General features: G+C 40.1%; 27 protein-coding genes across 27 annotated transcripts; 16 read left to right on the top strand and 11 right to left on the bottom strand.

Moving 5' to 3' along the window:
- Positions 1–1142: 1142 nt before the first annotated feature.
- Positions 1143–3077, top strand: MELLADRAFT_90467 (uncharacterized protein; the record flags this gene model as incomplete). Its single annotated transcript, XM_007413518.1, has 10 exons — positions 1143–1493; positions 1564–1602; positions 1679–1762; positions 1833–1922; positions 2009–2138; positions 2211–2385; positions 2463–2489; positions 2561–2639; positions 2742–2907; positions 2989–3077. 10 exons carry the CDS (start codon positions 1143–1145, stop codon positions 3075–3077), a joined length of 1230 nt encoding a protein of 409 aa, XP_007413580.1.
- Positions 3078–4320: 1243 nt separating this feature from the next.
- On the bottom strand, positions 4321–5577 carry MELLADRAFT_56993 (uncharacterized protein; the record flags this gene model as incomplete). Its single annotated transcript, XM_007413516.1, has 5 exons — positions 4321–4641; positions 4725–4799; positions 4868–5116; positions 5195–5297; positions 5386–5577. 5 exons carry the CDS (start codon positions 5495–5497, stop codon positions 4593–4595), a joined length of 588 nt encoding a protein of 195 aa, XP_007413578.1.
- A 7668-nt stretch (positions 5578–13245) lies between these two features.
- On the top strand, positions 13246–14657 carry MELLADRAFT_90465 (uncharacterized protein; the record flags this gene model as incomplete). Its single annotated transcript, XM_007413519.1, has 3 exons — positions 13246–13807; positions 13885–14094; positions 14161–14657. 3 exons carry the CDS (start codon positions 13246–13248, stop codon positions 14655–14657), a joined length of 1269 nt encoding a protein of 422 aa, XP_007413581.1.
- Positions 14658–23094: 8437 nt separating this feature from the next.
- MELLADRAFT_72646 (uncharacterized protein) lies at positions 23095–23778 on the bottom strand (the record flags this gene model as incomplete). The annotated part of the gene is made up of 1 exon (XM_007413515.1): positions 23095–23778. One exon carries the CDS (start codon positions 23464–23466, stop codon positions 23257–23259), a length of 210 nt encoding a protein of 69 aa, XP_007413577.1.
- A 3012-nt stretch (positions 23779–26790) lies between these two features.
- On the top strand, positions 26791–27546 carry MELLADRAFT_38181 (uncharacterized protein; the record flags this gene model as incomplete). The annotated part of the gene is made up of 3 exons (XM_007413520.1): positions 26791–27056; positions 27124–27303; positions 27369–27546. The coding sequence occupies 3 exons, from the start codon at positions 26791–26793 to the stop codon at positions 27544–27546; spliced, it is 624 nt and encodes a 207-aa protein (XP_007413582.1).
- Positions 27547–33571: 6025 nt separating this feature from the next.
- MELLADRAFT_109612 (uncharacterized protein) lies at positions 33572–34258 on the bottom strand (the record flags this gene model as incomplete). The annotated part of the gene is made up of 2 exons (XM_007413514.1): positions 33572–33606; positions 33835–34258. 2 exons carry the CDS (start codon positions 34256–34258, stop codon positions 33572–33574), a joined length of 459 nt encoding a protein of 152 aa, XP_007413576.1.
- Positions 34259–37817: 3559 nt separating this feature from the next.
- On the top strand, positions 37818–39833 carry MELLADRAFT_78668 (uncharacterized protein; the record flags this gene model as incomplete). The annotated part of the gene is made up of 4 exons (XM_007413521.1): positions 37818–37990; positions 38101–38186; positions 38359–38980; positions 39062–39833. 2 exons carry the CDS (start codon positions 38417–38419, stop codon positions 39662–39664), a joined length of 1167 nt encoding a protein of 388 aa, XP_007413583.1.
- Positions 39834–40353: 520 nt separating this feature from the next.
- On the bottom strand, positions 40354–41308 carry MELLADRAFT_109610 (uncharacterized protein; the record flags this gene model as incomplete). The annotated part of the gene is made up of 6 exons (XM_007413513.1): positions 40354–40422; positions 40546–40565; positions 40662–40737; positions 40851–40912; positions 41019–41095; positions 41178–41308. 6 exons carry the CDS (start codon positions 41306–41308, stop codon positions 40354–40356), a joined length of 435 nt encoding a protein of 144 aa, XP_007413575.1.
- A 303-nt stretch (positions 41309–41611) lies between these two features.
- On the top strand, positions 41612–43619 carry MELLADRAFT_90461 (uncharacterized protein; the record flags this gene model as incomplete). The annotated part of the gene is made up of 4 exons (XM_007413522.1): positions 41612–42007; positions 42121–42254; positions 42325–42475; positions 42561–43619. The coding sequence occupies 4 exons, from the start codon at positions 41612–41614 to the stop codon at positions 43617–43619; spliced, it is 1740 nt and encodes a 579-aa protein (XP_007413584.1).
- Positions 43620–44536: 917 nt separating this feature from the next.
- On the top strand, positions 44537–46525 carry MELLADRAFT_117430 (uncharacterized protein; the record flags this gene model as incomplete). Its single annotated transcript, XM_007413523.1, has 3 exons — positions 44537–45283; positions 45430–45744; positions 45827–46525. 3 exons carry the CDS (start codon positions 44537–44539, stop codon positions 46022–46024), a joined length of 1260 nt encoding a protein of 419 aa, XP_007413585.1.
- Positions 46526–47101: 576 nt separating this feature from the next.
- MELLADRAFT_117429 (uncharacterized protein) lies at positions 47102–50266 on the bottom strand (the record flags this gene model as incomplete). Its single annotated transcript, XM_007413512.1, has 5 exons — positions 47102–47285; positions 47368–47948; positions 48015–48582; positions 48616–50104; positions 50203–50266. 4 exons carry the CDS (start codon positions 50264–50266, stop codon positions 47403–47405), a joined length of 2667 nt encoding a protein of 888 aa, XP_007413574.1.
- A 2568-nt stretch (positions 50267–52834) lies between these two features.
- MELLADRAFT_65872 (uncharacterized protein) lies at positions 52835–55690 on the bottom strand (the record flags this gene model as incomplete). The annotated part of the gene is made up of 5 exons (XM_007413511.1): positions 52835–53380; positions 53447–53978; positions 54043–54661; positions 54703–55530; positions 55612–55690. The coding sequence occupies 5 exons, from the start codon at positions 55688–55690 to the stop codon at positions 52835–52837; spliced, it is 2604 nt and encodes an 867-aa protein (XP_007413573.1).
- A 1389-nt stretch (positions 55691–57079) lies between these two features.
- Positions 57080–57596, bottom strand: MELLADRAFT_90457 (uncharacterized protein; the record flags this gene model as incomplete). The annotated part of the gene is made up of 2 exons (XM_007413510.1): positions 57080–57485; positions 57574–57596. 2 exons carry the CDS (start codon positions 57594–57596, stop codon positions 57080–57082), a joined length of 429 nt encoding a protein of 142 aa, XP_007413572.1.
- A 2643-nt stretch (positions 57597–60239) lies between these two features.
- MELLADRAFT_90456 (uncharacterized protein) lies at positions 60240–60887 on the top strand (the record flags this gene model as incomplete). The annotated part of the gene is made up of 3 exons (XM_007413524.1): positions 60240–60503; positions 60584–60758; positions 60811–60887. 3 exons carry the CDS (start codon positions 60240–60242, stop codon positions 60885–60887), a joined length of 516 nt encoding a protein of 171 aa, XP_007413586.1.
- Positions 60888–70883: 9996 nt separating this feature from the next.
- Positions 70884–73204, top strand: MELLADRAFT_75374 (uncharacterized protein; the record flags this gene model as incomplete). The annotated part of the gene is made up of 8 exons (XM_007413525.1): positions 70884–70972; positions 71053–71072; positions 71167–71418; positions 71490–71890; positions 71981–72456; positions 72536–72773; positions 72850–72965; positions 73026–73204. 8 exons carry the CDS (start codon positions 70884–70886, stop codon positions 73036–73038), a joined length of 1605 nt encoding a protein of 534 aa, XP_007413587.1.
- Positions 73205–75385: 2181 nt separating this feature from the next.
- Positions 75386–77371, top strand: MELLADRAFT_78664 (uncharacterized protein; the record flags this gene model as incomplete). Its single annotated transcript, XM_007413526.1, has 8 exons — positions 75386–75626; positions 75691–75819; positions 75897–76036; positions 76116–76187; positions 76264–76316; positions 76406–76578; positions 76644–76715; positions 76818–77371. The coding sequence occupies 8 exons, from the start codon at positions 75438–75440 to the stop codon at positions 77127–77129; spliced, it is 1140 nt and encodes a 379-aa protein (XP_007413588.1).
- Positions 77372–78478: 1107 nt separating this feature from the next.
- On the top strand, positions 78479–79111 carry MELLADRAFT_109601 (uncharacterized protein; the record flags this gene model as incomplete). Its single annotated transcript, XM_007413527.1, has 1 exon — positions 78479–79111. The coding sequence occupies one exon, from the start codon at positions 78479–78481 to the stop codon at positions 79109–79111; it is 633 nt and encodes a 210-aa protein (XP_007413589.1).
- Positions 79112–91225: 12114 nt separating this feature from the next.
- Positions 91226–92445, bottom strand: MELLADRAFT_109600 (uncharacterized protein; the record flags this gene model as incomplete). Its single annotated transcript, XM_007413509.1, has 4 exons — positions 91226–91488; positions 91914–92023; positions 92259–92341; positions 92401–92445. 4 exons carry the CDS (start codon positions 92443–92445, stop codon positions 91226–91228), a joined length of 501 nt encoding a protein of 166 aa, XP_007413571.1.
- A 4480-nt stretch (positions 92446–96925) lies between these two features.
- On the bottom strand, positions 96926–98410 carry MELLADRAFT_109598 (uncharacterized protein; the record flags this gene model as incomplete). Its single annotated transcript, XM_007413508.1, has 3 exons — positions 96926–97194; positions 97754–97913; positions 98366–98410. The coding sequence occupies 3 exons, from the start codon at positions 98408–98410 to the stop codon at positions 96926–96928; spliced, it is 474 nt and encodes a 157-aa protein (XP_007413570.1).
- Positions 98411–100144: 1734 nt separating this feature from the next.
- On the top strand, positions 100145–100784 carry MELLADRAFT_109597 (uncharacterized protein; the record flags this gene model as incomplete). The annotated part of the gene is made up of 3 exons (XM_007413528.1): positions 100145–100204; positions 100260–100367; positions 100632–100784. The coding sequence occupies 3 exons, from the start codon at positions 100145–100147 to the stop codon at positions 100782–100784; spliced, it is 321 nt and encodes a 106-aa protein (XP_007413590.1).
- A 3730-nt stretch (positions 100785–104514) lies between these two features.
- On the top strand, positions 104515–105314 carry MELLADRAFT_109596 (uncharacterized protein; the record flags this gene model as incomplete). Its single annotated transcript, XM_007413529.1, has 2 exons — positions 104515–104671; positions 105073–105314. 2 exons carry the CDS (start codon positions 104515–104517, stop codon positions 105312–105314), a joined length of 399 nt encoding a protein of 132 aa, XP_007413591.1.
- Positions 105315–107038: 1724 nt separating this feature from the next.
- On the top strand, positions 107039–108347 carry MELLADRAFT_109595 (uncharacterized protein; the record flags this gene model as incomplete). The annotated part of the gene is made up of 3 exons (XM_007413530.1): positions 107039–107258; positions 107797–107963; positions 108126–108347. The coding sequence occupies 3 exons, from the start codon at positions 107039–107041 to the stop codon at positions 108345–108347; spliced, it is 609 nt and encodes a 202-aa protein (XP_007413592.1).
- Positions 108348–109219: 872 nt separating this feature from the next.
- MELLADRAFT_72641 (uncharacterized protein) lies at positions 109220–110720 on the bottom strand (the record flags this gene model as incomplete). Its single annotated transcript, XM_007413507.1, has 5 exons — positions 109220–109636; positions 109723–110022; positions 110100–110342; positions 110421–110586; positions 110652–110720. The coding sequence occupies 4 exons, from the start codon at positions 110532–110534 to the stop codon at positions 109469–109471; spliced, it is 825 nt and encodes a 274-aa protein (XP_007413569.1).
- A 6462-nt stretch (positions 110721–117182) lies between these two features.
- On the top strand, positions 117183–119925 carry MELLADRAFT_117425 (uncharacterized protein; the record flags this gene model as incomplete). Its single annotated transcript, XM_007413531.1, has 5 exons — positions 117183–117481; positions 117563–117998; positions 118079–118697; positions 118786–119037; positions 119123–119925. 5 exons carry the CDS (start codon positions 117220–117222, stop codon positions 119501–119503), a joined length of 1950 nt encoding a protein of 649 aa, XP_007413593.1.
- Positions 119926–120516: 591 nt separating this feature from the next.
- On the bottom strand, positions 120517–121315 carry MELLADRAFT_90449 (uncharacterized protein; the record flags this gene model as incomplete). Its single annotated transcript, XM_007413506.1, has 3 exons — positions 120517–120582; positions 120639–120923; positions 121058–121315. 3 exons carry the CDS (start codon positions 121313–121315, stop codon positions 120517–120519), a joined length of 609 nt encoding a protein of 202 aa, XP_007413568.1.
- Positions 121316–122368: 1053 nt separating this feature from the next.
- MELLADRAFT_117424 (uncharacterized protein) lies at positions 122369–124888 on the top strand (the record flags this gene model as incomplete). The annotated part of the gene is made up of 6 exons (XM_007413532.1): positions 122369–122407; positions 122823–122934; positions 123023–123208; positions 123323–124254; positions 124356–124587; positions 124672–124888. 6 exons carry the CDS (start codon positions 122369–122371, stop codon positions 124704–124706), a joined length of 1536 nt encoding a protein of 511 aa, XP_007413594.1.
- A 2390-nt stretch (positions 124889–127278) lies between these two features.
- Positions 127279–127991, top strand: MELLADRAFT_56986 (uncharacterized protein; the record flags this gene model as incomplete). Its single annotated transcript, XM_007413533.1, has 2 exons — positions 127279–127770; positions 127848–127991. The coding sequence occupies 2 exons, from the start codon at positions 127350–127352 to the stop codon at positions 127940–127942; spliced, it is 516 nt and encodes a 171-aa protein (XP_007413595.1).
- Between the last annotated feature and the right edge of the window lie 13608 nt (positions 127992–141599).

The following is a 141599-nucleotide window of genomic DNA, read 5'->3' as shown; positions in this document are numbered from 1 at the left end:
TCTTTGATCGTGGTTTGTTAAGGAGGACAAGCTCCATATGCAAGTACCAAGAAATTGAAGTTTTAAATGACTTGAATTGTTGAGTGAATTGCTCAAAACCCATCATCTTACTCTGATGCATTACTCCATCAAATCCATATGAGATGTTAAAATCTGTGGTATTTCTGATCGAAATTATTTTATCGACATCTCTCTTTCTATGTACATATTTCTATCTGGGTTGTCTTTCTAGATCAAACTTGGTTCACAACATAACCTGAGTTATTCAACTTTGATTACAAACCCATCATAGTTTGTAGGTTAAGTAGATTTTTAAACTTGTTGGGAACCACCATTGAACAATTCTAGAGCTTCAAGATCGCTCCAGATTATTGTCTTTGTGATAGATCGACTGGATTTTTCAGAAAAGAGAGAATAGAATTCTACAAAGCAGATGACTGATCGAGGATGATCTGTCTCCACAACCCGAGAATCAGAATTTTAGTTGTCATAGATCAGAAACTTGTAAATTTGTATTTAATACGTATAGCCAAGCAAATGAGTTCATAGCCTTGAAATGTATGCAGTTAAAGATCCACATCATTCACTTGGGTGGAATATTTCTACCATGAAAATTAAATGTATCTCTCACCAGGAAGACGCCAAGAATGCACCGCTATTGGATTGTAAGGAAAAGCTGAACGAGTTTGCAGCTCGTACGATGACGAGAAAAGGATGATATTTTGATTCGTGTAGGAAGGAGTCCGGAGTGAAGGAAGCTGATGAGAAAGAGAGAATGGTTTCAGGATTGAATGAAAAGGGAAAAGAGAAAAAGGGAAAAGGTTAGAACGAAAGTCGAATCATCGAATCATCGAATCTGAATCTGTAACACTCTAGAACTAGAACTAGATTGCTAATCTTCAAAGTTCTTCTATTCTGTTTGATGGTAATCAGGGGTAAAACCAAAACCATTTCTCATCAAATCCATCATCACCATCACCATCAACTTCATCTCTCATCTAAACCTTGTCATCATATATCATTCATCAATCCAATCCAACCCAACCATCACATCAAAAGACTTACTCAACATTCCAAAGCAAACAAACTTTAAATCAAAGAAAGGATATGCATCAAACCAAACATCAAAAAGATAACAAATCATGAACTCAACCGATTCAAGATCAATCCATCCTATCAACTTATCAATCTCAAAACCATCTCAAGAACCAAAACCAATCAAGCTCAATCATCATCATCACAATCAATCTATCAAACCTAAATTAGAAGAAGATGATCAGAATTGTAATTTAGATTCCATTGATTCTACAAATTCAAAATCAACAAATCGATTTTACAAACGATTCAAATTAAGTACAGTTCAATATGCTTTCTTAGCTGTTCTTATTCTTCAATCAATTTCAATCATTGCTATCCTCTCTTCAACAGTTTCAAAAATCAAAAAAGAAATTCAATTAGGTACTCCTCAATTGACTAGCGTATCGACTTATCTAGTAAGTTTTTTATTTTCTTTCTAACTTGATGATTAGAATGGTCTTTTAATCTAACTTGGAAATCAATTAGGTCATCTTTATCATCGCCAATGTCTTCTCAATCGTCATGGTAAGTCTTTCAATCTAAAGAGTCGATTCACTCTCAATAAACTAATTCTATAACTGTTTCTTTTATCATCATCAAGACGTTTGATTCACTTTTCAACAAGAACGTCGTACAATTGATCAGCCTTTGTCTTTTTAACTTTCTGATGGCTGCTTATGGTGCTGTGAGTATTCTTATCAATCAAATCATCTCCTCATTTCTTAATCTGATTTTGATTTAAATGCTTTTTTTAGGTCCTACCACGTCAAATCAAACGTGCACTCCAGAATCCTGGTGGACCTGTTTCTTGGAATGGTGCACATGAAGGAACATCATGTAACATGGTCTGTCTCTAACTTTAACATATCTCTTTTGCAAAGCACTTTGTTCATCAATCTTACTTCTCTCGGTTCTTCTTTCATCAATTTAGTATGTGAGCTGTTATGGAGTTCAGTACTTGTATGGTGATATTCAAGGATGGATCATCACTATTCCAGTCATCACTGGATTTTGTTCTTGTTTATTAGCTTATCTAACATGGTTAATTTACAAAGAATTCGGTAAATCACTCTTTCCATCTCTTCTTTACTTTGAAAATCATTCAAAACTGACTTAAGCTTCTTTTTTTACAGGTTGGGATATCTTTAAACAAATCGGAGCTGATTTAAGATTAAAACGAATCATTCAACAAAAATATGTATTCTATATGTTACAGAAATTTAATTTGTTTTTCTTTATTGGATTTAGTGTTCAATTCTTAGTGTTATCTGGTTCGATGTCTAAACTTGAAAAAGCTTTTACGATTTGGTATGGATTGAAAAGCTTAAGATTCGTCTGTATGGATCGGAACCGGGACTGATTTGATTTTTTTTGATTGGGTATAGTGCATTGCCTTTTGGTTTAGCGGTGATGTAAGTTCTTCATTTTATCTATATCGTCTAAGAACCTTTGCTAAAGTGTTTTTCATTTTCGTATCACACAGTATATTGGCTGGTATAGCAGTCAGTCATGAGATCAAATGGATGATTGCAGTATATGCAGTAGTATGGGTAGCAGCAATGGTAAGGCTAATCTCTTTTTTTGGTTAACACTGTATTTAATCAACTCATCACTTACAGAAACATTTTGATTTCTCGATTCACCTTTTTTGGTTTTTTCCTTAGTCATCCTTTGTTTTTAAACTTGTTAGAATCTTTCAAGAACCAGTCTATGCAAGTGCAGTTAGAAGTTTGACACTCTTTTCGGTACTTAGTATTCTTTCACTTTTTGCTACTGGGATCATGGTAGGACTTTGTTATCAAAACTTTGGAAGAGGAATCAAACGTACAAGTGAGTGATGAACTTTGTACTTTTTGATTTGATTTGATTTGATTTGAGAGATTGATGAATTGTGTTGCGAAAATTTCTTAGCAATGGGATCTCCTTGGTTAGTTTTGATGAAAAAATCATCTTCTTCACCTACCTCTCCAACTGGTCCGACTCGAATGTCACTTGATTGAGATTGGATATCGGATTTTATCAACTATTCATTCAAATCCAACTAGATATACTTTTTTTTCATTTCTTTTAAATTTAGGTTTTGATCATATAATCATTTGCTCATAACCCTCCTTTTACCTATTCATATCCGATTTCGTATCGCTTCTTTCTACAAACGGGTTGGTAGATCACTAAAAAGACAATCAATGAAAAGAATGAAAGCAGGATAAGAAAGATTGATACCTTGTTTTTTTTTGGATATCTCTCTCTCGATTACTACTACTACTACTACTATTGCTATGATTAAGAGGAAGAAAAGATTATTGAAGAATTTCAGTTCTTGTTTATAGATATATATGAATGAACTTTTTTCTCTTTAGGGTTGGAATTGGGTTGTGTTTATATATAGATCTAGATAACTTTAGGTAGAATTCAGGGGTTGTAAGAGATGAATAAACGAAATAGAAAAGAAGTCAAGGAGATCAAAGAAGATCAAAGAAGAGAGGTAGAGAGAGAAAAGGTAATTTGAAAAATCTTCCAGTTTGAATTTTTTAAATCGAGAAAAATCAAGAAAGGGTACATTGTTTTTACAAAAACAATTGGTTGTTTAGATTGTGATTTTTGTTCTTCTTTTGTTTTGTTCTTCTCTCTTTTTCATGAAGAGGTATGTATCACATTCTGATTTTGATTTTGATGTTGATGTTGATTTTGATTTGATGAATGATGATATAAAGTTTGAAATTGTATAAAGGATATAACTAGTTGAAGAGAAGAGAAATGAAGAAAGTTCAGAATAATAATGGTCTTGTTTACCACTTGGACTGTGTTCATGTTGTTAATTACCATTTCGAAAAAACCATGATCCACTTGATCAGTTCATCATTCAGTGATTCATAATTTCAATTTCTCAAAAACTATCAGATGACCATCTTCAAATTCAGATTTATCATCCTCTTCTAATGATCATGAGTGGCTATATTGAATTTGGGTAGAGATTATCTTATTGAGTAAGAGAAGTTTTACCCTCTGTTAGGTGTTCTCTAGATGTGGTGATATGTACTCGTATCTCACAAGAAGTGAATATACATCCCCAATGCATCCGGATGCTCTCAATACTTGAATGCGCTGATCTCGTTCATTTACCAACACCCTGATCAGATCAACATCCTGTTTGACCAGGAATGAGCTTGTACATCAATCAGTACCGGTTTGATGGGCGATCTCCAAAAAGCTGCCCTTCAGACCAAGTATTAATTATATCTTGTGAGGATACCAAAGCTTAGCTCGGTGAATATATATATATATATATCTTCATTTATTTATTACACTTGACACTCTCAGATAGGCTGAAATCCGGTTCAAGAACTTGGTCAGTACATCGAAATTTTCAATTTTCTACACCTTCGCTTCGCCCTTCAAATATCATCATCTTTCCTGTAAATCATCTATGAAGAAGTTTTCGAAATCCGAGTTTGATACGCTGAAGATCTACTTTCAGTATGACTTTGAAATCCACTTTCAGCTTCTATAAACCTTCACTTTTTCTTCGAGGATCTTGCAGCATAGATTGCTGAGGTGAAAGGGCTGTAGAATCAAAGATCTCATAGAGCTTCAGTCAAATGAATCGCACTGAGATCTCAAGAGATAAAGATTGATGGACACGTAACTCTTCAAATCTGAGTGCGATTTGGTAAACCACATAGACCAAGCCCGTCAAGAGTACACCAGCTGGTGACTTAGACCTGGCGAAACTCATAACACGTTCAACGCTCATCATGCAAAGGCCAAGAAAGCTTCAAAAGGTACTCACTGTAATGCACCGGCCAGAAAGCAAAGTGTACTACCGTCATACATAGGACTTTGACTGACATTGAAGGGGAAACCCACGACCATTTGATCCATCAAGATACCAAAATAATCACCAAGATAAGTACCTGTGACACCTAATTTCCACATCGAACTACCAACAAGAGTTGAACCGAGTGCAAAGAGAGCACGAGCCAAGATTGGTCGATTGAGGAAATCATGGGTAGGTTGAGTTTGAAGTGCTCGTTGATAACTGTTTATTTCGATTTAAGAAAACCAATGTTTAGTTAGATTGTGGATAACGAATACAAATCAAATGAAATTACTTAACAGATGATCACGTATAATTCCAATTAAAAAAATCACTACTCCAAGAAAATAACAACCTCGATAAGGAGAACCAAAGATCTTAGTAAGAAACCTAGTAGAATGTTCTAAGAAAGAAAACAAAACAAAAAATCCCCATCATGAGTATATATTCAATTTGAGAATAAAGTCAAAGAAATGAGAAATGAACTTTACCTTTTCTTGCAATTATATTCCAAAAGAGTGGATTAAAAATAATACTAATTACTGAGATCCAAAGATCAATTTGATGAAAATCAATTAACTCGGTATCCAAAAAGTTCATCATCGTGTTCATAACTTTATGTATGAAGAATACTTGAGGAGAATTGATGATTTAAGATTTGTTGTACCAAGCTTGATTCATGACATGATCAAAATTGGAGGTGTTTTGATTCGAATCCGATCGAGATCATATTCAATTGGACCATTAGATTTGAAACCTTATTTTCGATATAATCATATTCCATCCTTTACAAGCATCCGTAGTCGGGTTCGAGATCCATTTCATGTGTTTATAATTATGGCGTTCAAACATGCGCAAGAAATTTGCAAGTTGTGAGAAAGTTCTGTGCAAGTTCTTTCAAACATCTTGCATAGAACTTGCACAAAACTTGCAGACTTAAGAAAGTTATGTGTGAACCTAGGCTTCCCCGCTTCGAGGACTCAGTTTGCCCTTGATGAGAAAGGGTAAATACATACAGCAGGGGGTTGTGAAAAAATTAATTAAGCAAGATCCGTGCAAGATTTCTTGCACGGATCTTGCACGGATCTTGCACGGATCTTGCACGGATCTTGCACATCGGTTTTGCAAATTTCTTACACATGTTTGAACGCCATAAATGTACAGCCGTTCCAAGAAAGGTTGACAACTTTTCTTTGGAGAAAGTTGTCTCCGCAGCGGCTAAAACCAAAGACAAAACTTGGTTACAGGTTTATTATTTCCTGTATTCTTCCAATTAGCGGAGAGACAAAATCAAGTGAGAGACAAAACCCGGGTTTTGCACATTGGTGAGATTTCCAAAAAATTAATCTTTGTTGGAACAGCTGTACCCCTGAAGGCTGATTCATGTACCCATGAAGTCAAACTCACAACTAATATCATATCAGAGCGGGGAGTCAGTGACAAAGGTGGTTGACCATAGTGGTATCTGCATTGTAAGTAGCTTGAGTCATATGAGTATCCAAGAAAACAGACAGAGCTTGTGTTGGGTATGGGGTTTGACTGCTAATTATTGCCTCTAGAATCTCTGGATACATCTTTCTGGATACATTTGAATGGAAATCATGGCACTACATTCATGGCACTACATTGATAAAGCTTAGAATCAAAAAAAAAAGAGAGAGAAGAAATGAAGGTCTTTTACATTATAGTTTTCAAGTCAGTTAAAGTGTACTGAAACATGATCCAGGATTTGATTTGACCACTAATCTCACACAACTTGATATAAAGTCTTTTCAATGATCATGAAGATGAACTCTTTTACAAAACTTTGAGGATAAGATAACAAATTAAATCTTCTCTTCTTCTCTAAGGGCGTGTTCACTTAGCCGTGATTTTGTGAAATCACATTCAGGGACAGGGCTTTTCTACATGTAGAAAAGCGATTTTTGTACAAAAAACGAAATTTCACGTTTCATGACAAAAGTGGTCATGAAGCGTTTGTTTAAAGTCAAGTTAAGGACGGAATTCGTCCGTTGATCAGATCGATCGCTTTCTCATTTGATAATGGAAGCTGTAGAAGGTCAAAGGTGATCACACCTTCATGAAAGCTTCCTCTGTATCTCATTGGGCCAATCCATATATATTATTCAAAGCACTCTCTACATATATCTCGGAATGATGGTTCAAACGATTCTCATTGGTAAGATCTATAAATACACAATGTGATAGACTCGGAAAGATTTCCCTCCCTTCAGTATGGATTGAAGTTGAGTATCTAAATCAAAATAAATTATTAAAAAAGTCATCTACATAAAAAGAAACGATACCAAACAAGATGAGCTAAATAAAAGAGAAGACAAAGATCAGATGTCTCTACAAAAAGGCTACGAAATGATTAAATTGACCCATTACCACACCGAACGGTCGAGATCCTCCATTGTTGTTGTTTGTATTGATATTGATTTCATTGTCATATTAAAAGCATGAACTTGGTGTGCGTTTAGTCACTTCATAGTACATTTTGTATCATCATAAGCAGTATAGATATGTTTTTTGATTGACTTCAATGTGTATCGGTCAACTTGTTCATTGGCTTTGATCTTGTTTTCTTTCACTTTGACTGGTTTGTTGACTTTGATTGATTTGTTGACTGAGGTTGAGGTTGATTTTGATTTTGATTTAGGTGTGTGAATTTGACTTGAGGCAAGAATCAAATGAGCAAGATATTGATAAATATAATTGAGGATGAGATCGATTGAGGACGGTGATCAAAGATGGCTTTTGATGAGTGTGGTGGATGTTGGATTTTCATAGGTTGGTGCAATGGATGGGACTTGAGCAAGATTGGAGGGGTTCCGTACGGTGGAAGGTGCCTTGAGAAATTTCACCAGCTTGAGAAAGGATTCACAGAATGCGATTTCTAAAGGGAAGAATTCAATAATAGCGAATTCTTGAAAAGTCCCAAAAAATCGCTTTTTGTAAGCATTTTCTGATTTTTAAAATGCTTGTATTTAAGAAATCAAACGCTTTTCACAGAATGCGGTTTCTTGACATTCAAGAAAGCGATTTCTCAGGAAAAAGCGCTTAATTGAATGTGCTCTAAGACGTGTACTTTCCAAAAAAATTTGAGCACAGGAATTCATGCTGTGAATGTCCACACAAGGCTGTCCAAACAAAATGGATCTACAGGCCACACAGCATGTAGAAAGCCTTGCATGAAAAGGCATCCCCATCTAAAGATGGATTGATTGGGTCCTGTTGATATGTTTCCTGTGACTTTGAGCGTCTGCCTTGAGATATATGTACATACAGACCTTTACAACTTGTCTATATACGGCTACTTTGATTGTTAGAGGTTGGTTTTATAGGCTAACCTTAAAGCTTCTTTTTTTAAAAGTAATTCTACAATATTTGTTAGACTCACACTATGTCTGATTCAGGGAATCAAGAAATAAGTTTTAAAGATCATGAGATTCTACACTATTAAAATCTTATGCAATAGGCGAGGACCCAGGAAAGCTCCTGTGGAGGTTGGAGTCGAGAAATGTCGGAATTTCACCTGCAATTTGACCCAGGTTGGTGTTGAAAAAGGTCAGAATTAGCCATTTTTGCCAAAACGTAGGTGTTGAAAACTGTCGGAATCGGGCGGATTTGAGACGAAAGGTTGACCTTTTTTACGTAGATTTTAGGGTTAGGTCTGGCTATGAGAGGCATCAAAGTGTGAAAGCAAGCTAGAAACCTATTCTGAGATGTCACGAGAAATGCAATGAGCAGTATTCTGCAGTGTATCTCAGTTCCCGATTTTACCACAACCAGCCACTGGCACTACGCACCCCACACTACCCCACACAATCACATTCAAAGTTCCAACTGAAACAGAGTTAAACTCATCAACTCACCACTCAATACCAATCTACATAACCATGCCACTGCTTAAAGACGTGATGAAAGAGGTGTTACGCCTGGTTGAAGAATGCCCGATGATAGCCGAAGCTACAAGCGCCAATCAGATTTACAAGACGTTCTCGCATCCACCTCACTTACCAGAGGAGGATGCGGAAGAAGGAATATGGTTATCAGTCAATACAAAACTCAACACGTTATTTGGTCAAGACAATGGTCATGAGCACATCTTAAAAGGCTCCAAAGGCATTTCTTTGGTTGTGAGATGGGTGGATACGGCTCGTGAGCACCCAACATGAGATTCACCGCAAGAAAAGGAACAACACCTACATAAAAACGGAAAGTTTGATTCTGCATCAGACAACTTGATCAAGCTCAAATTCGAGAGAATTTGTGATCAAGTCAGGGGTAAGCTTAGCTCATCTCGTTTGCCCTCCATCATACAAATAGACAGAATTTCTGATTATGAACTTGTGTCTATCAGCACTCGGAGGATCTCTTCCTCAACCATCTCAATCTGCAAAAAAACCCTCGAAGGGTGTTAAACGTCGAATTGTTTCAAACCCCACATCGAATCCCAACATCACAGTTGCCCAAGAACCGAAGCGTCCTTCAAAACGTCAACATACTGTAGCCAGCACATCTACCTTAAATCCAAATACAAATCCAATTACGATCTCATCTGATTACGAGTCACCTGATCATGATGATGAAGTCATCTTTGTCAAAAGAATCTCTAGTAAACCCTCACAAAAAAAGAACGAAAGAAAAGAAGTGATCCAACGTCTTTATGCCCTCTATCTAAACCGAACCAGCCTTGCACGCGTTGTAAAGTCGAGCAGGACCCAAAGGGAAAGGTTTTAAGGTGCCACTGCGGTTCAGCACTGATCATTCTTCATCAAGGAAGAATTGAAGGTGCACAAGTGCACTGGCAAAGTGGTAAGCAGTCTTTTTGCCCTCATTTTCAATAGTTGTTAAGCCTGTGTTGATGTGCTTGATGTTTTTGTAACATCAGGTATGTGTAAGAAAGCAACTGCTACATTAAGAACAAACACAGTCTTGAGCTTGTATTTTACCAAAGATCCGGCTCTCCAACCTGTCAAAAAGAATATAATTGACACTGTTTTCCCCGGTCTGACCGATGAAACCTGGATCAGACATCGGGCGAAACATACAATCTCTCAGTTCATGGAAAGCACATGCAGCGTCTATTGCGGCATCATCCAATACCAAATTCGCCAAGAACTCTTTAGGCCCGATCTCACAGAGAACGGTCTTACTAGTTCCCACAAGTCTCAACTAGTATCAACAATGGACGCACGAGCAATCAGGGAAGTCAAGCGAAATGGTGAACGCAACACCATTCACTCAAAATCTTGTGAGAAAACTTTTGAACGCCACAAAAAGGACCCTATACAACCTTGCGATGCCTGCCTAGATTTAAAAGGTCTTACCAGCTTGACACGAGCTCTTAACCGACAATATGCTGAAGGTGACAAGATCAAATTTATACCAAACTATCTGATGTGCATGGATAAGTTCAACGCCCTCCTGAGAAAGCACTCAGAGCTAAGAGTTCTTCAAAAGTCTCTTGAGTCATCACCAAATGGCGACTTTAGTGAATTTCTCTATCACCTTTCGATTTTGGCTAAGGAAGGATTTTTCCAGAACCGAGAAGCCATGAAAGGGATGATCATGGGATGTGCTGTACGCGCCAAGCGTGAGGAAGCAGGAAAGTCTCTCCGGGGCATTGTAGAACTTATAACCCAACAAGGGTTATACAGAGCTGGAAGAGGATAATCCACTAATAAAATGACTAGTAGAAGTTGTCTAAGGACTGCTCTTCTAAAACAACACAATCAGAAAGAGCTCTGTTGTATTGAGTACTGATAAGGCACCAGAGAAATATATCTTCACACGTAATTTAACTTCAAAAGCACACTTTGTATTACTATCAACACTGCTATAGTGTTATTCCCAATTGATAACTAAAAGAAATAAGCAATATCTGATTGATATTATTCCCAATAAGTCTTTATGACTATAAAACTAAAGTAAATTTCTCTTTATAATTGTAATAAAGGGCGTATTTAAGTGACCAGGTACTATTAAAATAAGTTTATAATGATAAACAAAATAATAATGGCGTAAATGATAAAGAAAAAAAAAGGGAACAACAGTCCCAAAACCCTCTCAAAGTATATATAACAATGTACTAGAACTTTTACAATGGTCAACAGCCTCAAAACCAATCAAATCCGCCCAAAATTCCCTAAAAACCCTATGATGACGCAATGTAATGATTTTGTTACTAATAAATGATGTAATTTTCACAGCTAAAAGTGATCAATGACGCAATAATATGATGTACAGCACTTCTTATGATGAATACAGCTGATTTTTTCCTTGTAAACTAGCTGAAAACCAATTTTTGAGATTACGAATTTTTTCAGATGTGCTTCAATTTTTGATTACTAAAGTTCATCTTGTAGCCCACGTGTTACTGATCATTTCTGACACCTACATGACCTACTTCTGATGAGTGATGAGTAAGATATTGAGTTGTGAAGTTAAGGTTTTTAGTGTTACATGTGACTTGTGACTGTAAATTCGAGATTCACACCAATTCTTTATTTGCCTTATAACTTTTTACACACACCTCCGTTACTAATGATTTAAAGTTTGTACACTATGTAATCCACTCTTCTGCGTTGAATGAGCCATCTACCAACCTATTCGGACATCATTTGACATATGTAATTAGCTAAAAACCTCCATTTTCCACGAATTTCACCCATTTTCTTCACTTTTCACAGCTACTACTCTCTTTTTCTTGCTCATGTAATATGACATCATCATCTATAACCTTAAAAATCCCGGAAAATCCTCTTGGCAACCTTAAATTCCATTACTACCACTATTACACAACCAAACTACACGTGTACCTCTTGTTTACCAACTTTGAGAAAGTGCCTTTTCCCTAATAACTTCTGTTTCTACTTATCAACCTTGAAGATTAAAATTGTCATAGTATAATATCATGTTGTTCTTTCATATTCTAACCTCATAATACCCATAACTTTATTTTTACTAACCTAAAAACCATTTTCCAACCTTTGTACCTATAATTTCGAATTTTTCTTATGTTTTTCTTTCTTTCTTTTTGTAATAAGTTTGTAAGTAAACTATAATGATCTTATGTATAATGTGAAATAAAAATGATGTAATATTGACCTAATGACCAATACATAAGCCTACAAGAGCTTCAATTGATCAAAAACCTCCATTTCGAATTTTCTTTCCTGCTGAATCCTGCTAATAAACTGGTAATTATGAATTTTTTAATTGATCCCATAAATTGATCACCACAGCATGCGAATCGACGCTCATCTCAACGACTGCCTCACGACTTTGGGTGCAATGAGCAAGAGTGCTCTTAAACTCATCACCAAGAACTTTGTTGGTAAAACACTTCAATGTCAACGAATGGATCGTGCAAAGAGCAAGACCGAGATAGAGGATGGAATGGCTCAGGGAAATTTTGATCGTGCGGCTGAGATCCTTGCTGAGCTCGGATATTCAGGGCCTGTTGCGGTTGCCTCAGATCAAACGGTTTGTGTCCAGACGCTTCGACACCATCATGGTTTCATTGTTGGAGCCCAAGGAGGCGACATACCCTTTAATAGCCCGGATCAACTGCAAGAATTACTTGAGAATATCAAGAGCAAAAATAATTTATGCTCCAAAGTAAGTATTTATCCAGATACTTATTCAATTCCATAGACTAACTCATCATATCTATTAACCACTAGATCCAAGCTTATACTATGCAGGTTCCTCTTCCCAACATTCCGACGCTAGTTGTTGCATTGTTAGCTAGTAAATCTGACAAAGGAAGTGATGATATTGCAGTACTTCACGATACTGTCATACAAATGAGTCGGGCTTCCGGTATTAATGTCCTGTCAATTGGTGCGGATGGAGCTGCCAATGAGTTGGCTGCGCAGGCAAAGCTCAATCAAATGACAACTCGATTCTTAACATATTTGAACAAAAATCTTGAAGTCAACATTAAAGTCCCTCTTTTTGGAAATCCACCTCGCCCAATTGTTACTTTACAGGACCCTAAGCACGCTAGGAAGACTGGTGCTAATCAACTATTATCCGGGTCCCGCTTGATAACTATTGGAAAATTCACTGTCTCTCTTCAAGACCTCTCTCAGGTTCTACAAACTCCAAATAGCCCACTCCTTGCAAAAGATGTGTTTGACTGCAATAAACAAGACAACGGGCGTGCATTGAGGATATTCTGCTCTCAAAAAGTTGCCACAACTCTGGCTCGACCCGACTGTTCTGGCTTAACCATATATCTTTTCATCATCGGCGAGCTATGTGATGCATGGTTAAACAAAACAATGAATCATCGAGAGCGAATTAGGTCTGCGTGGACAGCTGGTTTCTTCCTCCGAATGTGGAAAAAACACCTTCTGCAGCGTCAGTCAGATACAAATGGTTTAATGAGCTTTCACCTCAACGGAATCTCACACGCAAGCTTCAAAATATTTTCAACTCTTGCTGAATCATTAATAGCACTAATTATCTCACATTGCGAGTATTATCCAGATTTCCTGTTCTGCCCATGGAAACATGGAACCGAAGCGTGCGAACATATATTTGGATGGATGAGAGTCATCTCTCCAAACTTTAGTGTTCTTGATGCCCGCCTCATGATGCCCAAAATAATTTCAGTGGTCAAGAGCATCATGAGTGGAAGGATTCAGATTCCACCATCAGAACATGTCCACGCAGTGTACCAGATTGATCTTCATGAAGATAATGCTGATAACCTCAATCATCTGCGTGATTTTCCTTCAAATAAGGAGATATCAGAAGACCTTTCCATTGCTAATAAACGTGCTATGAGTTTAGCTGAATTCTGTGGAATGGTTGCAATTGAGCTCAACAAATCAGACAAAGATGTAGAAGAAATCCTCGGTTCTACTGTACATAACACTCAAGAACACTCTCCAGGTATGTTTCCCTGAAAAATTTTAACAGCAAGATTATAACTTTTGATTGTGGAGCTGATGAAAGTCTGAATCTTTCAGATGTTTCAACAAGTGCTGCCAAAGATTACGAGATCAACTATAGTTTTGAACTTGGGGAATTCCCTGAAAATGTGGCTTTTGAAACGGCAGCAACATTGACAAAAGAGCAGAATGCTCTCAACGTCATGATGGAACAAGTACCCAAGACTTTTGAGGGTAAAGTGGTCCAGAACTCTGCAATGTTGATTTCCAACCTTCTCAACTCTAGTGGTGCGTATTTTTTACTTTAGCATCAAATTTGTTCCATAAACTTACCGATAATCTCTTGCAAAATAGATGAGCCTCAGAACCCGAATGGTCTGGTTTCAGGATTGGGAAAAGAAGCTACGTTGTGCTTGATTGATAATGACAGACTTCATGTCAAGAACATAATCGAATTACGAAAACAACACGATATTCAAGTAGCAAAGAACAAAGGCAATGATAGAATACTGACAAACTGTGATAATCTAAGACTTGAGCTCAATTTGACTACAAATGATGGCATCTTGAAACCTAGCATATGCTCAAAAGCTATCGCGGTCTTCATGAAGAATTTCTCTGGAACCCCAGCTGGTGCTGCGCGTCAACACCGGTGGAACATGCACATCAAGATGAATCTGGGGGGTCTCATCACAAACACCACTAAAGATCGAGCTGTGGATATGCAGCAGTTATTTGACAGGGGCTCTATTGGGATTGAAAACCCAATTGAGCCGGGTACAATCATTATCTTTATCAAGAACGACATATGTTTTTCAACTTTGTTCAAAAGCATAGTAGCCTGTTGCTGATGTTTTATGTGACTCAGATCTTATATCTTGCGCGGACAATAGTTGTCTATGAATACGTGGCAGGAAAACACGGCTTTATTACGAGTGCTACATCAAGAAAGAAGTTATTGCACATTGGCGTACAAGTCTTATACTATCAACCAGGGTCTCCAGTGGCAATGGCTACTAAAGACGACGATCCTAATACCTGGGTCTATGCCCTCCTCGACGCCCCTGACATCATCTATGTCTTCAAGCCTTCGGATGGCTCAAACTTTGCATTACTTGATGAAGGATCTTATTCCATTCCCAGGATCATCTGTGAGATGTTGCGAAGTATCAACATTGACAAGCTCATTCAACGTCACAATCAAGAAAGAAGCAAGTCGAAATCAACAGTCCATCATGAAGATGAATAGTGAATCTTTTATTTCCACTTTTGCTTTTATATCACGTCTCTATTACAATACATGTTTCTATTTTCATCTCTGCCTAGGTAATTGAGCTTTAAAAGTTGTTTTTCATCTTGGTATAAAGGAATCTTCGTGCTTTGTGCTTCTGAGAGCTGACAAACGGGGCTGTTTGTACGTCAGCCCCAGTACTATGCGGAGCCGGTGCCGGGCTGGGCTTATGAGTAATCCTGCTGAGGGATGTAGGTGTCGAAAAACGTTGGAATCTGAGGATTTTTTGGGAATCAACCGGAGTTGGTCGGAATTTTCGACACCAACCTCTGCAGGGGCTTTCCTGGGTCCTAATAGGCGCTGTCAAGTTTGACTTTTTTTTACGGTTTTTACAATAAAAAGCTTCTCCTGCTGTAGCATAAGTTTATGTAAATTTTACGCAAATGGGAGAAGTTTTATGTATCCCTTTTGCGTAAAACATAAACAATTTATGTTTACAACATGTGATCAAAGAGCTCACCTTGACTGATTTGCTCTTGTAAACAGTGGGCTTGATAGTGGATGCAAGGACAACCTTGCATCCTTTTACCAGCAGTTTTCACCTCACCAGGTGGATGATCAAGGCAAAAATGTAAAAAAACCTTAATTGTGGACCAGCAGTTATTGTACAACCACGGCTAAGTTTTTTTTTTGAGTTATAACATAAAAACTTAGGGCCCGTTTGGCTGGATTTTGAAATAATTGTTACCCAAAAATGATTTTTCGATCTGCCCCTTGAAAAAGGGGCAGATCAAAAAACCAAATTTCGGCTTTTTTGTTTACCAAACAGTTGACCAAATTGGTCAACAAAAGATCGAAATAATCGTCGTTGACCATTTGATCAGCGTTCAACTGTTTGGTAAACAAGAAATGAAACAATTTTTCAAACAAAACTTGATTGAAACTTGAAAATCAATTGTTTCGTTTTTGTTTTCTTTATCTTTTTCGTTTCCACTCATCCACTCATCCATCCATCTCGGTCATCAACAACCAAACTCACCATTTTTTTGTATCATCGTGACACTTCACATCACGTCATTTAAGACATCATGGAGCATTGACCTTGTGCTTCAATTCAATCTCTCACACCTGAGAAATGTGCCGAACATCAAAAGCTGCTCAAACTACAGTTTCTCAAACATCTCCTTGCTGTTCAACAGCAACAATTCCAAATTTTTTGTTACTCCAGCACTGGTGTACAGGCATGTGCAGCTCAAATCCTGCCTCATCTCACCAAAACTCCGTGTCTTACGTCCATCCTCAGCAGTCAGGCTTGGATTGATGAGCTCATAGCTAGTCAAAATAACTCAGTTTTCTACGAGAATCTTGGCATGCGTAAACATGTTTTTTTTGAATTATGTTCTGTACTTGAAGAATCCGGAATTTTATATGACTCCCGTTGGATCACCGGAACTGAGAAGTTGGCTATCCTTCTCTATACTGTCATCACCGGCCTTTCTAATCGTAAACTTCAAAATTGTTTTCAAAGATCAGCTGGTACCATATCTAAGTGAATTTTTTTATTTTTTTTTATTTTTTATCATTTAGTTCAACACTGTTTCTGACTTTCCTTTTGACTATGTAGGACAATCAATCACTTTATTAAAGGAATTTCCAACCACGGAGATTTACTCAGCAAATATATTCCTCTTCCCAATGCCAACACTCCTCTTGCGGATACCTTCTCCAAGAATCCAAAGTTTATGCCTTATTTCAAAGACTGCATTGGTGCTATTGACGGTACACACATTCCGGTCACTCCGCCAGCTTCCAAATTCATTCCTTTCTCTAATCGCAAAGGATACACCTCTCAAAACGTCCTTGCTGCCTGTAATTTCAACATGGAGTTTATTTATTTATTGGTTGGAGCTGAAGGAAGTATGGCCGACGGTGCTATTTGGACTTTGGCTCGAAGTTGTGATCTTAATATTCCAGCTGGAAAGTATTATCTTGGTGACGCTGGCTTTGCTCTCACCAAGAATTGTATTGTTCCTTTCCGAAAAGTTTGTTATCATCTACGCGAGTGGGAAAAGAAAGGTTTCAAGTGAGATTCCTTTTTTGTTCTTATCTTTTGTCATCAATCTCATAATTTCTCTCTTTCTTCTTCTCAATCCTTTCATCTTAGACCAATGAATAAAGAAGAGTTATTCAATCTTCGACATGCTAGTGCACGCAACGTCATTGAGCGTATCTTTGGAGTGCGCAAGAAGCGCTTTCAAATCATGGCGCACGGGTGTGAATACACCATCGAGATTCAAATTTCAATGGTCACGGTGATGTGCTTTATTCACAACTTTATTTGTGTCAAGGATCCAAAAGGTTCAGCTGAAGAATTCCCTCAATTTGGAGAAGGATTTATTCCCGAACCTCAAGATACTACGGAAGCGCCTACTCAAGAACAATCTGGTTATCTTCAAGAATTTGGTAGCACTGCAGAAGGAAATAACTATGCTAAAAATCTCAGAGATAGAATTGCAGAAGATATGTGGAGGGATTACTTAGTGGAGACCGAAAGAAGAAGAAAAGTAAACCGAAGTAAACAAAGACATGGAGTACCTCCCATGTATCCGGGTGTTTAAATCATATGTAGCTATTGTATTTTATATTACATCTCTTGATCAAAGCATTTTTATCTCATGTGTATTACAAGAATCATATGTAGCTATTTTATTTTATATTACAACTCTCAATCAAAGCATCTTTATCTTACATGTATCACAAGTCTCACTTAGAAATATTGTTATCTTACATTGATTAATCAAACCTTTTGTTTTTGTTTGTTCAATGAAGGTTCCTCTCAATTCATGATCAGTTCATATGAATTAAGGACACATACATAGGTTAACATTGCAATCAGTAACAAATCAGACAGTCACAGCCACTGCACTACACTTGTATCAGCATGTATATATATATACAAGTGTAGTTGATAATATATTTTATTAAAGGTTTAATGGTTTTTTATATTTAATATCAAACAGCACAACATTTTTATTTGGAGGTTTAATAGTTTTTTATTTAGAATAAAACAGCACAACATTCTTATTTAAAGGTTTAATAGTTTTTTATATTTAAGATCAAACAGCACAACATTCTTATTTAAAGGCCTATGTATCAGCATGTATGGATACACAATGAACTTGATAATATCTTGAAGTCAATCTTGAAGATAAATGATAGAGAATCAAAAGAAAGAAAGATAGATAGAATCATTGAGTCAGTAGGTGATGGATGATGATAAAAGAGATTATTTGAAAGAGATTATTTGAGAAACTACTTACTTTATTTCTTGAGGATGTATTGAAGCCAATCATCACGCTCACGAGCTGGTGTATTGACATAAGTTTCAGCCATCACGGGCTTTTCAGCAAACAAATCTAAAGCAGCGTAGCGTTGAGCGCGTTCAAGAGTTGATTTATAGATGAGGGAAACAGCTTGTCCATGAGTGGAAGGCTTGTCCGTTTGAATCGCATGGGCCGCAGTGTCGATAGAAGCTGAAGTCAAGGCAATGGAAGATTCAATGTTGGAACCAAAAGATTTCATGTTGTCCGAGATACTGTCGATAATATCAATCCCAGAGTGTTTCTTCGTTTTAATGGGAGCACAACCTTTCAACACGACCTTGGACTTGCGGTGACGCTTTGCTGCTGGAGACTCGTCTGAACTCGAGTTGTCCTTCGGCTTGGAATTGATTCCAGGTAAGTCGAAACCGTCAGAAGAAGGGGATTTAGCAAGAGGTTGAGGGGAAGCAGGTGGAGAAGAGAAACCATGAGGATAAGGAGGAAAAGGCTCGGGTTGTTGGGATATGAAAGGTGAAGGGATGTCCAAGATGTGTTGATCAATGGCTTTGTCAACAATTGGGGTAGATGGAGGAATCGATTGGTCTTCGGTTTGATTGTCAACAATCCCACTCTTGATGTACTTCCCCGTAGCCTTGTGACCCTCCACTAACACACCAATGGCATCGAAGAGAGGAAATGGACAACCTTTGCACCAAGCGTATTCCTTTGCCTTGTTACTAGACTTAAAAAGAGCAAGGAATGTCAGTCAGATGTAGAAATCAAAAGGGAAATCGAAAAAAATTGACTTACTTTATCAGCGAGAATGGGTGCCCAGACCGAACTGGGTAGCACCATGCAATCATCTTCCCACCCGCACCACTCAATCCATTGAGGTATTTATAATCAGTGTATGTATTAGTCAACTGTAGATAGATGGAAGTAAAAGAATGTCAATAAAGAGAAACAAACATTCAGAGAAAGAAAAAACTCACAAAATACCAATGAGCCTTACAAGCCTTTGTGGTTTTGGCTGCACTGACATGAACTGAATCAGTACCGGGAATTTTCTTCTCTTCACTTCCCGAGAGTGCTTCTTCAACCTTTGTCCAAACAGTGGTCTTGAAGCCATGAGCAGTGGTGGTGTTTTCAGGTCCAATCGGTGCGTTGGCAGGCTGTCGATCAGCCGTGAGAACTTCAATCAACAACAAGTCATCTTCGTCGTCCCATTCAGCCTTGACTCTGGAGGTCTTTGGTGTTTTGGTGATTGGCGGAGGGTTCAGCTTGGAGGTCTTTGGTGTAGTGGTGATTGGCGGAGGGTTCGAAACGGTAGATGGCAACAAGGTCGGTTCAATACAAGATGGAAGAACTTTGCGTTGAGCTCGGATTGCTCTAGGAGCACGTGGTCAAGCGGTGGTACCCATAGGACAGTGAAAAGCTTGAAAGTAACAATAATAGGATAGTAAACAAAGATACGGAGGATAGTGAAAGGCTTGAAAAGTAACAATACGGAGGATAGTGAATAGGTTGAAAAGTAACAATACGGAGGATAGGACATATGAAGAACTCAATCATGGGATAGATGGTAGAAGAAGACGTTGAAGAGGGTCTTCATTGGAACTTGGCAATAGACAAGATCAATAGGAAGAGATGTGACGAAGGAAACAACATAGAAAAGAAAAGTGAGGGAAAGAAAGGGTGGGTGAAGTAGATATAAAAGGGTGGGTGTTGGAAGTTCATTGAGGGGCAAATATGATATTTGGATCTGAAAAACACCCTTGAGGCTGTTTTTCAGATTGGATCGGTATTTGACCAAATACCGTATTTGGGGTTTGATCAAATACGGTTTCCGAACGCCGGTGTTTTTGGCCAAAGCCAAATACGTATTTGACCCAAATATTGTATTTGGCTTTGGTGGAGTATTTGGCCAAATACAATATTTGGAACCCAGCTGAACGGGCCCTTAGCTGTTTCATAGTTTTTTTTGTTATAAAAAATCAAACTTGACACCCCCTAATATATTTCACCTGAGAACTTGTATAGTAAGGGGGCTCAGGTCAAGATTTTTGTGGCCTTGTCCTAAAAATTGGGGAAAGTCTTTTACAGTACCAGGCTGTAAAAAGTTTTCCTAGTTTTTTAAAAAAAATGTGTTGCTGAGCAGCAAATTTACACAAATTTGAAACTTTTCCCAATTTCATAAACTTTTGCATAAATTATATGAAATTGGGAAAAGCTTTTATGGTCAAAGCAATAAAATGACATGACCTGAGCCCCCCTATCATTTGATTCTCTATTCTCTGTGCAATACCTCACTGATGTTTCTTTTGTGAGAGGTGAAGAGTAGAAAATAGAAAGGAAATCAGGTATGTTGATGAGATCCATTTGGTGGTAAGGTATATCATTACTGTGTATCAGGTGATCAAGTTGTGGTCATCTTGATCATCAGATCTTGCTTTTAGACAGTTTCAAATATTATATCAGTTCATTTGTGTAGCTGTGAAGTCTTTGATCTGTTTCCAGTAGAGTCACTGATCAATATCCATATATAATAACTCATGAAACTGATAATTGTGAGGGTCAATTCAACATGAAAACTAGATTGCCAAGAGAAAATGGGAGCAAAATTAAGTGTGTGAGGTCAGAGATTGGGTGTTATGTGAGTCATGAAAATCAACTATGCATCTTTGATTTCAAAAACAAAGGAGCTCATCAGCAAAATGTGACACTTTGTGCCACTAGGGGGTTTCAAGTCAATAAATTTACGGTATTTTACAGTCCAACAAATTGTCTGATGTTGCAAAATATACCGTAAATTTAAAAAAATTGGGACACCTAAAAAGGTGTCCCGAATGGTGTTGAACGTATATTTGCAGAAAAAAAACCCACTGTAAAATTTGAAAAACTTGTCTGTTTTTTGTTATGATCTCAGGCTGCATGTAACGGGATGTGAAAGATCTGTAGGAGATGTCACAAGATTAGACACCAACCTCTGTTGTACACGTCACGCTTGTATATCTTTTCCTTTCCTTCTCATCCGACAATCTACATACAAGACTGCAGAAGCCACTCCTCCATCCCAGTCGAGAGAACCGTGCCGTGGCCATAACATTTTTCAAAAAGTTTCACAAAAAATTTCTGACTTGAAACCCCCTACTGTTAAAAATAAAACTTCTACTAAAATTTTGGAATGCAGATTTGTCTAAAAAAGTAGGGGAAAGGTTTGCCAGATGTACAATGAGCCCCAAGCTCATCAAATCCACAGTTACTACAGAGCACAAGTCACTGAGAGGAGGATTCTGTCACTTGAGCTGGAGTGTGGCATGTGTTAGTGAGAGTCACAGAGTGTGCACACGGCCACAATCATGCTGCAGTCACTGCGGCAGCTTATGCACTCCCTCCGTGATTCTCAGTAACTCGATGCAGACTCCGGCTCGAGTGACAAAATTCTCCTCCCAGTGAGTGAGGCCGCATATGTGACTGTTTCATTTCTTTTTTATTTCCAATTATTCCTTTCATGATCAAAAGATTGGTGAAAAAATGACAACAAGGTGAAAAATTGAAAAAGTTATAAAAATTGATGTTGTAAATCAATCATAGCTGATAGAATTAGCTAAAGATGTTGTGTTTCCTTTTACTGATGGTTCTAGATTCACATAGTGTGTAATGTCATAACAATCACACCTTGAAAAAATGTGACTCTTATGTACTCATTTCTTTGTACATATGCATTCAGAGGGGACATTCCCCCGCAACCCCCCAGCTGAAGTATGTATCAGAGCCTTGCATAATTCATTGAGTATATGCTCCTGTAATTGTCCAATGGATTCTTGAATCTTGATAATGTGGGGCCTTATCTGATGAAAGGAGGCAGCTCAATCTGTGCTCTGGTAGTTTGAATAATAAATGGCTTGCGGTCTGACTCTCTGGAGTCTGCGGTGCTGTTGACTGTAGCCTGTGAGATTACACAAGGTCCATGTATGTGAATGTCACGTTGGGTAGAATGGTCTTGTGTTGTTGTGAGTGTAACTGACAAGCGAGATCTGACCTGATGTGTCGACGCATGTATTCAAATTTTGTGGTGCAAGCGCTGTCTAGCAGTGTCTAGCAATGTCCTGCAGTGTCTAGCGGAACGCCGGAATGAGCATATGTCTGACGGTGTCATACAAGTTCGACCATCTGCATATTTCTGTTTAGAGAAAGAGTAGGCTGAAAAGCACCGTAAAGTGTGCAAGCCTGTGCAAGCTCCCTCATTTTTCCTCCGAGAAGGAAATTGGTTGAGTATAGCACATTGAAGGCAAGAGTCTAAAGACATCGCCACATCGACATCCAACATCGCCCATCACATCGCCATACCCTCTGCGGCGGTGAATTTTGACAAACTTACAAACACGGAAGGATCCTTCTCCGTAAGTTTCCTCAACTTTGTCTTTGATCAAATGTTAATTTTAACATCACAATTTATGACGAGGACTTGATTTGATTTGATGTGAACTCATTTTCTTATTGAATTGTTCTAATTTGGACATCAACCCATTTTTTTGTGATCGATTTGAAGCTAATTTGAATGAATTTTAGATCGATCTTGTTACATAAATTTATTTGAATGTTTTCCCTTGTCCTTCTAAGTTCTCCTTGTCTGTCAACTTGGTTAAAAATCTGGCAGTCTACATAAGTATCTGTCATGTCCTGAATCTGATTTCCGATCGCAATCATCGTTTCAGGCTTCAGCACCGCTCGTCAATACACTTTTCCACACAATACAAGTTCCTTGATAGTATACTGAGTCTCAAACTAATCATCAGCCTGTGAATAACTCGCTTCACTGTCATTCATAGCCCGGGAAGCAGCTTGAAGTTCAGCTGTGACAACTCAAACTTCATCCTCGAATACCTCCGACAGGTCTCATGAAGACTCAATGGAAACGTCCTTGAAGACGAAAATTCGATACAACACATACTCAATTTGATTGTAGAACCGGTTGTCTCCACCTATACTTCGGTTCATTATAGTCTCCAGCGCTCCTTTGATCCGTTTATAACAGTTCTCATATCGCGACACTTCACTTCCCTCGCCACTTCCAGATAAACTGTCTTCCTCACCGCTTCTGATCATCTCATATTCTTACAGATTAGAGATAGAGATTGTCGCGGTCGAGGTCTCATTTCTCATCCTAATTTTCTTTTCGTGTACCCTCATTCCTCTATTATTCTCTCGTAGAATTTTTTTTACACTTGCTCGATAAGTCATCTCACTCCTTCTCACTCTCGTCGCGCATTCAATCAATCAGAGCTTTCTCGCTCGATCTCATCGCGATTACCGTTGAGACGATGATCAACAACGATCCCCTCACTGCTACCGCCCTTGGTGCGATCACTGCAGCTCGAATGGACAATTCTTCCTCTCCTTCTTCTTGTTCTTCGTATCATAATAATACTCTTTCACCACTTAATTACACCACATTTTCACCAATCGGCCATTCTATCACATATATGGCACCACCCAATCACCCCTTCAACTCCGCCCTCTGACGCCATCACACCTTGAGCAGTAGCTAAGGTTCAAGATTAGCTCGATTAGAAAAGCAACTAGTCTTTGGGCAACATGGGAAAGCGCGACCGTCAGTTTTATGGTAGCAGTGCAGATGGAAGTAGTCTTAGTGATTACGGAAGTGAAGATAGTGATCCGTTGGAAGCTTACCGATCAACGCCCCTTCACCTCAGTCTTGGATGAAGTTTGTTCATCTCCTTCCCTTTGATTCAATCCTCGATGATATCTCCCACTCTGGTGTATCCAATTCTATTCAATTGTTGAGAGGCCCCAAAGGCAGCGCGAGTCTACTTAGCAAGGAAGTCACTGGCTCACCCATCGAAGATCTTATCTTGAAGACCGATCCTAACAAACGCTCCAGTGATGATCATGATCATGTCGAAGGGATATTCAAACTTCATCGACATTCATCTCATCCTCTTCCACAACCAATGTTGGATTCCAATCCAAAGGTGAGACTCGACGCCATTGGTGATTCTACTCAAGATGATTACAGAAATCATCCCTTTGATTCTCAAGCCCGCCTCCCCCGGAACATCTGCGATCCTTCTACTGCCTTGAAATTCTCAACCTCTGGTCTCGCCCATATCGCTTCTTTACAGTCTCATCGTTCACCAGAAAGCACTTGGCCTCAATTTTGGGGTTGTGTTGACAGCAAGAACGATTCAATGAACCGTCACTCCTTGCTACACCGATCCAGCAGCTTGAATGACTACACTCAACCGAGCTCCGATTCTTGCGAGGACGACAACGTCGTGGAGGCTGAATCAATCAAAAATGTAAGTGACAACGTAAGTTACGCCCCTTGATCCTTGATCCGTATTCCATAGTACATATATTTGCCATTCGTTGGTAGTTCACAAAATATCTATATAGTTTTGATTTGTTTCGACTTCCCATCATCGTCTCCATGTCGACGAGTTCTTGCCACATTTTAGTTGTTGGGATACTAGATATATATATATATAATATCCTCATCCAACTATCCATTTCGAATGTCTCACCTGTTTGAGCTTGTGTTCTTCATCATCATTTGGTGCTCTTGACCACCACATCCCAAAATTGCTTCACGATTTCATATTCGTTTCTAATAATTGGTTTATATTACCTGCCGCTGGTCGCTTTTGTCCACATCTCTAGAGCTCCATCCAGTCATCACCTCTGGACCTCAGCCCAAGCTTCGAAACTACCCCCTCGCCTGTCACTCATCAGCGTTGTACGTCTGATCGGATCCCCTCGACTCATAATAAGTTCAAGGCTCTCACCTACTCAAACCTCAACTCCCCAGACTGCTGGTCTCGTCAAGCGAATATACGCGGATCTCTATCTATGAAATCTGATGCGCACTGGGCAATCAACATGGCGAACAATTTAAATGCAATCTCCGCGGGAAACAAAGTCGATGTCGCCCCACGATCAACCGATCACAACTCTATTAATAATACAACTCTTGATAGATTTTTTCAAGCCTCCCCCACGCCTACTGATCCGCTGCGCTCGAACATCGACTCTTCGAACTCTTCTGGAAACGCCACCACCCCTTTCTCACAAAACCTCAGCGTCAGCCCTATCGTTTATCAACCTCGTAGTGGATCCGCAACTCCAATCCCCAGTCCAGTCAGTGTACCCACGCTTACCACTAATCCTTGGAGTCCTACTGTCGAGGAAGTCAAAAAGCTACGGGAGCCCAACATGTTACGACAAGCTAGTGTCGATACTTTAGGATCTGGTCGCTCGGTCAGCCCAAGACCCTCGAAAACCTCTCCGGCCCTCGATTCCCCTCGATATCGCTCAGCGTCTAACGATGAGAGCAAGTCTAATGGCTCTGCCGGCCTTCATTCCAACTTCGGTCGATTATGTCTCTCGACTTCGGAAGAAATGAACTCAAGACTCAACTCGAATTCTGCTTCTCATCGACCCCCTACTGCCAAGAGTCCACTTTCCATCTCAACTTCGATGGCAGACGTAGTTGCCGGTATTGCCTCTCCTGATGAAATGGTTTCTAAGAGTAGTAGCTCTGGCAAAAAGATGATACTGCCACCATTGGTCACTAGCTTTCCTCGTCAAACCTCCACTCCTTCCGCTGGCCCCATCGGCTCCACCATATTGTCCCATGACACCGGTAAGCGTAATACCGGATCATCTTCAATCACTTTCCAGGGTCCTGCGAGTGCTGCTGCATATGTACCTCCAATCGGGCACTCCTTACAACATAACACGAACGATCCGTTTGGCCTACAAGAAAAGGTGTCTCGCTTAGGTGGTCACAACACAGCTGCCCCGGGAGTCGGTGCTTCAACCTGGTTGAGTCAAAAGGAGAGACTTGTGGGAGGCAAGCAGCCGTTCGTTTACAACCCGGAATGGGGCTCTCCTGCGCTCTCTGCTGTCACGCCTACCCATCCTCAATCTAGTGGTCCACTGTCAGCTCTTCCGCACCAGATTCAACAACAAATGCTGATTAACCAACAGTTGCAACAATTGCAGCAATTGCAAGCTCAACAACAGCTATTACGCCAGCAACAGGCTCAATTGCTTAGTCAAGGAATGGCTCTCTCAGCTGGCATCCCCAGTGCTTTGACTAATAATCTCTTTAATCAGACCAGCAGTCCCAATTCGACTTCCCCATTCAACACTCCCCCGGGCGATGGATATAACCCAGCCACCGGGTTGCAGAACAATAACTTCAATTCCCGTAACATCAGTCCTGTCGGGCCGAACAGCTCATTTCACATGGCGAATCCAACTGCCCCCAACCCTTCTCGATTACAAACTACTATTACCGGTCATCCTGGTGTCACAATGGGAGGGATGAACATGACCTCGCCGGCATCGCTTGTCAACGCTTCTATGCCCAATTCGGTTAATATGCGGAATTCGCTCAGCTCGGCTATGACGAACAAGAATTTATCTGGCTCTTCGAGTGTCGACATTCAGCAGTTAGCGAATCGGAAGGGCTACAACCCTGTCAACTTCGACTTGAACCCAAAATCGGCTAGGTTTTTCGTCATCAAATCTTACACTGAAGAAGACGTTCACAAGTCCTTGAAGTATGAAATTTGGGCTAGCACAGACTTGGGTAACAAACGACTTGATAAAGCATTTCACGAATCATCTGAATCGGGTCCGATCTACCTTTTGTTCAGTGTCAATGCTAGGTTGGTTATCTCACTATAAGCTGCTTTTCGCTCAACTTGACTAACATTTGCTTCTTATCCTTCCTAGCGGGCACTTTTGTGGGATGGCAGAAATGCTGACTGCAGTCGATTACAACACCTCTAGCAAAGTTTGGGCTCAAGATAAATGGAAAGGTATCTTCAAGGTTCGTTGGGTGTTTGTGAAGGATATTCCCAACAACGCCTTGCGTCACATCAAACTTAACAATACACCCGAAAACAAACCTGTGTAAGTTTCCAGTCCAATCAGAACAATTTCTTGCCATTAACCTCGTTCTGTTCGTTTCGTTATAGCACTTCCTCGAGGGACACTCAAGAGGTTCCCTATGATAAAGGAATTGAGGTCCTGTCGATCATGTCCGCTTTCCAATCTAGGACCACCCTGTTACAAGACTATGGTAAGCTGTTCCCTAAAACTAATGTCCGCCTTCCCAGGAACTTACACCCGTCTTCTTTACACAGCTTGGTATGAACAGAACGAGACCTTGAAAGCTCAGACTGTCGAATCCACCCAGCAGCCGCAAGAGCAATTCAAAATTAGACAGACTCCCTACCCCAAACAACCGCAACAGAACATTCGCAGATTTGTTGGAGCCCATCCCTTGTATCATTCTCAAACACCAATCGAGATCACCTCCGTAATCTGAACCACCTTGATAGGTATCAATGGACATACATCGAGCCGTTTTTCTAGTTTAGTTCCAAATTTCCTTTTTCTTTCCCTCTCACTCTAGTTTCTCTATTGTTTCAGTGCGTAAATTGTGCCTGAAGAGGATTGGGTTTCATCAAAGTTTCATCTACTCACACACTCATATAAATATATATATATCAATCAAGAACATTCTGATTTCTCTTCTGTCTGTTGGTTTTATGGTTTCAAGAATATGAATCACTTTTCTTTTTCTTTGCAATAAGTTGTGGTCTAAAGCAAGCAATTTTTCTTCTTCTTTCTCTTACTTCTACTTGGTTAGAATTGCAACTTTAGAAAACGTCTTCTATTTTGGCCTCTATGGTGTTTTCTTTTCTTATATTGTATATGATATAATCTTGCAAATACATCAAAATGGGCTCTTCTGGATTTGAAATTATATGAACATACAGCTATCTTTTGTGTTTTTTTGTTTGTTTATTGGTTCAAAAAATGGAGCTTGTTTTTGAAATGATTGTCTCAATGTCTTTCACAGCTTGAATCTTCTTCATCTTTGCGTTGAGAATACTTTTCATGTTGCTTCTTCTCAAATGTATAGACTGGCTTGTCTTGGAAATCATTGTGCATGTTGTGTTGCAGAGCGCTAGGAATTTGTTTTTTGAGCTGGTCTGCGTGGGTCTTGTTTTAATGAGAGCACGACTCATGAATTGTGGAATTACCATCTAAGACTATTTTGAATTGTACACATAGTATGTGAGGCTTAGTTAACGGTTTTGAAGGTATGAAGACCTATAAAGATTTAACATTCTAAAAAGAACAACAAATGATCACTTTCATTCAACAGATTTTAACTTCTTATGATTGTGAGAAGTATGTAGCATGTTCATCATCAACTTTGTATATGTTGTTCCTGAGATCTTGCCACAAATCAAAGTGTCACATTTTGGGTCATTAGATTGCGATGAGATCCAAAATGTTGTCATATTCAACCAACTAGATAAACTGATTTTGTGTGTTTTTGTGATCCCCAATACCCATCATGTACAATCTCTATCAAGTCTTTATATTTCACTTTTATCAATATTGTAGAGCCTGTGGATCAGTGTGAAGCTTTGAGGTATGATATGAATGACAAGAGCTTGTCACATCCTATAGATGGTATCCTGGGCATAGCAATTCTCCAGCTTGGCTGTAAAGGTCTCTTCATGCAGCCTGGACAATACAAGGCCAAAGCAGTTCCACTTAGTGGTCTTTCTTTCAGGCTTTGTAAAAGCTAGATTAATTTTCCTGTGGAAAAGGGGCATTGGATCATTGGGATGCTTTGACTTTCAAATATAATCACTGCTATTCATCACATGAGGATGTGTACGAATGCAGGGGTTCTGTTGATTGATGGCTTAGGTTGCCTTGTGTCAAAAACGCTTTCAAACATCCAGTCTCCTGCCTCATTGAGGTCTGTCTTAGGATCATAGTCTTGGTAGTTAGTATAACTGTCTACCATATATGAGTTGCGCACAAACAAAACTCAATTGCTGTATGTTTGACTGCTGACAGAGACATTAGTTGTGTGGCTCTCAAAGCACTCACCTCTTCCTTTCTCACTTGAAATTGATTTCCAAAGGACTCTAGCTCATGCATTCACAAAAGCAGCACAAGCAATGAAGAGGGTTCATAGCAAAAGCTCTGTCCCCCCCTCCTGTGTCCCTAAGAGACTCAAGTGAAGGTATCAATATTGTTGGTATTGAATGATCCATGCAAGCACTTGTTTTGTTGTTGGCCAATTTACTTCAGCTTCTTTTCACTAGCGATTCTGAGAAGTATGCTCATGGGTACATGTCCCATTACCATCATGATTCAATAGCCACATTCAAACCAAACTGCGTTGCCAAAAACCCAGGTCCACCCAGTTGAATGTTTGAGCTGTCAAGAGCTGTCAATAAATGTTGACTTGATACACAAAGTGACCACCAAAAAAGACTGGGTGTACCAGGTTCTTTTTTGCAACTGGGTTAGGCTTGAACACCGCTATTGTACAAGGGTAACAAGATCTGTTTCAGAAATTAAAGATCATATTCATGTTCACTAACCACATAACTTGGTCACTTGGCCACCTCCCAGATGCTATGATTAGATCAGTATCAAGTAGAGACATTTTTGTCAGTTTTTTCCTCACTTTTGTGACCAGGTGAGGGCCTCTTGAGGTGGGGCAGAGAGCAAGAGAAAGGTGTGTACTACATACTATGGTTATTGTGGCATGGAGAACAACCCAAAGTGAAAAGCTTGGCTCTATGGGCACACAGCTGGCATCTCTCACATGTCATGGGTTGTGACATTGCCATGATCTCATGTAAAGGATCATGGCACTATGTGGCTCTTTACACCCAAACTCCCTCTTCATAGTCAGACATCTTCCCCCACCATGCCTGTGTGGTGTTTGCTTGAAAAGCGCACATGAGTCGCCTTTGTGCCTCAAAGGCAGTCTGTGTGCGCTTAGTGCCCAGGGCTTGGCATCAACAAACCTGGTGGGACAGGCTTCAGCTCCCCTCTCACCTTGTACTGATCCCAAGCCTCAACCACTATTTGCCAAGTAGTGGCTGGCCCAGCCCCTGAACCAAAGGATAATAAAAATCCCCAAGCCTGTTCAACAATCCCTGATGGAGGCTTTTTTTGAAAGAAGTGAGCGCCCAAACCTGACTGGGTTATTGCCCAATATCCAGTGCTGGGTCAAAAATCATGACCCGCCCTGGACTTGAACCTCAGATGGTCCAGTTATGAAAAGCAAAAAGGCATCCTTGGGTCACATGCAAAGTGCTGGCCCAACAGATGCAGGGTTGCAGCAATGCTGCACAAAACTCAAAGGGGGGTCTTGGAAAAGCAGGAGGTCAATGCGGGGTCAGCACAAGGTGCTGGTGATCAGTGCATCTTTTGTAGTCAAAAATATAAAGATTATGTGGTAAAATTGTGTTTTGGTCAAAATCAAATTTAGTCGTGAAGTCAATGATTAGAAGGGGTATTAACGTTGCTTATAAATCAAATTTTTATTATCATTTCAATCATATATTAATTACATAATTTGATAAGAACAATTAACAGAAGACAAAAAGTCAAAAAAATAATAAAATTGTGAAAGAGTAAAAAATAATTAGAAGGATTAGTAAGAATGGAATTCATGAGGAAGGAAATTGAGTTTGTATTCAGAAGAATTGAATCTGTTATGAGAAAAATGAAAGAAGAGGAATAAAATAAAAAGAAAGCAAGAAAAACTCAAATTCATAGGTATCAAGGGTTGGAAAATGGTTTTGAGGGTATTATTTTTTGGTTTGAAGGCCAAAAAGGTTAAAATGTGAAGTAGAAGGATTATATTAGTCAGAAACCACTTTAATCATGGGTATTGATAAGGGAGGAGTGAAATTATTCAAGAAAGAAGGAAATTTGAGGATGGTAAACAAAGGTACTATGGGATTAATTCATATGCAATGATGTCATTGAGGGATTTAAGGGTGCCAAGAGTTTCAAGAGTGACTTTTATATTATGGATGGATTGATCAAGGATTATCTTATGATGTAGAAGAAACCAATATTAGAGCATCCACAGTGGTGGGCTCCAAATTGGGGCTCCAAATTGAGCAAATTCAAATTTGCTGGGGCCCCAAATCAATCCGGATGCAGTTGTTTGGGCTTCAAAAGTGTACATTCTATGTGTTTACCCACACTTTGAGATTGGTGTGTGTGGGCTTACATGTGTGAGTTATGGGATTGAGCAAGGATGGGAATTTGGAGCCCGGCTTTTTGTTGCCACATTTGTAGCCCAAAGCTCAAAATTTGAAGCTGGCTACAAAACATTGGCAATGGGGACCACGATTGCACCAAAAAATTGGGGCTCAGTCATCAATTTTGGCAATAGCCCCGATTTGGAGCCCCCCGCTGTGGATGCTCTAAGATGTGAAAAGGAGTGAAAATGGTCAAAAATCATTGAAATTGAAGGTGTCCAGCTAATTACATATGGCAAAACTTGTCAGATAAGGATTGGTGATAGCTCAATGAGCTCAGAATTTTTCATTTCATGTACATTCTTTAAAACTATAGTAACAGAGGAGTAGTGAAAGAGTTATAAGGAAATGAAGAAATGGTGTGAATTTTGACTTTTGGCATTGTGCTTACTACATGTAGCAGCATTAACATGACAAAAAGCTTATTTTATCAATCTCTACAGCTAATAACTTATTCATCACAGATCAGAAGTAGGTCATAATGGTTCAATAAATGAGCAGCATCAAGAGAGCTATAAAATGGGCTATAGTAATCCTAAATTGGACAACTTTACACAAAAGTTGTAATTCTAAAAACAGTTTTCAGCTATGGATATTAGGACAAAATCACCTGTATACATCATAAGAAGATTTATTCATCATTTTTAAACATCAATTGATCAATTTCACAGCTCAAATCATGGCATTCAGTAATAAAAATTACATCATAAGATTATATCTGTGGGTTTTTTTGAAGTTTTTGAGGTTTTTGTCACATTTTTCTTGGTTTTTGAAGCGTGTTTACCATTGGTAATATCGTTTCTTAGGTGTTGTAAAGCTCTTGTTGAGCTTCAAATACTACAACACACTGGCAGGCCAGTGACACCCACTCACTAAGAATTTTGAGATGGCTTTCATTCAATTGTTTGACTTACAATAAGGAGTTTAGAACATCTTTTGGTACATGTTTTGACCAGTCAACTGGATCTTGACTGTTTATTCAATATTTCTTGCACAGTCATGGAAAGGATCTACACAGAGACATCAAATTCATAATGAGCTGGAAACTTCAGTTCCCCATATGCACTCTAAACCAACGTCATTGATGGAGTCCAGAATTCATGTCTCTCAAATTGCTTAGCTACAAATCCTTATTGTCTACAATTTTAAATCAAGAGTTTCCAACCAATATGGATACCCAATTGCCATTGCGACAACATACTATGACTGTTCAACACTGATGATATTTTCATATACATGTCATCCACATCTTTGCCTTGCATAAATCCCAGGCCAGACCACAAAAGACACCACAAAAGACAATCAAAACTCACCAGATTCATCAATTCAACTGTTGAGACTGTTGGGTGTTCAATATCAAAAGTACATTTTTTGTTCTTAAAATTTCAATCTCACTTATTGTGACTTTTTGTTTCATTGCATGCTAATTGGATTTGGTCCTCATTCCAGCTTATAAACCAGCCAAACGTAACACACTTCCACCATGGTCTTCATCACACCCCACATCAATCATTTACTAACTCGCATTCCAGAAAATCAAAATCTCATTGCATTCCAACCAATTCTCCATTTCCCATGCCCCAAGACTGACTCCACTGCATCAATTCTCCCTGTTGTTGTACAAATTGTTTAAATCTGTGTCCTGGAACATCTAAATATAAAAATAAAGGTACTTTCATGAAGCAAGCCCTTGCAAGACCTTAGAAGACCTTACAAGCCCTGTTCCCTGTTATCTGGTCTGAGTTAATACAGTATTTCCAAATTGGTGTCTTTTTCAGTTTTTAAGCTGTCCATTAATATCTGGCTCACTTTCGTCTGCGCATGTTGTGAGCATTTCCATCACTTTCACCATGTATCCTTGCAATTTCTATGGAGATTGGAGTTGCCCGGCGTCAGACTCCGTGGACACAGTTCTACAATTTTTTTCTGACAATAAATATGCTTATATAATAATCAATGTAAAAACACATGACTTCAGCTCTTGTCAGGACGGTGGAATGCTTTCCAACTACGAAGTTGTTGTTGGATGCTTTTAGATTCTAGGCAATTTGAACTCCATCTTTTTTAAAAATCCACAATTAATATCTCATTAACTTTTCACAAATCGGAGGAGCTATATAACAGTTCAAAGAAAAATCACAACTTGAAAAATGAAACCACTTCAATAAAAATAAGAAATCTTAATAGAAACCAGTACTAGTAGGACGAACTTATATTTAGTTAATGTTAGACAATGGAAGTGATTTTAAATTATCAAGTGGTACCCTACCCCCACCTCGAGTTGCATGAGTGATCGAAGCTTCAGGTACAGCGGGACTCAAAGGAACGTCAGAGAACGGACCGTCCAATTCGCAAGTAGAGCCAAGGACCATTGAAACACCTCCACGTGTAGCACTTGGGCCAGATACATCTCCAGAATGTTCAGTAGCGTAAGATGGTGGACGTTGGAAGTAAGTCGAGTGATGTGGGATGCCAATCGTCAAATCGCGAGGAGCATATAACGGAAGGGTATTACCTGTTGCAGTGGAAGATGGTCTAGGTGTAAAGTTGGATAATCTGATATCGGGAGACTCGCGAGGTCGTCTGAATCTCTTATGGTAATAAACACAAAGAGACAGAAGCAACGAAAGCACAATAAATAGCAAAGTGGCAGCAGAGATGAACACAGCGATCTTGATTGCGTTGGGTAATGCGGCATATGAACCACTGAGTTTAGGTTGTGAGGTTGGGATTGGGATCGGGGATGCATCTGAGATGGTAGTCATCTTGTCGATATATGAAGTGATAATAAGTCGTGAGTTTTTATGAAGATGTTAAAGGCTAGCTTGAACTTCTTGGTGAAATCGAGGTGAACGTTCGTGGATGATTGATAGATGTTCCCTCTGAAGCTCCTTATATATCTCTCTTTTCAAACACCTCAGCAGTTGAAGTGAAAAGTCGTCATACAAGCAAACCGGCTCATCCTGACTCATTCATATTATCCTTACGCATTTAGTGGACGTGAAAAGTAGCGTGGAGAAATGGACATTTTTTCACCGATGCATTTCTCAAACATCTAGAGTGAGTCAAGAGAAATGATACACCATTGATGGACCCTCGTTAATTCTTTTCGCTTTTCAAAATAACGGATGTTCATTAGCTCAATTAGCTTTTGGAAAAGATCTCAATGAATATGGTTTTCATAAATGTCATCTACGGTGTGGGTCCATTCTATCATTATACTAGAGCTTGCGCGGGCAAGCCCGCCATGAGCCTTAAGGGCTACAGTCATGCAAAAGAGGACCAACTTTTACTCACCTTGAGAATGGAATGTAATCTCTCAGCAAAAGGCAAGATTCAAGATAAATGAGACGTAAATTGAAGTAACCCCTTTGAGATTGTGGTTACAACAAAAGATTGGATACTGGATTAATTGGAGGAACAAATAATAAGCTCAAACGCGAACTTGCATTACATGGGAGAGAACATATAGGAAACAAATGAACTGCATTGTTCAAAATTGTGAGGGAAATAAAAGTGTGAAGTATGAAAGAAAAAATGTCATTTGCGGGGTAACAAAAGCAAAGAAATTGGGATTGGGATAAAAAGTTGATTTCTTCATCCAAAGGCGCTATATGCCAATAGACATGGAACAAAGGTTCACTTAGGGGCATATGAGACCAACCAACTTGAGTATGAATGCATTTGAAAAAAAGTGAAAACAGCGCGACAGATTCAATGTTAATGCTTTTGTTTAGACATATTATATCATATATGCAACACTCGGATGAGGCAGTTGGTAGGATGGCAAGATAGAGGACGTGCAAATACAACTACTGTGAATGTCGAAGAGAATGATGACGTGTTGTGGATGGATTGGGAAAAGCATAACCTTTGATGATGATGTCAAATAGTGTTGAACATTCATCCAACTTCTCAACTGGTGAGGTACAAATTGTCGAAACCCATTACTGTTAAACAAAAGAACAGCTGAAAGATGTCTACTTCTAGAAGTGGATTGTTGAATGGGATAAAGACTTAAAGAGGAAATTGAGGATAGTGTGCATCAAATGAGATCAGATGCGGTCATAACATAGGTGAGTAGTTTGTTACATGAAGGCAATGTAGCAAGCTTTCATCTGGGATTGAGCGCTTTTGAGTTAGTTCCGATGTCTAGTTTAAGAGTCGATTGGATTGAATGCAGTCACTCCTGTGATTCCCTAATTTGGACTTTCCCTTTGTTTCTTATTGTACGCGCTTTTAGCGCATTACTCTGCTTTTATGCTTTTCATTTCATTCTATTTTCTATTCTCTATTCTCTTTACTTTACTTGTAAACGGATCTTCCAGATCCGTCCCGATCATGTACCGCCCTTTCAAGTCACTAATTGTAGACCGAATCCAGCAGTACCGGATTCGGCCATAACCCTCCTCCACTTATCTTGTATCACGATGATCGTCGATCATCTCTCGTTGTATCACCAGATTGTCGTTTCCTTATCCGTACCTCACTCCGAGATGCTCGCGTATATAAATAGCTCTCATCTCCCAAGGAAATGCAACCTCAAGTTACTTCCTACTTATTTTCCGCCACTTGAAAGTGAGTAGAATCACACTCCAGATTGCTTTTATATCATGACGTAGGTGATTAATATTACACAAAGACAATGTAAAAAGATTACTCTGATGATGGATGCTTTTGAACAGTCGGCAAAACCTGGTTTGACGGTTTGAATGTAGCAAAAGCCCATTTGATGATCGATTGATCCAACGTAGAAAAAAAGGAAAAGCACGACCAATTCAAGTTACTTTTCAAGAATGACGTAACATGACGTTGTGGCTCTTTGTTACACAGAAACGGTATACAAAAGATTTGATTTTAACACTGAATGCTTTTCAGTGTTACGGGCTCAATTTGAGTATATAATCGTTACAAAAGCACACCATGATCGTTTTAAAAGCACACAACATGATCGAGGAAGAGAGTGGAGGAGGAATGTTGGACGCAAATGGGGAACAATAAGTAAAGCAGATAGCGCAGGAACAGTTTGTGAGGGGGGGTAAAAATGTATAAATAGAGGGCAATCTTTCAGCCAAATCAGAAATCCGCATGCCACCCTCGTGACTACACCCTAGAAAGTGAGTCAAATTCGAGCTCTAGCTAAATCTGGTATCCTCCCGCCGAAAGGCTGAAACTCTTTTACAAGTTTCAGTGCTTTCGGGGGGGGGATTCCAGATTTAGTTTTAGGAAATCAAGTAACCTCGAGAGGAGATATGAAATTGCTGCTATAATGACAGTAACTGATCACTGGCTTCCAAAGCCACTCATTTCACTCGTTGTATAGGAGTCGATGTAAAAGCAAGCTTGATCCCTTCAGTGAAGCATGATCTCGATTTCAAACTTCAAGAAAAGATTTATACATGCCCAAGTGAAAAAAATAATCGCATCCATTGGATATCGTAAAGTTTGAGGTCTTTTGAGATCTTTTGAGATATGAGAAAGGGATTTGAAACACTTAATCTACTTTTGTACAAACAAATAGGCAAATTCAAGTTCTTTCCCTGGTTCACACCAACGCTAGGTTGATCAAAACTTAAAGCCTCATGTGCTAATCTCTGCTCAGGAATTGCTATAATTGATCCGCATTCTATCTTATAGATTTGCACAATTTGTTTTTCACCAGAAACATTTAACTTTCCAAAAGCTCTGGTATGTGCTTGTACCCGTATTTTTGATTGGTAAATGCTGTCCATTGTAAAAATGATTTTGATTTTTTTCTGGTATGGTAATTATTCATGACATTATGAACTGATCTTGTTCTGCCAACACTTGAGAACTGTCTTGAACTTGTTCAAACTTCATAGAATTAATCATATCTTACTTTCTTCAGAAAGTTGAGGTATATTCATAAAAAAGTAAACCTATCCAGTAGTATATCATGACAACAAAAGTCTCTCCTGGTATGAATCAGGTCATTGAGAATGAAGTTCCTTATCATGCTTTTGAAAAATTGGTTCATGTCCTTTTGTAATTTGACGACCCTAGAACGTACCGGTTTGCCGGTCTTACAGGACGGTCCAAGCTAGGTAGACATAAGCTTTTCTGGTAAGGTTAAGTACTGAATGAGATAAATTTGAATGAGAAAGAGACTCAGGAAAGAAGAAAAAGAAAGAAAATTAATGAAGATGTCGAATTCAAGTTCTGCAAGTCAAAGAACGATTAGTAACACCACTAAAGAGATCATTCATCAATTAAATCAAACTCATCAATCAACCAAATCAATCCATCAATCTATTCCATCATCACCACCATGTTCATCTACTTGTACTACTACTACGACTTCAATTCAAAACTCTAATCCTAACTCAGATTCATCTTCATCTTCATTACCAACTTTCAATCATCATCATCATCAATTCATGAATTCATCAATCTTATCTAATCATAATCATAATCATCAAGGTAGTAGGACTTTTAGTAACAAACATCATGCTCAAATTATCGAAATCTTGGCAAACGTAGGTTTAGGATTTCAAACAAAAAACACTTTTTTTTTATCAAGACTATCTATGTTTTTTTGATTTTTTTGATAAGTTGACTTTGAATTCTTTTATTTCTGGGTTTCAAGATACCTAATCAATCAACCCATGAAGAAAGGAATTCGAATAAAGAAAGTCTTTCGACTAATCCTGTAACTCGATTTGAAGATTCATTGTGAGTTAGAAAATGTTTTACAACCATCGTTTCTTTGATTTGGAATCCAATTCATTACTCTTTATTCATTGTCAAGTACAAGAACTCAATCTGAATCGAATTCAAAATTTCATTCTATATAATGTATCCACTAATCTACCTTGCTCTTAATCTTTTTTTTCTCCTTCATCAGTTAATCTACATCAAACTTCCCTCCAAAAAAACCATAAACTGATCATGTTCTTTATGTGATGTTCTTTTGGATGAATCGTTTCATCTTTAGTCATCCTACTTTACGATCAACTCAATCAACACATGTCTCAAGTCCTTCATCTACCCGTCCACATCTCAATCCGAATCTGTTTTCCTCTACATCACAAGAAGAGCCCTTAACAATGAACTCGATGATCTCTACTACTACTGGATATCATCCTTCTTCCTCTCAATCTCTTGATCATCAAGCTCAAAGAATACCATGGTCAAGCTCGCATGAAGATGGTTCGAATGAACGAGAAGAGCCTATTGCAGGCTCCTCACATACTCATTGGAACCCACCTCGATCTAGATCATCTTCACCACATAATCAAGACCCTCAAGCTGATTCGAATCCATTACATTCTACTACTACGGAGATCAATCATGAAGATGAACTTAATTCAAAGATTGATAAGAGGTTAGCTGAAGCTTCTACACTTGCTTGGAATGATCATGTAACTGGAAACGAAGGGAGTGATGCTTGTACGAATGGGAATGGGAATGGAGAAAGTGTGGATCGGAATTCAGATCAGTGGAAACAGAATCGAAAGAACAATCATGTAAGTCTAAACCTATATTTGTATACCACATCATCTTCAGATTAATTAAATGGTTTTAATCATTCTGGATGGAGAGAATAGAAAGAAGTAGAACGTAGAAGAAGAGAAACGATCAATGAAGGTATAACCGAATTAAAAAAGATAATCCCAGGAACCGAAAAAAATAAAGGAGAGATTTTAAAACAAGCAGTGAAGTATATCCAAGAATTAAAAGAAACTGAAGAAAGGAATCAAGATCGATGGAGATTAGAGAAAATCAGATTAGAAGAATCTATACAAGAACAGAGTAATAAATTTGAAACTCTTTCAAGAGATTATCTTAATTTAGAAGCTGAGAATGAAAGTTTAAAACGTTGGATCATCGAATTAGGTGAAAAGAAAACTCAATCTATGCCGTTCAGAAGAGTTCGAGAAGAACAAGAGGAAGAAGAAGAAGAAGATCATGATCATCAAAGAGTTCCTAGTCGAACTTCTTCTGAACCTACTAGAATCGATCCACAAAGGAATTCGACATCAAATAAGACCATTCCAGCGATTTATATTCATAATCCTCAACACCAAGAAACCGAAAGTAATATACATCATTTACTTAGGACTGAAACAGAAGAATTTGGAATGAAACGGTCTACCGATAATGATGATAATGATCAACCAAATTCTTCAAAAAAATTTAAACTAAACTAATCTTACTCTTCTTCTTTCATATCGTGTTCTATTCATGATGATATCTTCATTTTTATTTTATACTTGTAACACATTGTTTTGCTTTGATTTATGGGTTTTTTTTTTGAGATGTATACAAATTATAGGAAAGAATGATGATATATCAATACATACATCAATATAAATACTTGCATGCGTGTGTGTGAATACGGAAGTGGCGGAGAAGATGGTTAATATCCACTTTTTCATTATCCAGTTTTGAATCTCGATCAATCTTTTCACTTGATCAGTTTTTGATGAGAAAACATGAAAATAAAAATAAATAAATAAATTTGATATGAATTCTTTTAAGCCTATACACGAAGCAAATCAGAAAAATTAGATACTTATCAAACCAGAGAAAGACCTGGCCATTTTGATATTGCGTTGGTGAGGATATTAAGACTTCAACAAATAAATTCTCATCTCTCCCTGCACGAAAAGATTTTGGTGCTGTACATACAGAGTCTAGACACTACTAGTACCATAACATGCAAAGGGAACAATCAACTCTGAATACATACATAATCAACTCACCATCATTCACACTTCTTTTGAATAACACTCAACGCATATATCCACAACCAACGAGACAACAAACTCTTTTCTTTACACTTTATCAACCCCATCAAATGTCCAAAATTGATGATCCGATTCCCTTCACGGCTAGATCATTTTGTTTGATTAGAATGCATAAGTGTTTCGATTGCTACCATTTGTCCTACAGCAGTCTCCTGAAGCTCATGATCAATGGGTCCACACCAGAAAATCAAATCAAATCAAATCAAATCTTTAGTTTACAGATTCATCAGAGGTTCAAATTCTACAAGTTGAACTTGGAATTATTTAATGATGACACTCACCAATGCTTGGTGGTCTTGTACTATTGATGTAAAATAAACCATATTAGTGTTGTTTTTTGAAGTTGAAACTACGTAAATTTATAAAGATAATCAAAGCTTTGAATTTTTTAACTTACTTTGTTGGTTTTCGAAATTTTCAACCATTGTTAACTTTTCTCTCAAAAGGTTTTCTTGTACTTTTGCAAATTCAATCTATTTTAAAAAAAACCAACGGGAAAAAAAAAGAAATGAAATGAAATTGAATGATTCTTTTTTTTTTGGAATATTCATACATAGGATTTTGAGATCAGATGTAGAAAACTCACTATTCCGGACTCTAACCAATTTTCAAACCCTTGTACAATTTGTTTCATTTCTATCAATACTTCTGTTTATTTTTCCAAGATTATCAAAAAAAGAAACCAACTCAAAGTCAACATTAATGTTATGAGGTATAATGAAATCTTTGGATTGTGGTATGAAGACTGACTAACTTTGAGCATTGATCAAGTCTTTCTTTGTACCTTCTAACCAAGTAGAAGTAACAGATCCAGTATCAAAGATATCCATACTACATCATTCAAACCGATCCAAACATCAATGAAAGATATAATAAAAGAAAAGAAAAGATTTGATAATTAGGATTGCTTAACTTGTATCTGATGGATGATGATGAATTAGAAAGACTTTGATGATCAGAACCACTATCACCTTTTAAGGTTGAAGAACAATTGGTGTTGTTTGAGTTTTCTGAAGTGTTGTTGATCTCATTTGAAGATGACATGGTGAGTACATAGATTTATGTACAAATCATTCTACATCAAATGGTCAACAAGAGAAATGGTCAACAAGACAAATGCAGAAAACAGATTGAAGGTGTTACATGAGCTGGTTCAGTATAGAGATATTACATATCAGTGTTGGTTTATGTATGCTAATAAGCAAGTTCAAATCTTTTAACCTAACTCATTTGCAATAATTTTTTAAATTTCAAGTTTTCTTTGAGTTTGATTTCATTCAATCAGTTTATCGAACAACCAAAATATCAAAATCGAACATTCTAAAAAATTGGCGCAAAGAATTAATCATGTCACAACATTCACCAATTATCTTTTCAGGTATACCTTCATGTGAAGATGGAAACCAAAACCTAAGTTTTCACGAACTATCAAGCTCAATCCAATTACTCCAACTCAAACCGACGCCTTCATCTTCATTTTCAATCTCAAGTACAACCGCCAACCAATTACCACCACGTCAATCGATCGTTTCATTACCTTCGATCAATTCAATCGGTTCAACTATCATTTCGATTGCTGGAAAAGATGGAAGGAATGGATTGATGGTTTGGACAAGTCTTAATAATAAACCAACACCTACTTTAAAGTTAATTCCTCCTGGAAGAGTGGTTTGTATTTGTACGAGTCTTTCGGGAATTTATTTGGCTGCTGGTTCGAGTGATGGAACTGTTTTGATTTGGGAAGTCAGTTATTTTGAAAATTGAAAATCAAATCTTTTCTTTTTGAAGTGATCTTTTTCCTTTTTTTCCCGAAATAAAATCATATTGACTTTAGATTGATGTTTTTCTTAGATTAGCTTAGCACTGGAATCCTTTTAGCTAGTTTTGATGCTCATTATAAATCGATTACTTGTCTTCGATTCACGGATGATGATGCTGCTCTAGTCACTGCAAGTGAAGATTCAATGTGTAGTGTATGGTCTTTACCTGCGTAAGTCATTAGAAAAACAAATCCAACTCACAATCACCATTATAATACTTATTCTTGTTATATTTTTCAGTCTTATAGATGAAGGTGCTAATGCGAATATGTCATATGCACCTTATGTATTGCTTTCGGATCATACATTGCCTATCTCTGATATTCATATCTCTCATGGAACTTTTCCTGATATTCGAATCTTTACGGCAAGTTTAGATCAAACAATCAAAGTGAGTTTAGTTCTCTTACACTTTTCACTCGACAATCTAGATCATAGTAACTTACTTTGATTTTTTTTGTATCAAATCGAATTAGATTTGGACTCCACTCTACCCTTCGTGTCCTCTTCTTTCGACTTTTGCTGTTCCTGGTCCTGCTCATCACCTTGCAGTTGATCCATTAGAAAGATTTATCTTTGTATCTTACCCAATCACTACCCAATCCTCTGAAAACCCCTCAACTCAGAATCCCAAATCTGGAACACCAGCTACTACAAGTCTTAAATCATCTGCATCTATTTACTCAGCTTCGACTGTAAGAGTGATCCCTCTGTTCAGCAAACCAGCACATGCAGCCCATCAAGGTGGCGCTTCGTTAGTTCATTCATCAAATGGATTCATTCATCAAACTTTACTGACAGACTCAAGTGATCCTACTTATACGAGTCCACAAGATACATCTATCACGGCACTTCATTTCCCTTCCTCGATCTGTTCTTCACCTATGCTTCTATGTGGTCTCAGTAACGGAAAGATCATTCATCTTTCGATCCCATCACTTCAACCTCTTGGCAGTACTGTTCCACGAACCGGTTCGACAGGCACATTCGAACCTGTAGTTCATATCAGTGTATTTCTTAGACCGAAGGATTTAATGATGAATTATTCTGGTAAGACGACTGGAATGTCAACTGGAATGAATCATAATCCGTCTAGCCCATCATTGGTGTCTGCTAGAGTGATTGGTATGTTGGGTAGAATTATTGGTAGGAATGGAGATATGAGTCGAGTTCAATCTAAGCAAGGACAGATCTCTGATCAAGTTTTGTTGAAAGATCGAAAGGTGATGATCAAGTTTGGTAGAAAGATGAAATACTTCAATGATGGGTTTGAAGATGATGAATTTGATTTACTAGGATTTAATCAAGTTTCCAAATCAACAAGTTTAGTAGTAGGAAGTTTGAATAGGAGTGAATGTATTGGAATCGGGAATGGGAATGGAAGTTCAACAGGAGAGATGGTGAAGAGATTACAAGAAGAATCGATGAAACTTAAAGAACAGTTAGGACAAGCTTTAAGATTAAATGATGTGATGTGGAATGGGATTGTACAAGGTACATTGAAATTGAATGAGAATGAGAATGAAACTGGATGAATGACGGAAATGAAAGCAAAAAGGAAAAAAAAGAAAAGCCTTTATTTGTAGATTACGTATACATAGAGATAGATGGATGAATTCGAAAGATTGTTTGTTTCCTTTGATGTCATATCATCCATCATGATCGCCATGATGATGATGATGATTGAAATCAATTTGAATGTGTTTGAGAAATAATTGAGTATTGGATCATCATCCAAATTTAATTTAGGATGTAGAAAATCTTCTTGATATCTATTGAAGAAAAAGAAGTTTTACCGTTTACGTGAAGTTGTAATGATTCAACATGAACAGACTGTTTTTGATTTGATTTGGTTTTAGAATTACTTACCTACTTGAATGTATGCAGTAACTGATGATATTGTATATGTCTTGGTTAATGTTTGGGTTTGAATAAAATGTGACTTGACGCTGCGCGTTGGTTTTATAAGTTTTGGTTTCGGGATGATAGAAAAAAAAGCCAAGATATGATAGACCAAATATCTTACGGTTTGGTTTGAGTGAAGTATAAGTATGTATACACGGAAGCAGAGAGATTTTCTCATTTAAACAGATATTGAGTTGAGCTGATGATCAGCTTTGAGAGGACGTGACGCGTTTGTTTTGGTTTGTTAGAGTTGAAAGCTGGAATGGTTGAGCTGAATATTTATCAAGGATAAGATATCAAGTCAAGTCAAGCAAACTTGAATCAGTAATTTATTTTAAGTTCATGATTGGTTCTTTCTATATAATTGGTTTGTTGAGATTGTGTTTTAGTTGGTAAAAGAGTGGGTCTCATTTGGTATTCTTGTTAAATCGAATTCAAACTAACCAACTATCCTGATTCAGCTTATCATCTCAAGAATACTTTTCAAATCTTTTCTTAATTCTTTAATTCTCGATTTGATTTGATTAGTTAGTTCTTTCATTTCATCATGCCACCACGTCGTAAACCAATCGAAAGATCACAAAAAGATAATAAACAAACATCCATCGATGCATTCTTCCTCACTCCTTCAAAGAAACCAAAAATATCAATTCAACCTAATCAAACTCATCCAAAATCGAAAGCAAAATCAAATTCAAAACGAACCAATCAATCTAAATCAGAATCAAATCCAACTTCAACTTCAAAATCAAAACTTCAACCAATCTCATTAATCAACTCAAGTCCCATCACTGCTGAACCTCATGAAGCCGAACCTGAACCTGAAGCTCAACCAGATCTCGAATCATGTACTTCTTTAATATTCAATTCAGCTACTTCTACAAACACATGTCCAACTTCCATCAACGAAGACCAATTATCTTCTTTTTCTCCTTCTCCTTCTCCATCACCTACTAATCTTTCACTAGAATTTAATCCGATCTATGGTTTACATCATTCTTGGTTAGGACCCTTACAAAGATCATTCCATGGAATCGGTTTAACAAACTTACATCGATCGATTTGCAAACCTACTGATCGAATCTATAGTAAAGGTGAAATCCCTCATCGTGATCCGGGTAATACGATTAATCCTCCCTTTGAGATGCTCTATAATTGGAGTCATCTTACTCCACTTGATCAAGTTAAAGTCGTTATCTTGGGAACAGAACCTTGTAAAAAAGAAGCTTTCTCTCATGGTCTTTCGTTTTCTCAATCGGTTACTCAGAAACGTATCTTAGGTACTATGAGTAGTGTGAGTGTTGGTTTTCTCAAAAAGTTTTTTTTTTAAAACTTGTTTCACAAAGAAATTTTTTTTTCAAATTTTTTCAAAAAAACTTTTCACAAAAACTAATTTCTTTTTCATGATTTTTCTTTTTTCTTTTTTTTTAATAAATTAAGATTCATTATGAACTTTCTGAAGAATTTCCAGACCAATCTTTCAAACCTAAACATGGTTCATTAGTTTCATGGGCCGAATCAGGTGTCTTACTCTTAAACATCATTCAAACCACTCCTCGTTCACAAACTTTAAATCATCGTGGGATCGGTTGGGAAAGATTCACAGATGTGATTTTGGATTTAGTGAACCGATTCGGTGGTAGTTCGATCAAGGGTGCTGAATTTGATGATGAGGTTTGTTTGAGTAAAGGACTTGTGTTTCTTGTCTGGGGTGAATTGGCTGCTAAAAGGATTCATCAATCTGCTATTCCAAGTGTTTGTATTCTTTTCATTCCATCATCTAGAAACCAACACTCAAACTAATACTTGATTTCTTTTCTTTTCTTTTTTGGTTTAGTCAAATCGAAATCATTTGATCTTAAAAACAAGTCATCCTCAACCAAGTACATCACATTTAGGTTTTATTGGTTCTAATCAATTCAAATTAACTAATGAGTTTTTAGAAAAAACTTATGGATCTCAATCTAAGATTGATTGGTGTAAACTTGAAGCTATTGATCCGATTGATTCTTTAAAAAGAAAAAGAAATCATTAATGGTTTGGATTTGATGAATTCAATTTCTAAAAATGATCAATAATGTGCTTTTTTTTTAGTTTTTTAACTCCTTTTTTTGATTTTTTTTTACTTCTTGAACATTTTTGGATTTTACTTGATTAAGGTTTTTTTGGAAATGGTTTTTCTTTCTCTTTTGGTTCAAATTTTAATTGATTTTTCTTATTTTAGAATTTAAGCTTTTTAGGATTCAAGAATAGGATCCAAAAGTTGTCAAGAACCAATTGTAAGTTGATCTTCAAAAACGTTCTTTTTTCTCAAAAATTCAAATTACTTTAAAAAAATTTTGTGTACTGCAAAGTAAATTTGTGTACTGCAAAGTTGTTTTTTTGATGATGATGATGATTTTAAAGATGTTGTTGATCATTCTTCTTTTTGATAAAAGTTTTTATTTCTTGAAAAATTGTAAACTTTATATTCAATGATAAAGAATTGTAATCTTATTGTTATGAATCAAGGAGAATTGTATGAGTTTGAAGTCTTTGATTTACTGTTGCATCATATCTGAGCAGGAGCTACCGACCATAGACTACAGAAAATGTGGCACAACAATGGAGATTCAGTTCTACAAGTAACAGTACCTGGTGGACCGTAGTACAGGCAGGGAACCTACGATTTGTCACAAGTTCAATATATGTCAAGGCTCAACTTACAAGGTGAGTGAAGGAAATGAAGAGCCTTGTATGACTGTAAAAAACGAATAAATCGTCGCGGTGAACCATGTTTCTACACAAGCACCAGTGTTGGGTTGATTTGAGTCGAGTAGTCGAAGGCCAGTTGAAGGAACGAGTTTATTGAACTCAGTGCATCGTCATGCGTCATGACTTGGATCAGATCCTCAAGCTGGTAAGGACACAAGGCAAAAACGAATATGAGTCATGAGCTTCCGCTCTCGGTAGGTATGGCCCGGCCCGCCGGAGGTTTGGTCATGCAATAGGCTCAACTAGAACACCGAGAGATATGCATGTCACATGAAGATATATTGACACTCGCGTCTGCCAAGATTGATGGTTTCAGAGTGAACGGCAGAAAAGTTACTGTGATCGCGAACAAAAAATTGCTAAATATCTCATTGAGAGCTCATTTCATAGAAAAATTATGGTGTGTACATCAAGTGAAGAGACCGCTCATGTGGGAACCCAGTGCGAGCTTAGGGGCCTAATTTTGACTTGTGCATTATAGCTGGATTGTGGATGTCGAATGGCGATGAATATTTGATGATTGCCCAGTAAGGGTTGAAGAACTGAGGAGCAAGTCCCGATCAACTCAGCACAATCAGTCTGCTATGATCAAACTAGACAAAATTGAGTCAGAGCGCACATTACCTACTACATACAGTTTTAACAATTTACATCTTTCTTTACATGAGCTTTGGTGGATCTCCCCACTCTCCCCAACACTTTTTCTTTACAGCGGCATTTTCCAACTTTACCCCCTTGCCCTCCTTCTCCCACGAATCAGTTCTCCACATATAAACTTTCCAACTTTTAATACTTTCAAAAGCGTCTTTTGACATCCAAAATGTAGCTTCCTGAGCATTTACCCTCCAATGGAATGTGCTCACACAATGTAGACCGGTATCCCGGATCTTGCGTGACTTGGGATCCACTTCTCTTCCTTCGTCCATTAAAATTGGTCGTAAGTTTCGGGGCGGCTTTCCAAATGTTTGTTGATCGTAGAATACGAGCATCGAATGTGGGGCTCGACCATCCCATATCTCCAAACCAGGAAATTTGACAGTGTACTCTACGATATCCTCGATGCGAGGAACAGCCGAAGCTATAACGAGTCCGGCACGTAATATTGAGCGCCACATTCCTGTCAGGGTCGCGAACTCCAGAGTCCACGGTGTAGTGGAAAAAGATCGTGTTGGGTGTATCGTGTCGACGTCTCTCGGAGTACAAACCTATCATCTCACAGTACATCAGTAAACGATTGAAGATTGATCCAAGTGAGGTGTAATCAAACTGACCTGTCGCGGCGGTGGGCGAGCAGTTGTGTTAATCTTTCCCGACAGGATGGACTCGATCAGATTAGAAATCCAGTGAGCCGGGTATTCCAATTCAGACACGCGCATCACCAAACGAAGAAATGCAGTCATATTGTGCGGGGAAAAAATCATTGTTGCGTCACCTTCAAGCTTGGTACGTGGGTAAGGAAGGCAGATTTTAAGAAAATAGGCGTATAGCCAGTGCAAAAGCTTCGTCTGAGGCATAAGCTGTTCGAAAGTCATGGGCTGTTGTGGGACACGTTCCCAGATTAAGTACTGGATCGTGGGCATCGGGCCTGCTGTCTCCTCAGGAGTTTCGGAGGAAATCTTCAACTGAAAGTGGGAGCGGATCAAGTTTCGATCGTACATGAGAAGGTACTCCGAGAGAAAGTGTGAGACGGTTTCGAATTGGGGCGGGTTGCGAAGATTGCACGAGTTGAGTCCGGTTCCTGGGCCATATTCGAGGAGCGGCGCACCGCACAGGAAAGATGTGAAAGGACCACCAACGTAGTCACTGATGTTGTATTCAGTTAGATCACTTGGTCTGTTTCTTGGTAAGATATGAAGCAAGATTAATACTTACGGGATATTGCTCATATGGATGATATGATATTTGTGCGGCCACTTTGAAGATGTCAAGTAATCCTTGGATTCAGTCTCCGTGGAGCGGTCAAAGGTTTGATATTGCATTTGTTCGAGACTTTCGGCCATCTCTCCGAAGCAAACCTCTACCATCATACGATCGCGAAGGCTAGAAATAGCTTTGCCGAGCACCATGAAATAATATTGTGCGATGCTCATGAGTGTGTTTCCACTCGATCGGGAAGTTCCTTTTTCGCCTAGAAAGCCCATCATAAGGTCCCTGATGATTTCGAATGGCGAGAAACTCATGTCCGGGTGCGGCAGAGATCCAGGCCTGGTGTTTTCATTCTCCCACACGATATCGGCCAGCGTAAGATTGGGTTTCCATTGACTGTCAATATGAGCAGACAAACGCTCTTTCACACTATTGTCGTTCTTTCGATAATCCTTGATCATCGGGAGCAGGTTGGGATCGCGTGCCATTAGCAGCTCGTCAAGGGGTAAGACGATTGAGAAGTTTTTGTAGACACGTTGGTCAAAGTGGAGGTGGGGAAACGATTGTTCCGGATCATAGTCTCCTCCGGTCATGCTCATTATGCTCATCCTAGTTTGAAATTCATGTTGCTTGATGAGCTCGCGAAAGCGTTGAGTTGAATATAAACTAGTTGGCCCTCGTTTCCAAGATTCGAGCCAAGGTCGGATCGTTGCCTGGACCGCGACTGGAACGTACACCCAAGATATCGGTTGCTCTGAATTGTCAAAGCAGTCGAGAAGACGTTGGATAACTGCTTGAATTCGATCCCAAGCATAAGCGGGCATAACTTGAGTCGCATAAAAATATGATGCTACATTGAGTGTCTCGACGAGCTGGCAGGATTGTTCTTTTCCCAAGTTGGACTTTTTGTCATCGGTTAACCCCATGGTCAGAGAGATATCGTCCAAGAGGGCCAATAAGATCAAGTCGCGTGCTATGATAGCGGGTTTGAAATCCAAGATAGTAAGATGTAGCCTTTGATCAGACTCGTGAGACTTGGGGCCAGACACATGATAATTTAGTATAGTTTGCAGCATGTTCCGAGCATCGCCAATTCCGCAGAACATAAGTGATACAACTGGCGCGTTTTTTGTTGTTCTCCGAAGTGTGGGGCCATACTGGGGCTCCGGAACATCGTGGCCAGAAGGATAGTAGCTTTTCTCATTAGTCAAATGAGGCCTGTATCTCGGTAAGCGAAAAACAGTCTTCCGAAGTGACTCCTTGGCGATAGAGTCGTCGGGCTCGCAGTGGTATCGCTTGGCTTTGGTGAGGCGAGTGAGCAACTTTTGCTTTCGAGGATCATCGTCGGCCTCTTGCTCCAGCAGAGCTAGAGCCTCAGTAGAATACTGTATGCTTTTCTCGTACTCTCCTGTCTCAAAAGTGGCGGCGGACAAATTGGATAAGGGTGCGGGGTCCGAGGAATCGAATGTTGCAGCTAGTTTGTAGGCTTTGATGGCTATAAAGAGTTTACATCATCAGTGATGTCTATGAGAATGTGAGAAGATCATTATAATTCCTTCGAGATGTAGTGGGTCTTGCCATCATTAATCCTACCAGCTCTGTAAAGCTCGTTCCCTCGCTGGCGGGCGTCTTCTGCTCGCTTGGTGTTCGATGACATCTTGAATCATGAAGTGGTCAAGAAAGATTTGTAACTTCAACAAGTTTCGAGGAAATCAAACCAGACATATCGATCGCAATCAGGTTATGTATCTGAACTTAATTACCTATGTACTTAACTCGTCAAATCGTCATCATCAACCGGGAAACCGCGCCAGAGGAAAGAAAGACCATGACGTCATAACGTATAAGTGAGTTCCATGATATCCTTGCCAAGAGGGACTTGTGACTAATTTTTCGAACAGAACAAGAAGTCAACCTTTTTTTGGGGTCCATGCATACGCAGCTGAACCACATCAAAGGTTGTTTTGTTCCGTTGTGTTCATGACAAAGGTTCTATTTGTGAATGATCATTTTTATCTTTTCTTATTTCATGTAAATTTAGGCAATAGTAGGAGAGCTGAAAGTTTGTCAGCTCTTGAAGGAAGATCAGCTACAGTCATCCTTGTAAAGCTGGTCCCCCAACAATTGTGACCAAAAATTTGAGAGATCAAAAGGAGTGGGCCAAAGAACAACATATATACATGCAGGGCCATGTTAACTTGGTTTTCATTGACCCTTGATTGATGATTGTAAAGATTAAGTCTGAGAATTACAGAGATACTAAATTGAGAATTGTATATAAGTGAGTCTTTGATTTTCCCTTGGTGGAAGCAGCCACAAAGTGCTATAATCTGGCCTGATGTTTTTTTTGTAAGATGATTGTGAGAGGCCCTTGAGCTGCAAATGAGCACATATATCACAGAATACTGCTTTCAAAAAACAGAGCTGCTGCTTCTACTGCTATGCCACTTGATTCCCATATATATACTACATAATAGTTGATGGGATCATGTCAAAGTCAAAACAAATTTGTATTCTCATGGTTGATTTAGTGAAAAGTTAGAGATGAGATTTTAGATACCCTGGTTGCATTTTTTGAGTGCCCTGTTGAAGGAGGGCAGAGAGGGGTTTACTGTGCAAAAATTTCATGTTGTGCTTTTGCTATTAGTCATAAACCAGAGGAAGTTGAAATGTTTTCTTATTCAATCTAAATCAAGTGAGAGAGTACAATTTAGTTTCATGCTTATTGTTGGATTATATAATTGTGGACAAGTGCATAGTAGATATTGTCACTACACTAAATGTAATCTTTACCGGGCCGGTAAAGATTACATTTGGTGTAGTGTGTATAGATCTACTACGAGTTGCTGCATTGCATATGTTGGGAGGTCTGGGTGGTGTTTTTGATTACTGTGGTCCAATATGATGTGCTTGTTTTTGAGCATTGATGTTTTCTTTACACCCAAGAAAGTCATGTAGGGAATCTGGTAGCAGTTTGCACTGGCAGGAAACACACAATTTGAATGGTTTTTTATGGATAATGACCAAGGACCAGGTGGTGGATTGCAATCTGTACTCAAAAAGGAAAAGACAGAAGAAATTGGAAGTAGATGTTTTTTCTCAATTGTTTTGGGTTGGAGTCTTACTGGTTGAAAGGCCTGATCTTTTTGAGAGAGGCAAAATTCTCCTTGTACCTACCACACAACACTTGTATATGATTTGTTGTCAAGCTGCCAAGGATTGGGCATGTTCCGGGGCTACTGCAAGGACATGATGCGGCAGAAAGTAAGTTTCTATGAGCAATTAACAAAGCGTGAAAGGTTTTCAGGCTTATCAGAAAATATCTGGGGACTGCTGTATTCAACATTAGATGAAAGCTGGGTGACACTCTTAGAACTACCTCTACATTTATTATTCACAGGGTTTCTTAGCCTCTGACTCCTAAACCCACAAGGCAGCACAAGGCATCCAATCTCTTCACTGTATTGATGGTACATATTGGGCATACATTGCAGTGCCAGAATTTAATGGTTAGGAGATGCAGACCAGGCACTCTTCAACCTTTTAAAGCAAGCTGTAACTCATACCCAGGTCCAAAGCCCAGTACCCATATTTTTATGTGCACCACTGATGGAACGTGAGATGGGATGCGAGAAAATTTTGATACACAGTCAGCAGCTCTGAGGGTATCTCAGGCAGGTTGTAACTTGTCAGAAAGTTTACCCGCATATGGTCACCATGAAGTATAAGCTGGTAAGCGACTTGAGCACAGAAGCCTATATGGGCTTCGCTCTTGGCGGTTAGTATGTAGTTTGGGGCTACATCATACATCAGAGTCAGCTCGAGCGTAGGAATGACGATGTATGCATGCCGTATCGAGGCATATCCATGATACTCGTCTCCCAAGATTGATGGTTCCAAGCCCAACGATTTTTTTTGTGTTTTTTTCATGAACGACAAATTGCTAATTGTTTATTGCGAGCTCATCACATGGACGATTTTTATAGCAAGTAGATTGAGTTGAGAGACTTTTTGACTACATGACGAGTATAAGCTTATCGTCCTGAATCTCTTTTACAAGCTGAATTAAAAATAACGACTTTTCAATCTCGGAGCAAGTGATTGCACGGTAAGTGTTGAACAGCTGAGGCGCTAGTAGTATTGCTCGAGAACGATCAGTGTGCTGTGATCAAACTAAGAAAGAGTACTTGGACATTACCTGCTACATCTTTTTCGAAAATTATATCTACATATACTTTGGTGGATCCTCCCACTCACCCCAACACCGCTGATTTGTAACCGCAGTGCCCAACTTCATTCCTTTACCCGCCTCCTCCCACGAATCAGTTCGCCAGACATAAATGTACCAGCCTTTTAACCTTTCAAAATCATTTTTTGACATCCAAAAGGTGGCCTCCCGATCTCTTACCCTCCAATGAAATGTGCTCACACAATGTACACCCCTATCTCTGAAAGCACGTGACTTTGGATCCAAATCTCTTTCGTCGTCCACTAGTATCGGTCGCAAGTATCCAGGCGGCTTTCCAAAAGTTTCTTCATCGTAGAATACTAGCATCGAATGCGGGACTCGAGCATCCCATACCTCCAAACCTGGAAATTTGACAGTGTACTCTACGATATCCTCGACGCGAGGAACATCGGAAGGCACAACGAGTCCGACACGCATAATTGAGCGCCATAGTCCGGTCAGGGTTGCAAGCTCTAAAACCCACGGTTTGGTACAAAACAAGGCTGTTGGGTGTACTGTGTCAACATCTTTGGGAAGGAAAACCTGTCATTTTGTAGAACATTAGTAACCGATTGAAACTCGGTCTGAATTGAATTCAATGAGACTGACTCGTCGCGGCGGTGGGCGAGCAGTTGTCGCGATCTTGCCCGACAAGATGGACTCGATCAGATTCGAGATCCAGTGAGTTGGGTATCCCAATTCGGACAAGCGCATTACCAGACGAAGAAACGCGGTCATATTGAGTGGGGAATAGATGAGTGTTGGGTCATGGTCTGATTTGGTGCGTGGGTAAGGAAGGCAGATTTTTAGGAAATGGGCGTGGAGCCAGTGCAAAAGCTTTGTCTGAGGTATAAGCTGCTTGAAGGTCAATGGCTGCTGTGTGATACGTTCCCAGATCAAGTACTGCATCGAGGGCATCGGACCGGCTGTCTCCTCGGGAGTTTCGGACGAAATTTTCAACTGGAAGTGTGACCGGATTAACTTTTGATCGTACATGAGGAGGTACTCGGAGAGAAAGTGAGAGATAGTTTCAAATTGCGGTGGGTTCCGGAGGTTACATGAGTTGAGTCCTGTTCCTGGGCCATATTCGAGGAGCGGCGCGCCATAAAGGAAAGAGGTGAAAGGGCCACCGACATAGTCACTAGTGATAATTTTAGTCAGATGGCTCGTGCTACTTCTTGGTAAAAAATGAGATCTACACTCACGGGATATTGCTCATGTGAATGATATGATATTTATGCGGCCATTTTGACGATAACAAGCAATCTTTGGACTCGGTCTCTGTGGTGCGCTCAAGCGTTTGGTATTGCATCTTTTCGAGGCAATCGGCCATCTCACCAAAGCAGACCTCCACCATCATACGGTGGCGAAGGCTAGAAATAGCTTTGCCGACGATCATGAAATAATGATGCGCAACGGTCATGAGTGTGTTTCCTAATGCTGATGAAGTTCCTTGTTGACCCATGCAGCCTTTCATAAGGTTGCCGATGATTTCGAACGGCGAAAAACTCATGTCTGGGTGCGGCAGACACTCAGGCATGGTATTTTCTTTCTCCCACAGAATGTCCGCCAGGGTGACGTTGGGTTTCCATTTGGTGTCGACATGCGAAGATAGACGCTCTTTGGCACTGCTGTCCTTCTTTCGGTAGTCTTGGATAATTGTGAATAGCTCGGCATCATGTGCAATTAGCAAGGGTTCAAGGGGTAAAACAATCGAGAATTTTTTGTAGACACGCTTGTCAAACTTGAGGTGGGGAAATGTTGGGTCTGGCCCAAGTCCGCCCCAACGATGCTTATCAAGCTCATCTTTGATTCGAGTTCGTGCTGTTTTATGAGCTCACGAAAGCGTTTAGTGGAATATGGACCAGCTGCCCCTGATTTCCATGATTCAAGCCAAGGGCGGACAGTGTTCTGGACGGCGACAGGAACGTACACCCAAGATATCGGTTGCTGAGATCTGTCGAAGCAATCGAGAAGTCGTTGGATGACCGCTTGAATTCGATCCCAAGCATAAGCAGGCATGACTTGAGTCGCATAGAAATATGATGCTACACTGAGTGTCTCGAGCAAGTTTCTGCATTTGGCTTGGCTCAAGTTGAATGTTTCGTGATCAGACAAACCCAAGGTCAGAGATATGTCGTCCAATAGAGCGAATAAAATCAAGTCTCTTGCTAGTATAGCGGGTTTGAAATCCAGAATAGTAAAATGGAGCCTTTGATCAGATTCCTGAGACGTGGGGCCGGAGGTCATATAACTCATTATAGTTTGTAGCATGTTCCGAGCATCGCCTATCCCGCAGAACATAAATGATACAACCGGTGCGTCTTTTGTCGTTCTCCGGAGTGTGGGGCCATACTGAGGCTCCGGAATATCGTGGCCAGAGGGATAGTAGCTTTTCTCTTCAGTCAGATGAGGCCTGTATCTCGGTAAGCGTAGAAGAGTTTTTCGAAGCGTTTCTTTGGCGATAAGATCGTCGGGCTCGCAGTGGTATCGCTTGGCTTTGCTGAGGCGAGTAAGCAATTTTTGCTTTCGAGGATCATCATCGGCCTCTTGCTCCAGCAGAGCTAAAGCCTTAGTAGAATACTGTATGCTGGTCTCGTAGTCTCCTGCCTCAAAGGTGGCAGCGGACAAATTAGATAAGGGTGTCGGGTCCGAGGGAAGGAGTGCTGAAGCTACTTTGTAGGCTTCGATGGCTATAAGGAGTTATCATCAGTGCACTTTCACGAAAAAATGAGACGGTCATCATGATTGCTTCGAGATGTAGTGAGTCTTACCATCATGAATCTTACACGCTTTGTAAAGCTCATTGCCTCTCTGGCGAGCCTCTTCTGCTCGTTGGGTGTCTGAGGACATGTTAAAACATATGGTGGTGAGGAAGAATTTGACTTCAGGAGTCTTCAGCGCGAGCGAAGAGGAATTCAGCGCAAGGACCAAACTTACCTAAGTGCCAACGCTGGACCTAACCACTTGGGACTTAGTTAAGTTCGCGCAAGGACACCTTTTCGCGGGAGGATGTCCGGACCGTCCTGCGACAAGACATCGTGCTGGCATCTCAGGTCGGGGCATCACTGAGATGTCCTCAGAGTGTGACATCCTCAGTCTATCTCTTGGATGCTGTGGTGGTGTCCCAGTTGAGGACCAAGCATGACATCCTGAGCTGTCCTTGTGACTGCCATGGGGCGGTCTGAAGACATCTTGAATGGCCCCAAGGAGGTGTCAGAGGCAGGATGCCCTGTGGATGCCTTGCAGGAGACCGTCTCAGAATGTCCCTCCCGCTGCAAAACACCAGGACATCCCAAAGACATCCAAGTGGTGTAGGAATGCAGCGTCATTGGTATACGCAAATGCTTAACTATTGAGCCACAGATCTGGCGATAGGTAAGTTGACAACCTTTGGCTGCATCCTTTGAATTACAGTTGTCACTGGATATTATTGTAATCGAAAGAGTGGGTCAGCGGGGGATACATTTTATAAGTTTAGTCCATTCTGCTTTGTTTGATGTCATTCTATGAATTTGTTCAAGATGACAACTGAGTGATTTAGTTGAACCTTTTGTATCTTCAGTTATTTCACTCAAACATAAATCACCAGCTGAATGCTGAGAAGGAAGCTGGCAGACAAATTTGATCTTCCTATCTATGATAAAAGGTTTGAAGTATGGCCGCACCCAGGAAGTCCGTTTGTTCTTTGATTTTTGGAAATCTTCCAAATGTTTTTGGAGCGCTGCCAGGCTGTTGGGTGAGCCAGATTTATTGTAGGGATTTGAGTGTGAAGTGTTTGAGATTCTGTGCTGAGCTATTGAAGGAGAACTGAGGATGTTTCTCCTTGAAAGTTGGAGATCAGAGCTTCTATATAATTGCAAGATAATGAAAATGAAGTATGTTTCAGGCTGCAGTGTGTTTCAAACTTCACGTGTTTCAGCTTGTGGAGTTTCATTCAACCCGGGCTGAGCAAGGGTGCCATGGTATAGCCCCGGCTGAGGAGGGCCTTTACCAGTGGAGGCTCTGTCTATCAAGGGCTAGAGCAGGGCATGCCATACCGGGTGCAGCCATGGCCTCTGCCATGGCCCTGGGCCCTGAAAAAAGCACCAGGTGCAAGCGTGAATTCTAGCAGCACACGTGGTGGTGGGGCTTGGGGCGTCAGACAAGGCGGTTAAGCTGGGAGATGGTGATGTACTTGTGGAACCAGCATCTGTAGGGTAAGATGAATAGGACGGGCATCAGTTTTCAAGGGGAATGATCTTAAAGAAGGAGGAAGTCTTTGACCTGATCTGCAAGGTGTCCGGAAAAGGTTGTTGAATTTATATTGCATCCCAGTGGATGAGTCCTTGCCATTGCAGTTGTCCCTGGCTTGATGGTAGGTTTGTGCAGGACAGGATTAGTAGATGGCATTGCGGCAAAAGATCTGGTGGGTCTTGGTTGAAGCACGTACTTTAGACATTGTTGGTAAGCTTGATTGAAAACATTCTTGTCTGTGCAGTAACCCTCCTTGATCTTGATAGTGGCACATTTCTTAACACATGCAGGAGCGGTTGCCGGGACTTTACTGGAAGGATCACATGTGGCAGTGGAAGCAGGGGATGACGATGAGGTAGTTGCTGTGGGAGCAGGTCCAGAGGAAGTCATGGGAGTTGGGACTGCTGAAGTGCTTGATGCTGTGGAGCCTACCCAAGACGCAATATTGCAACAGTATTAATCTTTGAAGGTGTGACAGCTGGGAACCTGACTGGACTGACCAGATTTGCAAGATGCCAGGCATATATTGTCGTACTTGAACTTCAGTCCTTTCTGTGTGTCCTGGGGATTGCAATTTTTGCTGGAACACAAGAAGGGATGTGGTATGATGTGTTAGCTGAGAGACATGGGCAAAGATGGGGGTGGGATGGGGGAGATGGATGGACAATCTTGCTCAAGGCATTATTCGTAGGTCTTGCTGGAAAGGCTATCCTTTTCACAGAAGGCTGGTCCCTTGGGAGGTCCGTGACTGTACGTCCACGTCCCCCAGAAATGACTGTCAATCAGCCGCTACACACATACCTCATGGCTTATGACGGTTTTGCATCAACCTGTCCCCACATTATCTTCCACCAAACACCTCCACAACCTCACAGTGAAATATGATGTGCCATTTCACTAAAACCCCCATGACCACTAACCCCGATACACGAACCCGCAACCCTCTGCCCTGCCAAACTCAACTCCCTCTCCACGCCTCGTGTCATACTTTTTGTTCTCAAACTACTCACCACCACACCAACATCACCATTCTGAAGAGTCAACAAACAAACAAAATGCTTTTGCAAACGCTTGTGGACACCCTTTCACGTGACACACCCAATTTATACGCCACCCTCCAAATATCGGAACTCACCCGACTGGTCAGTTTGTCAGCGGAAATCTTTGCTCTCACCCACGGGGCCTGGAGCTTGTCAGCCGACTCCGACAAAGTCATACCATTCATACGCCTTGCATCAAATCCATCACTTTCTTACCACGACTGTCGTCGCCTGTGGAAAATACTATTTCCAATCTTTGCTCAAAGCCGTGTCCAGCCCAAACTCTTGATCCAACAGCACGGCTATTCACTGCAGACATTATTCGGGTTCCCCAAGTGGGCAGGGAAAAATGATTGGGAGTATGATTTGTCATAAAATGGTCTATCACTCTACACCTGAGCCATAACACCCACACTACATATGTGTAGCAGGCTCAGTGAATATGTGGTTATCATGTACATACAGTTCTGCTCAGTTATCTGCTCATCAGGACAAGTTATTCATATGTAATACATGCTGTAACTTCTTTCAGATTGAAAAAAGCTTCCAAAAGATTGACTACATACACTGACTCAATGTTTTGGTGTGATCTCATCAACTCAACTGCATGTAACACACTTTCTGTTACTAAGACATAGCTTCAACAATATTGCCTGAGCAGCTACAGAATTATATGTAGTGAATTTTTGGGAAAAAAATTTCAAAGTCGAAAAAGTTACATGTGGTATAACATGTGATTTATTTATTCTGATGGGCAAAAAACTGAGCAGACCTGTATGTACATGATAGACAACTATTGACTTAGCTTGCTGCACATATGTAGTGTGGGTGAAATGGCCCAGGTGTGCAGTATTAGATTCTTTTATGAAAAACTGTACTATTAATCATTTTCCTCTGCCAAATTGGGGAAGTTGAATGATGTTTACAGTGATTCCCAGGCACTAACAGTACAAATACCCGAAGTCTTCCTTACGCCTCCTGTGAAGAATTTCTTAGCGTGCCCAACGTCAAACCATTTACAACATTGGTCCCAAATTGACAGGTACTTGTATGATGTTGATGGCGTCCATACAGCAAGGATATTCATGATGAAGTGTCCAAGTCAGTGTGCCACAATCTTTTCTAACTCTTACTTGGGCTAATTCCGTACTTTTTGGTAGAATGCACCACAGCCTATCGACCCAGCTATTTTTCCAAAGATGGCTTAAGAACATACTACTCTGCTTTTGATGGTCGCCACAAAGACATCTACCAGATCAGCTCCCACTTCTTCATGACTCACAGACTGGCCGAAATGTTCCGTAATGGCCAAATGCTTGCTCAGTGAGTACAATTTCCCATTAATTGTGCCAAATGAAGAGTTGATTGTTGTTTTTCATCTCAGCACATCATATTTCAACCTGGCCAACTTGTTCAACCTTACATACGTTGATGATGTCAAAATTTCAACCCTCAACGGGGCTCCAAAAGTCCAGCTGTTCTTATCCACGGCGACTTGCGGTGACGGACTCAATATACATAGTCTCCTTCAGCAAGCCGACTCGTTTGAAGGTCATGTGCGCGTGGACGCAAGCGTACAGAGCAAGCAACGCTACCACGACCCAATGGAGGAAGTATTGGAATGGATAGCACTTGAAGGGTTGAAGCACCGTGACCATGTTTGCTCGGGTTGTGTGCGATTGGTTCCTCTTCCAAGGGATGATAGTGATACCCCCAAAATAGGCTGTACGTGACTCAAATACTGAATGTTGCGTTTCAGTATTCATGTTTGTCTTACTCATTTCATGTGACATACTAACTCAATCCTGTTAATTGTAGATATTCGTGCTATAGTGACTGATGAAATAACCATAGGTCATTGGAGATGCTCAGCATCCCCTGAAAAGCTGCGTGCTTTAGCTGTGACTGACCAGCAACCACCTCCAGATGGACCCTGCACCGCTCGACTTGCAAGGGTCACCGATTGATTTTGTCCTGAACATCAGAAACGTCTAGGTAAACTCTGCCTTGCTCAGCCTTGCACCAATGACGCTGTGGAAGGGCTCGCAATGTGCAACCTGGAAGAACATGTCAATGCCTACATGAAATTCAAGGCTTGTGTCACATTCAACTTTGTGCTCACCTCGATGCTCAATTGCCCGGTTTCCAACCGACCAGCTGACCCTACGGTACATCAAGATTGGAATACCGCCAAACTCATTGGTCTTGACAATGTGCAACAGGCAGATGAGGGCGATAGGGAACACGATCAGGCTCGCGAAGGTGATGCACTCCCCAAGACCAAGGGAAGTCGAGTGTGCCTTTCTCGCAAGCGCACCCACAACGACCAATTGGCTGTTGCCTTGTGTGGGGTTGTACTGGCCCGGGAGACTTTCTACAACGCTGAAAGTGTGAGCGCTGTTTGAGTAAGTGCCTCTCACATCGGCATCTTCCATATACTATGCTCACATCTTGACTGTTTCCTTGTAAGGAATTCCTGTTACATACCTTTCCGAATCAAATGCCTCAGGTATGTTTCTATGATAACGCCTGCAGGCTGGTTGAGCACATCTACCATAGTGGTGCACATCACAAGGCGTTTGCCGACACAGTCATCCCTGTCAACCCCTTCCATTTCCGTAGCCACAAGGACAGCGCCAAATTCTGTCAGCATTACACTGATCCAAAGCTCTTCCCCGAGCTTCGTGACGAAGGAAGATGGATCTTCAACTCATCAGCAGCTGAGACGACCAATGTCTGGTACGGAGGGTTTGCCTCAATGGCTCGAAACATGACAGCTGTGCATTTCAACTTTTTCATGGAGGAAATGGTTGAAAGGAGAAACGACTGGCTCATCCAAAGGCTACAAAAAAGGGAAAATATAACCTTCATACACCGTGTCCATGTAGGGTTTGCTTGTCGACGAGCGCACACCAACTCCCTTTGAGGTAGAAAGGAAAGTCGTGTGCGCTCGTCAACGAGCAAACCCTACACAGACACGGTGATAGGTGATATGTCGTTGTGAAACAATCTCTGCTCAAAATGTGTTTGATTCAGCATCATTAACACATTTTTCATGTCAAATGCTGAAAAGAAAATGTAGAAGATGTATTCCAATTAGGTCTATTGAAGTTATGATTTTGCAATTCATTGATTGTATTGTGTGATCTTTACATTGATAAGGAACATGAATATGAGGTTCAGCCAATGGCCACATTTCGCGCCTGTCTGTCCAAACGCTCTAAACACATACATTGTCTCCTCTTGACCAAATCACATTGAACCCCAGCTAAAAACCATGAAAACAATTGTAACTACATGGGTCAAAGAACAAACTGTGTTTTAAAGCAGTTTGCTTGAGGTTATCGCTGATGGTCTCAACCTTTCTAGTGCCACGCCTCCACATCCACCTCACTGTCAACTGAGGTATTCGCATCTGAGTCGGTATTTGAGGGTGTTTGTTGCCGGCCCAGGCCTTGCAACCAGCAGAATTTTCTGCACACGTGCTCTTGTAAAGATGTTGGGATGGTTCATCGTCCAAAGTTACCAATGGTCCATAAGTTCCTGAGATTAAGCAAAGAAACCGGCGTTAGTCCAATCACCAAACAGATTGCTCAAATATAGATACTATACTCACTCAATGTCATGAATGTCTGCTTCCGTTATGATTGGCCCCACTCCTTGGAAACCCCCAATCGCACTGGTTCCACCGCTCTGTTCATATGCCCAATGAGAGAAAGCCTCAAGTAGGAGACAGATTGGGCAGTGCATGTGCTCTTCTGATGGAGGATTGAAATTGGTGTCGCATGTGTACTTTTCACGTGGCCCCAAGATTATCTTTTCGGCAATGAAGCCTCCAAGAACTCCTTGTTTGTTCTGTTCAGGTGGACTCTGTTTGAGATTGAGAATGCCCACTAGACTCTCCTGGAACTGTTTGCAGTCAGGTTCAAGGTCAGATCAAATTTTGAGGGCACAATAGAAGGATATATTCAAAGTCAAGGCTGCTTACCCTCAGGCCTCAAAGGGCACACCATTCTTCTGAGGTGAATTCGGTGGATTCCAAGAAGTCAGTTGTTTCCAAAAGATCCATGATCCTGTTTCGAAAACAAGCCATAGTACTTGTAGCTACATGATGGTTAGTTTGTGCAATACCCAAATATGTGCGAAAACCAACCTCATGGGTATCAAATTGGCGTACCCCAACTTCCATTTTACGAGGCCCATATAAAAGAGTCCCTTGAAACGTGGAGCGACTGTCCCATCTATGTATCAAGACCTTGCTTATTTGTAAATCGGCAGGACGCCCGGTGAAAGCCAAAGTCTCAAACTTTCCTGGGTCACAAGTCAGCGCAAAGATGGTTGCGTTGCAGTTGTTTGGTTGAAAGTCCAGCGGATATCCTAACAACGGAAGAGTTACATAAGATTCAGGGTATTAAACGCCTTTCTCGAGTCATTCAAAATATCCTCTAGTGAGTGAAGGTGATCCCACGTGCCAAGTCAGCTCGGTTCTTTCAAAACATTCTGAGTTGGAACAAGAAGGTACAAACGTCACAAAGAGCGTGCAACAACACTTTGCTCTTGTATTCCGTCTCTTCCAAAACATCAGCTTCACAGACATTCAAACATTCTGACGCTTTTGGTGAAGAAACTTTGGCATATTGGTTTGTTCGAAGAAGATTAACTGGTGTGTCCTCCATCATGCTATTGTGGAAGAACCTTGTCAGTCCAGTCCAAGTTATTTAATGAATGAAGCGGCTATGGAGCTGAACATACCCACAGTATAGATCGAGAGTTCAATTAGTAAAAAGGAGAATAGCAATCAAGGTGGAAGGAAGGCGCAATGAGCCAGAATGATCAAGGCCATTATTTTCTCATCATTCTCACGCTTCCAAGCCAGGGGGCAAACTAGATTAGGCGCATAATATTGCTCATGCAAGCTCATCCCTTGAGCTTACAGTGAGTAAACTGTAAGCTAAAACAGGTGTCCCTTTTCATTGTTCCTCATTAAATGCAACATTAACAATTGGAGGCCAAAGAGCCTTGATACTCGGTTGTAACTACTTCAAGCTCACATGGTATGGTACATACAACTTTAGGTGTTGGGTGAGTCATGAACCAGTTTGTTTTTGAGTGGGATCTTTGTTCACGTACAAGCATAAGAATCTTGAGAGGCCATGCAAACCAGTTGAGATTATAAACCCACACTGGAACCATACTTTGACAGGCCTGACAGGTCAGTGGAAATCTCCCATCATTTTCGCAGTGAAAATTGAACTTACACAACTCGTTTGGGGGGGGGAAACACTGACGCAATATTAAAAAAAGAACATATTGACAGATATGGCACACGTAATGTCAGTCCAGATACAGATAGGAAGACAAACAACAAGGTTTTAGATTATTCACCCAACTTCCTCTTCTTGCGGCGGCATTGGACCTTGGACGGTTCCTCACCATTTTGGTGCAAACTGGACGCTCCCTCACCATCCTGGCTAGGTGGAGGGTCACATTCAGACTTCTGTCCGGCTTGGCGGAACTCCGCCTTAAAAAAAAGGCGCGCCGCGCGAGTGCTTGTTGGTCTGCCGGCGCTGCTTTCTACCTGTTGCCACGCGGCCAAACGGTGGAGCTGGATGTTGGATATCCATTGCCCGTGGCAATGGATAGTTGTGTCACTGGGCTTCAGGAAAGCTTTGCCAAAACAAACTTTCCAAGCTTTGACTCGGTGCAGCGTTGAGGTGAGGTTAAACCATTCAAGCAAGTTTCCCATTGGCGCATCTAGGTCAGGCCAACCAGTCTTCCTTGCGGTCATCTGTTTATTTAACCAAATATTCAAGTGTGAGACTAATAGACAAGGTTCGCAAACACCAAAAGAGGGAGCGTACATTGGACGTGCCATTGGGCGCTGGGCCTGCGGAAGTTGCATTCGTTTGAGGCTTACTTGGTCCCTCACTTATGAATATAACTTCATCATTGCTTTGTCCCTGAGCTCAAGACTGTTTGAGTGGTGGGCAACCTGCCGGCGGTGGTGATGGTAGGCCGTTGGTGTCGAATGGGGGACCCACGAGATCTTGAACCGCTGCGGAAGGCGCACCAGAAGGAGTAGTGTTTTGAAAGTCGTGTTCTTTGCCCTCGTGCAAAGAATGTAGGTAACGTAAGAGGCGCGGGCAAGCTGCTGGTGGAATTTCCTTGAATTTTACCAAGATCTGTCAAGGATGCATGGGGAAATGCTGGGGCGTGTCAATAGCGGTAGTGGACTGCATGCAAAAAGATAAAAGTTTTACTTTTGAGAAAAATCATAAATCTAAACGAGTGTCATTGTGCTCACCCATAAGTCAATGGATGGATCCCATAAGCACAACTCGCGTGTCCATGTACGCCCTTCGGAGAGACCGGCGAGCAGTGTTGCCTCCTCTACTAGCATTGTGCATTGCTCGAGTTGGAAAAGCGGCCACTTTGGACATTTGAATGAATAACACGAAGGGTCTTCATCCGGCTGAATAACACCAAGATGGATAGTCAGTCTCAGCTAAATAAGGGATTTGTAACTTCTCAACGATCAACAACTCACCTTGAGCCATGCAATAACCTTCACAACTTTCGATTTGTCCGCCTCAAGACTTTTCACCATTGAGAATTGTTTCTCCCGTGCAATGCGTAAGTTAAACATGCGAGAAAGTTGGGAAGGTGTGAACTCTCAAGCAAGGCGACCACCTGTCTGTGCAGTCTGATGCACAATGTTGCGGTGATTGGTTGATGTTGATGCCGCCAAAGACGGGTGAGGGAGCCAATTTTCTAAGGAAGGGTCGATGACACCTGACAATGACAACTCCTTGTGAGTGGTGATTGATGGATGACCAGCGGCTCCGGTGGCAGTGGGTTTCCCATGACGCTTGGCGCCACATACTTTCTCACCAAGTGTTTGACAACACTGGAAAGAAGAGAAAGGATTCATGGTTACTCAGTGCGAGCAAATAGGAGCTTGGAAAAAAAACTGACCAAGACACAAGCTTGGTACACACAGTCCTTGTTGGCTTTTTTGGGTTCATTAATGTGGTGTGCCTGACCAGTCTTGCCTTCGACGCCACCGCACAGCAGCTGAGGGGTTTTTGTTGATGGTGATGAGGGGTTTGGAGCAAAAACACAAGATAACAGGGTCTGGCTGTTCTTCAGTCGATTGGGTGTGCTGGGTTTGATGTGACTACTGGTGGGTTGCGGTTGAAGTGCGTTGGAATTGTAAAGCAGCCCTGGCCAGTGTGCGGCATTAATGGAGGCGATTTCAAAGGCGAGTTGAGCAGGTTTCCAGGTTTTGTACCAGTGACCACTGCCTTTCAAACCGTCAGGTTTGGGTGGGGGCGGGAGCCCACACTGAATGGAGAATTGGGCAAATTGTGTTTAGTTCATACATAGGAGGAGGAGAGGGAGCGGATCGCATGGAAAATACCTACCGCAACAAGCCAACCAATGGGGGAATGCTTGATGTACTTCAGAGGGGTGGTAACGCCTCCTATGAGGCAGGCGGGGCATGCAAAACCGATGTGTCCCCATAACACAGGTAGCTCAATGCGTTTGGTGGGATGGATGCGTACAAATGTGGATTGAATGTATCGGCTGGTTGGGTCTTTAGTGTCCATGCTGAAGGTGGTGGTGAGATGGTGGTGGGTGCAAAGTGAAGCAGACAACGCGACAACTCAGGGGCAAGGCCATGTTGCAAGATCCGGCCCGCAATCGTTTGGACCTCTTCGGGAGGGGACGACTAGGTATTTCACTTGGAATGTGGTGTGAGTTTCATGTGTGTGTGGGAAAGGCGGGTGGTGTCACTAAGCATGAAAGGGCTGGGTCAGGTTGGTGAAATGTGTGACTGTCCAGGGCTGACAGCACAATCACGGACCTCCCAAAGGACCACTGTTCCCCCTTTTCACAGTACCCCTCCTGCACTTTGCACTTGGCACACCTTTTGGCACATTCAGGGGTGTTGTTCGGGATCAGGGTAGGCATCTCACATGTACGTGTTAGAACCTCTGGGTCAGCTGAGGCTGTAGATGTGGGTGGTGGGTTTGAGGAAGCCGTGGACGTCGGCACCGCTGAAGTGATTGTGGAAGTGGCATCTTAAGGAAAGTGGGCGTATTAGTTTGGTTTCAGTGAGGTGGCGGGGTCTAAGGCATGTAATCACTGACCACCCTGACGATCTTCTGGGCAAATATTGTTGTACTTGTATTGCATTCCAGTTGATTTAACCTGAACGTTGCAGTTGTCACTAAGTAGTCATAAGGTTTGTAAAGACCTTGATTGATCAGAAAGGGCTACAAGGAGGTTGTTAGGGAGAAAGGATAGCAAACTGACTCCATGCATTGCATGTAGGCATTGTTGAAGGTACCCTTGTTCAAGCAGTATCCTTCTCTGACCTTAATCTGGGCACACTTCTTGACACATTCCGGTGCACTTTTGGGAACACACACAGGCGTTTCACAAGTACCTGTCACCACTGGTGGCTTAGAGGAGGCAGTCAAAGTGGGTGATGGATCAGAAGAGGTAGTTGAGGCTGGAGCTGCTGAAGTGCTGGTTGGCGCGGGGTCTTGGCGGAACAGTCAAGTTACACCGCGGGAATCAATAGGTGTGAAACCTGATTGGGGAAAGTTGCGGTGACCGGGTCCGCAACTTTCTCCAATCGCAAATTGCGTTCGCAATTTGTTCGCAATATGTTTGCTGTACACCCTCAAGACCGCACAAGTACAGGAGTCGGGGGCGCTAGTGTATGTATCTAGCTTCCAGAGGCTCAGAGCACTTCTGGATTCACGACCAATTTAAGTACCCGTCTCGATACGATGTGTCAGAGGTTGAGCTCGTGTTTGATTTTCAGAAGAAACGGTTTTAACTTCGGTCAAGGGTGATTTCAATCATCTCGCAAGTCACGCTGCAAGATGCAACAAATGTGTTTAAATGCTTTTGCATAAGCCAATTCACAATGTCAAAGTTGAGGCAGACCGACCTAGACTGACATCAATACTAATTTCATCCTTATCTGATAGGCAGATAGGCTGGATAAGGGAGCAAAGTCCGACACGACTTATGAACCGTGCAACACTTTTGCCAAAAGCACAAATCACAAAATTGTACAAGCGGCGAGCACAAGTACAAAACAGTTGACAACCTGTAAATGGTTTGAGATCACCCTTGACCAAACCATTTCTTGAAAAGAAGTCAAATGCGACCTGATACCTCCTGATACATCCTCTGACACATTGTATCAAGACGGGTAAATTGATCACAAATCCAGAAGTACTCTGGAGTCTTGTAACTAGCGCTGCCGACTCCATGTATCCACTACTTATGCGGTCTCAAGGGTATACAGCAAACATATTGCAAACAAGTTGCAAACACAATTTGCGATTGGAGAAAGTTGCGGACCCGGTCACCGCAACTTTCCCCAATCGGGTTTCGCACCTATTGATTCCTGTGGTGTTAGTTGGGAGTTGATGAGAGTAAAGGTGTTACAGGAATATCATCACTCACCAGTGGAAGACGACATCAAGCTAGTAGAGCTAGTAGATGGGAATCTACAGGTCTCTGGGCAGATATCACTACGCCAAATCAATAATATACCATGGAGTTTAGAAAAGTCAAGATGTAGAAAATTCTCAGCAATGCATGAGAGGTAGGAAAAATTTGAAAAAATTATGGTTGAATCAGTATGTGATTTCCCATCATTTTGCATATTTTTTCATATTTTTACCTTGAGTTTGGAAGATGTTCCATAGAAAAATGATCTTGGGTGTATTTGGTAAGAAACTCGAATTTTGTCCAAAACTACCCAGGCTTGGGCAGAAAATTTTCAAGAATCACAAATACAACAATTTTCTTTTGATCAATTTGGCAGTTGCACATTATGAAAGCCACATACTGGATCTACAGTTTTCATTCGGATGCTAAAAAACTTGCGGAACAGATTTCTAAGCTTTTCTAGGTTTGCTGTTGGGGACGGTGGTTGCTGTACCTTCTTCATTTTTGGACACACGCCACTCATTCTAATGTGTATCTGGTAAATTAAACATGTAGCTTTCAGAATGGGCAGACATTCCAGATTTTGACACCAATTTGACAATCTTCTTGGTCTCACAGGGTTAATGCCTCCATGACTGCCAGTTTTGGACATAAACTGAGTTTCTGACCTGATATACACTGCTGCCGTAAAAATCTGTAAAAATATGCAAAATAATGGGCACACACAGGGGAATGCAACCCTATTTTTTCCATATTTTTTTGACCCCTTCTGCCTTGTGTATAATTTTCTATGTCTTTTTAGTTTTCTAAACTCAGCAGTAAATTTGCAATCTGGTGTAGTGTATCTCAGTAATTGTACTGCTGGCCAGTGGATCTATCTTTGACATTGCAGTTGTCACTGGTAAGTTGTGGACATCAATTGTACAGGAAATTACAGTAATCAGCCAGAGGGTGAGATGAAAGTCCATAAGGGGAATAACTGAGCAGAGAAGAAGAAAAGACAGTACCTCATGCATAGTTTATAGGTGTTGTCAAAAGTCCCAAAAGGTATGCTTTCTGGACAGTAGCCTTCCTTAACTTTGACGCTTGCGCAGTTTCTAACACATTTGGGAGCGCTGGCGGGAACTCCAGCAGGGCTGTCACATGGTTGGGTCGCCGCGGGTGGGTTTGATGTGGTCGTAGTGGTAGAAGGAGCAGCTGAAGGAATTGGATGATGAGTTGTCGTTTTGCAATCCAAAATAAATTAAAGCAGACACTCTGCAACTCACATCCTTTACAATCCGCAGGGCAAATGTTGTCGTACTTGTAATTCAGTCCAGTGGACTTGTCTTGGGTGTTGCAATTGTTGCTAGACAGATTGCATGGTTATACATAAGTCAGGGAGAAAGCTTTGAGGTGTGGTTGCAAAAAGATGAGAGAACTTTGACTGGCTTACCTCATGCATTGCGAGTAGGCATCTGTGAATGTAGGTTTGCTGGAACAATACCCTTCCTTGACCTTGATACTTGCACACTTCTTGACACACGCTGGAGCACTGTCGGCAACTCCAGCAGGAGTGTCACATGTTCCAGTCGCAGCTGGCGGATTTGAAGACATTGTAGAGGTAGGAGGAGGGAATCTACAGATCCCTTGGTACTTGTACTGCAACCCAGTAGATTGGTCTTTGGTGCTGCAGTTGTCACTGATGACGGGTAGAAATTTCGGTGATTAGTTTGAGGTTGGAATAGAGGCAAGTAGCACAAATTAACGTCATAAGAAAAAAGGAGGTACCTCATGCATTGTTTGTAGGCGTCGTTGTAGGTTCTGAAAGGTAGGCTCTCTGGACAATACCCTTCCTTGATTTTGATGCTTGCGCACTTCTTGACGCATTCTGGAGCGCTGTCGGGTAGACTGGAAGGGCTATCACATGGTTGGGTTGCAACAGGTGGGTTCGAAGCGGTCGTAGAAGTAGGAGGATTCGAAGAAGTTGTAGAAGACGGAGGGGCGCCTGAAGGGGATTGGTCGTGAGTTCTCATGTCAGAAATTGGGTGGAATACCAACAGACGCTATTGCTCACCTCCTTTACAAGGCGCGGGACAAATGTCATTGTACAGATACGTCAATCCAGTTGCTTTGTCTTGTGCATTAGAGTTGTCGCTAGCATAGTTGCAAAGTTGCGAGAAGCGTGTTGATCAGCTTAGATTGGATTGAAAAGTTGGAACAAAGTTGATCAGGAAGAATTGCTCACCTCATGCATTGCGAGTAGGCGTCGTTGAACGTAGTCTTGCTTGTACAATACCCTTCCTGGACTTTGATACTTGCACACTTCTTGACACATGCAGGAGTGCTATCAGGAACTGTAGAGTCGCAGCGGGAGGGCTCGAAGAGGTTGTAGAGGTCGGGGCAGCTTTGATAAGGATAGATTATGTAAGTTTCTACTCGACGAGCTGAAGGAGAAGTCAAGATACGCTAACGCTCACCTCCTTTACAAGCCGCAGGACAAATATCGTTGTATGAGTATTTGAGTCCGGTTGACTTGTCTTGCGCGTTACAGTTGTCACTGGGATAGTTGTGAAGTTTTAATAATCAGGTTGATCAGACAAGATTCAGATGGAAAGGATGACATGAGCGAGAGAAGCCCTACCTCATACATTGCGAGTAGGCGTCATTGAACGTAGTTTCGCTGGAGCAGTAGCCTTCCGATGGGAGGCATCTAGTCTATTAGTATGAGGTAGCTGACCCATCAGTGAGCTTTTCGATCATTGCACGGTCAAGGACATACTTTGTCAGCTGTACATTCACATAGTATACATTTCCCCTTGACGGACTAGAAACACGTCGTCTAAGCTTACTTGAGAAGGTACCACAATGCTCTCCTCGCCTTTCATGCAGTCTTCATTGGCTATCGTTGTAAGACTGAGATAGGAAGAAACTCTCCATGAGACAGAACATCTTAAATTGCGTCCTTTGGAATGAGCATACATTTGATGAAGTTGTCTCCCGGTCTCTCCACGCGTAAGTCCAATGGCCAATTTGTCGTCACACAACGCACCTTGCAAAGAGAACTTTGAGTTGAATCGCTGAATCTTGTTTGTTGGTGGACCGAGGATGATTGAGTTCTTATTATGTCATGTCCGAAACAGGTACTTAAATGTCTTAAGTATCTTGAAGTCAACCCTTGAGCGGCAGCCTGAGGTTTGGTGAACACTGAAGTGACACACAGAAAATTTACTTTAGCAAAAATCGATTGAGATTTTAAAACACTTGACCTCATTTCCAAATTCCTATACTCGAAACTCTCAACTCCCTACATCATGGAAGCTCCTACCAGCTCAGTCGCCAAATCAGCTCAACCTCAAAAAGCATTCAAGAATGCCGAAAAACCAATGGAAGTCAGGCTGAGGTACTACATCATGATGACCTTGTCCAGACCTAGAAAGATTATTGAGTACTGACCATCTATTTCGTGATCGGTAATTGTAGTAATATGACAGCAGCGAAAGGTAGGTCAACTTGCTACAATTCAAGAGAAAATGTCATGTATCAATCCCGGAAAGCTAAACTTGTCTACCATTTTTCACAATGTCGCTCATCTAGCTATTTCCGACGCCATTCGAACTTCCTTGGGACCTCGTGGAATGGACAAGATGATTCAGACAGCAGACGGAAATGTGACGATTTCTAATGATGGTGCTACTATTTTGAAACACATGAGTGTCATGCATCCTGCTGCTCGCATGTTGGTCGAACTTTCAGCCGCTCAAGATGTTTCAGCTGGTGACGGAACCACAAGTGTAGTAGTCTTAGCAGGCAGTTTACTCGGTGCTGCTGAAAAATTACTATCTAAAGGTGATTGTCTTATTTATGATTCATGCTCTGATCATCATTCTGATCCTGTATATGCGCACTTTCAATCACAGGTATTCATCCTACCATCATTGCTGAAAGTTTTTCAAGAGCTGCCATCAAATGTGTAGAATATTTAGAAGAGATGTCAACACCTGTCGATCTGAACGATCGAGAATCGCTTTTACGTGCTGCAAGCACTTCTCTGAACTCTAAAATCGTCTCTCAATACTCTTCCATCCTTGCCCCAATCGCAGTAGATGCAGTCAAACGGGTAGCTGACTTGGAAAACTCAAACGTCGACCTCAAGAATATCCGGATAGTCAAAAAAGTTGGAGGTACGATTGAGGATACCAGTTTGGTTGATGGTCTTGTACTTCGTCAAAATGCTATCACCAGTCAAGGTGGCCCCTCTCGCAAAGAAAAAGCGAAGATTGGACTGATTCAATTTCAACTTAGTGCTCCTAAACCAGACGTATGTGACTGTCATCTGCATCTAAATCCAAAGAAATATCGCTGAGGATCCCCTTCGTCATCGCACTCTTTGATCATTCGGCATCTATAGATGGACAACCAAATCAAGGTTGACGATTATCGTCAAATGGACAAGATTCTCAAAGAAGAACGCAAGTACTTACTCGAGCTCACTAAAACCATCGCCAAGACCGGCTGCAATGTGCTGCTTATTCAAAAATCCATTCTACGAGATGCTGTAAACGATATGTCCCTCTTCTTCCTCTCGAAACTCAAGGTCATGGTCATCAAAGACGTAGAGAGGGATGAGATCGATTTCATCACCAAGACACTCGGATGTAAACCTATTGCTGATATCGAAGCTTTCACTGCCGATAAACTCGGGGAGGCAGATTTGGTGGATGAGATCAGTGATAACGGAGCTAAGACGGTTCGGATCTCGGGTATCAAGAATCAAGGCAAAACCGCCAATGTCTTGTGCACAGGTGCTAATGAGCTTGTTGTGGATGAGAGCGAACGTAGTTTACATGATGCACTTTGCGTGATCCGATGCCTAGTGAAAAAACGGTGTGATAGATTTTTAACTTTTTTTCGATCGTGGTAAAGAGAGCTGATCACCATTCACGTGTTGATTCATGATTTATAGGGCCCTTATTGCCGGTGGTGGTGCACCTGAAATTCACGTTTCACGTCTCTTGTCACAGCACGCCCAAACTTTGAAGGGTATGGAAGCTTATTGCTTTCAAGCCTATGCTGATGCACTCGAAGTGATCCCAACCACTTTGGCGGAGAATGCTGGATTGGCTAATCCGGTAGCGGTGATCACTGAGTTGAGAAGTCGACATGCAGCTGGTGAACGAAATGCAGGAATCAACGTTCGCAAAGTAAGTCAAGTCTGCCTATATTTATTTCGGTCTGGAGATTCAAAACTTACTAATTATCTTTTGGTGTGATCTGCAGGGCTTAATCACCAATATCTTGGAGGAAAATGTCTTACAACCTTTACTTGTGTCGACAACTGCTCTGACCTTGGCTACTGAAACTGTTGGACTACTCTTACGGATTGATGATTACCAGTACGTCGCAATCTCATTGGGTGTATGACCAAGGCTGATGGTCTTTGTTCTGTGATCTAGCCCAACAAGGTAATCAATATACTTCAAAGACGAGGGATATTCTAATTGCATCTGAGTGGCCTGCTTAGTGTGTGGTATGGATGTCGAGTAACTATTCTTAAAAGGTTTGATGGAATCATCATGTAACATGTTTAGATGACTTCCTTCAGATGAAAATAATTTAGTCTATACCTGTTTTTTCATACGTGAGACTTTTGCGGTGAGAGAGCCATTGAGTAGATCACTTCATAATTTGGGCGTGCAGCTTGTTTCAAAAGGTGGATGTTAGAGAGCTTTTGGTTTTTGCATTGCAGTTTTGCATTGATATTGGGCTCCTTTGAGTTTGAGGACCTTAACATAGCTTCTGTATATATGCATATCAACCATATATACTCATCAATTTCTTTGTAAGTGAGACAAGCAGGTTATGATTAAGGAAGTATGAAACTTTTCAAAATCCCTCCCTCTGAGACAGACCCCAACGGAGAACCTTTGGAAGCTCTCAGTCTTCATTCCTGTGAGTCAGAGGCCAACAGACATTGTAATTTCACAACTCACTGTCTTTTGGTTAACTTGAATGCCTTCAAATCCTGGATGTACCAGATACTGATTGGCAATTCAATGGGTTTTGGCATCCGTCAGCGTTTTGACCTTGCTCAAGTATTACCTTCAGTCAACCCGTGGTAGGAGCTTTATTATATCAAGAGAGAACTCTGCATAGAACAACAATTCAGGGCTTTACATCTCATTTGGAGTCTTCATAGTATCTGAGGTAGGCCTTGAGTTAGATGTTAAATGAAATAAGAATACTATTTCCTCACATCAAATGAACAATGAAATACAAGGTAAACCTCGCATTGTTCAGATAAAAAGATGATTTGGAAATCTTCAAGTTGAAGTGAGTTGACTTTGGATAAAACAAATCTCATCCATCTTACTTGAGGTTAGGATTTCCAAGTCCTTTAAAGGCACCAGCAGCGTAGACAGCTTGATAATCAGTAAAAATGTTGAAGATGAATTGACGTACACATTATCATGAGCTGAAAGTAAACAAGTAAACACTCTTCATTGAATACACTTAAATCTCTATACCTCATATATTGCCTTCAAATCTGGTAGAAGATTTGATTCATCATTAGAAAAGTTTGAATCAATTTCAAAGGAAGTTTAGATTTCGGAAACAAAATTCAAACCTGCAAGAGGTCACATCATTGAAGGTTTTGATCAAGTAAGTGGTGATATAATACAGTACTGGAACTCTTTTTCACACCAATTGAACAATTTGGAAATCATGTTGAACCTTGACTTATCAGACATATAACAAATATGAAGAGAAAGCTTATACTTTTGTTGAAAGCTGCCACATATTTACCTGAGGTTGGAAGATTTGCGTACTTTGGAGGTTAGTGGTAACAATAGCATAGGCATGTTGATGATCACAAAGTATATCAAAATGATCCAGTACTCCTTGTTATCATCTCCAAGAAAAGGAGTGGACATATATATATATCCTTGAACTTCACAGTATCATCATGATGAGATTATTGAGACTGAATGATATCCTTCTTTTTGGTAAATCTCAATGAAAACTGATAGCTGAAGTTGGATTCAAGACTGAATACACATTTTTTGGATTTAGATTTGGATTAATTTTTATCCCATTGTTGATAAAGAAGACACATATTCCTGAACCTCTCATGAGCGGAGTGTCATGACCAGAAATGTGAATGTATCCTCCTGATTGGAAGCCAGGTTTGTGGATGAGAAAGGAGGAGAAGCCTATGTATGTACTACAACTTTGAACCAAATTCTTAGCTTCATCCTTATAATCTTTCATGATGTTGAAAGCAGACTGGAAGACAGGGTTGAGGTTTCCTTTCTATATCTGTGTTCAATTCCTTCACCCATCAACATGACTCCCTTGAAGCTTGACCAAACTTATTTTGGTTGAGAGTCATGGGATGATCACTTGTTAGGACGCAGGACGCGTATGATTATGAAGTTATGTGTGCATAATGATTAATGATTCTTTCGAACATCATGACGCGATGTGATGCGTTTGATGATTCATTTATAATCGTTCATGTTTCCACTTTTCTGAACTCATCACATATCAATTTTCTAGAATCATTCGCATTCTCCAGATTGTAGTTTTCTTTACGATCAAACATCAGTCTGATTCCAAATCTTCTCAGCTAAAAGAAACCCATACGGTATACCTGTTGTTCTTTTATTTTTGATCACATTCTCGATTCTCAATCAAACCGAACGTACCTGACTGAATTCATGGTTTAAAGCCATAGTGCATGTAAGCATGTTATGGTTTTATACAAGCTTCAATTGTAATCCAAATCTGATCCAGTGGCAATCTCGACCATCCAGCTATTCTCAATTCTTAATCTCCTACAAACACAAACAAAGCAAAACCTCAAAATGGAAAACGGTTCAGAGAAATCAAACTTAACTCAAGAAATAGAAACCCTTTCAAAAGTGATCATCTCGAATGCTCATCTCGATACATTCGTCTCATCAGAAACTCATTCTCAAGTGGTCGATTTTATTGTGGAATTAAATGATTCGGTTCATGGTTTACCACTTAATCAACCTCTTCAACTTTCAACAGTCAGTCCCTTCTAATCTTCCACAAGTTCATGTACTTTGAACTTGATACCTTCCCTTTTTATAGAACGTTCAAGCCGCTCTTGACCTACTCGAAAACATAAAACAAATAGCAATCCAACATCCACCTCTCGATAACAAACTTTCACGATTCGGGAACCCAGCCTTCAGAAATTTTTACGACCAACTTGTTCAGGTAAGATATGCTTACCTTTACCTTCCATACCAAAAAATTCAGTATCTAATTGAGTTCTCTCGTGTTTATTTTGTAAGGAAGTAAATCACCTTCAATCATGGATACCTATATCCGAATCACTTTTAAAAGAAACTTCTTCTTACCTTATCGAATCATGGGGAAATCGTACTCGTATTGATTATGGAAGTGGAATGGAATTAAACTTTTTATGTTGGATGTTAGTAACTTCCTAATCGATACTCAAGCCCTTTTTATGTTCATTAATGTTGATTTTTTTCAACTTCTTGTGTTGGAAGGCTTTGTTTGAGTAAACTCAAAGTGTTTTCAAAGGAAGATTATCCTGCTTTGGTCCTGAAAGTCTTTTGGAAGTCTGTGACTTCCCTTGGATACTTTATCCAAGTATATCTCAACTGATCAAGATGCATCCCGTTTCCCTAAGTTTAGGTATATCGAGGTCATGCGTTTCTTGCAATCCACTTACTGGTTAGAGCCAGCTGGTGAGTGCTGTCACTTTTCCGTCTTGTCTATGTGTCGAAAACCATCAAGACCTTTTGTTGACTAAGCCTGGTGGACTGGTTCGACTTAGGCTCGCATGGGGTATGGGGACTTGATGATTATCATTTCTTACCTTTCTTGTTCGGATCAAGTCAATTAAGAGGTCATAAATACATCAAACCCAAATCTATACATGATCCTGATGTATTGGAAGGATATAGTGATCAGTACATGTACCTGGCTTGCATCCAATTCATTAACTCGGTATGTTACTTTTTAACTTTTCTTGGGATCATGATGGATTCTAAGGTTTTCTTTCATTTTTTTAGATCAAGACAGCCAGTTTACGTTGGCATTCACCTATGTTGGATGATATTTCGGGTGTAAAAACATGGGACAAGGTATGAAAGACAATAGATATCATATTTGTTTACTCGTTCACTTTACCGATCCGATCCTGACCTGACGAAAATGTTTTTGACGGTTTGCAAAAAAATGTATAGGTCAATTCAGGAATGATTAAGATGTATAAAGCAGAAGTACTTGGAAAACTACCGGTAGCACAACACTTTCTGTTTGGAAGTTTACTACCATTCCCACATGAAGAAGTCAGCGAAGAAGCCAAAACTCCGGATGAATTTGATTCGAATGATAAGTTGATTATAGATCATGATGGACATTTACATATCAAAGGACAACAAGGATGGGGAGAGTGTTGTGGGATACCGATTCCTAGTAGTTTTGCGGCTGTTCAAGATGAACAAAAACGAAGGATGGGATCGAACCCTAGTATTAAACGAATCCCGTTTGATTGAAGTTGATGGGGATTGAAGTCTAGGATTTTGAGTTGATTTGGATGAATTTAGATCTTATGTTTAAGTAATTGGGAGAAATTTTAAACTTCTTTTTAGTGTAATTTTATTTTGTTTTGGTATAATTGAAAAATACAATCACTTGCAGATGAAGCAAGATTATGATTTCGATTTTGAGATTATCATCTTGTTGAAAATTTATTCTTCCATTTAAAGAATTAATCAGATCAATCTGAATCAACGTCAAAGGGAAGGAGGAATCAAGTGAGGTTTGTTCGACACCAAGTTGAATAAATGATTCGGTATCTCTGTTCTGGTGACAGGTGAGCACTGAGATGGTTGTTTCCTGAAAGAACTCGTGAGTCGTGAATAAGGTATTTCTGACAAGAGGTAAAGGAGTGGATTTCAATTTACACTTTAAACTTATTACCAACACTCTTCAATACCCTAACAATTTACAAGGATTTTATATTTGTTTATCTTATCCGGCGAGCTGTGTCAGTTCAACTTTCAAGCCAAAACAAAGTGATGAAAACAAAAGCTTGATAACAACGGAATCCGGATCAATGCACCGTGCACGCAGTCCTACGCACATGACTCATATCCCCGTCCGAGGGCAATGGATTATGGCAGCTTGTGTAAATCTTGAGTTTTGTTTTTGATGAGCTTTGATGAGTTCTGATGATTTGATTTTGATTTTGATTTGAAATATGATATCCGCATTGAAATCGGAAACCATATCAACTTGATTCTTGATTTGATTTCTTGATGAGCTTTGTCATTGATGAAGTTTTGATTAGTTGGTAACGGTTTGATGAACTCCAACTTGAATGAAAGGGTATAAATAGTTCATCATCTTTTTGTATGGACACACTTTGTCAAATTTTCCCAAAAAAAAATTCAAACATTTCTTGATTTCTCAAGATTTGTTTGGGAATTGAATTGCTCGACTTCTTGATTCTTCTACAATTCCAAATATAGAGCTCTCATCTCGCTTGATTTCTTCTGTTTTTTTTTCTTCATACGAATTTCCTCATTTTCTGCTCAACTCGTTTTAGGCCTTTCAGAGCTTTGCATGCTAGCAAATTTGTAAAAGAAGTTCATTTCTTCAAGCTTTTTATCGAACTTTTATATCAGGTTAATCCGATTACATATCAGTACGTCTATAGGTAAGTTTTCCTTCCAAAAAGTTTATGTGAAACCCTACAAAACTAATGCCATCTCGATTTTTGTTTTGGCAGCTTTCAAAAACCATATCAGAACTGCCCCACCAATCACAACCTTGGAAGCTACATCTGCATACTTAAAATCGACTGCACTTAGTTCCTGATTATCGTCATCGATTTTTAAACATGTCAACTCAATCTGATATGAAATCTTATCAAATCTTAAAGTGGATAAAAGTTATAATCCTCGGTTCGATCGGTAATACGATCGTCGGTGGTTTAACTGGTTTCATTGGATCTTTCTGTCTACAACATCATCCATTGATATCGATTTCGATTATCTGGATAGGTGCTTTGGCAGGTTTGATCGGTGGTCTTTTACATGCTATCATGGTTTTCTTTACTTCTTATTTCTTTACTACTTCAACCAAACCAAACCAACCGAAAAGTTTATCACAAGAATTACTGTTTATCTTGACTCAAGCTCCGCTTTGGAGTACGATTGGTGCTACGATTAGTTATACGATCTTAGTTGAAAATCCATTACACTTCAATCATCAAGCTAGTCATCAAAATCATTTATCATTTTGGATGGTTTTGTTGACTGCTTTGATCGGTACTTTTCTCATTGCTCTTTATTCGATAGTTATGTTTTGGTTTACTAAATCTGAATCTCATTTATGGATCTTACAAAACGGTTTGGTATTATTGTTTAATGAATCTTTTAAACCTTCTTATCATGATTTGTTGGTCAATCTTGATTCTCTTGATACTGATCCTTTATTTGATCATGATACAAAAATTCGATTAGCTTCTTGAATCTCTTGTTTTGTATGCTTTTTTTTCTTTGCTTGTTATACATTAGCAATTTATGTACTTTACTTACCAAAAATATAGGATCTTTTGATGAAAAAATTAAGTCTATGTCTCTTGTAATTGTTGTGTTGTTTCTTAATCTTGTTAAGCAAAAAAAAATTATCAATCAAGAAAAAAAATGTTTCTCAAAGATGTATGTTTGGTCTTTGTAGAAAGTGGAATACATTTTTAGAACATTTTGATGGATGTTTGTATAAGATTATAGATTGGATTCAATTGAAATGGGCATCATAATAATGATATTGTTGGGAAAGTTACCAAAAGAACTTTTGATTTCCCTTGATTGAAGATCACAAAACAAGACCAAATTTGTTAGACAATGCACAAACTTAACTAAGTCCAAATTTGTACCGGGGTTTTTTGCATAATTAAATTTCTAACCAAACTTGCAGTGTCCAAAAGCTGTGAAACAGGGGATCTTGTGAGGTTTATCTGATTTATCTTGTTGATCAATAAACTTTGATCAAATCTCAAGAAAATATCAATACTCCTTGTATGCATAATTCTTTCTCTGTCAATTGCTTTGAGATCAGCACTTACAATCCTAGACCTTGCTAGACAGCCCAAACTCCAACTTTGACTTTCATTTACAATATCAAAGACTCTCATTGGTCATATCATTAATTGTAAAAGTGAACTAGAAGATCTAATCTTTATATTGACATCCAGTGCATATCAGAACCTCAAGTTGTTCAGCTGGTTAATACTTGATCACTGGCTAGATGAACGATTTGTTATTCAATATGAAGCCCTTCATCAATTTGGAAAACTGAATGTGGTCCACAGGATGCACAAGGATGGGATCAGTACTTGACCAGGCTAGACTATGCAGTACTGGGAAATCATCTTCACAGCTGGAATACTTTCTTGTGATCACCAAATCAAGTTAAGGAATGAAACTGTTTACTTATCTTGATTTGGCTGATACAAAATTTTGTTATGAAATGAACTTTTAGTGACTCGATCCAAGGGTGCTGTTGATATGATAAGTAGATTTCAGTAAAGAAAGAGAAAATGAGGTTAAACTTAACATCCCAAAATATGTACATTAGATATCTAGGTTGAAGAAAATTTGTCAAAATGAGCCTTTCCCAAGCTTATAAAGAAGGGTAAGTTGTGATTTCATCTTACAATGTTCTTCTTCCTGCATAGACTTGGATTTATGTTGAATTTTCCCACAAGTTCAACCATCATAAAAGATCTTGTCCCCTCCAAATCTACTGTGTGCCTCTTCTCCCATAATGCCACCAATACAAACTATCAAAACCATCCAGGACAGAAGATGAGTAAATGAGAACAGAGCACAAGAAAATGAAAGAAAGTATATAAACCAAAATCACATAAAACTTGTGTTCATTCAATAGAATAGGCCAGCGCCTACATGGTTTTTTTGTGGGCTGCAAATAGCAATGGCCTAAATCAATTGGAAAATATCCTTGTCAAGCGCGGAATCATCGGCTCACCTGCTTGCGGCTCCAACACTACCTGGTATACTGACACAATGTATATATCCTTACTCTTCCAAAGCCAATGTCTCAGGTTATATTCAAAACCTTGCATCAGTCGACCGTGTGTTTCATCGACTATGTCGTGGTTACCTTTATGAGGCATGTTTTCCTTTTGTCAAGAACAAGACATTAGGCAGCCAGCCGCCACACTGTATAGCATCCTATTGATGCATGTAGCCTTGGTGTGTGTTTGGTTTGTTAGAAATTCCACCCATTGAAACAATCAATGATCCACAATGTTTTTGCTTGTCACTTCTTTAGTCCTGTATTTTGTCAATCTCACTCTTTGAATAGGTCTAATACCACAACTTATGGTCATATTTGATCCACAATTTTGTGTTTTATCCTTCAGCTGCTGTTTGTTTATCTTAGAATGGTCATTGATTACTGCTACATCTGGAATTATATCCTGTATCACTCAATTCTACCACACAAAATAGCAATACCCTTGAGATTGACTTTCAACTTGAAATCATATATGCAGCATCTTGTTTTTGACCAGCAAGGGCATCTGTAGGAAGATCAACACGCAAGCAACAAAGATCAAAAAGCAACAAAGATCAAAGTTTGTACATACATTTCCTGGAAGTGTTAAGACATGTCAGGATTGAATTGACTTTGGCTCTCTTGTTGTCAGAGAATCTTGTCACTCATCTCATCCACAAATACTATGGGCTTCCTCACCAGCCCTTGTGGGCTATCCAGCAGCCCGCCCCCGGCTTTCCGCTGGGGGATGCCGTGAGTTGACAAAAAAAGGCAAAAAATTGAATTTGCCATCACAAACATTGAATTTTGAGTTTTATAATGGAATATTCTATTCTCAAATGATTGTAAAACTATAGCACAAAGAGGAAGTGTGGAGTGTATCTCTGACCTCATCTGCAAAGAGACACAAGGTGTCCACAAGATCTTCCTTGAGAACATTATTTGAGGTTCAGTCACATAAACTGAGTAGGTTTATATTCATTACTAAAATACGCCTTTAGTGCATGAGAAATTCTTCATCCTCTGCCTGCTTTTTCCTTTCATGTGCTCATCATTTTTTCATCTTGTGTATTTATAAAACATCCAAAAGGAAATAGGTAGATTAAATTACAACTTATATTGACCAAAGCTATTTGCCAACACAAAATGAAAACTGTGAAATTTAACTGCTCATCATCAGCTCAGGTCTGTGCTGCCTCCCAACTGTCCCCCTTGACTTTCTTATATTCTGCAGGGGATTGGGTCTGCTCCCAAATTGTGCCCCGACAATGCCCTGCAAGAATTTTGGTCCAAAACTCATCCCAGCTCCCACCCCTGCTGGGGGCGGAGGCCAAGGACTCTCCCGATCTTGGGGGTGGGGGCTGCCCCCTAGGCTTGATCAAATATTTGACAGGCCTACCCTTTCAGTAGGTTTGATTAATTACATGGGAAGGAGAGGTTCCATTAGCTTTTTGAGACAGATTATAATGTACAGCTTGTCTGTTGGACTTCTTCTGATGATGTATTCAAACTCACAACATATTTCAATATCCACTATTTCAATGTCAGCTTTTGTGAAGGGAAAAATATAACTGGTGCAAATTCAAATGTTCTCAGCAGTCAAACTTTGCATGAATTTGGAAAACATTTAGCCGTACCCGTTGTGTTGTTATTTCCACCTACTCAGCTGCAACACATCCAGCAAAGACATTACCATTACGTTGCTTGGTGTTGATTGATTTGGCTGGATTTATTTGCTGGTGAACCGTGATTGAGGCAAGGGATGCTGAGCAGTGAGCAGCTGCTGATCATGAAATGGCATACCCCAAGTTGGCCGGCCCAGCCCATTGCCAAGTTGTGTGGCTGGCAACGGCACCACACCACACCACAACACAATGACGGAAGATCCTGCCCCAAGGGGCAATGCATTGCGCAATTGCCTGCCCGTTTCTTTGCGGTGCATTGCTCACGTGTGACCGTTGCCATGTGTTGCTTGACATTGTGCACCCCTAGCAACACACAGGTCCAACATTGCTGTGGGTCAAGGATCCGCAGATGACTCTAAAATTTGTCTGTAAATGTCCTCTGCTTTTGCATCAAGGGGTATTTGTTGGGAGAGAAAAATCTAAGACAGTTGATCATCACACAACACCAAAGAAAACGACTTGATACTAAACACTTAGAATCAAGCTACACTTAATATATGACTTGTGTTCATCTTTTCTCTCAACCGGTTCTTTAGATATTTTGGGGCTGATTGTTCAGCCTCTATCCTTTGAAACCAGGTATGACTTACAGTTTCATTCATTATTTATCTTTATCTTTTCTCATTAGTGTTGTAGTGCTTGTAGAGAGATATTGGGACTGGTTGTTCACCCTCTATCCTTCTGAGCCAGATGTGTCCTTGCAGGTTTAGTGATATAAGATCAGATCTCTTGGGTTCTAGAAAACCCCTTGCTGTAGTGTCCTGTCCAAAGTCTCCAGTGAAGGTTCTATTCAAACGTTACAAAAAAACACATATCAATGTATCATTGTATGAGCAGATACAGCTCACTTCTCACACCCAAAATCTGTTTTACATGTCAACTTCCAAACAGGTAGATTTATCTTATGAGGTCCATATGCACTTTGTGATGACAAATTACATCCTGGTTTCCATGTGGGGCACAGAAGCCTGTTGATTCAGTACAATCATAAGGGAATACATCACACAACAAAGAGCTTGTGTTTGTCTTGACCAATCCATATAAATAATGAACTCCTGCATTTGAAGGAGAATCATAGATTTCAAACAGGGAATGAGTTTGACATCAATCAGGATACATTATTTTATGCAGATATGAGATGATTTAGATTCTATATACCTGAGATTACAGATCACTTAGTCTTGAAGTGCAATTAGTTGTTTGCTCATTCCATGTCACTTAATCTAATGGCTAAGGATTGGATATTCATATTTTGTGTCATTTGGTGTGAATTTGATTGAAATTGACATTGAATCTGAATGATATCAGTGGAACCACAGGCCAAATTATTTTTGTTTCATCATACTTCCAGACAGGATGAATCATTAAAAGACCAAAGTGTTGGTTGACAAATGTAACAAATATCCTCAATCAAATCATGTCTGAGGCTTCATTTGGAATCACACCAAGGTGTTTAGGCATATAGCTGGGATATGATGTGTTTGGGTTTGAAGATTCAGAAAAAAAAGACAGAGACAACTGCAACATATAAAACAAACTGACATGTCTTTTCAGCATCCAGATATGCTAACAGGTTTGAAGTTAGGTTACAACCAACTTTATTAAATGAGTGCTGGTAAATCAGCCACCTGATGATTAGATTTCAAAAAACAAATGATTCAACTCTTTGAAGGTGTAAGGTCATGTTATAGATGAAGACAGTTATTAGTTAGGTTGTTGATGACTGAGTTTGATTGTTTTATAGCCAATGAGACTGGTATTTTCCAAATCAAAATGTGGTCAATATGAGAAATAAAAAAGATCTGAGGTGATTTATTTTGTGTATATTTCAGATGTATTCACAAACTTATGTGACATGTATCATCTCCTTAACTCAAGCTGAGCCTTCATTCAATTTCTAACACTATTGATTGAGTGATTCATAGGATTTTCTTGATTTTGATGGTTTTCCCATTGATATATTTAGGATTACTGACTGATGGAATGGCTTGTTGCCATTTGAAGGTTGTGTTTAGAATCTCATGAAATTCTCGGATCCAAGCATGATAATTATAGCTATGGTAACACTTTTGGAAGTAATATTGTCTTTAATCAATGTTGCTTTGGGGATAAAGGTCAGTATCAAATTTTAACGAACTCAATGGAAGTCCCATGATTTAAACAATCTGGTTCAATTTTAAAGATGGGTATGAGTTCTTGATATTGGAATTGATAGTGGAACTCTGTGCTAGTCTTGAGATGAGTAAATTGTTGATTAAGCAAGGAGAGATGAGAGCAGTGCGAGTTATTGAAAAATGAATTCTAAAATTGACTTGATTGATCGCATTCCCAGTGATATTGTCACTTTCAAGGTACTGAGTTTTTGTAATTCAAATCAATTTTAAACTTCTCTTCAGACCTTTGCTTGTGTCAAGTTAAGAATACCCTCCAAAATCAAATAAAGAGTCCTGAAGAATCAAACTGTGTTGATGAAGGATTTGTTAATTTGCAAAAGATAGCATTGGAGAGAAGAGCGGCTGGTGAACATGAAGATGTTGGGTCTGCGATAGGATCACAAACGTGTTGCAAAAGGGAGTAGTGGGATAGCCTTGAACACATAATTGTCCTTAAGGTTGAAAGCCCCTCACGAGCGCGTTTGCTGCGCCCTCGCGAAGCTCAATTCGTTGTGGTTTACCAAGGAAGAGGGACTGACATAGCCTTGAATACTTAATCACTAATTAGATATGTAGTCATAGCAAGATAGGCATGGCAATTTTTTTAACACTAACATAAAATACTTTATTATTATAAGGGATTTGATTTGATCTGAGTCTGACAATATCACGACCATGATGTTGATTCTTTTCAAACCTTCTTCCAGTACTTTGAGCTCATAGATGCGCCAGTTAAGAGCTTAATCAGAACGCAGACCGTGGTTCAGAGGCATTCGGAGCACGTAAAGTGGCTTCAGTGGAGGGTCTCCTACGCAGAATTGCTCGAGCATAAGCCAAATTTAGGGCAACCCCACACCTGGAACGCGCACACTTGAGTACAGTGGGATTTGGGGACTCAATCTGAATTACTACTCATGATCTTACAGGCTTGCCCTCGATTGGACTGACTTGATATCAACCTAGACCCATGTGAATACATCACTGAAGATTCTAGTCCAGACACAGGAGCTTCAATGTGGTGTTATGACAATAAGATGATGAATAAGTTCATTGAACCTATCTCTCAACTCTCCTCACTTACAGATCTTCAACTCTCATCTCCTGAAGATTGACCTTGCTTCAGTGAAACACTCCTGGTCAAGCTCATTTCAAACCTTCATCAATTAAGGCGTTTCTGGTGTACAAGGATCAGCGCAAGTGCTCCAAATACTGGGACAGACCAACAACCCTGTCAATCACCACTTGGCATTCAACCTGCTTCTCTTCCGCATTTAACTTGGCTGTACTTAGAGGAAGCAGAATGCTTCGACAGCAGTTGGACCCGGCCTGTCTGGAAAGGTCCATTCGAAGATATTTATCTGGACGTTTGTGATCAAGCCTAAATAGGTGTCTTGCACGCCTTCACACTACACCAAATGACATCTTTACCCAGGGGTATAGAAAAGTAGAGCGGGCATAGAAAACTATGGGTGAAGTGCTTTTCTATACCCATAGAGATAGTATCCTCTATGCCTAGACAAACCATTCTGTTCTATACCCACGGATGAAAATATCCACATGACCACAAGGACTGAATATAAATCTAGACTCAAAGCCAAAAGCATGTTCCATCAGTCATATTGTATGTATGTAAAAGGTGTCTGTCAATCTGTGTAAGATTGTGCATACATACTCACATACATTGCTGAACATGGTTGAGGATCTCTTTTATCAGCATAGAATTGTATCTCAGGATAAAAATATCAAAAAACAGAAAATTGAGATTCTGCGCACTGTAGCACTGCCTTTGGGTCCCAATACATGCAGCTGAGTCACCGCAAAGAAAATACTCAATTTCTCAATCTCAAATATGTTACATAGGTGTATCAAAAGCATTGTTTATTGGTATAGAAAACTACCCTACCAATAGTTTTCTATGTCCACACTACTTTTCTATACCCCTGGTTAAAGATGTCAATTGTTGTAGTGTTACCAAATTATTTGCATCTACTTTGATCAAACTTAGTTTGCACTCCTTAGTATTACACACTGGTGAAGATTGGAACGCTGATCCAATTTCACGGGCACTCTGGAGTGGAGAACTCTCATTTGAATTGCCCAACCTCAAATTCTTCACCTCATCACACCGTCTTCCAGTAGGATTCTTAAGAGCCTTTCAAGCTTCAAAGAATATATCCAAAATTCACTTATGTGAGACTCCTATGTTGCATGAACTAGACGTGACAACATGGCTCCAGATTGAAATCTGGCCCAAGCTGACAAAGTTCATCATCTGGCATTCAACAGCGTTTGAATCCTTGGCTAGCATACATGGATTGCTACAGTTAGCTACAGGATATGGAATCAAGATGCGCCTCAATGGCCATCTTAATGAACTTTATGATGGCAGCGAGGTGGGTTCCTATCAATTCTAGCGGGCACAAGGAACGGGGGTCTGGTTTGGTAAATGTCGAGAATCCTAATAAGGACAAGGATTGCGGTGAAAAACATGACAAGAAACATGATGGAACAAAGTCGTGAAGCACAAAGGGTGCTCAACAACAATCTCAGTCTAAATTCGACCAAAAGACTTGGAGTTTTATTTCAAAACTCTCCGTGTGTGCACATTGACGTGCCACACGGATATTTACATGGTGTTCCTTGCTTTGTAAAAGACCTTCCTGTAGTTTAGCCTTTGCTTAATATTTAACCAGGGCTTATAGCTTGTGATGTGAGCACAATCAGCGCTTGGAACAGAAGCTTTTGAGTCATACCTCTGATACAATACATGTCAAGAAGAAATTGTTGAGCAGACATCCTGTGATCACCCACTATCATCAATGGTGACTGTGTTGCTTGACAACAATTAACACTGCCTGGTGTATGTAGGGATAGTATGCTACAGTCATCTAACTTTTCAGTGAGTCTCTATGCACAGCAGCTGGCTCAGATGAGCTGTCTTCTAGCTATCTTCATCTTTGCATGCAAGTCTCACTTGCCTCTTTTTCTGGTATCCTACAGGTTCATTCACTAATACTATGTTGTAAATGCACCCGCTTCCTTTTGGATTGGGCAAGCTTGCGACACTCATTTCTTTACTCAAGTTGGTTAAGAATCTATTATATGCCATATCACAAATGAGAGAGAAGGCAGAAATATCAGACACCTTATGATTACTGACTGAATGGCAAGTTTCCTGACTCTCTCTTCAACTCTAGTTTGCACAATCACCTATCAGTGTGAGACTTACCCTGGTATTTGTTGCAAACTTTATGGATTTGTACTTGCCAATTTTCTTTGTCACGCTTTCAAGGCCAAACCACTCACCACTTTATTTTGAGCCATTTATTTGATTTAATGTGTTAAAAATGTAGTATATCTTCATGAAGTCAATACCATATCTTATAAACAACATTCTAATTTGTATGTTTTATCAAGAACAGAAAAGGAATGACCAGGTCAAAAGGTGGTCAAAATGCCTGATCATAAAGTTTAGTTTTGTCGGTTCTGATGTTGAGTGTCTTGACGTCAGATTGCTGACATTGTTTGTAATTAAATACTTACATTGTACTATTAGTCAAGAAATTACTTTTGTGATTAGATTTGCTCTTGCAACCATACTGGTTGACATCTTCAGATTTTGAATTTTTGAAGAGCGCTCACTTTTGTTAGGTGATCAGTATTGAATGTGTTGATCAATCGTAAAGCAAAAGAAGTAGAGTTTCCCACTTGAATGACAGCGCAACTGATCCATGAAAAAGATGCCGAAAGAAAGTTACACGTGACCAACCTGTGATTCCATGGGATGTTCCCATCAGCTTTCGACCTGGTCATTAGAAACTTAAGATGGAATCGTAACTCATATTTTGTTTCTTGGGATGCATCCTCCCAAAAAATTCTTCAGTGAGAAACACTATCAAAAAGTAGCTCGTTAAAAGTAATTCCACCACAAGCTTCTTCAGATGCAGAGGAACTATCATATTGAGAAGCATCACCTTGCACAGTATCCACTAGCATGCATTGCCTGCAACACCGGAAAAGTAGGCGGAAAGGCAATATATTCAGTGAAACACCTCTGAAGCTGTTATGAATCAACAGAAAGATAATCATTACCAATTGCGAGACCCTTATCTCAAGGTGTGATTTGCCGGTTTAGTTGCAATTTCATGCCTTTTTGCGAAACGCAGCAAAGAGTTAGGAGACAAAAGCGCTATCAAAACTGGCCCGTATCGACAGCGTAGCTTTCTTTGGATTCACTCAATCCAAATGATTGGCGAGGAATTATGACTTGGACCTGATCATATGTTCCACATGACTCGACTCGGCCTGTGATTTTAGCGCAACTATCTTGAAACCGCTTGCACCAAACGGAGGAGGGCATTTACTTTAGCTTTGTCGATTTCCTCAGATGGCTTCCATTCCGCGGCGACCAATCTTAATTACGAGCATATTGAGAGCCAAGGCCGTGTCACTTGGAAATCTCAAAAATGATGGGCGTAGTGTTCAAACATATAGACAGAAAGCTTGGTGTCAGCATACAGGACCATCACAAAGGCAAAGGGATGCTACTGAGCGGGAAGAATAAACAATCACTGTACACATTCAACATTATCATACCGGGTCAAAATGCTACTAGCATTTCCTGTAAATGTCACGTGTGGATCAGCGTCAAAGCTGTATGTATAGGATATAAATATCTTACTTTTCTCTGATTGCCGTTCCTCCTCATCCTGACTCTCTACCACCACGACTCTCAACCACCAAACCAACCACCACACCAACATACCATTCCATAAAAACCTTTACTATTTCCTGAATTCTTCCCACTTCTCTTCAACTTCTTTGTCATCATGATTCTCCCCAAGTTAACTTTTAGAATGATCTTCGGTCCTCGTTTTCAAAAAACCCTCTTTGTTTACTTCCCGTTGAACTTCTTCTTTGTTATCTTTTTGATTTGGGGCACTCACAAGATCTCTCCTCGCAAAGTTCCAGAGTCGTTCCTCCTTAAACTCATCGCTAAAAACTTGTACATCATTCTTCCTTGGGCTTATTTCTATTCTCATATTCTTTACTTTCGCCACGACACTCTTCCAAAGGAGCGTTCGACTATTCCTGAGAAAGATATCGAACTCGGTCCAGTAGCTCCTCTTCCGAAACCTCTTGATGCTCCAATCCCCCTTCCAGCCGAATTTGTTGAAATTGATCTAGGTATGTTATCTTTCCTACAATTCTTCCTTCTCATGATGTCATAAACCAGTCTAACAAACTCTTCCTGAATTGACAATTGCTTCTAGGTGAAGGTCCCTCAAACTGCGGTCTTCCTGGTCCTCCTCAACCTTTTTTAACATGTGAAGTTTGAAGAACTTGACTCGATTTCATCTTGGTATGTTATCTCTGCCTTCATTCGTCATCTATTCATCTTTTCTGAGCACAAATTCATTATGTATCATGATTTATCTAATCCTTTGACTCTCCCCAAATCTCTTGTGACTTGGCAGGCGACACGTTCCTTGATTGATTTCCTTATCTCAATGTCTTGTTTTGTGACCATTCCATTCTCTTGTTTGAAATGTGTTCTTGTTGTTATTGTTTTGCGATGATGAGTAGGAGTTTACTTTTTGAATATTCGTATCGAGTCATTGCCGATATTCGAATAAATTAGTACTTTAAATACCCTCACTCTGAGCTCCTTTACTTCTATCGTTCAATTTAATTTGTAATCAAAAGACATATATCAACATCTCCTTTCAAATGCATCGAAGTGGCCGGATGAATAGGGATTTCAAAGATACCAAATTAATAGCTTGCTTTCTTCATCATAAGGCTATTATTGTGGGAATTGGCTTCAACAAAGTTTGACATCTTCAGAGGGTTTTTGTGTTTCTCTACTGTCACCGAGAAAGATACCGAGTCTGGTCCAGTTGCTCCTCCTCCAAACCCTCTCGATGCTATATTCCCACTCCTCCTAAACAAAATCTACTGGCACGCTTCCATCTGAGTTTTTGAAGTTGTAATTGGTATGTAATTTCTTTTGATTTTGAGTTTGTTTCCTTTTGCTCAGACTCTGATGTTTGCTTTCTCCACACTTTTCAGCTCGATTTTCATCAAACTACGGTCTTCCTAGTTCTCCTCGACCTCTTCTTACATGCGACCTCTAAAGAATTATTCTTCAAATTATTTATGATGCTATGGTTCATCTATTTGATTAACTTTGATTTCAATTGGTGTAGAAGTGCAGTTTAGGTTATAAATTCAGAACCATGGATATCTGAACCGTTTGATCTCAATCATCTTGATAATGCTTATTAGTACGTTTTGCTGTGACTTGAGAAATAGATAAGAGATGTATTTCATTCACAACAAATCATATTGGACGTGTACTCATAGCTTAACGGAAGGCAATGGGATCTCTACTCCACATTTTTTCATCTAGGGAGCCAAGCTTTTCCAGGTGGGGCTCAGCTGGGCTATATGCTCTGAGCTCTTAGTGAGACGCGTTCACGAAATGTATGTTTTTGATGATGCATTTCATTAGGCCAATTCAAACTCCTGTGCAGCTTGTACATTTCCGAATAATGGATTTTATTCAGTAATGATCCTACTTCTAGTTATGTACAAATGTATCACTGATGAGAATCCTTTAGATCTGTTCAAGCAATTCTCATTCGATCATGATTTCATTCAGTAGATTTGTACCTAAAGTACAAAGTGTCATCTAGACGGCAAAAAGATCCTCCAAATTCCTTTTCATGCCTTCGTAGCACATCCTTTCTTCCGTTGACATCGAAGTTGAGATTGTGCGTAGAAATTGATCATGGGTTCAGTGATATATGCTTTTGGATTCCAAAATCGACTGGTGCACTGGAACAATGGCATAGCACAAAGAACCTGTAGAATCTGCTTTGAGGACTTGCGCAATTTGATAATGATTTCCTCTTGTACAAGGAACCATCGATACGCCAGAAAGATCCTCGAGATCCCTCTTCGTGCCTTCTTCGTATTTGTTCCGTCTTTGAAGTGGTTGAGAGTTTGGATAATAAAAAAGTGGTTGAGAGTTTGGATAATAAAAATAAGTTCAGTCATTTTTGAATTTAAATTCCACAACCGAATTGATGTGTGTCGCTCAGCAATAACAAGTTTTACGCTGTGAGTTGAGGAAACCCTCCCAACTCTTCCAGCTTCAATCGACGTTTGAGGTGTTCAGGCAATCAAAGCATGCGCTTCCCTTTGAGAAGTATTGCTGATATTGGTGTTGAAACCGCCTGTTAAATGAGCCAGATGAGGAGAATGAAAGAAAACTTTTGATTGATCAAGAACCAAAGTTCGCCTTTGGGTATTTAGCCATGGTGAGATGTGTAAGGTATGGGTTTAAACAAGTCTTTGCACCAAATCAAACACCCCATCCGAGTCTTTCCTTGCGAGACACACCACACACCATCATCCACCAAGTTGAATTCCACTCTCACACTCGCCCACCTCAACATCACCGATCCCACAATATCCTCAAAATCCGGCTCCCAAGTTACCTCGATGTAGACGGAAATGCTAGGTATCCAAAGGAAGAATAAACAACAGACAAAGAAGGAAGTGAAGGCGGAGAATCAGAAAATAATCATTGAAGAGCAAGAGGCGAAGAGAGGCACAGTGGTAAATGAGGTGAAAATGAAGAAGAGTTAACCACACTGCCTGAGGATGGTAATCAGAAGGCAGGAGGAAAAGACGGAATTAGAAGCAAAAGCAACATCAGTCTATATAAGTACCACAAGAACATCACACCTACCTAAATTCTTCAACTTTCTTCTCCATATCACCAAGCTTGACAGGCTGCAGCTTCCAAGAACTGCAGTCCTTTGTGTGATACTGCTTTTGCCCAGAAATAATTCCTCATCCAAATCAATTGCGTAAATCACCCCTCCACATACTTTGTAGTAGTAGAGATTAGTAGGCCTTGAGTCATCTACTCTCATCTTGAGCTGACAAAGAGAAAGTGTGACTGGGATGTGAAACAGTGGCCAAAATATAAAGTGAAACATACAATATAAGAAGTATGGCCAAGATATAAAGTGTGGCCAAGAAGGCAGATATAGCCAAAGATATGACTGTAGTGATATGAAAAGAGTGGCCATGATGTTTTCCTGAAAAATTAAACCCTTTAAAAACTTTATTTCTCAGAATATAATTGATAAAAAGAGTTAGAGATGATGATAGAATGATACTGACTGGAGTCAATGACTCCCACAACTGTTTGTGACACCAGATGACAAAACATAACTCACCAACACAAGTGGTCACCTCAAAATAACAGTCTTGGATATGACTTGACTACAAGCAGACAAGGCCCATATGACAACTAGATCAACACCAGAAAAACCTTGTACAGACATGATTTGGTATACAGGAATGAAAGTGCCAAATGACTGGCAACAATTACTTACAGTGGCCAGACTCCTTTGACCTATGTGTGAAATACTGGGGAGAATCATACAACTGAGAAGACATTGCAACAAGACTAGAGGTGCACAAAAAGATCCTACCAAGTCTTAAGTCAAAAGTTCACCAAGCCTGGGCTCCAGTTGGGAACAATATTACTCACCGGACTAACATGTGGGGCCACTTGATCCAAGATAGAATGTTATCAGATGTTGGAACCAAGAACAAGGTTTTATGGGAGCAAGCTCTGACTCAAAGGCAAATGTTGATCACCTGTGTCCAGATAACCCATACCAGATTGGAGGGGCAATGAAATACATATTCCCATGGACAGGAAGTTACCACATAGGGTGGGATCTGGCAGCAAATAATTCAGATTCCCAATTCAAGTGGTGACCTGTGGAAGATTGATCTCACATTTGGCTAGTGGAAGTAATCAAAACACTCACGGCAGAGACAGTTTTCACAGTGGAAGTGGTGGACACAGAAGCTTTGGAGGAAGAGGAGATAACCAGAGCTTTGGTCTTGGTAGAGGTGGTGGTCAGCCTCCAACACGGAGAGGATTGGGCAGAGGTTCAGGTGATTTGAGAAGAGGAGAGGAGGCGCTTCAGGCAAGTGTCCAAATATAGTACTTGGTATTCTTGATACGTCCTCAATAAGTGAGACAAAGAACACAGGCAACAGTGTTTTCCCAAGGTGAGTAGAAAGAAAATTGTTTTAGCCTAGATAAAAGACAAGAAACATCATGTCTGCAATGAAGAGATCAAATAAAATGAGTAATTTAAAGCAGTTACTGAGTGAGAATGTTCCCATTCCTTTCAAATAGACCACATCATCATGAGAAGATCATGTGAATGATGTATAAATTGAAATCTTTCCAATTGAAATATCTTAATGATAGAGAAAGGTTCAAAATAATTTTCTTGGTAATGATGCATTATTTAAATCACATTGCCAACATAGATGCCTCAGGTCTCAGGATCTGGGGCATCATCATATGTAACCTCTTGGACAGAGCTTGTCCAAGGATTTGATTTGAGGTATCTTTTGGCGCAAAAAATACCTCAGATCAAAAGCTTGGAAAGATTCTGTCCAAGGATATGAGTCCAATGATACCTCAGATTCCTCAATCTGAGGTAAATTTGTTGGCTGTGTTACATCCAACAAGCTCAATGAGACTACAATTGTAGGTACCTTCATGATATTGAGTTGTGTTCTGGGATTTCTGGTGTGCCTTAATCCAAATTAATGCAGTCAAATCCATGCAAATGCATACCCGTGCAAATACAGACCCATGCAAATGCAGACCTGCGCAGATCCATAACCAGCCAATTTGTATAGGGTTAGGGTTCTACCAAGGCTGCAACTATACTATACTATACTATACTATACTTGACTATACTTGGTATAGTATAGTCAAACTATACTGTACTTGAACTATACTCGGTATAGTATAGATGAACTATACTCAGATATACCGAACTATACTGTGCAGTATAGTTGGATAAGTTGATGGAAAACATATATAACACTTTTCCAGGCATAGTTGGTGAAAGGATACTATACTGTGTATAGTTGGTGAAAGGATACTATACTGAGTATAGTTGGTGAAAGGATACTATACTGAGTATAGTTGGTGAAAGGATACTATACTGAGTATAGTTGGGTAAAGTATAGTTCAACTGTACTATACCCAGTATAGTATAGTATGGTGTAAACACTACTGTAACCAACTATACCTATACCGGTATAGTATAGTTGCTGTTATGATCTGACTCTTACAAGGCTTATACACTTAACCTCATATGCTTGTACTGAACTGGGTTGTCTTTAGTCTATTCCTCATGCTAGTAGACTGTTCCCTCACTTAGCAATTCATCTAGCTATTCAGATCACCCTTGAAGCCTCTCTTGCATCTCCAAGCTTACCAGGTTCTAACAGTTTCACCCTTGAAGCCTCTCTTGCATCTCCAAGCTTACCAGGTTCCAACAGTTTCACCCTTGAAGCCTCTCTTGCATCTCCAAGCTTACCAGGTTCTAACAGTTTCACCCTTGGTTCTACCAGGCTGGTGTGGGCCAAAATTCAAATTATTCATCCATAGTGTTTTGGTAAAAAATTCTGCATGTTGAAGGCTGTGATAAATAGAGCCCCGGGGCTGGCCTCAGGCTTCCATGGATCTGAAAGGCAACATTTTTATTGAGGAAGCTGTATGCATGTACAAATGTACATCTTTGTGCTTGTACCTCTGTGCAACGTTGGGCTGATGCGATGTGATGTGTGCAACGGGGCTGTTGCACGCATCACATTGGGTTTTTTGAGGGGCTCAGAGGCGCATTGCATCGGCATTGCAAAATCTTGATGTGATGTGATGCGCGTAAAGCATTGAAGGCTCAGCTTGATTGCAAGCCAAGAAAAAATACTTTGATTATTTTAATATCATATTTAGAGTTACAGCTTTTTGTTTTGATATTTTATATTCTCTTTTTTACTTCTTCTTTTTGCCACCAAATGCCAGAATGGCTTTGTTTACCTCGGTATATTATGTGCCAGAGGAACTCCCTGTTGTATCCAAAGACGCGAACCAACACAGCACTCAATTGTGCGTGGAACAAGACGGACCCAATCAGATGAACAAATATTGGCTGCTGCTGAAAAGGATTGTTTGACTATGGCTGAGCTTGCTGGGAGACTCAAAAAATCACTTGCAAGCAATGCAAGCACTGGAAATGCATTACTATTGACCTGCAAATACAACAAGTAGGTAAACAATAGTAGTATAATGTATACTACAGGAAGAATGTACCCTCCACCCGGGTAGAATAGCCTTGTGTTCTTGTGCATTGTCAGTGAGTCCCATTGGATGTGCTCCCTTAAGATAGGTGGCAACTTCATCAGGCTGCACCAAGGGCTCTTGAGCTTTGAATAAATGAAAGACATTGGCGGCTACAGATCTTGTTGGTGGAGCAGTAGGTGGGGGAACTGTAGGATTAATGATCAATGAGCCAAGCTCTGCCTTTTGCTCGTTGAATTTGGTTTGAAAGAGATTTTGGGCTCAGATAGTGTGTTTGTGTTGTGAACCAAAGGCTTTTTCATAAAATTGAAGTTGAAAGAAAGGGTTCAGGAGACTGGCCATAACCATTGCGTCGCATCTTAATGCTTTGTCTAGATACTTGTCCACACGAGCCTGCATCGAAGCAATCATGGGTAGAAGCACATCACCCAATAAAAGTTTGCTGGCATGAGCGGTGAGATGCATCTTGAGAGCATAGAATTCAGGGATGACCATTGATCCAGTCGGTCCATCGCCCTCCATTCTGTTGGTTAGATCCAAGAAGGGCTGTTTAAAATGTTAGCTCTTGACCCATTTAATCGACTTCAATAGGAACACTTACAGACAGTTCATTGGTCAGTTCTTCAAGAGAATTCCAGTCGTCTGGAGCAAGAAAGATCTTGTGGAAGTATCCACAAGGCTTTTTAGTCGTTTTTGTACGTCTTTTCTTAGACCTGACACGCTCAAGGTCCTCAGCAAGAAGCTTGTCAATAACCTAAACACAGATATGAGAAGTAACAAATGAGATCACAGACAGTGTGACAAAAGGTATTGTATTTGATCACTCACCTTTTGTCCTTGAACCAACCGATTGAGAGAGTCAAACTCTGAATTCCAACGAGTTTGATTGTACCCCGGTATTAAAGGTAACAGCTTCAGGTTCATGCTCTTTGCCACTCTTGCAAAATGTTGCCTCCACGCTGCAGAACGAGCCACCCGGCGGGATATAAAATTTGCCTGATTAAGTTGAGAGGACATGTCAAACTTTGAGAACAACATTAACTGAAAAAGACATATGTACCTTAGAGATCAAATTATTGAGACAATTTGCGTGCTTCCGTGATGCACTATTCTGGAACACTTTGGTTGTACTAGTTTTGGAAACCTTGGGATCCTCCTCATCGAGTTGTGCTTCATGATCCTTGTCGTAATCTGGAGCATTCAGATCCAAATCTTCACCTTCAGAGTCATGATTCAGGTAAAGGTAAATCATTATCTTCATCTTCTGGGTCTATGACGATAACTTCTGTTGATTTGCTGTCCTCTTCTTTGGCAATGACTGGTAACGTTCCAGGAATTGGAAATACACCAAGTAAAGATTCACGTTGCTGAGCTTGTGATGGAGTTGTGCGCCCTAGCTCCTGAAGGCCACGCTTGACAGTTGAGGAAACCTTGTGAAGGAAACACCTCGCATAGTCGGTATCTGGGTTCCATGTGTAAGATGGGAGCTTGGCGGCTGGATTGGGACTGGGTGAGGTTGGATCAGCTGCTGTGTTGAGGTTGGCTTGAGATCACTGCACCTCCTCCTTCAGAAACTGTGAGTGCATTTCCTTTGCCATTGTGATATTGTTTGATCCCAAATTGGTCACCTGGGCAAGCATGTAGATAAATAAGATTATGTGAGGATTCAAGTGGTTCGGTCCAAAAAACAAAAAAATAAGAGTTACTTATCTTATGTTGAAGCATTTGCTTTTTCATGAAGTGCACAAGTGGCTGTGCGAGCCATTCACCATTGTGGTGCCAAGCTACAAGTTTAAGAGTAAGATGGCGGACTTGGTAGTCCCAATTCTTGTCAATGAATGTGACAGCAGCGCCTAAAAACGCATGGATTTTGTTGTGTGTTGTCCGACCGTCGTGGGTGAGGGTAAAGCGGCCCACATTTCCCTTTCAAATTGAAAAACTAAATCAGTAACAAACAAATTGTTTCACACACTTTAAAGCCTCACTTAAGAAATGATTTAAATTACTTACGGCAATTTCCTTCAAAACGGTGTCTTGGAACAACACATACATACCAGCAGCTTCCCTGCTGACCCATGTGCGGCCAAAAATCTTGGCATCACGTCTAGCGTACCAAAAGGCCAGTTGCAAGTGATACCCTTGATCCAATTCCACAGAAGAGCTTGCCCAAGTATCCAAACTGCCAGTATTTGATTGAGGACTTCGTTTTTGAAACTAACCTTAGACTCAAAGAATTCAGACATCTGTTTCTGATTATCATTGACTTTCTTTGCTTTGGCCTTGTGAGCTGAAGGAGGCGGTTTGGCCCCAGCATTGATAGTGTGTTGTCACCCCTTACATGGGTATTGATTTTGTTTACCTGAAGATCCTATTAGAATGTCAGAAAAGAAAATGTGCACTGCGGGACTCAAACCCACGACCTGATCCCTATATCTAGGAGGGTGCTCTAACCACTGAGCTAAGTGCGCGTGTCCAAGTGAATGTGGTGTGGAGAAACATGCCTAACACTGGGATGGCAACCCGGGATGGCGAGTGGCACTGACAACCTTAGCCGTAGGAAGTGTACATATAGGACAGAACATATCACATATCCCACAGATCCATCACGATGTATCTTCAAATTACGAAGTGAGTCATACGCAGCACGACCCGCCTTCTTAGTACACCAAAGGCAGGGGTAGGCAATGGCCGGCAGTGATCAATCCTGTCATTGTCAAACATCTAACAGATATCAGCAGCTAATAAAAGGCTTGGAAGAAAATAACCTAAAGAACTACATCATCTCCCTCATAAATAGGTTCAGCAAAGTAATCCGTCACATCATCATACCCATCCTCTGATACAGCTTCTATGAGAACTTTGGCCTTTTTTGCTGCCTGTCGGTAATTCAGGTTGTCATCGGAGTCCTGGTTCATCTTGTCCTCCGATGGGACATTCTTCTTGAATCCCTATTGTTAGAGTTTAGACACTCTCATCAGCCTTAATAAAAATGCACAAGATGGGGATCATGAAGATTGGCTTGCCACCTGTGAGTCCTGTTTTGATGATTTTTCTCTGGCCCGTTTTGATTTCACCGTTTGTTGATTTTTCTTTGGTTGTTGGTTTGTCTTTCCTGTGCTCTGATTCTTCAAAGTCTTACCATTTCTGCACAAAACACCTGGAAGTGGTATAGTAGCCCAGCCATCAGACAAAGGCTGAATCATTCCAGGTACATTCTTGCAAGGTGTGGGTGGACATGAAGAGCGACGAAGTGGAGTTGAATTTGGGTGGTTCATCAGCAGTGCAGAGACAATAATTCTACATGGACACCCTACAACGCCCATCGATGTAAATGGCTAGAGACACCGCTAGTACCTGATAGTATTGTGCTATTCGTAAGCACACTTCTCCAAACTCCACACGTATGCAGACGCGGGACTAACCTAAGTTTTCGGAGGAATAAATAAAAACGAGAAAAGATGAGTTAAGAGCGAAAAAGATGGCTCAGATATTGATCTAAAGGTTTTCTCTTTCCAATAGATATTATTAATTTCAATCATAGCTAACCTGATAATATTGTGCTATTTGTAAGCACACTTCTCCAAACTCCACACGTATGCAGACGCGGGACTAACCTGAACAACAAACAGTTATAGAAATAGACAAAATAATAAGATGTTAATACAAGTGAAAAAGATAAGTAAAAGAATGATTATCAATGTACCTAAGTTTTCGGAGGAATAAATAAAAACGAGAAAAGATGAGTTAAGAGCGAAAAAGATGGCTCAGATATTGATCTAAAGGTTTCTACCGATGTAACAGTATTAGTGGTAATACGATAATGATGATGATAGAAATACTTACTCTCTTTCCAATAGATGAGGAAAAGAGAGTAAGATGGGGGGAGTTGCTAACGTATATCAACCCTGGGCCAGCAACGCAGGTGTTGCGTGTTGCGCTGCGCCTGCGTTGCGGTTTCTCTGACCGCAGCGCAACATAGAATCAAATTCTAGGTTGCGGCCTGACCCGCAGCGCAACATCATTTGTCAAATCGATGGATTTTTTGGGCCACAACAACATTTGTTGCGTTGCTGCCCAAAAAAAATCACAGTTCGGCGTTTTTTTGGCGCTGTTGCGCCTGTTGCGTTGCGCGACGGTCAAGGCGCCGCGCAACCTGACCTCACCATTTGTTGTTGCGGTACTTACCGCAGCGCAGCATGTAATGCAGGTTTGTGCTGCGTGTTGCGGAGCAACACACCAAAAAACACTTGTGTTGCGGTGCGTTGCGTTGCTGGCACAGGGTTGCGTATATATCTAAAAACAATAATGAAAGACAAACACGTTGGGATTGATCTACATCATAATTGGTTGAGACAAGAAAACACTACATCATATCGCTAACACCACTCTTAGATTAGATAAAAAAAGAAACCCGTAACATCTCATCCTTCACCTGTCACTTAACTATGACACCTGTAACAACTTGTCTTGATTGTCTTTCAACGATCGACATAACACTGAGAATTGTCCGCTAATTGGTGTTGAACCGTTGCCGTAGGGGATTGGGGTACTGCACCGCAGCTGTATGGTGTGAGGGAGATTTATGTCTCGCAGCACGTCAAGATCACGTCCACTATTGGATTGAACGACATCATATCTGTGTTTTACACATTGGCATTGGCACTTTTGGTAAGTTTCACAAAGTGCAATTTCTTCTGTGCCAGTGTCTAGCAGCGAGCTGGAGTCCAGTGAACCTTAGCAAGTGGCCACTGCTGCAGTCGACGCTCCATACATAACAAATAAGACACACTAAAAAGGAGATACACTTCTGCTCCATGATCCTTTTGTACCATGATGTTCTTTGCCATGTGAATAAAATCAATTATCATTTATCATAACTTGAAAGTTACTTGAATATTGACTTTGAACAACTATTTATTGGTGGTGTTGTAGCATGCCCATGGCAGAGGTATCAATGTTGAGCATGCCGCAGGTGAGTATGAGAGTGGTGTAGCTGTAATAGGCCTTGACCACCTTTGTGGACAATATCTTTGGGTGAATGGAGCTTGTTTGAGGAATTTAGATATTCTTCAAGAAATTTACTGACTGGAATTTCTGAATCATTGCAATTTGGTGGGGACTTGTGAGACATCTGATACCAAAATTTAAACTTTTTCTCACCTATCACTCACAAACCTCTTTAATGAAGTGAGTCTGGAGTCTAAATTTGAAAAGGTGCTTGGGCCCCTTACACAACCCACATCAACATACTTGCATACACCAAGGCATTTGAAGTCATATAAAGAGGTCCATAGTGCAATTTACAATAAGAACTTGTTTGGGTGGGTATTTTGGAGAAGTTGCATGAAGATCCCTCTCCACAGCAAAAGAGGTTACATTATATGGGCAAAAATATCTCTAATGAAGTACAAATAAGGTAGTAGGAATACGGTAGTTGTAAGAAAATGGTGATTACACGCTCGACGCTGTGAATCTAGGACAAACCTTTTTAAAAAGGTCAAGAAAATATTCAGCCTTGTTGTTGACGAGACAACTAGCTGAGAACAATTAACACGAGTGCTAAACTCGATACGGACCTTTTTAAAAAGGTGAAGAAAATATTCAGCCTTGTTGTTGACGAGACAACTAGCTGAGAACAATTAACACGAGTGCTAAACTCGATACGGACCTGGATGCAGGAACGAGGATGATGTGAAAAGAAAAATCTTTAAAATCTAATTCCTCGATGGTAAACATTTACAAAGACAATACTAACCTTTTTAAAAAGGTGAAGAAAATATTCAGCCTTGTTGTTGACGAGACAACTAGCTGAGAACAATTAACACGAGTGCTAAACTCGATACGGACCTGGATGCAGGAACGAGGATGATGTGAAAAGAAAAATCTGAAGAAGAAAAAGTAGAGTATAATAGAGAGAAAATTAAGTGAAAAGATTTGTAAGATCAACACGGATGCTCTTTTAATATAAAGGACACAGAGAATTATTTTAAATCTCACCTTTAAAATCTAATTCCTCGATGGGGGAAAAAGATTAAAAAGGGAAAGAGAGACAGGATGATAAGGGAAAAATAATCAAGTCAAAGAAAAACACAAATCAATACAAAACAACAAGAACTAAGTAACCACACCCAATCAATCCCAATGCGTAAAGTTTCTTCCAAACACTTCTTCATTTCCTACTACACCCAACAGCCTTCATATCCTCCACTAGTTTCCTTCCATCCGGATTGGTCCAAATCAACTAAGAATAATATGTCTTAATGGTTTTGAAACACTTCAGGAGAATGTAGTTTTCCACTGAATTGAATTTGAAACAATACCCAACAATGTCATTCTCCAACAGTAGTACATTCCAATGATGTCAGAGAGATCCTGATTCTTGAAACTCTATGCCTAGCTGCATGTGATACTTCTGGATCCAAAGCCATCAACAGTGGGGTAGCTCACTGCCAAGTGTGGCCACCCACATTGCTCCTGATCTATTTCTTCCACCCCGGGTCAAACACACATGCAATTCCAGGCCCCCGGGACACTAAGAGTAGCACAAATGACCCTTGTTTTATGAGCCCATAACTGATTCCTCTATTATCAATTTTAAGAATGCCAGCTCCAACTCATCTCAACAGCCATCCGCTTTCAAATTGGATGGAATTTGTGACACTGAGTTCTATTGGTAATATAACTGTCAGTGGTATAACTGGTTTCTTAGGATCTTTATGCCTAAACATCATCCATTATTGGTTGCTTCAATTGGTAGGACAAGTGTGTTTTTCAGCACATGATTTCTCCCAAAGAGAGAACCAAAAGTACTTCAAGTACAAGAGAAAATTGAAAGAATCAAACCAAATAGAATAAATTTAATAGAAAAACATAAATACAACTTATGGATGTAGTCTCAGAGCATATCTCAACAGGGAAAACAATTATTTGGAAACTTGTCCTATCTTGAGATACTTGTAATCTACAAACACAGAGTGTATAAAAACCTTTACAAATGGAACTAATCAAAAATTTATATGAAAATTCAAATAATGTGATAGGTAGATTATGATACCTTCACCATTACCAGATGGGAACAAGGCTAGAGTCAAATCAACAAGGAAATAGGAGGGCCCCAAATTCTCAGTGACATGTGTGTTAGACAGAGGCATCGGCATGCAATGGATGTGTCCCACTTTGAACTGAACCTGGTCTTGTGTAATCACTAAGGTTGTCAAGACCTCCAGGCAAAAGAACAACTTCAACAACCACAAGAAGGTGGCTGGGAGGAAGAAGGTATAAATAGAATTCTTTTGATCCAGCATAAAAAAGGATGGCATCTGATTTTAACCACTCACCTTCTTTGTATAGATAATCTCTATCAAGAAAATATGTGTTCTCAAAGCCCAACTATCTGGTTGTTGCTATCAAACCCCAGCAGCAAGTGTCAGTTCCACTTCAGAGTATTGCTTGTTAAAGCATTGTTCTGTTTAAACAAAACTCTCAAAACCATTCCCTTGCTTTTACTAAAAGCTTCTTCCTTTTTTCACTATGGACCTTACTTTGTTCCCTTGCACATTTTTCTCCATTGTTCCACACCTTTCCAGCCATAGATCCCATCCTGCTTACTTTGGGTGTCCTAGTGCTAAGTATTCTCATCCATCTATTTGGTAGTTAGATTTCAGACCGGTCATTTTGATGTTGTTCTTCACTGCCAACAGAGATGCCTTGGATTGTGAAATCCAAGGTATCCTCGGATGACAATAGACTTGGACTGTGTGTCTGAGTAACTGATCCGAGGCAATATCCGGGTCCAAAGAAAGCCTTGGATTGATTCCTTGGACACACAGTCCAAGGGAATGTAGATCCGAGGATGCCTTGTATTTTCCAATCCAAGGTATCTTTGCTGGCAGTGCTTGTCACATTTTGCTGAAAGGATCTCTGTTCTTTTACAGGGTACCTCAAAGATATGTTATTTACAAGGATTTGGACTGGCTTGGGTGTGTCCTACTATTGTCCATAATCCTGATCCTACGGTACACTGCTGTTCCCTTATAAAATCACAGGAAGGTATCTGAATTCTTACTCTCAGAAAACCTGGTGAGCCATCAGCTAGTTAATAGCTTCCCACTATCCCTTGTAAACAGAGTTTAGTAGTTGTCAGGGCTTCAAACTTGTAAGTCTATGCCTTAGAGTTCCTTTTGGAGATCAGCCACCCTGAAAATTGGGAGCCTCATTGATTGATTAGAACTTAAAACTAATGAAGCATTTGAATCATTTTATCATTGTTTTTTTGGTTCCACATTATCTTTTCTGTGTCTAGAAAAAGGCTACAAAAATATTTTCAGATTTTGTTATCTTCCATTTTTTTGAAATTCCTATGAGAGATTTTCTAGTAGCTGTGAGGTCAGCCAAGCTCATAAAAGTCTTTGGGAAAATGAGGGAGTTGGTCACACAACTCAAAAGCCAACTGATCAAGTTAGTTCACTTCTTTCAAGAAATAATTCTGTTTTACAGGTCCCTTTAAATCTAACCATTTAAAACACACCTTCTTCTTTTCTTCTAGTTTTAGCACAATTCAGTGCACAAAGCAACCCCAGCCAAACAGCTCCACCCAACAGACCAGCAGGCATTAGGGACATCCCCTACCACATCCACAACTACCAGCAGCCAAGGCGCATTAGCCCAGACCCATACCATGACACCAAATACTCTGGAGACATCACATACTATAGCCACCGGGATGATTAGTAAATAGAATACCAAACTTAGTATCAATACCACAAATCACATAGTAATCCTTTAATGCCCTAGAACTTCTTTTCTTGTTTAAATTATGCCTCCCAAGAAATCTGGCAGGGCTGAATATCTTGTAGATAGCATTGGACTTCCCAACTATAGCAACTCCATCCATATGTATCCAGTTGCATCAGCAGACCACCAAGATGTCCACAGGGAGTCAAACCCACCAACTGAGCAGCAACAATTAGGATGTTCAAATGTTCCAGGACAAAGCACAACATGAGCAAATTATGAAACTTCACAATCACAACTTCCAGAATTGGCTCAAACCACAGGCCTCAAACCCAAACAACACTCACAAAATCATGATTCATCTCAAATTCTGGGTTGACTCACAAGACATTACTGATCTTGATAGGAGACAAATTCAAAAAGGTGATTAATACCCAGTCAGAGCCATTTGTGGAGGAAGAGAAACTCTTGAGAGAGAACTCACCAAGGATCCATAGGCAAGGAACAACATGTCCAGCAACCAGTACATCAAATTGTGTTTGGTTTAGATTTGTCACCATCTGAAATCTATAAAGCTCACTTACAACTCAATCTCACCCTTGGTACCTTTTTTAATGACGCTTTGTCTCATTATTAATAGTCAGGAGTGGCTGTTTTGTGTTCCAAGACATGATTGACCTGAGAGGTCATAGGGGCGTGAAAGATGAGGAATTGGCTTCGAACAATGAAAGGCTTCACGGAGTAGCTGGGATCATACTTGACCATTGGGCAATTGGATACATATATACAATATGCAAGGTGGAGAATTGGGACAACGGGCTATTGCGCCTTGGGCAGTTAGATACCTTCAACTGCCAAACTATCAAGTTGCTCGAGATTTAATTTTCGAACGATGTTTCTAGCATTTGTTGACTCATTTTGTCAATCGCGTAACATATTTCGAAGTTTTTTTTTTTGAAAATGGCTTGCTCCATACCCCGGCTAATTCCCACAAAAAGTGGACGCTCGCTAAGAGTGTAGATCAACTGATGATATTAAAGGTAGATTTTGATTATACTCACCTGGACCATGTGAAGCAGGTGCTCCGCTTTTCCCCTCTTTTGAACGCACCCACGAAAAGTTCCAAAAAACGATGGACGTGAAGGAAAAAACTTAAAGGCGCTTGCTCCAGAAGTCGTAGAAATCAAGAATTTGCTTTGTCAAGATGTTGATGAAGTCGCTTTCCCACTTTATTTCAAGCTGGATGGATACAGGGCCCTGGCCCATCTTTTTTTGCTCTGATGAAGACCTGCAAGACCCCGATCCCACTGCCTCAGAAGGCTCTTTGAAACGAAGTGGAGACTGCAGCATTGTGCATCGGGTAGAGCGAACAACAACAAGAAGTATCCCTCAACTTTCATTTTCGGTTTTGTCGCTCAAAATTTAAATGAAGATTTGTTAGCAATCGACCTCCCCTCAAACCTTTCGAGTTTGCTACTTTTGTCGAGTTTGCTTTTAAATTTGTCATTTTATTCATACTTGATCGCATTTGCCGTTCCCCGTTTCCTGGATAGCATTAGCGGTCATCAGTGGGGCTCTTGTAACCATAATCTACATCTCTTGAAACGGGAAAAGGTTTAATCATTGTTTTGCGTTTTGAATCGCATGTTTACAATACCGATTGTGTTCGAGATCAAGTCTTCCATAATCGCTTTCATGCCACTAGTCTGGGTTTAATTTCGAAAATATGACATTGTCTTCGCAGGAGACGCGTTTGCTAGCATCAACCCCGCGTGATCTCGCGAATATCTATGAAGTCAACAATCGCTCTTAGCTGAATCAGATTCGATGACTAGTCCAGTAAAAACTATTGAGACCTCAAAACAAAAGCACTCGGGCTATCCTGACATTTGATTCACGCCTTGTGAGAATATCTCCTATCAGCCACATACAAGCTGTTGCTCGATTCGGGTGTAGATGTATATTTGGCAACATTCGGCGAGTTCCTCGAAAAGACTATACCATTGGCGTGGAGAGCTTTTTCAAGAGGTGAAGCATTTCTTTTAACGCAAATTCCGACGTGATGACGGTTCAGGTCCTCATCCGATATGAGGACGATGTGAACAAGAACTTTTGTGATCTCAAGCGCAACAAGAAATTGATGTCACCATCCTCTGCGGGGGCCTAATGAAATGCTTTTCACGTGTGTTCAGCGAGCATACAAAGTGCTAAAGCGACGAGAAAGCCCACTTACGACTATTCAAATTTGTAGCAAATGTAGATTGACATTGGTCCGAGGGGCAACATCTCCGCGCCCTTTCAAGATTCTGACGCACATCAAAAGTGCGACCACGATTGCAGATATGTGCATTACTCTCATTCAGCAAAGGCCTACTCGGCATTTTGCACTGCTTTTAAATGCTTCGAGCTGGCCAGCATCAGTACGCTGGAGTGGGATCAGCATTCTCATTTGTATATAAAGCCTTGTGGTCAAGCAGCCCCATTATCACTGATCCACATTCAAGTCTCCTACATTACTCAACGTATAAACTCTGCATCACTACTTGCCTTCCAAAACACGTTAAACTCTTCTACAAATTCTTATCGACAAAAAAACACTACTCATCATGAGTAACAATGATGTTTCAACCCCTGTCAGCCTATCAAGATCACGTACCACTTCAGACCGTCAAGTAAGTCCCTCGTACAATATCGTTCTAGCAGGCGGAGATTACACATCTTTGGGTATGATAGCTTATGGGGGATTCTCTTCGGTTTGGAAAGCGAAATCGAAATCGGATCAATCTATCTATGCAGTCAAAGTTATACACCGTCATGATGAACAAGGTCGCTCGCAAGACGAATCAATAAGGAAAGAGATCGATTTGATTAAACAACTCAAACATCCCCTCATCATTGGATATTCTGCTCACTACCGCCTACAAGAAGAATTCCATGTTGTACTAGAATTCGCAGCTGGCGGGTGTCTGAGAGATAAAGCCCCTGTCACACACAGACAAGCAAGAAGATACACACTAGAGATAGCAGAAGCGATAGATTTCCTTCATCAAAACGACATAATACATTGTGACATCAAACCGGAAAATATACTCTTGGGTTCCGATGGTCGCATCAAACTCGCCGACTTTGGTATTGCAGTAAGGTCTTCGTCAGGTTGGGCCCCCATCGCAGGCGGGACCCCCTACGCAAGGTCACCGGAAGTAATTCTCGGACACGGCGTTACCAACTCCATCGATTGGTGGGGTTTGGGTGTAACGTTATACGCGATAGTCACGAACAAAGACCCCTTTGACTCACGTATGTTCTTTTTACTAACCCTCCATCAACTGTTTCGGTGACTGACATATCCTTGAAATCCTTACAGCTACCATACCAGGCTTGGATCATGTAATCTTAACCGAGGACGTGAAATTCTCGCCATATGATGTCCCTACATTCCGAAACCTCGTTGAATCCTTGTTGAAAAAAGATCCTGAAGAGCGATTGAGCTGTATAGAAGGCGTTGTGAATCACGTGTACTTTGATGAGAGCGTCTGTAGCTTTCCAAGATTTGTTTGATATCATTACCACCCCATCTTGAAAATCTTTTGCATTTCTCTTATGTACTTTCATCTTTATTGAATCTGGAATTCATTCAAATTGTCTTTTGATTTATATTTCACTGCTTAATTCTCCATATGAAAAATAACATAGGATGTGTTGCAAACGTGGCATACTCATCTCTGTCCCACATTAACTTATTCCTTGCCGGGTCATGATTTCCGCCGATATAAAAAGTGGGATAGTGCTTTTATGATAGATGTGAGAATCAAAGGTTCAAATACAGTCGAGATACTTTTCAAGCGTTGTTCCGACATGGCTCATGAAGCCTTACATGTTCATGAATTCAGAAAATACTTGGGCGCCAATGCTTGACACCCAAGGAGCTTGAATCAAAATTGCAAGAAAGTATGTCGTGTATCATTCAAAGCCAACCTGCCAAGGACCATTCTTGATGACTTGGTCATGATCAAATTTCATCAAACTCATGTAATCAAATCTCAGCACTCATCTTTCACTCATTCTGGTGATAGAACGTGTCTCATAGAGCAATAAGCGATATTGATTACCGTGTCCACAGATACAAGTATCACCCTTGTCCAAGGAAAATTTTCATATGATGCTGATCTAGGAAAGTCAAAATTTCAAAGGTTTGGTACATGCAAGAAGGGCTTGTTCGGTTACACATCTTGACAAAAGGTTCCGAGTGAAAATCCTACAGAACAAACCCATGTTCTGGGTTTGCTTTGCATCATATGTTTTACATGTGGCAGCAGGTGGCAGCTCTCTGCTTCAAGGCATGATCCCTCTTGAAGTAGGTGACTCTGAAAGGTGGAAAGTAAACGAGATTCAGAGTCTGCAGACAAATCTTTACGACAGTCACTGTCCATGCACTCACTTCCTGGCTATATAGGAGACTAGTGCCGCGTGAGTTCAAACCTGTGCGCACCGGTCCAGCGCCGATGGCGTAGGGGAGCTTTTAAGAGATAAGAGCAGACGCTAGCGGCGAAGACCATAAGAAGAGAGACTGGCCTCAAAGCCAATCAGCCCTTCAGACTATCGACAATCTCTCTCAGCCAAAAGTCAGAACTTTCCTTTGGTTTTTCCTTTAACCAAGGTCCTCCTGTTCAAGCTAACCCTATTACCTTGGCAGTTTCTCTTCTTCAAGTCCTTCCACCCGTCCTACTTCTCTTCGGAATGACTCGCTCTGCTTGCGTCCGGTTAGTTATCTCAGGTTTATGACGATTACTTGAATAAGATTCGTAGCTTTTCCGAAGAGGTATCAATGATATATGTATGTATCCACTAAGAAAATCGTCAAGAAAACCTCAAATGAATTTATCACCAACAAGAAAAATTCTGAAGACTCTATATTTACTTTTTCTTGAGAAAATCAATTACAACTTATAAACAATATCAACCGAAAAGCCAATTATACATAAGCGTCACAAAAATATCAATATAAATCACAAGTTTCAATCTTTAAATGCATTTTTTTAAAATAAACTCCAAAATCGATCATCACTAAACCCACGAATCCAACGTTTGTTGGCAGTTTGACCAGGTGGAGAATTTGAAATCCTACCAGTCCTCATCAATTCTTCTAACACATCAGATCTTTCTAATGAATTCAGATGCGTTTTTGTTAATCTATCTAATTCACTCTGAAAAATCAAACAAAACACTCGAATCAATTTCAGTCTTGAAGGATAAAAGAGATAATCATCAGAAAACAATCAAAATCACTCACCATTGATAACCCTGGGAAATTATGAATAATGTATTCAACTCGATCTAAAGAATTTTTCCAAATCTCTTCGACCATCTCACCATAAATATCATACCATAATCTTGGAATCATATAAGATAAATGAATCTCTGCATATTCAGGTTTAGTCTTTTCACCCCAATTGATTAAATGATCAGATGAAATGATGATGTTTTGATTTTCGTTTTCATTTACCCAATATAATTTAGGTGGTTCAGTTTTCATCATGTATTCAACTGTTTCACCAACTTCTTCTCCATTCATTCGATTTGATAAATCATTCTATTGAAAAACAATCCAAAAACATTCATCATTTTCTTATCAATGTTGGATCACGTTTGAAAAATAAAAAGACTAACCACCAAGTCCAAAGGTTTAATCCCATCTATCCCAGCTTCTTGAACCTTGGTCTGCACCAAGTCTACAAATTCTTCCGATGGAGATGAAGATCTCATAACAGGCTTTTGACGTGAGACTGGTGAATTAAATATCACATTCACACTATTTTCTAATGCGTCATCTCCTAATTGCCTAGTACGATATATCGAACTGGCCTTCCAGCGTTTCGTTCGATTTACAGAGACATCGATCTCTAAGCTCACCTATTTTCCCATCATAACGTCAGATATTAGTCAGAACAATCAATTTGAAGAGTTCATTCAGTTTGATTGATTACTTACTTGGTTTTGAGAGAATGCATGTAGTAGAGCCGCAGTTTCTGTATCAGTGGCAAATAAAGACCAATTGACTTTTCCATCAGAATTATCGTCACACTGAGAACGTAGTCGTTCCATTGCTTCATCTAGCTTAGGTCGAACAACTCGATTATCAGGTGGGCAGATAAATCTAAGATGTCCATCCAAAATTAGTAAAAACTCAAACATATTGAAAAAATTGTAGTAGCGACTCACTTATCCGAATAACAATAGCTGCGACCTGGAAGACGTTTCCTATAATGTACCTTACTCCCAAATATAATCATACCCATAGAATGCAAATACTTGGTAGCGGCAATCAAGATATTCTCTCCATAATGTGAGAGAAGACGAGTGGCAACTGGTTCGGAGTAAGTTTCGATTGGAGTGGATGTAAGAAGCTTGAAAGAAACAAACACTCATCAACTTTAGAACCCAGTGATAGTAGATCAGTAAATGTGATAAGCATACCTTGATAGCCTCAGATGCTCTCATGATCTGCCTAGTTGGTCGATTAGGTACGGCCTTCAAATCATTTGAAAATTCAGTACACATCGAAAAGGCTTCACTGAGCATCGTATCCTCCCGTATTACGTTATTGGCAGAGAGATGAACCTGATCCCATCTTTCAGAAGGCTTAGAGGACTGCGTGATTTGATATACTTTATAAAACTCTTCTAAGGTATCAGGTAAGGGAAATTCAGATGGAACATCTTCGTCTCCTTGTACATTCACTTGTGATCTTAAATATTCTTTATCAATGTTCGATCTAAGATAATCTAAAGCCAAACCACCATCTAAGACTAAAGGCATAGTAGGTGATGGATCCAATAATTCAGGTACTTTTCCACGTTTTTCAAAATATAATTGACTCCATGTATCGGTAAGAAGATCCATATAGATTTTATCTGATTTATCTCGTTCTAATTTTCGGATTCGATTTTTTAAAATCGATTGTTTTGTACCTTTAAAAACATTAGTTGCAATTGACCATGGCCATAAACTTGCACAAGTTGCATAAGCTCGAACTCGCAAGATGGCTGCTAAATCGCGTAAGAATTCATCTAATGTGTCTGTCCATTCTAAACGAGTTCGTTTCCCAGGTACGCTTACAGCTAAAGAAAGCAAAAATCATCCAAATCATTGACATCGAACCACGCCTTGATCCCAATATCATATCGGAGAAAAACTTACTTGTTGGTGGTCGAAGTCCTATCACAACTTGGGGTTGAGGTCGTATAGCGCGTGCTGCGATTGCACTCCATCTCAAAGGTCGTTCTGGAAACTTGTGTAAAGCTCCCCTGTCATAATGAGGCTTGGGTGGCACTTTGATTTTCTTCACCTTGAGTAATTTAGCTTGTACTGAAGGTAATAAAGGTAGTTGTCCAGGCTTTTGAGTTCCTTTTGGTCGGTTATTCGAAGGAATGGTTTCAGGCTCATCGTCTTTCTTTTCTTCTCTACGTTTAAGCCATAATGATAGCTCAGATTCCAATTGTGTAGCATTAATACCACGCGTAGGGGTAATAAAAAGGGTATGTAAAGCTCCATGGACGTCTTCATCAATCTGATCGATTCCAGATTGTGCTTTGAATCGATTAATGATTGAATTGAAATCATCTTCTTTTTGTTGTAATAAGTTTTTAGCTTTGGCCGCCAAGACTCTTCCTGCTTCTTCTTGTGCTAATTTAAGTGCAGCTTCGTCTACTAATTTATTATTTTCCGCGTCAGAACCTGATTCTTTCTTACGTAGCTTTTTCTTTGCCTTTCGTTTCCCAGCCAAATCCCTAGTAGCTTGAATCGTCTTTTTAAATGCTTCAGGAGTTGTACATAAGATTCGAGCCAGGCGTTCGACTTCTTGCGTATCGTTTTCAAGATCTAAGGGCGGATATTTGTGTTTATTATTTAATCTGATAGCTTGTTCTCTTTGGCTCCACGTTAATTGTACCTCACTATGCCACTTCGATTGATCAGTCAACAGTTGAAGTAATGTATGCGAGTCAGTAGAAGCACTGAATTGATCATCTTCATTCAAGCTTTCAAATTTCTGTTGTAACGGTGGAGCTTCTGGATCGGGTAGTGAAGCACGATGAAGTTCTGTCCAAAACCAATTCCCATCATCTACATTCTTAAGCGGCCACTTGGCGAGTAATGGTGGTGGAGTCGGAGGTGATTGACTAAGTTTATGAATCAAGGCTTCATTGGCTAGACTAAAGAGCCCAACAGTCATGTTCATCTGACAAGGTTGATAATAGATTTTCTCGGCATTTGGTACCGATCTAAAGAATTCTGTGGGTTCTGTTGACTTTCTCAAGGGGATTAAGACACGTAGATGGACTAAGACTTCCACCGCCTCGTAAACTTTCCTTCTTGAAGATTGATGTGCGATCTTCAACATTCGTCGGATATTGGGAGGTACTTGACTCATTGGCTTCTGCATCGCACCTGGAGTTACTCGGTAAGCTTCGAACTCGTCACTTTGAGACATGATCGGTACTATCTGATTAAAAACTTCCAAAGGCAAGTCTTGGAAGAGGAAACCACAGGCAAAAATGCGACATTGACCATTGAAAAACAAATTGGAAGTACTCTCTTGATAATTTTGTTCGAATGACTTTAAAAGAAAGAGATGTAAAGATCGAGCCCGCGCCACTCGTCCCATTTGATAACCATAGAGTTGAGCAATACATCTCCATTGATTTTTGAACATAGCTTGTAGAGCGTCCTCTGAAGCATCAACCAGTGTCCTCCTCATCTCTCTCCTCGCTGCATTAGTATTAGGTAGCGGGCCATCTCCTACTACTGGCTTCCTGGTTGGTACATTTAGCGCTTTGTTTTGTAAGATATGATCTCGAGCTCGTAAATCCTCCAACCAGTTGATCATCTCCGGACTGTCTAAAGGAATACTAGCCAAGTATACCACTGAACGTCGGACTGGATTCCCAATCGCATCCGGCACCATCACAGTAGTCACCTTTATTTCGCCTCGAGTCTGAAGAGCCCATAGTGTAGTATTGAGAGTCCTACTATCCATAGGGTTCGCAGCACTGGCTTGTTGACCCGGACCAGCCAAATCTCTGACTGCTTTTGCCAAGTCTTGAGTCTTTTCTGCTATTCCACCGGCAAATCGGATAGCTTCTAATAGCTGTTGTTCTCGATTCAAAGTTGTTAAGTTTTGACGGTTTCGTGACGACAAGCCGACCACTATGTTATAAGAATCCAAGGATATATGAGTACGATGAAATGCGCTTCATGTGATAAGCTGAAGTCACGGAGCTAAGAAATCAATGGCTTACCCAGTCTTGCAGAGGATCTTGTGGTTCGAGGAAGCATTTTAGGTGGACTGGCCGGTAACGACGAAGATGTGGATGTCGATGGCTGACATTCTGAAGAGGTTGATATTGTTGTAAGTTGAGAAATACATGGCTGGGATGGCTCAGCGGGCGCAGCAGCTTTGGTGACAATAGGTTGAGATTCATCACCATCGAGCCGATCGATGGCAGGTTGTTCAGTACTTTTTTGCTTCTTTCGGTTGCGAACTGCAGCCGGAGCAACTTTCGGTTTCTCTTCCTCATCGTGATCATTAGACTCCACTGGGACTGTTACGGTATTGGTTGTTGAACGCCTAGGTCGTAATGACCGTCGAGTCGAAGAAGGGGTCACAGTTTCAGCTTCTGGGCCGGGCCTCCAATCATCGTCTTCACGTGAAATATCAGCATTTGGGGCAGTTGGCTGTCCACACTCGGATGACTGAGATGACTTCGCTGATTCTTCATCGGTTGTTTCTGGTTCCGAGTCCGCATCCTTCCGATTCCGTTTTCGCTTAGCAGGTGTGATGCGCTTGGTGGCGGGTGGTAACCGAGTCCTCTTGAATGGAACTGGCAGTAATGTTCTTTTGGCCTTTACCTTTTCAGCATTATCTACAGGAGTGCTAGACTCCACATTATTGTTCTGGGCGTATTTGGCAGTCAAAGCGTCTCGCTCTTCGGTGACATCCACTCCCGAGTCTTCTTTTGCTTTCAAAGCTTTACGTTCCGCGGCTGTGATTCCTTTAGGATATTTTCTAGGTCGGCCTGTAATGAGAGGTTCACCGGCAGGTCGCTTTGCTCTATTACCCCACACTCCCTTGGGTTCGATAACAATCATACCATATAAATCTTCAACTTTTTCATAAAAATATTGAGCGACCGGTACCGGATGGATATCCATAAAATCACCTGAATGCTCCACAGGTTCTTTCTCTAGGTCATCGGGTAAAGCAATAGCTGTTGCCTGACATCGATTTCTCAAAGCATCAGCGCTGAACCATCGAACGCGCTTTTCTCGTCCACATGTTTCAAGAACACTCGCAATCTTCATGTCTACAAGATGTGAAGGTGGGTGGTCTCTTTCCATCCTCGTGAGTATCTGTTCAGCGGTACGTAATTCGAGATCGTTCAATTTTCTACATAGATCCTAAATGTAAATGCACACATTAGTCACGACTTCAATCATAACAAAATCCAAGAGCTAATCACCTTGTATATGATGCCCTCTTGACCAGCTTCCGAAACAAGCCCATAAAGGGTTTGGCCGATAGACCTCGTCAATGGTAAAACACAGAGTTCACCTTCCAGCTCGTCAGGTGAAGGATCGGCAGGGGTAGGGGCCGCCTGCTTGACAGCTGTATCATCCATTGATGATAAACCGGTGGCCGTCAAACGAATACAGGGGGAATTTCCAGCAACGTTCAAGATGACCACTTTTTCCAAAAAGCCACGTTTGATATAAGCATCTATCTGTCGATTAAGTCGTCTACGTTCATCTTTGGAAGGAACTGCAATTCCCTAGGTTGTAAAAACAGTGAATCATGATAATTTGTCTTTTGTCAAGTTTTTGTCACGTTTGGTTCCAAGATTGAATTTTTAAAAGAAACGTACGATTGCCTTGATGATATCAGCATGAATCATAGTATGATGAGCGCTGCGTTTAAGGACTGTACAAATCCTTGATCGGATCAGAGGTTCATTGACAGCTAGATGCTCTTTGGTGATAGGAGACAAGGGCGGGTGATCCTGAGGTTCCTCTGATTGACCTTCATTCTTAGAACCGATCAAGTTTTGAATTGTTTGAGGAGGAGTTCCTAGCTGAGCAGCGGTAGAAGTACTTGTTCCAGGAAATTGAGTCTCGAAACCAAACCCACCGAATTGATTATTAATGTTAAGATTCGAAGGGTTAAAAGGATCATCTAGAAATAAATTGAAGCCAGGGGTTGACAAGGATGAAGTGGAAGGTGCTGTCTTTGCTGGATTATCAGTTTTCAAAAAATCTTTATACCACTCAGAGGTAGCCAAGTATCGTTTGTGAACGACTCGATTAGTCCAAGCTTTGTGTTGATAAGCTCGAAATTTCGTGACAATTCCCATATCGGTCAAAACTTTGACGAAATGGAATAGAGATTTTTGATCGTGCTTTAGTTGTCGACCAAGTTCGATGACCGTGGCACCCGCTTCTCTGCCTTGAGCTACGATACAAAGTACTTGATAAACGTAAGGTGTAAGTTTAGGACTCTTGATCGTGAGATTGTATTGTGATCAAGATTGTTGAGAGTAGGAATGATCATTTGTCAGCTTGACGCGTTTATTCTCATTTTGAAACATGAAAGTGAAAACATACTCTGATATCAGTCCCGACCACTGCTCTCCAACAAGACATGGGATCTACCGCGATCCTGAGTCTACTCTCACTATCTTCATCCGATCCATATCTTGCAAGTAATTCTCCTCTCCCTAGTCTTCCGATATCATTAGCATCAAGTTCACGCCATTCCCTCGAGACAGAAGCAGCAGTAGGTTTAGATTCTTTAACTTTTTTCTTTGAATTTTCGCTTTGTTTTTTATCTACAAGTCTATTCTTTTGAACTTTGCCTGTTTCGATTGCACGTTGTTGTCCTATACTTAATGCAGGTGTTCCACCTGGTTGAGTTGAATTTGAACGTTTTTCATTTAAAGTTCTTCTGCTTGCTGAGAGACTTGGTCTAGTTTTACGTTGAGTCATCAGATTTGAAGCGTTCGAAACCACTGCTGGAAGTTCTAAAGGATGATGACTAGTCGTTTCTTCTCCTACACTTTCTTCCACCATTGGACTATCGTCTTTTTCTTGAGGATCGGTATCAGCAGATTGTTGAGTTTCTCGTGTAGGTTTAGCAGGTATTTCGACTACCCCAAGTCTAACTTGATCAAGTTCGCATAGTTTTTTCCAAACAAAGTTTTTATAAGAAGAATCAAGTAATTGAGGTGGTTCTGATGGATGTTGAACTAATCTACGTGAATGATAAGTTTCTATAAATCCATCTAACCTGGCAACAGAGCAGCCTAAAAACCAAAGATTCATTAGATTCATATGGTTTTCAAAATCGAAAGTTGATGAAAAAGTAAGCCTTACCTTCTTCCCCATCCATGGCCATCTCCGTTACTAGAAACCCAAGTAGTTCGTCTAGCATTTTGGAATCTGATTATTTGAATGAGACGAAATTTTATTTAGGATGAGTGGTAAAATATCAAATCATGTTGCGTCAAGAAATTTTGAAAATTCGGTTTCTCGGAACCTTCTCCGTTAAAGACCAGGGAAGGAAGATTTAAGTTTTAAAGCACCGTGCAACCGGTACGGTACCTCGGATCACGTCGCGTAAGACACGGTGACACCGGCTCCGACCCAAATTTGAGCCAGATGATGGATGTATGCTGCAGGTTTGGAAAATGGAGATCCCAACCAAAACCAAAACCAAAAAAGAATAAACAAACTTTCGATGACCACCACGTCCACTACCACCACCACTACTGATATCACCGGAACATCAGAATATCATAAACAGATTCACAACAATCACCAAGACATGTTAGAACCCACTAACTACGAAATCAAACAACCAGAAACAATTCCCAATCAAAACCACGATGGAGAGACGACGGATGAGATTCAAGATCATCACAAACAGACCGAAGTTTCAAACCATTCAAAAAGATCAATAAGTGTAGATAGTGATTCATCAATCGAATATGAAAAGAAAGGTAACTCACTTTTTTCGATTCTTTCATAACCAACATGCAATCACAAAACTGATGTCATCATTCGATTACTAATGGAAAAAGTTAAAGAACCAGATGAATTATATCGATTAGTACCATCATCAAGTTTAAGTCCAGTCTCACCCGAGAAAACTCAAGAATCAGGTCAATATTCAAATCAAACACCACATTCATTAAAGAGAAGAAGAACCGCTTTACAATCTAATCATCATCCTTCACCTAAACCGATTAGACAACCAAATCAATCTCCTATCATCTTAACTAGTCCATTATCTTCTCATCCTCCTACTCCTACTCAATCTAATTCGAATATCAATTTAACATTTGAAGTGGGTAAAGTAGTTTGGGCTGATATTGGTTGTACACCTCAGGAAAAGTATTGGTGGCCTGGGATCATTGAAAAATCTGAATCAATAGATCATCAAGATGAATTAGGATCTCAAAATCATCAAATGATGATACGTCTTTTTGAAGAAAAAGGTAAAAAATCTAAAGCTTTGTAAGTTGACTTCATTTAAAAAAAACTCAATTTGAAATAATGTTTTGAAAAACAGCTAATTCAAGTTTTTTCATTGATAGAGCTAAAGAAAGAGTTCGATTGATTTCAAGTTTTAATAAAGTCAAAGAATTCATAATCGATTTAGATTTCCAACCACGTAAATTCAATCCGATCTTAAAAGTTAAAGGCTTATCACGAGATTATCCAACCGAACGTAGTCTTTCCAACAGTTATGCAATCGCATATGAATGTCATTCAGTTTATGCATATGAAGATGATGATGAATTACCTGATGTAGGTACTTGTATGATTCCGTTATCTCAACAAACTAGATCAGCTGTATCTAAAACGAAATCCACTCAAGAAACGAGGGAAGCATCAGTTAATTCAACTCTTTCGGATGATAAGATCATCGAGATTGATGATGATGAAGACGAAGAAGATGAAGGACCAGATCCCGAGATTAATATTCATGATGAAGTGATCCTTTCAAAGGATAAACGGAAAGGACAATATTGGCCTGCTAGAGTGACGGGATATGTGGGGTTGAAGATTGTTAAACAACCTGGGAATCGATCAAGGAATGTGAAACCGAGGAAAGAAAAGTATTATCATATTAAGTTTTGTGATGGTACACAAGTTGAAGTTCCTCGATCATATTTTTTAACTTCAGATCAAACTGAATTTCATCAAGTCTCGGTAAGAATCTTCTTTCTTATCTTTTGTTCAAGCAGAATGATTTGGGTTTCTGAGATTTTGGTTTTGGAATTTGGAATTTGATGAACAGATCGGACAAGTGACAACTAATGAGATTAAATTTAATAAGTTTATTGAAGTTTTAGAACCTCATTTGACTGAAATCGATTTTATTGTAAAAGGAAAATCAACTGATCTTTCAATCCAATCACAACATGAAACGTTTTTACTAAATGTTAAAGGTAGATCTTTGATCCCACGTGATGTGAAGTATGGACGGTATACTGAAAAGTTAATTGTAGAAGTTGGACATTTTTTAAGAGATCGATATTTAACTTCAACCGTAAGACCCTTTTATCCTCAAAATTATAATAAGCATTGTGGAATATCTAATCTTAAGATGGTTTTGGTTTTGTTGTTGTATACAGGAATCGAATGAATATGATCCAGGTTTTCTAGAATTAGATGATGCACAAAAAAGTCAATACGTTTTTGATATTCTAGTACCACAATTACTTTGGTTAGTCACAGTAGAACAACATAAACAATCATTATTAGAAGACGAAGAAGATTCAACAGAAGCATCGATCTTGAAAAGAGCCCAAGAATTAGCATTAGCCGAATTACATGATGCCGATATTGTAGACCGAGTGTATGCATTAAGGAATTCAAACTCGTTGGGTCATCGTCAGGGTCATGGTCATGCTCAGAGTGATGATGATGAGAATGGGAAAAGATCAGTAGGTAGATCTACTTGTAATTCACAGAAAACGTTTGTTAAGTATTGGGATGGATCTGATAGTGGTTAAAAACAAGAAGAATTAGGGTTCGAAATTTTTCTCACTTTTTCAACAACAAAACAAAAAATCACACAAAAAAAACACAATCTGTAACTTTTTAGTCTATCTGTTCTTTTGTTGCAATCATCGATGAACTTCATTCATCATCATCATCATCATCATCATTTTTCATCTCTCTCAATAGTAGTCATTTTTTTTAAACCATTTTTGTGAACATTTGAATTTGTATTGATCATTTAACTTGGAATCTATCATAGGTGTGTTTGAAGTTATTCTTGATATGTTTCTTATTGGTAGTTTTTGGTATATTGAAGTGTTTTGTAAACTTGATTAAATATGAATTAAGAATTTCTTTTGAAACATTAGATTTAAAGAATTATAAGTTATTTGATTAAGAAGATCTAGTTGAGAAATTTTAAGATGTTAATCATAACCCATATATGTTTGATTTTAAAATGTGAGAATGAAAGATATTCTATCACAGAGAAACACTTTAAATTCAGAATGAAATCCTTCACTCGAATTTACTTAAGCACACTGGCTCCAATGGATCATTAGGAATCTTTCAATTCATACAAAAAAATGGGTTCAATGAACATTTTTAAATAATTATGTTCCATTAGATTTTTTAAAATAAATTATAAAACAAATGATTAAAGTGAAAACCCAAATTCTAAAATTTCAATCCAATCCAATCTAATCCAATAAATATTAACCCCAAAATCGAAAAAAACATAAAACCCCAAACCGTAACCAAAAAGGAAAAAATTCTTTGAGGATGACCTTTTCAAAACCGAACCCAACCATCCAAACATCAAAAAATCTCTTTATTATAAAGATGATTGGTTAAGGTTTTTTTAAAACATCAATCGGATCTAATCTTTCTAATTCACACCAATTTATTTTCGATTTCGATCCATAATGAGTTTCTAAAAACTGATTTGTAATACGAAAATGATGTTGATGAGATCCAAGGAAACCTAAATGAGATGTACTTGGTTTAGGATGAGAAGTATGTAAGATCAAATGATTTCTTTTAGACTATAAATCCCAAGTAAAAAGCAAAGCAAGTAAAGCGCAAGAAAACCCTCATCAAACGTCAGACCTTGAAGGAATTTATGGGAAGAAAAGAGAGAGACTTAACTGAAGGAATTGATGATTGATTAATTTGGTTTAATGCATTTTCTCCCCATATAAGAAAAACAAGACCGAGCTGAAGATCACTACCTCCTTGTTGATCAATTAAATTTAGGACGACTTGTGTGAATCTTTCCCAACCGATTCCTTGATGTGATGTACCAGTTGATCTTGGAATGGTTTGGATGATGTTGAGTAAAAGGATACCTGATTGGGTCCATGAAACTAATGAACCGTGTGATAAGTTGGAAGGAAATTGGTTTGGAAATTGATGGTTTAATTCGTTATGAATCTTTTCAAAAACAAACAAACAAAATCCATAAGATTTAAATCATCAAAACAAACATTCGAAAAAGATGGGTTGAAGATTGATTAGCTTTTGAGGTACTTGATTTAATGAATAAACTATTTCAAAAGGTTTCCCACATTATTCATCGTACCTAAGATCCGCTTAGAAGTAATAGACTGAGAGTAAGCCAATCCATGAGAAAAGCCAGGTTTGTTACTCGGTTCATCACCCAAGATGATGACCTTAACTTTGTTTAAAGGAGTCAGATGACTCCAATTATAAAGTTGATCAAATGGAGGAAAGATATGATTTGAAGGGTCTTCTTTTGATGGTCTTTCTCCTCGACTGTAATCGTAATGAGACCTTTCGACAATTTCTTCGTGTAGTTCTATCATTCCGATTTCTTGAAATGAGTATTGTAGGTGGGCCAGGTATGAGGGATGTAGGCCATGGATCGGATCGAATTCTAGGGGTAAGCTTTGAGGTGTGATGGGATAGTATTGGGATTCGTCGTCTTGGATTTCTCTTGAAGTTGGAGTTGGATTTCGAATTGGAGATGGGTTTGGAAATGATTTGGTGGAGTAAAATGATTCTGATGTTGTGGAATTTTCGTCATCGTTTATTGAGTCATGCTCTTCTTCATTCAATGGGATTTCTTCAGCATTTGAAGAGTTTTCTTCGTCTATTGAGATTTCTTCAGCATCTATTGAGTTTTCTTCATCTATTGAGGTTCCTTCTTCATCTATTGAGGTTCCTTCCTCATCTATCGAGGTTCCTTCATCTATTGAGGTTTCTTCATCATCTATTGAGGTTTCGTCATCTATTGAGCTTTCTTCATTGATCGAGTTTTCTTCATTGATCGAGTTTTCTTCACCGATCGAGTTTGATTTCTTAATAATCAGTTTCTTTGGTCTACTACTCGTAGATATACCCAAACCAGAAATCGCCAAAACTTCTTCATCTTCACAACCAGAAGTATTAACGATTTCTTGACTTGAGATTTCTTGACTTGAAGTAGGTAATTCTGATTCGTTTAATATGACTGAATCATCCGTCGAACCATCATCATCATCATCATCATCATCATCATCATCATCATCATCATCATCATCATCGTCATCATCGTCATCAGTTTGATGAGATTCAAATAATAATGTCATTAGTTGAGTTAACTTTTGGTTCATTTCATCAATCGTTTTCCATACTTTATCAATTTCTTGTTGATGAGTTTTATGTATCTTTTCACATTCTTTACATTCTTGTTTTTCTAAATTACTTTGAAGAATAGTTCTTTTTGTTTGTTTGATTGGTTTCATACTGCTCTTTGATGATTTAAGTGTTTTGTTTTGTTTTGTTTTGGTCGATTGGATTGATCGGTGTAAAAGTGTCTGATGAGATCCTTTAGAACAGATCAGTTACTTTTGAACAAGTCATTCGAATAGATAGTCATGACTCATCAAAGAGAAGAGAAGAAAGAAGAAAATCAAGTCAGAAATGCAATCCCCACAGTTGATTGATTGGTTCATTTAACCATTAACTCATTTCATTTCATTTCTTTTCTCATCTGACGAACTCTTGTTTCGATTAATCGGATCCTAATCGAATTGAATAGTTTATTTCATGGGTTTTGACAACTTGTATTGTATGGGAATACAAAGGGTTTTAGTTGATCACCCGACTCGACCCGAAGAATGAAAACTTGAACCAATTGATCACTTTGACACTTTCACCCCAACATAACTATCTCATTCTCATATCTCACTATCAACAGATCAACACATCAAAACCAATCACTTTCTGATGTTATCTCATCTATCAATCAGATCAGCAAAGGTATTCTTCATCTATACTCTTTAATCATTCAAAACTTTTTAATAATGTGTTTTTTTTTCAATAAAATAGGTCTCTACTTTGAATTATTCTAAAACTTCTTTGAATTCAATTAATTGGAACAAAAGAAGGTTTGCAACCGAAACTAATGATTCTCAGTACGATGTAGTGGTCATCGGAGGAGGTAAACTTCTCATCCAAAAAACAAATCAAAACCAAAATCAAACGATAAACATTCTTTTGTTTTTCTGGTGTGTGGTTTTTTTTTGTAGGTCCAGGAGGATATGTTGCAGCCATCAAAGCAGCTCAGTTAGGATTAAAAACAGCGTGTGTAGAAAAACGTGGAAGTTTAGGTGGTACTTGTTTGAATGTGGGATGTATTCCTTCGAAAGCTATGTTGAATAATAGTCATCTTTATCATCAAACTTGTCATGATTTAAAATCTAGAGGGATTGATGGTCAGTTTTCCCCAAAACAAAAACCCCAAAACCAAAAATAAACTTCTTCGATCGAGGAATACTGATTCTTTCTTTTTTGTTTTTTTGTTTTTTTTTGGTTGAGGGGGGTTTTAGTTAGTGATGTACAATTGAATTTACCTAACATGTTAAAAGCAAAAGATAAAGCTGTTTCAAACCTCACCAAAGGTATCGAAGGATTATTCAAAAAGAACAAAGTCGATTACTTTAAAGGACATGGATCATTCTCATCCTCAACATCGATCAGTGTAGATTTACTAAACGGTTCAGGAAAACAAGATCTGAAAGCCAAGAATATTATTATTGCTACTGGATCTGAAGTTTCACCTTTTCCTGGTGGTTCGATTGAGATTGATGAAAAACAAATCGTCTCTTCTACTGGTGCATTAGAATTAAACTCGGTTCCAAAAAAGATGATCGTTATAGGTGGAGGGATCATTGGATTAGAGATGGGATCGGTTTGGAGTCGATTAGGAGCCGAAGTAACTGTAGTAGAATATTTAAGTACGATTGGGGGTCAAGGAATTGATGGTGAAATGGCCAAAAGTTTTCAAAAGATTTTGTCTAAACAAGGGATTAAGTTTAAGTTGAATACTAAAGTTACTGGATTAGAGAAACTTTCAGATCAAGATTGTAAAGTGAAAGTTGAAGCATCAGATGGATCGAAACAAGAAGAATTAGATGCTAATGTGGTCTTGGTGGCTGTTGGACGAAGACCGAATACGAGTGGATTGAACTTAGAAGCAGCTGGAGTCGAACTTGACTCACGTGGTAGAGTGGTCATCGATAATCAGTATAACACATCTGTTTCGAATATCAAATGTATTGGTGATGTGACCTTTGGACCGATGTTGGCTCATAAGGCTGAAGAAGAAGGGATCGCGATTGCTGAGATCATTAAACATGGTCATGGTCATGTGAATTATGATGTGATTCCTTCAGTGGTTTATACTCATCCGGAAGTGGCTTGGGTAGGAAAGACAGAAGAAGATTTAAAGAAAGCAAATGTGAATTATAATGTTGGAAAAGTTGAGTGTTTTCCTCTTTTTCACAAAAAAAACCACCAAAAATGTCAAACTGAATCTGGAGAGATGTTGGTCATTCGGTTTTGCTTCTATTTTTGAAACAGTTTCCATTTTTAGCTAATTCTAGAGCTAAAACAAATGATGATTCAGAAGGCATGGTGAAATTCTTAACCGAAAAAGAAACCGATAAGATCTTAGGGATTCATATTATCGGACCTAATGCAGGTGAGATGATTGGAGAAGGAGTCTTGGCCATGGAGTATAGTGCTAGTTCTGAAGATATTGCTAGAACGTCACATGCTCATCCTACTTTAAGTGAAGCGTTTAAAGAAGCTGGTGAGTTTGATTCATTTTTCTTGAGAGAGAGATTTGAAAGAAGGTGTATTGATGTTTTGGGTTTTCGTGCTGTTTTCTTTTTAGCTATGGCTGCAAGTGGAAAAGCTATTCATTTTTGATTGTCTTTGATTTTGTTTTCTGATGAATTTGAATTTGAAGTTTTGATTTTTTTTCTGATGGATTGTAACTTGAGAGAGAAAGAGAGAAAAGAATATATTGTAGTTAGATAGTTACTAAGATTGATTAAAAAAAGTCAAAAAAGTTGGTGAAGTAAGATTAGATATCATGGTTGATCATGGGTTTGGGTGAGATTGTGATTGAGAGCAAGATGAAAGTGTAAGGAAAGGACAGGTATTACATTGAATTTCATGCTTGAGGAATTATGGTGATGATGATGAAAAAGCTCCAATCAAACTTTTCTATGTACATCCCAAAACTAAATTAATTCCAAAACTACATACAACTAATTCATGATATGTTGGACTTCAGCAAATAAGAATATAGTTTTTTTCTACCTTGAAAAGAATAACCTTTAGAGGTTGCCACCATTTCAGTATAAGTTGAAGATTGCAAAAACCTGAAAAAGTTCAAATTTTAGTCTTTAACTTGATCTGAACACAGCAAAGACTATACTCTTTTTCAGTGGTAACCTTTGAAGTTTCCATCTGCTTTAAGGTAGTGAAAAACTTTGTTGTTTTGTCTTAACATCCAACATATAATGAATGGTTGTGCTGCTGAAAACCAAAAGATACAGTCTTTGCCAAACTTAACTCTCATGTCAACTTGAGCAAGTTCCTGAGCTGTAACCAGCTTGCTCAAACAAGGGACTTATAATGTGTGAAAATTGAATTTCAAGCATGAGATCAGACAGGGCTTTTGCCCAGAATCTCATATTTCCCTTGCACAAAAAAACAAGTCATTCAAACTCTCATTCAGATGATGATGAAAATGATGTGCAAGAGTCACATCAACAATTTGGCGCTCTCCATCTTCTAACAGCACAAATCTCAATTTATAGTCACAAAGGCTACTTGGGCAACTCCTGGGGCTATACCTGAATGATGGATGACTGTGCCATACCAAACCTCAGATTTTGGGACAAAGCCATTGAATTCAATTTGGCAAACTACAGTTTGGTAGGTTGCAGTGTACCTCTAGTGGGTTTGGAGGTGCCAGATTGACTAAGTACAGTAGATTTTGAAAAGGTTGAAATCCAAGTTTTCAAAAAATCATCAGCTGGGCCGTACAAGGTGTAGCACCGGCCCAAATTTAAGTGGCTGGGCTGTTGAGTAACCCATCTTGGACAAGGATTTGCAGACTATGACTTGCACTAACCTGGTGATCCTCAATGAATTCCATTCAAGTTTGACATTTTCCCATCTGACAACTTTTCTGGTTCCAGATGGGAAGACCCTCAAGGGCTGTTTGGAATGGCTTTTTTCTATTGAACTTCAGGAACAATTGAGTTTATATCCCTTCTTCACAAACATCTTTCAGTCTTTATTCATACTCTGTCAAAGATTTCAATTTTGAATTTTTCTGTTGTTCATCATTAAATCATTCTGACTTTCTCTTGAAATACTTTTTAAAAATGCCTAAAACTCCATTTTGTGATTCCAAGCCCAGCAGCAACTTGAATGAATCTCAAAACCTGTCTGATTCCAACCAAGCATCAGTTCCTTTTAGTTTAGGATTAGGTTTGCCATAGTGACTGATCAAGTTCTCTGTAGCAGAATCCATTCTCATTCTGAGGAATCCACCCTCACGGAACATCTGGATGCCACCAAGGAAAATTGAGAATTATCAATTGAACTGCTCATTTTTGGGAATCCATTTGATCTAAACACCAGCAGACGCAATCCAACATCCGGTATAGGATCTTGAGAATTGTCCGTGGTGTATGACTTCAGCCATGAAACCTCAGAAATTGAAAGTCGTAAGTAAAGTAAACATTCAACAATCTTGTTTGGTTCTGTGCTGACATCTCATTCTTTATGGTTCCATTGCCAAAAGTCAAAAAATAAACCTGGTAAGTAAACAATCAAATGAAATTTTCTGTATCAGGGCTGACTTACCTTTCTAGTTGCTTTGCCTGAATCCATCAAGCAGAAGCTTCATGATCAGACAATCACTTTTGGGTTGTATACGCTGGAAGCAGCCACCAGGCTGGTCAAGGCCAATCACAGGACAAAGTGAATATAGCACAAGTTCCCCGTAATCAAGCAAAAGTTAGACATCTCAAACAGTCATCTTGGCCAGTTGAAATCCCACTTAATGATCATCACTGAAAAAATCCAAAACAATACAGGAGGTGGTATGAGCAACGCGCAAACCCCGCCGCGGCGCGCCGCATTTTGGGTCCACTGGGACAGTGCTGGGGTTTACCCCAGTGGCTACGTAGCCCCACCGCAGCACAATCTCAGTTTCGAAAAATCCAAGTGAGGCAGCGGCGCGCTGAAATGGGGCGCGCCGCGCCGCAGACCGCATTTTTTGCAGGCACTCGATTGCATTGCTAGAACCGACTCGTTGGTTCATAAGCCCATGGGGATTTAGCGGGACTGTCGGGTCGGCCGAAGATCGGACTTTCCAAGGGATGTTGAAGAAGATCATCCCTCGGAAAGGTCACACGATAGTTTCCGAGACTTCTCAATCCCCTTATCCCCCTTTTCCAGTTAGCTCAAACTTGAGTTAAGATTCGTTGAAGAAAGTTTTTATTATTGATCAAATTATTAAAAAATTATTATTGGAAAAATTACTAAATCATGGAGAAATCACTGTTAGAACAAATCGGACAAGCTGAAGAAAACGCGACTAGAATGACAAGGGCTCAATCAGCAGCTTTAGAAAGAAGTAGAGCAGATACGAAAGAAGAAGGGGGATCCGGGAATCAGATTCAAGAGCAAAATCAAGGACAAGACCAACAAAAGGAAAGCAACACGGGAGAGATTGGAAATAGTCAACAGATAAAATCAATAAATGAAGAAGGACAAGGAGCTGAAGTAGCGGGTCAACAAAACTCAGAAGATCAACAAAGAAGAGCTGAAGGCGATAGAAATCAAGAAGCGCAAGATGGAGTAGATGGTATTCCGTTTATTCAAATAACCAACGCGGATGAATCGGAAGATGAGTCGTGGCACCCACCGACAAGAAGTCAAAAAGGGAAGAATCGGAAATTATTGTCACCTGTATCAGAAGAAGAAGAGTTGTCAATTGCATGTAGCGGGTCAATGGGTAAGTTATAAATCAAAATCAATATTCACATTCATCACTCGATATCAGATATTCGTACAGTGCCCATACGGTTCAGTTTTCCTTGTATGGAAATGTAACTGTGGAACCAAGATGGAAGTCCTAGTAGTTTCTCATAAAGAGAATGTAACTACGCGTAGGATAACATAGTTTCTCAGAAGGAGAATGTAACTATGGAATAAATAGTTTCTCTATGTGAGAATGTAACTATAGAAGTGGTAATCCTAAAGGGACAATGTCCACGAGAAGGTGTCCATGACATAATTTAAACCAAGAGTCAGAAAGAACGAATTTTCATAAAGTAGAGAAACAATGTTTAGGAAGGAAGATTACTCACAATCATAAATTTCTTCTGAATTTCTTCATTAATAGCCGAAGGAGATGGCTTGATTGCGATGCAAGCAGAAATAAATTTCTTGTACGCTACCGGGAAAATCAACGAAGGCGCGGCTCTATTGGCCAAAGTTATCGAGATGAGTGCGGGAAATGAATCAAAAGCAAGTGGCTCGAACCAAAGATTGCCATCATTGAGACGCCAAACGAATGAAGAGGAAAGGTTTCAAGGACTTGAAGAACGTCAACAACACGTTGTTGAGAGAAGACAACACGTCGAAGAGAGACGACAACCAGACCTAAACCTGGCAGGAGCTAGAGTAGAAGATGTTATACGTCAGCATCCTCAGCCACAAGCACAAAACCGACAGCAATCTAGATCTCCAGCGCCTTACCGGTTGATAAGAGAAAACCTATCAGAAAACGGAACAGAAGTAGTGAACGCCCCGGTGATTCAGAACCGTCAAACCCGGGAGATCTCGATGATAGCGTTGGGAGGACCCGTTCAACAGAGGGTTGAAGGAGGTATGTCTGAGGCGGAGCGGGCGAAAGCGATGTTGGAGTCCGGGAAAGGTTGGATGGAATTAGAAAATGGAGATGTAATTGAAAACGGACGCCTAATTTTAAATAGCAAAACTAATCAGCTAGGGAAGCTCCTGACAACTTTAAGTCCAGTCCTAGCAAGTTATATGAAATCATTTAAAGCTTACATACCGTTGACGGTGTTCAACAAGGCATGGTTGATATCGGATCATAACGCCTGGACGGGGAAGGAAATGCCTTCTGAAGCAAAAATTTTAAAAGGCAACGTGAAGATGTATAACGCCGAACCACCGACGGAAGAATTGACTATTCAATATGAGCAGTGGTTGGATTGTATGACCTTGTTTATACGTTACGTAGAAGATGCAGGGTGGAAGACTCAAACAGTAAGATTCAAGAAGCACCAAGAGATAGTGAGTGAGCTAAGAGAAAATATCGGGTGGATGGTGGCATTGCGGTACTGCAGGAAGGTTTGACAGGGGGTGATGAGGATGACGCTTGGGAAGGAGATATGTAATATTTCAGAATTACAAACCACGGTGTTAGAGGAAGTTAAGCAGACATGTGAAAACTTTGGTGAACGGGCATACCTGACGAACCCATATGCACCTGGAGGACCACGAGAACACGTCGATCCGGAAACTGGACTACCGAGAGATAAGAAAAAGTCAACATCAAATTCAAACATTACAACAGCCAAGGTTGAAAGTTTAGAACCCTTTAAGAAAAAGAAGGAATGGTTACCAAAAGCTCAGTACAAAGCGCAAAAAGCAGCAGAACGACAGACTAATAGGTACTGGAGAGAAGACCGAAGAGATGACAGAGAAAGAGGTTATGACTATAACCAAGGACATCGTGGTTATGATTACAGCCAAAATCATCGTAGCGGTGGTAACGAATATTATGGTGGTGACAGGAAACGTCATAGAAGCCGAAGTGGCGAAAGAGATAACAAACCTTTCAAAGGTGGGAAGCCTGGGAAAGGCCGCTACCAGTGAGTAGAGAAATGTATATAAAATTGAAATGAATACCTGAAAAGGCTTTGGTTCTGCTGTTATGTTGACAATACCAAATTGTGAGAAGTGAGCTACCCAAGATAACATATGTTTCCTTTTTTCTTGTATTTCCTTCTCGGTTTTTCCAATAAGAGCGAGCACGAGAAGTGCAGGAAACGAAGAGTCGAATACGCAGCGCCAAGAAAGGCACAGAACGTGTTGGCCAAATGAGGTGAGATGTGAGATGAACATAAAAGTTTGGAGAGAAGAGTTGAGAGCAATAGGTATTTTGGAGAGATACAACCATATACTGAAAGGCTTTGAGACCGGCTTTCATCAAGGCATACCAGAGAAGCCCATACCAGGGATGAGGTTCTATTGTCCTACAAATCATTTGTCAGCAGAAGCCGCAAGAGATGAGATAGAAGACAATTTCAAGAAAGAATTGATGGCGGGAAGGATGTACGGACCGTTTTTAAAAGAGGAAGTATACGAAAAACTAGGATTTTTTAGAACAAACCCAATAGGAGCGGTTATAAACGGCGATGGAACTTTGAGGACAATTAACGATTTGTCGTATCCGAGGAATGATTCAAAGATTAAATCAGTAAACGCATGCGTAGACAAAGATGACTTTATCACGTCCTGGGATGATTTCGAAAAAGTAGCTGTGTTATTCATGGAAATCGAAGGCGAACTGGTGTTAGGAATATTTGATTGGGCTAAGGCTTACCGCCAGATACCAACGTGCATGAGTCAGTGGCCGTTTCTAATGGTGCAAAATTTTGAAGGAATGATCTTACTGGACACAAGGATCACGTTCGGCGGAGTAGCCGGTTGCGGATCGTTCGGACAAGTGGCAGATGTTTGGAAGACAGTCATGAAAGAAAAATTTAAATTTACAGAGGCTTTTCGTTGGGTGGATGACACACTATTCGTAAAAAGGAAATCGGATAGAAATGAAGTATCGATGAAGGAAGTCGCAGAGGCGAGTATGAAGATGGGTGTAGTAAGCAACCCTACAAAGTGGAAAGAGTTCGGAGAAGAGCAAAAGTACCTAGGGTTCATTTGGAACGGAAAAGAGAAAACCGTCAGATTACCCAAAGAAAAATTAGAGAAGAGGTTGGAACAGATAATGAAGGTTTTGAAAGCAAACAAGTGTACTTACAAGGAAGCTGAAAAACTATCGGGGAGGTTAAATCACGTGTCACTGGTATACCCACAAATGCGCTGTTATGGAATGGCTATGTATAGGTGGATGGCGGAGTGGGTTCATCAGTGGGCATATAGAGATTTGCCAGACGAAGTCAGAGAAGATTTGGAAATATGGCATTCAACACTACTTACAGCTGATCCTAGACGCCTGATACCGAAGAAAGGAGTACGGAACATAGGATGGGTAGGCGATGTGTCGTCATCATATGGAATTGGTATAATAGTGGGGAAGAAATGGGCCAGATTCCGATTGAGAACGGGATGGAACGATTTGGAGTATGACGGATCAAGAAGAGAAATCGCATGGGCTGAAACAGTTGCGGTGCGACTCGGTTTGATAATGGTAGATTCATTAATAGATGTCAGAGGATACGAGATACTAGTACTTACGGATAACACTGTGACAGAAGGTGCGGTGAAGAACGGGAAGTCAAGAAACAGGTGGGTGAATAAGGAATGGAAACAGATACAAAACGACTTAATGAAGAAGAACTGCAGTATCAGACAAAAGCGGGTAAAATCGGAAGATAACGCGGCTGATAGGTTATCAAGGGGGTTTGACTCCACAAAACATGGAAGAGACAAGGTCAAAGTGGAGATTCCATTCGATCTGAGACCATTTGTTGTACAGGAGTGATAAGTACCGTCGAGCTTGAATGAAAAAGCCAATAGAGTGATCGACCAAATGAGCATCGTTTTTGACAAAAGACTTACAAAGAAATTTCAAAGGATCTTTGAATACGCACCATGCAGAATAGAAGTTTCCAACGGCAGTTACCGCAACACTTTGAGAACGCTAGACAGAGCACGTCACTAGCAGGGAGACATGCAGCTACTAGTGGTTGGGCAGAGTCGACTTTAGGCGGATACTCTAGTGGCATGTCAAAATTTATTGAGTTTAAAGAGAAGACAACTGGCGGTTTCAACGCAGATGAAATAATTTCAGATGAAGATATATATGACTTCATCGCTTGGGCGGGAGAGTCAAAAGACAAACCTTTGAATGGACCGACAAGAACAATTTCGTCGGTGACGATAAAAAAGTACCTAGATGGAATAAGAGCTTGGCATATGGTGAAGCACAAGATGAGACCGATGGCGGATCGTGAGATGGTGTCTTTATTGATTAACGCCACAAAAAGAAACGAAGAAGCGAAAGAGTTAGTAACGGTGAAAAAACCTGTAATGATAAGAGAATTGTTCAAGCTCTTGAAAGATTCCTTACAAGGTTCACAGGAACAAGAATTAGCAGGAATAGTGGCAGTTGTGGCTTTCTGGGGCATGGCGAGACTGGGCGAACTTTTGCGAAACCCAATAGAAGAAGGAGCGTTATTGCAAAGAAACGTTGAATTCGGCGAAAGAGACGGAGAAAGGTTCATAAGACTACACTTGAGGAAAGCCAAGACTGCGAAGGTAAACGAGGTACAAGTAATACACCTGCAGCAACAGAAAAACGTTCTAGACCCAGTAGAAGCTATTGAACGAGCACTAAAAATGAATAGCAGAGGGGATAGAGACGACATATTGTTTGCAACAAAAGGGAGAAATGGAATGACACCACTAACAAAACAGAGATTTATACGAATAGTGGAAGACTCTTGGGGAAGATCAAGTATCGGAACCTGGTCAGGCCACTCCTTCAGAGTGGGTGGGGCGTCCATTCGATATAACCTGGGGACGCCAGTAAAGACTATTGCAAGACAGGGCAGATGGAAGTCGATGACATATCTTAGATATTTCAAAGCGTACACAGAAGAAGAAACGAGGGATACAATAAGATTTTTGGAAGCTATAGAAGAACGCTCTTGAACATCTAAGGGAATTCGGCGATGGCTGAATATCTATAGGAAGTCAAGCCATTATTAGTTGTATTGGGGAAAGAAGGATCCAGACCCTAAAGCATGCAGATGCAATATGCATAAGCGAGGATGCATAAGCGAGTAAATTTAGATCAAATTGCTTTAGATCAGATTGGGAATTAAAAAGTTTGAAAATAAGATTTACAAGTTATCAATTGTTAGAGAAATGAGCAATATACAAGCTCAGAGAGCTTAATGATACAAATAGATTAGAATTGCTCAGATACAAATACATTGAAAAGGCTCATTCGGTTTGGGGTAGCTCTAAGAGGCTAGGCGATGAGCCTCACCTAGAAAAGGGGTCATAGAGCTACACCAAACAAAAAGACACGAAACTCTTTTTAGGGGGGTGGGTGGGACGAGGGCGTGCAAGTCACTCCACGAGCTCTTGGTTCAAGAGAACCAAAGAGGAGCCGTGGGGCGTGGCTCCGCCACTACCCCCGTAGAGTACTATCTGACCTCGAGGTAAGATAGCACTCGGGATGTGCTTACAAAAAGTTGAGAGAGTAATTACTCTCTCAACATAAATCTTAACCTAAGATTCGAGCTAACTGAGGAATGGGTTGCTAGAACCGACTCGTTGGTTCATAAGCCCATGGGGATTTAGCGGGACTGTTGGGTCGGCCGAAGATCGGACTTTCCAAGGGATGTTGAAGAAGATCATCCCTCGGAAAGGTCACACGATAGTTTCCGAGACTTCTCAATCCCCTTATCCCCCTTTTCCAGTTAGCTCAAACTTGAGTTAAGATTTGTTGAAGAAAGTTTTTATTACCGACCCACCCTCCCTACAAGAGAACATCTAACTTGAGTTAGAAGATACCAGATTAAGCAAGATGTGAATTGAGATTACGATATCAAGCTTGCAGATAGCAAGCTAGATATGTAGAGTAAGCACCCTCCCACCGACCCAATGGCGTGCAAGTCACTCCACGAGCTCTTGGTTCAAGAGAACCAAAGAGGAGCCGTGGGGCGTGGCTCCGCCACTACCCCCGTAGAGTACTATCTGACCTCGAGGTAAGATAGCACTCGGGATGTGCTTACAAAAAGTTGAGAGAGTAATTACTCTCTCAACATAAATCTTAACCTAAGATTCGAGCTAACTGAGGAATGGGTCAAGAAAAAAAGATATAAATTTCACAATTCAAAAATTTAATGTTATATAATAGTATAACAGCATAATATATTCAATCAACCATGTCGATTACCCTTTTGTTTTTATTTTTAGCCTGTTCATCTGAGTAAGAATTGACATATTTGATGGCATCCCCATACTCACCACCAGGGTCTACACCATCCTTAGTCCACTCGCGTGAACATACAGACCTAGTGATGGTACTTGGAATCAGACCGGTGCGATCCTGAGAACAGACATCTGCTGCACCGGAAAATACACGTTCCGCAGAGCAAGTGGTACCTGCAACAGCAAGGTAGTCCCTTGCCAAATTGGCAAGTACTGGGAATACCGCTTCATTCGCCTAAGAATCACATTAAAGTAAGATATTCAGAACATAATAATAATAATAAGTGAAAATAGGAAAATGGGGCAAATACTTACAGCCCACCAATCCAGCGCAGTCTTGGTCTTGTCAAATTCGCGGTGACCTGCTAAGTAAGATTCGAGTTCTTCTTCTCGGGCCGTTGTGGTGATCAATTTATGGGATCAATTAAAAAATTCACAATTACCAGTTTACCAGTTTATTAGCAGGATTCAGCAGGAAAGAAAATTCGAAATGGAGGTTTTTGATCAATTGAAGCTCTTGTAGGCTTATGTATTGGTCATTAGGTCAACATTACATCATTTTATTTCACATTATATATTAAGATCATTATAGTTTACTTACAAATTTATTACAAAAAGAAAGAAAGAAAAACATAAGAAAAATTCGAAATTATAGGTATAAAGGTTGGAAAATGGTTTTTAGGTTAGTAAAAATAAAGTTATGGGTATTATGAGGTTAGAATATGAAAGAACAACATTATATGATACTATGACAATTTTAATCTTCAAGGTTGATAAGTAGAAACAGAAGTTATTAGGAAAAAAGCACTTTTTCGAAGTTGGTAAACAAGAGGTACACGTGTAGTTTGGTTGTGTAATAGTGGTAGTGATGGAATTTAAGGTTGCCAAGAGGATTTTCCGGGATTTTTAAGGCTATAGATGATGATGTCATATTACATGAGCAAGAAAAAGATAGTAGTAGCTGTGAAAAGTGAAGAAAATGGGTGAAATTCGTGGAAAATGGAGGTTTTCAGCTAATTACATATGTCAAATGACGTCAGAATAGGTTGGTAGATGGCTCATTCAACGCAGAAGAGTGTATTACATAATGTACAAACTTTAAATCATTAGTAACGGAGGTGTGTGTAAAAAGTTATAAGGCAAAGAAAGAATTGGTGTGAATCTCGAATTTACAGTCACAAGTCATATGTAACACTAAAAACCTTAACTTCACAACTCAATATCTTACTCATCACTCATCAGAAGTAGGTCATGTAGGTGTCAGAAATGATCAGTAACACGTGGGCTACAAGATGCACTTTAGTAATCAAAAATTGGAGCACATCTGAAAAAATTCGTAATCTCAAAAATTGGTTTTCAGCTAGTTTACAAGGAAAAAATCACCTGTATTCATCATAAGAAGTGCTGTACATCATATTATTGCGTCATTGATCACTTTTAGCTGTGAAAATTACATCATTTATTAGTAACAAAACCATTACATTGCGTCATCATAGGGTTTTTAGGGAATTTTGGGCGGATTTGATTGGTTTTGAGGCTGTTGACCATTGTAAAAGTTCTAGTACATTGTTATATATACTTTGAGAGGGTTTTGGGACTGTTGTTCCCCTTTTTTTCTTTATCATTTACGCCATTATTATTTTGTTTATCATCATAAACTTATTTTAATAGTACCTGTTCACTTAAATACGCCCTTTATTACAGTTATAAAGAGAAATTTACTTTAGTTTTATAGTCATAAAGACTTATTGGGAATAATATCAATCAGATATTGCTTATTTTTTTTCAGTTATCAATTGGGAATAACACTATAGCAGTGTTGATAGTAATACAAAGTGTGCTTTTGAAGTTAAAATTACGTGTGAAGTTATATTTCTCTGGTGCCTTATCAGTACTCAATACAACAGAGCTCTTTCTGATTGTGTTGTTTTAGAAGAGCAGTCCTTAGACAACTTCTACTAGTCATTTTATTAGTAGATTATCCTCTTCCAGCTCTGTATAACCCTTGTTGGGTTATAAGTTCTACACCGTTTGCACTGGATTTGAATTAATAAATTCGTTGAAGTCGTTGTTGTCTTCAACAGTTGGTACTTTGGGAGTAACAGGTTGTGATGATTGGAGTTGGGATTTGGCAGTCTCCAATTCCGAAGCAAATGTGTCGGTAAGATAACCTTTGGCGAGATCTTTATGCTCCGGATAAAACTTAAGGAAAAAAGCGAGCCGATATCGAGGATGCAAGGTAGTTGCAATGATTAACGCCTTGCATCCAAGGGCCTCATCTAGGTAAAGTTGTAATTGGTTTAAAATAACATCTATCATATCTTTGAGGGGTACCATTGTAGTTTTTGTGCGAGCTTCGGTGAGGGCGGTCTTAATTTGATTATATTTGACCAGAACCATCGCACCCAAGGGGAAGTCCCCCTCCATTCGTTTGGTGCCAATGGAGGATATCTTAGGTAACAACAAATAGCGAAATCAATGGGCTTGTAAGTTATAATCTCGGATAGAGAGAGGACAAACCTCTAATATTTTGTTGAGGGCCTCAATCGCCTCCCATTCATCAGCATGAATGAGCGTCCCCTTGAAAAACTGGGTCTTCTTTCGATCGGCAGATAGCATCTTGTTTACAACCTGTCCAAACGATCAAACAACATATTAGCTGTGTATGTATGTAAGTAGATAATGTAAGTAGATAAGAAACTACCACTCACATCTTGTGCAGCGCACATGCGTGTGCGAGAGTCATAAATGACGTTCCAGCGGATTCCATAACCGGCAATAGGGATTCGGTGGTCCAAATTTGCTTGCTTACATAGACCTCTGAACTCTTGGCGACGCGAGTGAGAACCCGCTATCTTCTTGCTGACCATGTCAACCTAATGAAATCAGTCAATAAGGGTAAATAGTACGGTAGGGAATAAAAAAGAATCAAGACTTACTTTTTGAATTGCTGAAGCGAAGATGTTACCTGCATGTTTGGCAGTGACATCTGCAACAGCCAACAAGATATCATCATCATTGTCTTTAGGTTCTGGACTACTTTCATCTGAGATGTCATTTTCATCTTTGTCATCGGATTCAATGTCAACTTCGTCTTCTCCGTCGTTAAGCTGGAAAGTGGGAACAGGAATGGCCACATCCGGATCGGTAGTTGGTTTCGAATGGCCGGATTGAATCGAGAGTGCCTTCAAACCTGCTTTAACTACCAAAGCCAACTTATGGCAATAGCACCTAGCGTGAATTTGGCCGCTGTCCCAATGAACAGGCCGGTCAGCAGCCAAAAACATACTCTCCATCTCCGAAGCCATCGTGAAGTTATTAGACCCAGAGTCAGTCGTCTGACCTAGAACGTAATTATGAGCATTATGATTAGCTACATCATCAACAGAAGTGTAAAGGTGAATAAGAACTGGACTTATCTTTTCGTGTAGATTGTGTCAAATGAGATATCGTGCGACAGGACGCGCCAATAAAATTCCGTAGTGGTTCCAAGATACCATCTTGAGGGTCAATAAGGATTTGCAGTACTTAAAATCTGAATTGATGTAACACGCGATCAATGCGATGAACGCATATTGGTTACCTCTCATAGTCCATACGTCATGGACCAACCATATGCGACTGGAGTTGGCCTATAGAAGAGAAAGTTAGCCAAATCAATGAGGACTGAATGGAAAATACAAAAAAAAACGAGAAGCTGACCTTTAAATCCAGTAATAACTTGGAGTGAAGAGCCTTATAGAACTTTTTTGCAGTTTGGGCGGCCCACGTGGGTGATCTCATGTCTGCTGATGGATTAGCCAGCTTGAACGCACTTCGGAGCATGACGTCAGAAAATCTACGCCATGCAAGAGCATGTTGTAGTACCCAAATGACAAGGATTATGTTGAGCATCTCAATGGTGAAAGGTGTTCGGTTGAGGAAAGATTGCATGACCCTTCCGCTTGACGTCTTTGACTTGTTTGCCTTTTGGATTTGTTGATAAGTAGGAGGAAGGATCATACCAGATTTGATGGCATTCTGGCGGCCAGAGCATGGTTGACGAGCCTTATCGCCATCTCGATGGGCGTAAAGGTTGTCGTTCAATTTGATGCCGCGGGTGTAGTATTTGCCACACCAGTTGCACGGATAGTGGCGTTTGAAGGGTCCTGTCTATGTATACATTTCGATGTTAGTCGTGGAGTGAAAAGGTTCATGAAAGAAACACTACAATGAAAACCTACCTCGTTACCTTTGTGTTTTGGGACACCGAAATACTTGAGAAGCTCAACAACATCTCCCTTTTTGCCTGGCCGTTTCTCACTCTTGTCTTCTCCAGAAGAGTCCTGGTCAATATTGATCACATCAGGGATGTCTTGTACTTGAGCCACCTAAAAAGTCCCAGTCAAATAGAAGTAGGTCAGCAAGGAGATAATTAAACTCATTGAGTAATGAATGACCTTAGAGGGAATAAGGACTTACTGCTTTCTTAGGAGCACGCTTGTGTTTCTTACTGACATTCTGATTAGTACTACTAGGAATCTGATCACGAGGTCTTTTCTGAGAGACTGGTCTACTGGAAACAGTCGAGTCGTTTGTAGGGCTAGGTGTAGGGGTTGGCTGAGGTGAAGGGGTTCCAGTAATAGAATCTCTGGTGATCCTACGTCGAGAATCAGGACCAGTCAGGACAAAACCAGGAGAAACTTGTTGTTGTTGCGGAGATCGTATTTGTAGTGAGCGAGCAGGGGTGGATGATGGAACTGGAAGAGTGGAACCCGAAGTCATGATGATAATCGATGATTTTGATGATTTAAGGAAATAGAAAGAGATAGAACGGTCAAAGATAATGATAGGAAAGGGGTAGTAAAAGTCCAGAAAGGTGGGAAACGAGTCGGACTATGGAAGGAAAGAAGTTGATCAAGGTTCGTGAGTGCGCTTTTGTGAAAACTTCATTAAATCTCACTTACGGTCGTCATCCTGCATTGGCCAATCGAATATCTTTCCTAAAAGAGAATCAAGATGGTCGATTTGGGTGGTGGCTGAAATGGTGCGAGATGAATCGTCCAACAAGGGATAAGGGATGACACTGGTTGGGGTATACAGTATGTATAGTGTACAGTACATATGCATACCCCAACTGGGACCCAGGGTTCCTGCTGGGGTCCCGTCAATGAGGCAGTGGCGGGTCGGACCCCTGTAAAAACTGGGCCTCGGCGCAGTTTCACCCCAGTGCGCCTCCAGGGGACTGGGTGCGCGGCGGGACCCCCGCGCCATCGCTGCGCTTCCCCAGTTTACAATGGCGGGGTTTGCGCGTTGGTATGAGTGCCTTGTTCAGAACTGCTGATGCCAACAAACAACTTTCTGTCAGTGTCTATGTCTTTTCCCACAGTGCATATGGCAAAGTTGAAGGTTGTGTGGTCACCCTTGATGAACATTTCAAGATTTTCTTCAAAGTGGTTGGCAATAACCCCAGTCAAGAAGCTGGGTTTAATGTATCATTGGAACATCCCGCAAAAGCAGCCCAACAGGAGGCTGATGTAAATATTTCTCTTACTTTTTCTTGTTTTACCTTTGGCTAACTGTCTGGTTCCTTTCTGTTAGGAGTGATCTTTAGTTCAGGTGGTCTTGACAGCCATCAACATAGTCAAGGAAGGGCAACCCGCTGACCATGACAAGCATGCATGTTCCAATCCTGTCCCCAGACACAAAATGGTCCTGGACAAGTTTGTCTGCCACCACAAGATAAAGGTCAGCAGCACTGCCAAAGGTTATTGTGTTGTCAACGGCAAGGACAACTTGTTGATTACAAACTTATCATTTTATCATATGATTGTTTTGGGCTAAAGTATTGGTATGTTTCTTCTATCTTTGTTTCATTTGTTCTTTCTTATGAATTACACATTTTCAAGATGTTAATTATTTGGTTTACTTTGGTCCAGGTCATTGGCACAGCCAGAGTCACTCAGGAAATTCCCCCAAAGAAGACCCCTGGGTTCAAGTGGCAAAGTATCAAGCACTGCCTCACTCATACTACCCCTTTATTCACTGCAAAGCAAGCCAAGATGGCCACCTCCGCTACCATGGTGCCCCTAACTGACTGGGGTACGCCAAGATATCTGCAGGGCATGCATTTGGTCACTGCCAGCATTAAAGCAGTTACCAGATGAGAATATAGGTCCTAGGGACCATATTCCCATTCTGCTACTGTTAAACAGCTCCATGGATATTTCCAGAGTAGCCAATGTGATATATGTAGTCAATAGCCATGTTCAAACCTAACCCGGTTGCACACAAACCCAGTACACCTGGTCAATTTTTGGCTGAAAACTGTCCAAAACTGTCAATAGATACACAAAGTTCCTACCAAAAACACAACTAGGTGTACCAGGTTTTTGTTCCAAGTGGTTTAGGTTTCAACACAGCTAATCTTTTGATATGTGTGTGTCTAAATCTGTGCAAAGTTACAGAATGTATTACTTGTGATTTGCTTATCTATATGAGCAGATAACTGAGCAGACCTGTATGTATCTGATAGCTAAGTATTTAGTCAGATGTTTGCACACATGTAGCATATGCTTTGTGACTCATATGTGCAATGCAAGATGATTTGAAGACCCAACATACTTTAAATAATGGTCCCAGCCTAGTTTCCACCAACCTATCTAATGCTGGCAGTGGGTGGTCAAACTCAAAGACGCCAGACAACTCACAGCCCCCAGCTACTGTTAACTGGCCTGTGGTCACTGGCCTGGTCACTGGCAGGCCAGAGACTACCAGAGAAACCTGCTCAGAAGGGATGTATAATACCAATCAGTAAGATTATAATATCAACAGAACAAGAGCATAATCATAAAAGTGAACAATAATAACCTGAGGGAAGACTGGTGAGTAACTGGTAGAGATCACAATCCCAGTGACTGATGGAGAGAAAGATAAACCTTCTCAGAAGTGATGTAATAGAAATCAGTAAGGAAAATAGAAAAGGGGACAAAAGTTACAAGAGCCAATCTCTTTATATGTCAACAACATCACAAGAAGATGGTCACAGCATCCACATTGATTTAATTACTAACAAGATAGCATCATTTTATAAGATGAGTAATGAATAAGTAAGGATCAACTAAGAGATTAGAACACCAAAGAAACCTCACTGCCAGCATAGATGCCTTGGGTTGAGAAATCCAAGGCATCATCGGAGGCAAATCCTTGGACAGACCTTGTCCAAGGTTTTTGCCCGAGGTATTTTTCTGCCCTGAGAATTACCTCGGATCAAAACCTCGGGAAGCTTCTAGCCGAGGTTTTGCATCCAAGGAGACCTTGGATTACAAAATCCGAGGTAAATATGTTGGTGGTGCCTATACACATCATACTTCAATTTGTATCACCACCACCAACATACATATTTATCCAAGGTATCCTTGATTGCCAAGCCTTGGACAGAATCTTCCAGAGGTTTTGATCCAAGGTAATTCTCAGTGCCAAAGAATCCCTTGGATGGAAACCTCGGAAAAGGTCTGTCCAAGGATTTGCCTCCAATGATGCCTCAGATCTCTCAACCCAAGATATTGGCAGTGCTCCCATTGATCCTGTAAAAGATGT

This window comes from Melampsora larici-populina (assembly GCF_000204055.1).
Source record: "Melampsora larici-populina 98AG31 unplaced genomic scaffold MELLAscaffold_37, whole genome shotgun sequence".
Lineage (NCBI taxonomy): Eukaryota > Fungi > Basidiomycota > Pucciniomycetes > Pucciniales > Melampsoraceae > Melampsora > Melampsora laricis-populina.
This window is presented reverse-complemented; position numbering and strand designations above follow the sequence as displayed.